Below are 144,179 nucleotides of genomic sequence, written 5' to 3'. Positions count from 1 at the left end.
AATGCATTCAAGACTCCAGCTGGACAGGATGATTTCAGTCTTCATTTAAACTTCATAAAAATTGGCATAAAAATTGCATCCTGACTTCAGGAATTTCTTTTTGAAAAGGTTTTTTTACTGACTTTGTGTCTAGGAATGAGATATAGTTTTTTCTAGATTAGTATAATGAAAAGAATTGCTGCTCTGCTTTTACTTTTCTTAAAAAAGGACAATTTATTTAGATGATAATTTTATGTATGTTTTGCTAAAACTGGAAACACATTGAGAACTTCTATTGCGCCTACTTCTGTGCAGTTTAAGGGAAATAATTTTATAGAAATCTTTCTCATCAAGAAATAACCAAGAAAATTAATTCCATTCAAACATCTGCAGCATTTCTGCGTATTCCTAATTTGGCAGTTCTTGCAGGGGTGATTTTCATAATGTGCTTAGCACCACCCTCAGGAAATCTTTTAAGATGTCTTGCATAAAACTGGAGAAATATCATATCTCTACTTCCTAAAATATTTTCCTACTTCTTTCAGGGAAAGCTAATTATACGTGACATATGAACAAGCATGAGAACTCATGCATATTACAAGTTAAAAGAAATCTATAGCTTAAAAAAATTATTTCCACAGTGGGTAAGATGAGCAGCAGGTGAGAAAAAGATGTGTGGGGGAGAATCACATATTATAGCTACCCATAGCTAATTGCTGTTTAGATGAAACATGTGCATCTGTTTTCAGCAATTAGTGTGGAGATCAATAGAAAACATATATATTTAATTAGACATATGGTTCATTTTACTATAATTGGAACCCCATGTCACTTCTGGCTCTCCATATGTAGTATGGTCTAAAATGTTCTCTGGGGTGTGTTTCCATCATACGGAAGGTGAAGTGCAGACACCAGCTGATACTCAGACCTCATTGTCTCGTGGTGCTGTTAAATGTAGGCATTTACGGTGATTTAACCAGACCAGAAACCAATAAAACTGATTTTGAATGTCATTTAACCCTTTCCCTGATGACTGACCACAATGCCTGTCTTGTAACAATCACAACTGTTAATACCACATCTGTTCACCAGTATCTGAGCTTACCAGTATTTTGAACTAAGCCATTTCACAACTCACTAAAAATTAAAGAAACTTCATAACTTCTGAGAAACAGATGAATTCAGAATAAGGAAGAACGGTCATGGAATTATGGAATTTTACTCACTGAATATCCTTTATTCAGTGATTTCAGTCAAAAACTCAAATCAAACCAAGAAATCAGAAAAAAAAAACCAGAAAAAATATCACAAATATCTTCAAGCAAATTCTAATTTGACAGACTTACCCCAGCTCCCCAAATGTGTGTATTTATATAATACTTGGTTACTGTATGTCAGTCTCATATATATTAAACTGTAAATGAGGAGAAGCTTCCTCTGCAGATACAAACAGCAATAGAATGCAGGAGGGAATTAGTAAAGCTTGTTCTCAATGCCCATACTTTCTGTGTGTGATATCATAAAATGTGTTCATAAGAATTTTGAGTGTTTAACCCCAGTGTCTATCCTAGGCTATTTTATATGCTCATTTAAATATTCCAGTATTGCTTACCAGATTTTTTTAATAATTTAGCAGATATAAAATGAATTAAACCAGAACAATTTAGTGAAAATCAGAGCTTTCATATAGGTCTTCCTCAGAATACCTCACATTGTAAACATCTGCCTGGCACAGGCTAATGGATCTATTTTAAGCATAACTAGCTAACAGACAGAGCAAGAAATTTCTCTTGGAGGGGATAAGAGAAATGGCAGGCGGAAAGTTGCATCAACAGTAGTTGACTTGTTAAAAATTCAGTGTTAAGTCTAATAAAGGATGCAGACACCAAAAAATGTGGCAGTGAAAGCACTCTTTGAAAAATGAATGGGTACGTATGACCTGTTAAATGACCCCATATCTAAAGCATACAAACAGAAACTAAGAGCTGAAGTAAATCAGATCTTTCATCTGGATAAAAGATTTCAAAACCACACATCAGGAGAGCAATTTTGCAACCAGATATGGGATATTCTGAGTGAGGGAACTTCCTGGTTTTATGCTCTGATAATGTCAGGAAAGGATTGCAGCTTCGTGTGGAGAGAAGACAAGCAAAAGCGTTAAAGTACTGAATCTTAACTTTGGGTCTTAACTTTGGATCCATTATGTCTGCATTTTCTAAGGTGAAAAATTCAATGTGCAAAAACCACTTTTGTTTCCAAGATTATTTTTCAGGAATGAGTATCCTTGAACCAAATGTTATAAATACATTCCTCCCAATGCACTTCACTAGAATATTTGACCATATGCACTAAAAATTTTACTCTTCAGTCTAGCATGAGTATAAGCAAAGAATGGCTTCACTTTTCCTTAATGTATTTGCCTAAAAATCTCAGCAGTTCCTATGCAGCCTTTTTGTAAGAGGCAGAAGATACAGATTTCACATGCCTCAAGCTGAGGAAAAATGTTAACCTTTCCTTCCATTTCTCAGGGAAACATTCTAAACCAGTATTAGGCAACATCACCACTATTTTTGAAGTGAAGCCTCGTTTTGCCAGAGGAGGTCTGGGAAATTGTTACTCTCAGGAACATTAAATGAAAAGATCTCTCTAATTAATTGGGGAGAAATTAGACAAAACACTTTTCAAAGCAGAGAAAGGTTGGATTTCAAGTACGTGAAGAATGTTAAAGAGCAAAGGAGTTGTGGATTTAGAGCAAGTTTATCACAAGTTTCTAGGCTGCAATCTTGGGTACAGATCCTGAAATTCTGTCTATATCTCCTTTAAAAAATTTAAGTCCTTTTCTTCTGTTACACATCCCTCTTCAACTACACAAGCTGCCTAAGATATTTTCGGGCTCCCTCTTCCCTGTCTTTATTCACTCCATATTGTTACAGGAGTCCATTGACCCAAAAAAACTTTATTCCTAAGGCAATAGCTGTATAAAGACATATTTCCAGCAAACAAAGGATTTGCATTTAATATTTTTGTCAGAAGGTTGTTCTTTATCTTAATTATATAAATGGGCTCCGAATAGGACAGCCAGAGAGCAAGCGCTAGAAAAGCCAAGGAATATAATGTAGTTTCTTTCTCATGCGTTTCTTCAAAGATCCACTTTGTCCTGTTTAATACTTTTTCCCTTCTTGACCCTTAAAAGTGAAAGTGTCCAGAACAAAAGTATTAGTCTTGGACTGATGCCTATGTATATTGTCAGTAATTGCAGGAATTAATGGGAATTTCTAAGTATTGTTGCCATTGAATAAATTGACATCATTATCTTTGTTTTGCAAGGGGAAATTTCTCTCATCAGTATCTGAGTTCTTGCTTACCTCATGCTGCTGCCTCAGATATTGGTACTAGACAGGGGCCTGGGCATGGTGTGCACTGAAGGCCAAAATAAAAAGAAAAACAAAAGAACCAAAAAAACCCACCCCGGTCCCTGTAGAAAAACATTGAAACTGAAACAGATTATGAAGTTGCTTTTTTTGCAGAGCTGGCAGAAGTGCAGCTGGTTCAGCCAGGGAACAGAGGGAGGTGTGCTGAACTCTGGTGTGATGTCTCATCTGCAAGAGGAGGAAAGGGACAGCTTGCATGACAGTACCAGTCCACTTTGTGAGAGTTGCTAACAGTTGACTTCATCCTTCCCTACTTCGTTCAAACTGGTTGCATAACTCAGGATAGCATCAGACATTTTGGCTAACGAGGCCAGGTTTATTGCAGGGGACCCTTGGGATGCCTTTGCACCAAGAGCAGGTCCCTACCCAGGATTTGCTGGGCTGCCCAGCTGCATCTTGGGTAGACACAACAGAATGTGTCCCACAGCTGGTAGACATTATAAAAAAGCATAATCAGGCCAAGATACATGAGCAAGAGTATTTTTCCCAGCTCTCAGGTGGTTACTAGCTCAGTGGTGTTGATGAAAGCCCTGCACTGTTTTGGAAGTTGTTTCAATAGCAAGCCATTTGGCAAGGCAGAAGGGCAGTTTCTGCATGAGCAGCACTGCCAGTGTCTCTATATATCTGCCAGGAGCCCGGGCCCTCCAACCAGGACTTAAGCACTAAATACTGGTTCAAATCTTTCTGTAGGTTACCACTCACTCAGAGATTAGGCCTCTGTTCAGACTAAAGTGATCATGTTTTATCCCATACTCTGCCATGGAGTAAGTATTGGCAAATAACTGATTTTTGTAGCCCTACTCTTAAGAATCAAAGAGAAAACAAGTCTAAATAAAAGTTTGTAACACAGTCATGATTTTTCACATTTTATGTGTGAATTATAAACTTTATAAGGAGTAATGAGCTTATCATCCTCTTTAAATGGATTTTAAAGTTATTTTGTCATCAGAAGAGTAGGTCAAGGACAGGTAAATGTTTATGGACATAACTGCATTGCCTGGAGATCAGAGATCAGTGCTAGGGAATGCAAAACCCCTGCTGGCAGCTCAGTGAAAAGCCCACTGCTTGCAGTCATCTCACTAGCAACTTCTGCAAGGCCTTAGCTGCTCTGGGTAAATGGGAAAATGCCATCTCCTCCCAGCCCACAGTTATTTAAATGCTCCAGTGTCAACCAATATTATACTGCTTTTATATTTTCTCCATTAGAGAGCTGCTGGATCTGTCTTTATGGGAAAGCCACCCTTGAAGTCACTTGACCTCTTGGTGCCTCAGTCAACACAGATGGAATATTGAATAACACCAGGATGTTGCTAGAAATGGTATGACTCATTTGAACCAGGGAGGGAGGGCATTTTTGGGAATTAGGTTTTTTTTCTTCCTTGGGCAAATAAGAGTTTGGTTTATCTAATTGTATGCAAAGGTACACAGATTCTGTTTTGCAAGAATGTATTTTCACAGTCCAGCAGTCATCTTTAAAAGGTCAGTAGTTGTATAAGAAAAAGCAGCACACATTTTGATTTGAAGCAATATCCTGTACTTCTATTCAGATCACTGGATCACAGGATCAGGATCACTGAATGGGAAATATTAGCACATAGATTATATCTGCTTTATGTATCAAGATTTATTTAGAAGCATAACTGAATTCTTGTTATATATAAAACAATTTAATAAATGGAAAATACATTTTTTTCCTCAGAGTCATGATGCCACAATCTACAGTGCTGACTTTTTTGCTATCATGATCCAGCAGCCTCCCCAAAGGGCTGCCAGCAATTGCCTGGAGGTTGTGAGCCTGTTTCCTTCCCTTTTTTTCTGGCCTTCTGCCAAAGCAGACTTGTTCAGATATCAAAACCAGCTCTACTTGCTGCTTCAATATACCAACAATACCTAATAATCATCCTGCTCTGCCAAATCATGGAGTGGATTTTCTTAAGTACCATGGGAAGTAGGACTAAAGATACCATGCTGTAATGAAATTCATTCAAATCAAAAGCCCTGGCAACACAGATGGAAGCAGTAAAGCCTGAAACCTCAAACTGGAAAAATGAGGACATTATCTATTAATCCATCAGAAGGACAGTTTATAACTATTTTTCTCTCATCTTTTTGATTTATATCACTTAGAAATTTCATTATAAAGTACCTTACTGCAAAGAAGAGGCATTTGAATATTCAGTTTATGTGAAGTTGTCAAACGGTGAGCAATCCCAGGAGGCTGACTCTTGCATTTAGATGTTTGCAATGCAGACTGAGAAATTTTGGAGGAGTATAACAGGAATTCTAGTACAACTGCAATTTTATGTATCTGGACACATAATATCTCTGCTTGCAAGCAAAGATCAAAGTGTTTTTGAGTGGAATGCAACATTCTACCATTCTTCATTATTGTGACACACTGCTAAGCAGTGCATGGTCAGAAGTTTCCCTCTCAGGATGCCACAAGTTCTTTCTTTAACTTTGGCGAAGTTTTGAGCCTTTTCCTCATCACTCCTGATATTTTCCTTTAGCTTTCCCATTTAATTTCAAGATCAGAAAAGGTTACCTTGAAAACATGACATTTTTACAGCTACACATGACTTTTGGGACCACCAATAAATTATGAAAGTTTTGTGTGCTTAATGGGTCAGTTGATGGCCCAAGTCTACACTATCTTCTGAACAGGAATAGATCAAATGAGGATGATCTCAGGATACCAAAATGTCTCTGATGTCATGGGCCTCTTAAAATTCTGACATCCATTTATTGGGAGAAATAAACTCTGTAAGAATGGTAGTAAAATAAATGCCTGCTCACACAGTATGAGAAAACTACATATACTGTATAACTTGAAAGTTCACAAGAGCAGCACAGAAGAAACAGATGCACCAGTAAATCAGGAAATAAAGGGCAACAGTCAGTTCTAGAGGACAGAATCCAAAGGCAGTTTAAAGACATGGCTGGAAGCCCAAATTATAAGAGAAAGCCTTTGTAGAAAGGGTGACATTAGTTAGCATAGCTATAAAGTAGGAGATGTGCTCAGTCTTGGAGTCTACTGGTTTCTGCTCACAGAAGGTGTTGATGGTGTCACTGAGAAGGGACCAGCCCACCAAAAGGGACAAAGAACAGGCTTGCAGCTGGTGCACACTCCAAGTTCACACCACAAGCTCTGGATTATTGGGAAGCATTTTAATCTCGCCAAACTCCTTCAGGGAAGGTGTAACTCAAGATGGAGCTGTGCCTAAGCACAACAATTAATGTTTGTCTGAGCATGACAGATAGTCTTTAAGTTAAACATACAACACAAATTGTATGGATAAGGCTGCTTGTTATTTACAGTGCACTCCTCTGAATCCCATCTTGTCTCAGTTAGTGATATGTCCTATTAAGTACCCTATTCATAAGGCAAATAAAGTTATATTGACTATGACCACGTGTTTGTTTCATAACCCATTGCCTATTGTGAAGCGCTGGTAGAGCTGTGTAATCCAGAGACCTCCCTCTTGACCTACTTCAGTGATAGCTGCTTTTTGTTCCATCCTTTGATAAACATTATTTCACATCTGGAAGACAGTCCCAGATATTTTAGTATCTGTGACAGATGTTTTGTATATAATTTAAAAATAGTCCTTAAGTGAAAGTTTAAAGAGCTGCTGCATATTAGTTTTATTGTTGTTCTTATTTTAAACAAATAATTTGTAAGTTTTCTTCCTCCACCATTGCAGCAATAGAAAAGTACAATGAAACTCATTTAAGTACAACAGAGTTTACCAGCCAGCAAAAGTAATTTTAATGAATTCTTTTGAATAACACTATTATTAATGAGCAATGCAAAATCCTGCTGCAAAACTGCACCCCACACACATATTAGAATGAATTATCCCACACTGAATCTCCTTGTAAGTTATTAAAAGCATTTGTACTCCTTGCAATCTGTAGGTAACCAAAAGTAATTGTTTATTTACAAATTTCAGAAGCGGCTTAAACTCTGATGTTAATGCTGTTACAGGGGTGTTTTGTGTGCACACATGCACTCTAGGCACAAAATCTCCAATAGATTTCACCCTCCATTCTCTTTCATTTATATTGTCTCTCACTAATTTTTAAGCCCTTTTTTTTTTGTGATTTTGCTTCAATTCCTATCAAGGTATAACAGAAATCATGCAGCAGATGATGCCAGTAGGCCCTTCCATTTGAAATCTCGAGGACGGGGTAAGTGTGGAAACAGCAGTATTATGACAGACCTATTTGCTCTCCATAAACCACAGCTGGATCACACTAATCAGTCTCTCTGTTGCTTCTGCTCTGGCTTTTGAAAAGAGTTTCAATCCTCAGTGTGCTATAGATGACAGACATTTTGAGTGAACTTTTGAGGAAATTCATTCTCACCCAACAGTGTGAGAGTCAAGAAAAAATCCTCTCTCCATGTTAGAAGTGGCTAAACTTTGTTACATAAACACCAAATAGGTTTGTTCCCTTTATCTGCATCTCTGTCTCCCCCCAAACATATGTCTGCAGAAGCTTCTGGTTCATAAAGTTGCTGCTTTGTTCATTGAATTAGTCAAAGTGATTCTGAACTTTATAGCTAATGAAATTTTCACAATCCAAATATTCTCTTCCTCAAAAAGAATAAGAAGAATAGGAAAAAAAAAAGAAATCTTAATTTTGCAACAGTAACAGCATGAAAATATGCTGGGAAGTTTATTACACTATAAATTGCTGTTATAAAAGAGTTTTCTTTGGAACAGTTATAAAATAATTTAAAAAGATAAACAGAGTGATTCATATGTTCATGTGAACTCTGCTAAGCTACTTATGAAGTGAATGAGGATTAGTGGTTTGTAAGAAGTCTCTGCTTTCTTAGCTATGAAATTTTGGTGTTTGACAGAAGAGTCTGATTGAAAATAATGACCTCATCCCCTGATTTACAATTGGCCATTCTGTTATTAGGGGTATGAAGAGGCTTTCTGCTAATTATAGCTTATTTGGGCTCATTAGGTGGAGACTGACATTTCTCATAAAATAAGAGGGTATGCTGGAGACATGTATGTCTCAGCTATAGTCTGGAATTCTGGTATCATTTGAAGACTGCAGTTTTGAAAAATAACTGAATACCTCATGGGCTGCAAAGAGGAGGAAGCAGACAGTATAAAGGCTGGGCACAGTGCCACAGTAAATACAGAAGTGTTTGCCATCCATCAGACCACTGGTCTGGGCAGTACCCACAGATATGTCTACAGGCCAAACTCAAAATCAGGTTTTGTGGCTCTCAAAAACAATTAACTGAAATAGCTATTTTTTAACCCTTTATTGCTTATGGATCTTATATGAAATGTGTCTATAGATGAATGAAATCACAGAAATCAGTGACTGATATTCATGTAAACTAAAATTAGAGTGTAGAAAATGTTCAGATTAAGATCTGTGGTGCTGAAAAATGTTTCTTCCTTCATGTGAAAAAACAGAAAGAGTTTAAAAAGCAGAATTTGATCCTGAAATACTGCAAAGAGCCTTCTATAACCTATTATAAAAATGCCATGAGTTTTTTTTTTTTAATGTTCTACTTTCATAGGCCGTTTCACACACTTCCAAAAGTTCTGCAAGCCCAGTGAAGTCAATGAAGGCTCTCAGTTATAACTACTTTTAAAAATAAATCTTTTTGAGCTTAGTAATGATTTCTCTTTTGAGAGTAAGCATAGACAATCATGATTATGAAAAATCTCTGTCAAACCATTTGTATAGTCAAATATTTTTGTAATATTTGCAAACAACTCTGTGAAGTTTTGGGCCTTACTTTCTTCTGATGTTGAGGAATGGTGCATACATAAGGTACAAACAGATCTCTCCTTCCTTGCTTCTGAGTAAAACAATGATTAACCATACATTCCTTTTCCTAACTGTGTAGAAAGAATATCTTGGCAGATTTCCCACCTTCAAGCATTTGTATGTCTCAGAGGAGGCATGCAGTCTGAGAGCACCTTTCAATATTAGTATAAGCCTTGCCATAGCAACATGAGTGTTGCCAAAAAAAGGTCACTGAAATCACTTAGAAAAATAATTTGAATTACTGTCGGGAAAATTACAGATTAAGACCAGCTTCCCAAAACTGTTGTGACACACAATTATTGTAGTCTCACACTCTGACTCAGTTTTGCATTCTCTGTCCATTTGTAAGAAAACATGGTCTGCTTTTTCATTTGATATAAATAGCAAGAAGTAAGACTATACAGAACTCTAGCTTTAGTTATCAGTAATTTGCAGCACTAAGGAGTGATTTATACTGAATACAGATAATCGACAAGGTTTGTAGGCCCAGACCCTCAGAAAATGTTCTTTCATGTCATGGCAGCTCTCAGGAAAGTGTCTGTACTGGTGGTAAACCTCCTCCAAGTGTTCAGGGCTTTGGTGAAGGAAGGAAAGAACTCAGCCCTCAGAGTGACTTCAGTCAGATGCAGAAATCAACTGGTTGCAATTGTTAGTGCTTTAGGCTGACCCGTCTGATACACTGTAGGACACAGAAGACAGTAATCATAATAAATGGAAATTTATTGTGCACCAACAAGTTGTGCACCAAAAAATCTACCAGTGCAGAGCTGAGATTTGTGGCAGACAACAGACAGTTCTTGAAACCTCTAAGTGACCTGACGTTCTCCTCACATGAAAGCAGGGGACTGATCTTCTCCTATGTGAGTCTGGCCATTGTTTCCTTTACAAAAGCATTAATTATAGTGGGAAAGGATAGCACAGGTAGATAATGAACAGTTAACATATTTCTTTTAATCTGTCCCTTTTAATCTCTCCCTTACTGCCTGTTCTGTAAATCACTGGCACAAGATTTTCCACAGGAAAAGTCAATACTCCTTAACCTGAAGAAAATAGCACTGAAATCTTCCAAACACATCCTAATAGCTCTTACACACTCTGTGATCCCTGAGTTTAGGCCAGAAGACAGACAGAAACACAATGAGAAACCATTTCTGGTTAGGCCATACTGTCCTCCCTTCTTCAGTCCACACTGTCACTACACAAGTTAAAGAAACTTGCAAAGGCATATTCACTGTGCTTTTGTCTTAAGTTTTATCATGTATTAAAAACAGGAGCTGACAAGATATAAAAACCCATAATGCCACTCCAGCTGTACTCTGAGTTCTTCTGCTCTGAAGAAACAAGTTTTTTTATGCTTTTTCTGAGAGAACTCCAAAGGAGAACGAACAAACTTCTGTTTTTAAATGAGATGGACCATGCAATTCCGCTCTTTTTTTAACCTTTGCAAAAACCCAAATACCTTCATAAAGAAAGAAAAGAATTTGGGGCTTTTCATGTACAGAGAGTAGGTTTAGATTAGTTATTATGAAAAAATTCTTCACTGTGAGTGTGGTGAGGCACATGAACACGTTGTCCAGAGAAGCTGTGGATGCCCCATCCCTGGAAGTGTTCAAGTCCAGGTTGGATGGTCTTTGAGCAACCTAGTCTGGTTGAAGGTGTCTCTGCTCACAGCAGAGGGGTTGAACTTGGCAATTTTCAAGGTCCCCTTCCAAATGAAACCATTCTGTGATTCTGCGAGTCTATCCCCATTGCTGTAGTCAGCACCATGGAAGAGCCAATTGTAGAAGCATTATTTTCCAAGGGAATATGTGGAGACCCTCCTTTTGAGGGATCTTAGTGTTGAAAATTATTCTAAAATGACCCTCAAATAACTAAAGGAAGGCATCATCCTGAATCTGTTATAACACATAATCAGAGAATCACAGAATAAATTAGGAAAAGACTTCTGAAATCATCGAGCCCAACCTATGACCAAACACCACCGTGACAACTGGACCATGGCAGAGTGCCACATCCAGTCTTTCCTTAAACACCTGTAGGCTCCCTGGGCAGCCCATTCCAATGTCCAATCACTCTTTCTGTGAAGAAATTCTTTCCAATACCCAATCAAAACATCCTCTGGTGCAACTTAATGTCCTCTCATCCTGTTGCTGGTTGCCTGAGAGAATAGATTAACCTCCATCTGGCTACACCGTCTTTTTGGGCAGTTGTAGAGAGTGATAAGGTCACTCCTGAGCCTCCTTTTCTCCAGGCTAAACAACCCCAGCTCCCACAGCTGCTTGTCATCAGACTTGTGCTTCAGACCCTCCCCAGCTTCATTGCCCTTGTCTGGACATGCTTCAGCACCTCAATGTCTTTCCTGAACTGAGGGCCCAGAACTGGACTCAGCACTTGAGGTGTGGCCTTACCAGGGCCAAGTACAGGGGAAGAATCCCTCTCCCAGTCCTGCGGGCCACACTGCTCCTGGTACAAGTCAGGATAAGATTGGCCATCTTGGCCACCTGGGCACATGTTGGGTCACGCTCAGCTTCTCTCTACCAGCATCCCCAGGTCCTTCTCCACTTTCCAAACACTCTGCCCCTGGCCTGTAGTGCTGCGTGGGGTTATCGCGTCTCAAAGTTTTGTCCTGAAAAACAAACAAGCTAGAAAATTACTGAGCTGTGATGTTATTAAGGATGCCAAATGAATCGTGCAAAAGAATAATTTAAAACACACACATACACACTGAGTATGTATGGTAATTGGGATTTTAAATAACTAGTTTAATTGCTTCCAAGACCTGATGACTTGTCAAGTGTACAGGGTAGCAATGAAACAGCTCTGCTGAAGTCCAGATCCTCCAATATCTTGTCAGTTGAGACTTAGAGTGCACAGAGCTGCCTCTGTGCTCCGGCTTCTGCTGAGCTGGGAAATATACTGAGGCATCCCACATAGGCACTGTGGTCCTAAGGAGTACAGAAAAAAACAAGGGGAATAAACCAATTCTGTCTTGACTACAATTTGAACAGTTTAGAGTAAAAACACTGGGGACAATACACAGAAAAAACTGATTTTTATAAACCTATTTACCATCCATCCTGAGCATAGGACAGGGCAAGGGTGGTCTGGGGTCCTATCTTGATGCATAGGCACAAAAAAGCTGGATTGTTGTCACAAAGATAGCCCTTAAGTCTATTCTGTAACTTCCAAATTATCTAGCTTTAGATATTTTAGTTTTTCAAGATAGGCTGTGTGTTTATACTTTTACTACACAGCTGCCAAAGAATTCAAATGAGCAGATCCAGCCTTTCTATAAACCTGTGGAAAATTTTTCTCTTCATTAAAACGCACAGGAGTATTTGCCATAGTTTCTTGTTTGTTTGTTTCAGTGTCAATTTCTCACTAGAGAACATGACTAAATCAAGATGTCTTTTTCTGCTACATATTCAAGTTGAGTAAGTTTGGAGAGATTGATTAAACTTACCTTTCAGTCCATTCACCTCACACTCCTCCCTGACTTGCCTTTGATACTCACAATTTCCAGGGCCTAAGTTCTTGCACATTTCTGTCTAAATCTTGACACCATAAAATTAGTCTGTAACTCATGACTAAGCTCTAGCATGTTACAGAACTATCTGTCTCAACTGCTTTTAGGGCCCTTGGTGATTCTTTTCAAACAAAGCACACCAATTTAAGTCCATGTCTTCCCCTGTCATTCACCACTGAGAAATCAGTGTTGGGAGGGCTCAGGCAGGGTGGGATATCCAGCTAGAGATCTTTCCTCTCTCTGATCTGTGTATAGGATTTAAACCTAAGTTATCAAACCACTGCAAAACAAAGCTAGATGTGTTCAGTTCTAATATCCTCTCAGTCTCTCTTTTCCTACTGTGCAAAAACACTTAATTATTCATTGAGCTTAGAGTGTAAAAATTACTATATTTAGATCACAATGTCTGCTCATACATCTACTAATGTGTGTGTCAAGTGGATCACCTTCAACAAACACAGACTTTGCCGAGCTTATTCTAAGTGTAAGGCAGCTCCCTTGGGAGGAAAACAATTTTATTTCAAGGCGTTGCTCTAAATCATATTTATGGGGACTTGAATTTTAGGATTCACTGCTTTGAATTCAGCTGGGATAACAGACTTCCTCTTTTGCCTTTTTTAAACATAGTTTTTGCATCTACCCTACTTCTGGAATCGATTTGTAGCTGTGAAGTATATGTTAACAGAATTCTCTGCTCCTCTGTTAAAAAATCTGCAGAAGAACTACCTTTTAAAAGAGCTAAATCCTGCTGTTGCCTGGGAATCCCCTGTTGGCTAGCTTAAGTTACCTCACATACATCTGGGTGTTTTTTCTGGGCCTCCTGGCTTCAGATATTTAAATGCACTCTATCAGTCGCCTGGCACTAATTTGGCTGCTGAGAATTGCCCATTTGTGCAACTGGGATCCATTTCCCAGTTCAGGCCAGGCAGGAGGAAGGTTGATGGCTCTGGGGACTCTTTGAAGGTTGTGGGGACAGCAAGGGGGACACTGTCTCCTTGGTGGGGTGGAGAGCCCGGAGACACTGGGAAAGTTCCACTGGCCCCCAGGTGAGGAGGTTGGCACAGCCAACCTCTCTCTATGACACCACCTGGGGCAGAACCCAGCCCTCAAACTTCAGGCAATTGGGCAAAAGCCAAGGAGAAAACATATGGAAAGAATGAAACCAGGGAACCTTATAAAAACACTGCATTTAGAAAGAGGAAAAACATGGAAAACAACCTGAGAGGCTTTGCCTGAAGCAAAGGCTGTGGGTACTGCCAGCCTTTTTCTGTGCAAATAGAAACCCTTGGCAAAGATTTGAGGTATGAGGTAATTGTTAGCATTGTTATGGTTAACCACTATCAGATTGGTACACTTGCAATATTCTCATTTTAGAAGGCTGGATTTTAAGAAATGAAGTGAGACTTCCAGAATTTCTTGCACTTGATAAATCTAGTGCAAATAATTTGGATTCCTCAGAACTGTTATTCACAGTTTGCTCTCCTGCTCCCATCCCTTCACATTCCCATAACAAACTGGGATGTCCTAAATAATTTTCCATATGAAACCTCCAACTCAGCCCAGGTAAACTCTGTCAGGATATTATGTCCCTGCTTCACTTGTTATTTCTCATTCCCTTTATTTAAAGAGAGAGAGAAATGTGTCCCATGTGTCTTGTCCCAGGGAAGCTCCCCACCACAGTACAGCAGAAGGACAGCACTACACCTGAACCAGCACAATTAAGTTCTTAAAACAATTTGCTGACCCATCATTTATGGCAGTGTGTTTTGCAACTTTTATGGTGATCACTGGCAAAATAAGTGATAAGTATAAAGTAGTGTGCTGTTCATGGCACATCTGCAAGTACAGCCATCCCCTGGGTCCATGAATGTTTTGTTCTGTGTGCATATTGTGAGTATGGGTGAGGAAGTGTCTTTTTTGAATATGATTGTTAGTCACCCTTCAAAGCATAAAAATGTTTTGGGATGGAGTAAATTGTAAGCATGCAATTAACTGAATTATTTTTTTGCAGCTGAGTTGCTGGTGGGATTTCATCCATGCTTATATTGCACAGGCTTTCATTATTTTGCTTCCTGGTTTTTGTTTGCTTTATGATCTGTAAATATATCACAAGGAAGACTATTGCCAAGGGATACATCAAACTAACATTTTCTAATTAATAAATTAAGAATCAATAGCAGGTTATGCTACTCTTTTTGAAAATTTGACTTGGAACTTCTAAAGTTGCTAAATGTACAACATAAGTGAGCAAAGCTAACAATAATACATTCTCCTCAAATAAATCCTGTTTCTCTTCCATAGGCAAATGTAAGAACTTTGCTTATATAATAAGAACTAAGAGAAATTATTTATGAAAAAAGATTAGTTTTTGATAGAATACCACACACAGATTAAACAAATGAACTCATAAATGAACATATGTTAAAGAAAATGCAGATAAATTGCACACTCCACCCCCACTTCCCCAAACTATTAAAATTGATAATAACTTGTTCAGGCCAAAATATATTTCAGTCCTGTTCTGTGGCAGACTTGAAAAGAACTGGGTAGTGTCAACATTCAACTTTCAGCTGTTGCACCTGAAATGCAGAAAAAATATTGTGCTATTATCTGTGCCTGTCTGAACTTGCTGTACTTGCTACTCCAGGGCTGCTTTCCACACTACTGTGTCTGATCTCTCTGCTCTGAAGGAAGCAGCCTGTGTTGTGGGAAATAAACAGGTCTGTGGCACACCTACTTAATTCTTTTGTTATGCCTGCATAATTGGAGAAGGAATGTACACATTACAGCCTGTCCTGTTCTGTGTTAATGTAGAGTGGCTATAGAATTCTTTTAGGATTACTCTGCAATCTGCAAGAACAAGCAATTACAGTAGGTACAAAGTATTACCTATCAAACACCCTGTACCTATCATGTAAGCACTGAAAGCTTACATGATAGCCATACTCTGTAACTTAGTTATCTAAAACCCTGTTAAATGTTTTAAAGACCCTTTCACAGGGTTCCCCACCACTATAAAAAAAATAAAACATAATGTCAGCAGATGATATGTCACAGCTATATTTTTAGCAGGACTGGGCACTGAAAAGAATGAAAGATAATGGTTTCTAAGAGGGACATAAAATAACTCTTTCATTAAAAGCACAGTGGCCATTATATTTACTCAATCAAACCAAAACAAAAATGTTTGCATCAATAAAATAATTAAAAATATTTTAATAAAGGAAAGTTAGCAATCTAAAATGAATGCAAGCATCTTTGATTCTCAGTTGGACAGTTTAATTTTGATCTAAATTATACCAGGACACTTATTTTTATACACTCTACTGTTTATTTCAATTAATTTAAAAATCATTTATAATCACTTTACATGTTGAAAGCTGTATATTTATTCTTGCTTTATAGCCAAACCCTTATTCATGGTAGAACTTTACTATTTATGCTGCTGACCCTTTGTTGAATTAATATTAACTCATTACCTTTAAAATATTTCTCAAAGGTTATTTGATTATTTATAGGCTATTCCATGATTTTTATCAGCCACCTGAGAAAAAGCAATCATTCAGCAATCATATTTTTGTACATACACTGAGATATATCTGATAAATTGAGCCTAATTTTCCATGTGTTTGAGATACAAAAGAGTAGTTTAAACACAGTGGATGGTGGACAGACATGGGGCATGCATGAGGAATTACACTCATGTAAAATCACTTTTCTGCTGTCCTAGGAGTTGTCAGAGCCTCTTCTACAATATTTGTAACCCTTTAGAGCTGGGACTGACTAATCAGTATTTCTTCACACAGGTGCATGTGCTCTGGGACTGGCAGACGATTGGACACAGGGAACTGAAAGATGTTCATACAGAGAAAAATAGAGTGAGGACAGTTTATTATTGTCAGCAGCTGATGGAAAGCTTGATCTTGCCCAAGGAGTTCTGTGTCCCCTGTGAAGTGCAGGATAATACCAAATATAATGAAAAAATATTTTCAATAGCATTTGATGCATAAAACACCTATTCTTGAGACTCCACTGGCATAAAGTCCTAAACTCAGCATCTCATCTCTATCTCAGATGAGATAACATCTGTCCTTCATTATCTTCACATACAGACTTCCCTCTGATGTGTTTGTGAATAGATCTTTTTTTTTTCTCTGATAAACCTGACATTACAGGACTCTCACTTACATTAGAAAACAAGGGTTCTTTTTGTTGAATTACTAGTAGTGAGTCTTTCAGAGTTATGTTTTTAATGAAAGTTTCCATAGACGGTGGATTTTATTTGGATGGCATTACACTTCCATAAAAACAGTAGGTCTTTATTGTTTCCATATATACCTCTTATAGCTGTTTTTTGAGCTGGTCACAGGGAAAGCTGATGTCATGTAAAGCTTCTATGAAGGGACCATTCCAAAATTTTTTGGATCATTATCGGAGAAACGGAATCAAGAAAAAAAGTTTCTGAGAAGCCAGAGGAATTTTTACCAACCCACCTTTCTCATATTGAGGTACAAGGCTCAGCTTAGCTGTTCTTGGCCATCCTTACACTCACATGAACCACAGAAAAACCAGTGAGTGGGGTGTTCTCTAGTCATGATTAATTTTAGAGCTAGGCTTTAATTTCACCTATAGTGTCTGAAGATCTCTACACATAAAACTTCCAGTCATCTACATATAATAATTTCTGGCACAATGTGTAGCACGAACAGAACAGAGACCTAAGTCCCATTCCTATTCCCTTGACTAATCCCAGGATGAGTCTTATCTGTAGCTTCAGCTGAGCACCAAGTGGGTGTGAACTCAAACTCCATGTATCTGGAGAAGACATCAAAATGTTTTTCAGAGTTTCTGAAGATACTAAAACAACTGAATGAAACAATGTTGATGTTATTAGGCAAGGATAAGAATTGTCAAAACAAGGTGAAATAAGTGATATGAATGAGGCAAGTAGAAATGCTAAATATACCTTTTCCCTATCCTTGAGATGATGTTATATACATATATAAATGTGTATATTTCAGCAAGAGTGTTCATGGTACTTTGCAGACAAAAGAGAACTCTTAGAGAATTTACCATTTAAGGTTTTTTTGTCATTGCTTTACATGAAACTACCAAACTTGGCAGGATCCGTATTCTTTTCTAATATTATGAGGGATAAAATAAGCAGCCAGGGATCCCATAGACTGAGTAATGCTAAAAGAAGGTGTTTTATACTGTAAATCTGGCACCCTCCACTTCTGTATCTGGATGCATCTGGTCTCAAGATGGGCTGGAGTGGAAGTGGACATCATGGACATGTAAAAAATTCCTCTATCTCAGCTTGAGAACTTGGCAGCTTCTGAGCTGCAGGTGGTCCTCTGCTGGGGACACTGTCTCTTGCCAAGAGCCCTTAGCTGAGATGGGAGAAAGGAAAGCTCCAGAGTTTCCTGTTTTTTTGAACTGAAGTGTCAATGACCATTATTTATTAACTGACAAAGGGGCCTTTTTTCCTTCTCTTTTAATTAGAAACTACAACAACTTGCTTTTCAAAGCTGAAAATACTTGAAATGATCCCAAGTAATATTCCAAAACCACTAGCCTAAAGCTGGCAGTTAGAAACCTAATGAAATCTGATCAACTGGCTGAGCCCTCCTTTTCCTACACACATACTCACAGGCACACACACGCTCCCCTTGCCCCAAAAACACAGAAGAAGACCCCAGACAAGGCGAGTGCATTCCTTTTCAACAGCCATCTAAATCTGTCACACATTTAGTGGACATTTTGGGATCTATCCATGAGAGATTACACTTACTGCTTTGAGAGACAAAATCTCCTTCATGAACCTCCCAGAGCAGAGTAAGAAAAGTACATTCATTTCACAGGCTATATTTAATTTCATTCCAGGCTCATCACAGGGCTTTATAATCCTCTTCTGTGAAGAATACCTTCATGGTTTGAGCTCCTCTTTAGCAGGATAGATTTAGCATTTGCTGTGGGAGGGGGGGAAATCTAAATGAATCTGTGCTGAGCTGCAGCAGCTGCTCCACCACAGGTTCTCTTCTTCCCCATTTAGCGTGATCTCTATTCCAGCTCAGGCCTCTGCAGCACACACAAACACATACACCAGCTCACAAGATGTGAGGGTTTTGTCTTTTAATGGCAGAGTTTGACAGGCAGCTTGCTGCCGAGGTTCAGCCAGATGCAGCTGGTCAAAGCAATGCTGCTCATTTACATCTGTCTCCCATGCACTGAATTCTGTCAGGGTTTATTTGTCATGCATGGAGTTAATTGTGAAATGCTCAAAACTGAGAGAATATGGAAGATACAACATAAAACAAGCATCTGTTCTGTGAGGAAAATTAAATGCTGACACAAAGCAGAGCTAAAGCTCAAGCAGTTTAAATGGCTGCATAGGTCTTATGTATTTGAGGGCTCCAGGATTATTTAGTCTGTCTCATTCGGTCCCCTTCCTAGTAAGTCCTTCTGTCATAGCCTGACCACAGAAACAGCTTTTGAGCCTGTATTTGCACCGTTTTGAATCTCAAGAGGGGCCTGAAGATTGTGATTGGACAGAAATAATTAAGACTATGTCACAGGTGTATAAAGAGCAACCAGTTTAGAGATGCTGTATGACTGAACTGGTTTGAGGAAGGGGGACTTGTGATGGGGAGTGGGCAGAAACTGGGGAGGTGGGAGACATGTCAGTAGTGCAGATGTGAAGTAGTGACTTCTTAAGTTTGTCTTGAAGAATGCCCACATCACCTCAGGCCTACCTGGTATTGCTGGCCTAGGCTTCTTTTGCAGAGGAAGGCTGTCTGCAACCTGCACATTTAAACTCATCAGGTCAGCTGTGTGCCGTCCACCTGTTCCTCTCCAGCAGCAGCAGGATCACTTGTTAGCTGGTCACAGAGCCTTTCTGATATAATAGCCACCAAGCAGAAACTATTGTTTAAGACTTTCTGAAGACATTGTGGTGCCCAGAAGTTTCCACAAGGAAAATATTCCATCTCTCTGAAAACATGGAAAAAACCCTCTTCTCTATAGATCTTCAGTCAATGGCTGCCTCTAGGAAATGAAGGTTTGCAGGAATATGAAACTAACATGTGGTGCTTTTCATGCAGTATAGAGACTTTTTTCAAAAGCACAGATATTTACGAGAAATTGTGTTTTGTTTCCATTTGCACGTTTTATCATGTGTTCTTATAGCTATGTTTGATTATATGTTTGATAGATATGTTTGATACTTGATGTCTCTTCCCATGAAAGCTAATCTGAAAAAAGAAACTTTCAAGAATAACCCTACTCAGTATAGTTGGGATATACGTTTTTCCTATGCTAGCTTTTCTATAGGAACAAGAGCATCAGTGTTTTCAAAATATTCACAACACATATTGCATATGCAAAGAGATACACTGAAATCTTGGTCGTTCAAGAGTGACTTTGGCATTGTAAGTTAAACACACACTTAAACTCTTTGCAAATTGTGCCTCAAACACCTGTTAAAACCTCTCTCTTTCCTACCAAAGGGTCATAATAACTTGGAGTTAGTGCTGCCATTCTGAGTACTTTGATCTATGCTATAAAGTTCCTTGTTTTCTGCTGCCCATCTGTTCATCTCCTCACCCCAGTTGCACTCCATGAGAGCCTGTGGGCATTCTGAAGCCTTATTTATTTAGGTGGGATACAGCAGAAATTCGGTCCTGATCCACCAGGAAGGCTAAAACATTGATACTCTTGAGTCAGGAGTTAGAAACTGTATCAAATGTGAAGAGGAACAAATTGCAGCTAATTGTTGAAAACTGCTAACAAACCGTAGGAAGAGGCAGAACTCAAACAAGAAATCCCACAAATTCTAGGAACCTCAGAATTCCTCTTCCCGATGGTGTCTTTACAGTCTTTCGCTAATCACATCCTCTTGTCCTTCCAATGGCAAGCTAGCTACCCCTTTGCTCTTTTGTGTGTATCATTCTTTGCCTTTTTTTTCACAATCCCGTTCCCATCCTCCTCCTTACCTCCAAAAATATACAAATAGATAAATAAGCAGTGACTGTGAACTCTCCCTGACTTTGCTCTGCTTCCAATAGAAACATGGTGCAGGCTGATGCTTGAGCAGAACTCATGATAATTTTAATCCTTTTGAAACAAATGTTTCAATTTTTTTGTCATCGGGAGCCCTAGGATAAACTTTGGAACAAGAATATTCTGTCTATATTGGTTTGCATAATTTTCAAGATTTTATGTCTATTTGGTATTTATTTGTATACAGTATGGTGTTCACTACCAAATAGAAACAGTGGAGTCTCTGTGCAGCCATAGGTATCTGTGGAAAGTCATTTAGAAATTTGGAACTGTCTTCCATGTTCAGAGAGTCAGACCCCTTCAGCAGCCTCTTCCAGGCCATAAAAAGCAGCATTAAACCTGTCGTGATCACTGACTTTTCTAACAAGAAAAGGTTTGTCCTTTTTCTTTGAACTGTTATTGTATGGGAGTGTGTACAAAGAGTAGATTACAAAGAGTAGATTTTATTTCTAAATTTCCCCATTCCTTTATGTCATCTATTCTCCATACTTTGTATTTATACTATTTCTCTTACATCAGCAATTCCAGAACAACAAAATCTGCCTATTGATATGAGAAATTTTGCTTTTTCACATCGATCAAGCACTTGATGCATGATAGGTAGACAGTGCAAAAGGTGTCAAACACCAAAACCCTGTGACTGAGCAAAGGTGACAAATATTTCCATTCTATAGAATTCAGAACTCTATTCCAAATGCAATTAGTAGCTAGTTTTGGACAATCTGCCATGTGTTTTCCAAAGGAACTTACGGGTTTGCCTGGAAGAAGTGAACTGGATTGCTAGACTGCATAAATTATTACTTTCTGTAATCCTGCATTGGGCTCCACATTGTGAGTGCATGCTTACAGGTTCTACTGTAAGATAAAGGAAGGCTAGGTCTCAGCTTGTCCAGCTGGTAAATGTCAATATTTGCACCTTTTTGTCTGCATAAAGAATTCATGACATTTTAATTTAGAGAACTTTAAAGTAGGTACCCAATATGTACTGATTTCTTTGGGCCCATTGAGCAATTTTAAAGAACATAAAATTTATTGGAACCATGTTGTGCTTGTTCTTAAAAAACAATATTTTGACTTTCTTGCGGGAAATTAATGCTTACTGCTAATAACTGGATACCATTTCTAAGAAATCCAGGAACAGCCTTCTGATAAACAATTAAAGATCATTTGTGAATTTATCACTTTGCCCAGATTTAAATTTGATCAAGTTGACTGCTGTCTTCATTTGCATTATTGAGAGTTAATTCTAAAATTAGGTAGCTTAGTTAGTTGCAAATTTTTGGAGGACAGTGATGATGTTGATCATTGCATGAACAAAGCCTAGGATTTTTGAAGAACTTAGGGGAATTGAATACCCAGCTTGCAGTGGAATGTAGACACCTAAAGCTCCTAAAGCTTATTTATATTTTGACTAAGAGATGTTTTGCTACAGTTACCTCCTTGCAGATGGTAGTGCTAACTCTTGGTTTAGTTTTGACCCGAGACCTCTCTTGTAGGCAAGAACATGAGAAGTGTATGGCCTGCATGTAGCACCGCCTTTCTGGACCTCCAGCCACCACCCATTAACAAAAATTCCAGGCAAGTCAATGTGAAGAAATATCCTGTTTTAGGGAAAATCTCCTTTTTTCACATCATGCTGTCTTAATAAAACACAGAAATGAGCAGGACAAGGACAGCAAAGATGAAACCTCAAGGCAACGGTCAGCAAGTGAACATATCAGCTTCTGCCACCTCAGTAACGGTGTTAATAGTATCAGTTCTTAGAACATGATACTGATATTTCTCCCATCCATCAAGAAGTGCCTCAACAAAACCTTGGGATGAGATGGAAATGAGAAAAATAGTAGTTTAAACATGAGGGAGTGTATAATAGAAAGGCCTTCAATTTTCCTTTTTCATTTGACATGCCCTTGTGAATCCTTAAGTGTTGCTTTTAACTGAAAACATGACACTGTGCAATCCTGTATTTTGGGTATTTAAAAAAAAAAAAGGGTGTTTTTTAATATCAATTTTAGCCAGTTTTAGAATGCCAGTTTAAGCATTTCTATCTGGAATGTTAGTGCAGCAGCCTTCTGCACACCAGTTTGTGGTGCCATTCAAAGCTCTAAAACACTATTCTCCTGAACTGTGCTGGCCAGGGCCATGGGAGATGCAAGGTCTGGAACCTGATAAATGCTAGCAATGCACATGGATGGACAAGACTAAAAGAACAAAGGTGCTCTTCCAGCTGTTCCCCTGAATCTTGCATAGCCAAGAAGAGAGACTGCTTAGGGAAGTTCAAGGTCAGGCAACATTGCAAAATGTGGGGATCTGTAGTAGAGAGGGAAAATTACTTCCATGGGAGAATAAATTTGGAATGTGAGATGAGTCTTCCCACTGCCATTTAGTGCAAAATTTCTGAGGAGGGCAAGCTGTGCAATGCATTGCCTACTGCATTGAATTTAGTGCTTAGGTTCATTAGAATGTCATATGTAAACTTGTGGTATTACTCAGCCTACACTGTCCCATAAAAAGGGACTTATTTTAGCTGTAACTAATAATTGTAGAGCATTAATTTGGAGCTCTGGTCCAGATGACAAGGATCTGCTAGCAGTAGCACCTTATGATTTGGCCTGGTCTGTGTTACTGATTGAAAGAATGAACAGGCACAACCAGTGCTTTAGACACATATTTAGATCACGCTTGGAAACCCCCAGAATGTTTAACATAGACACTGTCACTTCAGATTATGTTTCAAATGGAACTGACACATCTCTCTTTCCATTTACTTTCAAAACAAGTACTAAATCTTTGACATCTCAAATGAGAAACTGGCTAGCCCTATTATTTTTCTGGAGATGAAAAAAAAAAAACCACAAAACAAAACCAAATAGCCAAACAGAACTAGTTTAGTTGCAGTACAATGGACTAAGGGGTTTTGGCTGTAAACCCTACTTGTGGTGGGTTTATCTTCTTGATTAAGACAAAAATGTGTATGGTTGTTCTAAAGCATATACACACAGATAAAGTCTGAAACCTTATTCATTTTGGCTGTATTTATGCTTATCTAACCATAAACCTTGGTTAAAACTATTTTGGCAGTGTTACAGTGCATTATATAGTTTATTGCTTTTTGTTTTGGAAACTGAAAGCTGCTAAGATATTGTGGTTTGGAAGCTGCTTGCAGAGCATATACAGTACTTCTCACAGGCACACACTTTCGCTGTATTTTTGTTTTGTCAATGGATTACAGACATCTCATACGGTTAGGCTTTTATGTACCTTTTCAAAGACCTTTAAAAAGCGTAGGTGGACTCTCCACTCAGTTTAATTTGAGTCACTCTTATAGTATTAAATGAGTTATGTGTTATATCATAGTAAATACAATAAAAATGCATTACACCACCCCAGAAGTTGTTGTTTTTTATGGACTATTGTAACAAGCTTTGATTTCTTACTTGCTAACTGAACTTATATTCATTTTGCCTTTCCTTAAGGAAGGTTTCCTATCTATAAAAATATTACCCTTTCTAAAACTTACTGAATAAACAAAAGAGAATGGAATTCCACAGTCTTTTTTTTTCCCTATTGTATGTAATGTCAGATGCCAAGACACACACAGAAGTAGTAAATGGATAGATAGGTGAATAAAGAAAAGGAATTAGAGGGGAAATTTTGTCAGGGGTGTGTGATGGGTGCTGAATCTGTGAGATTGCAACAGCAAGGTTTTATATTGAGAAGGATCACAGTGTTTATGGGTTAGGTTATTTTTTGAGAACATTGAATGTACAGAGAGATATGAGGGGTAGTATCCGGATAGAGGTGGTGCTTAACATTTAATGGGAATTGAGAAGTCTTTTGAGTAGCTTTTCACATAGGGACGCTGGGGCCATCAGAGTTGCACCAGAGTCCTGCTTTACCTGGAGACCTGAAAGGTGGCCTGAGGCTGCCACTGGAGTGTTGATGGATTGCATACATTGTTCTCACCAGTACTTTCATCTCTTACAGTTGTGTTGTAATTACGCCTCATCTTTACATCAGGATTGTTCCTGCATCCACTGTGTTGGGTGGAGATGGGGAAACTCCTTCTCTGTTTTGCTGAAAATGAAACCAAGTATGGTGAGATTGCAAGGATTATTAGGGTAAAAACAAAATGCTTCTGTCCAAAGCTTACAGCAGAATACAAACTCTGTCAGGGGTCCATGGGCCAGATCTCTTAATTTCCCAGCATGCTCACAGTGATAATTCCTAACTTGGGATACATAAATTTAGTTTGAGGAAAGTTTCACAGAGATGCCTGTGTTTCCTCCCTTTTACAAATAAAATGGTGAACTACTGTTTAAGTCCATCTCAGTATCTTTTTCATCCTTTTTACCTTCCACTTGTATATCACTATCAGAGGAAGAGTTTAAGCATAATTAACAGCTTTAAAAAGGGATAAAAAATTTCTTTCTTTGTTCCCTTTTATCTCAGGACAGAAAGCCTGATAAAAGCACAAGGAAATAAAGTGCTTGTCAAAGAGAAGAGGTTCCATTTTGCATGGTCCAATATGTGAGCTGAGAGGAAGTAGGGAAATATTTTTCTCGTGGAAAAGTACTGCCTCCAAATAGTCATCACAGTGAGCAGAGGCTGAGTGGTGCCCAGTTTCCAGCATCCTCCCACCACAGCCATCTTCCCCAGGCAGCTTGCCTGGCTATGCCTGGCACTGTTCAACCCCAAGCATGCTGGGGCAGGCGCTCCAGATTAGGGGCTCCAGGTATGCCTGGGGCCACATCTGCAGGCACATGGCATATGGAGAGGAGTCTGGCCATGAAGAAAAGCCTGATGCAAGACATGTACAGAAATTCAGAGCTAGAGGAATCAACCTGAGGACACAGCTTTTTAAAGACCACAACACGTGGTGAAATACAGACTGCATTTATTTGTGATGAAGTAAAGCATGTACTTTATAAAATAATCAAGGAGCTATTGCAGTGATTGTACACACAGTGGTTCCCACACTATTCCTTTTTTTATTGCCTTCTGTTACTTGTAGGCATGCATTAACATATAACAAAGATATGTGAGTATAATAAATATTAGGGTGCTCTCATTTATGGCATGCCACTGAAGCGAGTAAAATCAATATAAGAATAGATAAAAAAGAAAATTAAAGGCTGAAGCTATAAATCAACATTGTGCAAAGTGTGTCAGATTTATTTGGTGCTTTTACTGTAAAAATACATAGAAGTAAGAATTGGCTTGCATGGGATAGAATAGCAGGTAGGACACACAGCTACATCTTTGCTTTTGCTGCCAAGGTCTGCCCTTGCCAACAAAATTATGCTCTGACTTACTAAAGGTCTTCTCTTTTATGTTAATGTATCTTCCAGCACCCTGACACCTGCACTGGGATGGGGGTCCCTGGCTGTGTGTGGAGGCCAGCAGAACCCTGGCAGACTGCAGAGAAGATGGCCTCACAGCAGTGCTTGCAGGCCATGCTGCCAGCCTGGTTCACCATGTATTTCACAAGAGCATCCTCCTCCCTGTCTCCACCATGGTGGAGATACCCAGATTCCTCCAGACGTGTACCACACACTGCTCCAGGTGAGGCCCACTTACTCCTGCAATCGGTGGGGCCCACATTCTCCTACTGGATGCAAACTTATTTCCAGCACATTTCCAGGAAACATAGTTTTCCTGCTGGCCTGACTAGGAAAGATAAGTGTAGGTCTAGGCTGGGTTCCTAGATCCTGAAGATAACTGCTGGGGAAACAGAGGTGCTGTTCTGCAGCTGGGGTGAGCGCTTTAGCCGGTCAGCGAGCAAGAGAGCGCTGCCAAGGCGCCCCTCGGCCGCGGCAATGTTTAAAGGGACAATGTTGTAGAGACAATGTTTAAAGGGACGTGTCAGTCACCAGTGCCTTCAGCGTGCTCTGCAAATGCCTCTCCAGCCACAGGATTTAGGAAGAGGAATGCCTGTATCCCCAGCTCCCAGCTGTTCAGCCCTGTCAGAAATGGGTCCATTCTGGTGATGTGCTGAGATGTGAGCCCTGGCCCCAGGGAACTGTGGTGAAAGAGGAAAGCATCTCTGGTGTTTATGTGTCTGCAGGCTTCTGCAGCAGCTGTGTGCTCTTATTTGGTTCCTCAGTGCTGCATTCACCACTCAAATTCTTCTTGAGAGGCCCAATGTGAATTCAGGGTCTGGATCAGCCCCACTTGGGGTGCATTAACTGGCCCACAGAGGAATCCCCACTCTTTCTAAAATGGGTCTTTTCTTCTCTGTTTATCTTCCTTTGTCTCACCTCTTGTTCACTCCAACCCTTCACCTAGCCCCTAAACTAACCCTCCTCTTTTGACCTCCAGGTCTGGCCCCATCCTGACAGGTCCCAGTCCAACCTGTGAGCACCTTCTCCAAACCCAGGTTTTTTTCTCAGTTTCCCTCTCCAGGGTCTTTCTTGGCTCTGGCCAGGCACCGCACCTGCGGCTGCTCTGCCTCAGACTATTCCCCAAACACTTCCAAACTTCTCAAAGGCTGCAGTCAGGGTCCTTCCATGATCTTCTGGTCCCAATGACAGCAGCTGCTCTTCACCAAAACTGTGGGGCAAACTTTAATTTTCATAAGAAGAGTATGATTTTATGTGTGAATTGTAGATTATTTTTTTCCTTATTACTTACTTCCTGAAAGTCTTCTCTGTGAAGGTGCCCACAGGTAACACTCAATGGTGCATTGCATAACCTGGAGCAATTATGTGTTTGATCTGGTAAGCAAACAGGGTGTAGAACCCAGCCAGTTCCCAGATTTCATACTTTCCCCAAATGTTTTCACAGGAAAGAATTCACATTTCACTTCCTCTGTTATTGCCAAGGTTCAAAGCATTCATACTTGGCATATGGTTTTATTTTATTTAGAGCTTTATTTATCCTTGTTTTCCCTGAGTATAGAAGCCACCATAACGAAACTGTTCTGTAATTCAAATATATGTATAACTACATAGTGAAAAAAACGAAAAGGGAATTTAAACAAAAAGTAAGTGAACTCAGTACTAAACCACAGCATATTTCCAGACAAAACCCCACAGAATCATTACATTGCTTGTGTGGTGGGATAAAATGAAAATAACCTCCATGAATTTTTTTTTAGCAAAATGACACCCATGATGATATAAATATGTTTATAGATGTATATATTGATATAGAGGTGTAACATAAAATTGGCTAATATCACTTGAACTTTATCCATCTCTAAAATATCCTTGTTTACACAAGGATTACCTTTTATTTATATCAATCTGAACGAGAAAAGTCATACCTACCACTTACAGACAGTCAGAATATCATAATCTTAAATGTAACCTCTATAACAAGCATGTTTTCCACTATTTTTTTCTTCTTGCATTGAAAGTTTTACTTCGTATTTATCTCTCTTTGGATTTTTTTTTCTTTCAAAAATTATTCTAATGTGGGAAGATTGACTGAGCTGATTTCAATGGCTGTTGAAATTTTCAAAAGTAGAAAAATATTCATTATGTATTATAGCTTTGAACTAAACAGATAATTATGTCCAAAATTCATATTTCTGATTTGTTTGGAAACTGTACGGGGCACAAAAAAACCCCACTTCAAACAAGATCAAAACAGATAATCCCACATTTTACCTTAGATTTTAAAATTTAGGGGAAATCTCTGTGTGAAGCGAACTCCATACATTAGAAAGAGGATGCTTTTTGGTTAAAATAACATTAGACATGGGATATATTAGTGCAGACAGATATCAGTCATATCAGTCATTTACCCTAGCTGTTATTACTCCTTTGAAACTAAATGCTCAATGTAGATTAATAGAATTCTTAGCAGTCACAGAAAACCCTACTTTCCAACTGGAGAAGAAAATTTTGTCAAAATATGGGAGCATCATAGTTAATCTCATGGAGAACAATGAGTTGTTCAATAAAAAAGGGAGTATCTGCACTGCAGTAATTTTATATCCCCCATTTAAAATGAAATAATGATCAGACAATTTGCTGTGCAGATGCATTCTCCTTGCATTAATTGTGTCAGGGCAAACAAGTTCTAACAATATGGTAATTAAAACTGATCATATTTTAATCCAGAGCTGGAAGTTTTCAGGAGATATGTACAGCAAGACAGCATCTTTCATCTTTTTGTAGCTGGCTGGAGTAACCCAAAAGTTTTATTGTCCTGAATAAAGATCTACTGGTCTGTTTTTTTTTTGGAGAAATAAAGCAGCAGTTTCAGTTCCATGTACTGGTGCAGCTCCCACTGTCATCAGGGGCTTTGTGGGCTGTCCCAGTGCACTAGCAGGAATTTAGCATTTGGGGCTGTGAATTTCGACCTCACCCTAGGAATACTCAACTGAAGGACAGGTTGGGGGAGCTTGCTGTGGGAATGTCTGAAGGAACAGACAGTATTAAAGTCACCCAGCATAAATTAACATGTGAAATATATAAATTGTTTCAAATACTTGAACTTTTTTATTTGACTTGTTGACACCTGCTACAGAGCTGCTGCAGACCTGCTGAGCATCTTTAGAGGCTGCAGGAAATGTGCTTAGTCTAAGTCACATGCTGCATGATCTTAACATCAAACTGCAAAGCGTAGGAGGACTCTGCTTTCTCTGCACCTTCTGCACTCTTTTTATTGGTTGCTCTTTTGTAAGAGTTATATTAACACTCAGTGACAACCTTATACTGCTTGTGTCTGAATTCGAACCAGTCAGGAAAAAGTGTGCTATATTTAGAGAGAAAGCCTCACTTTCTTTCTTTATTAATGTAGATGATTTTGCTCTGAATCAAGAGATGCCAGACTTACAGGAAATGCTAAATAGGCCCCTGCTTTACATGCAGGAGAAAAAGGCAGGAGGGAAAACCCCTCTAATTTGTTTGTATGAATGATAGCATATCTCTTTTGCATAGTGCTTGAGGTAGTGTCGTTGAGGAGCTGATGATCCAGTTTTGGAAATGACACTCTGTGGTGAATCTAGGCAAATACACAAAGATCTACAGAGCTGGTGGCAAAGAGAGGGATGGCACAAGGGCAGGAGTAGCACACATCCCAGTGCAAAGAGGTACAGGACTCCTGCCTCAGTAAAATATAGTCTTCAATATGGTGGACTGACTGAAACAATTTTTTCACCTGATCTTGAATCACCCAGGCATGTAGATGTTATTCCTCCTACTGAGAGCTTCTCTGTGGGACAGCTCAGGCAACAGCTGAGTTAATGAGTTAAATCTGGGAAACTGAAGCATATAGTCAATGCAACAGAGAGAGTGCAGGTCACATTCAGCCTGCCTCTTTGAGTAGTCTACACAAAGACATATATAAAATCAATTTGGAGTGAGAGGGAATTATTTTCTAATTGTTCTGGAACTAATCAGTTAAATTTTTGGGCTGCATGTCTGATACTCATTTTCTTCTAGCTTCAGTTTCTGTAAATATCTTCCCAAACAAAACAAGCTTGTATTCCCACAGATCTAAGGATGCTTTCAAAGAATTACTGAAAAACATCACTTGTGGAAAGAACTGCTTATGACCCTCTGCCCTCCAACTTCAGTCTTAAGATTTTCCCTTAACCCTGCAAGATTTTCCCATGAGATGAGAAAATCAGAATGTTCTAGAGCAGACTGCAACTTGCCCTTTTGCTTTTGTCTGTGTCACACCACACCATGTGCCCTGATGACCAAAGTGGGAGGGGGATGGGGGAGGCTACAAAGTTAATCCTGTAAATAATATAGATCTTGCAAGTATCACAGGTAGGAGCCTTAGAGATAGATTTTCGCTTCTGCCCTTGAACAGTAGTAAAAGAACATTTTGGAAAAGAGACTACTTGCAAACTTCAAAATGTATTTTTGGAGATTTGGGGAAAGAATAATAATAACTCCAGTTCAAGAAATTTAATCTTTTGGAATATAAGCAAAGCCCTGAAAATCTTGAGAAACAAAGACTTTAAAAAAAAATAAGTCAAACTGATACAGAAAAATTTTTTGAAAGTTGCTTCTCATGTTAGAAAAAAAGGTAAGAAAATCAGAAAGTCACTTTGCACACAAGACTATGTCACTTTCCAGCAAGAAACTGCAAATTGATGAAGACTTTTCACTCTGAAGACAAGAGTCTGAAGATGCCTTTTTATTGCGAACACGAGAAGCTTAACCTTGGCAAGCATGAATTTGATTATAAGAAAGCTGACTAAAAGGTAATCAGAACAATTAAAAGGGCACAAATTAGAGCTGTTCTTGCTGCAAATGAACCACATTTTGAAACTCTATTGGATTCTGGTTTGTCCATAGTGTTGTGTGCAAGCTTGAATGGTAGTGTTTTATGTACATGTAATTGTAGGTTAAAGTTTTGTGTTTATTAAAATAAAAGCTACAAGGCTTAGCCAATGTATGATCATCCTAGATAAAAGCTGATTCACTTTGGCCCAAGGGCAGAATCATTGGGCTAAATCCTACTAAGCATTAAAATCAGAAAGAATCAAAGCTACAAATCTGGCATGCAAGAGCTTTAATCTAGAAGCACTATATACATTGTGTTATAGTTTTGATTTTAATGTACTCATTGCTTGAGGAAAAACCATCTGCTTTACATTATGCCTGCAGTGCAGAGTACATAGATTTCAACACATCTCTGTACAGAATAACAATAAATCGTGAACCATTCTTCAAATATCTTCTTTAAGAATTTAACAAGCAGTATAATATTTCAAGGTATGAAAACACAAAGAGAATGAAACAGAATAACTGCAAAAATGCACTTTGAAAGAATGTTTCAGAATGGTTTTGGTCATGTTCCCTTTATTTTATTGTTCATTTTCACAGCTGGCCATCTTCACCTGTCACTGAAAAGATCGATTCAAAACTTTCACTTTATTCCTGCTTTAGAGAAATACCAAAATAGTAAAAGAGTTTTTACATTTGGAAGATATATTTATCTTCTGCAGCATGAAAAGCGCCGGACATGTTCTGTGCTTTTTTTTTCCCCTCACAAGAAAATTATTAGTTAAAACACTAAGGAAAAAATGTACAGAACGTCTGATTTTCAAGAATAGATTAAGACAGAAAACCTTTCTAGGCTTTACAAATAGCTGGGTTCAGAAAAAGTTGTCAGGTTGATTTCTGGAATGGGACTTCCATAACAAAACAAACCCAAAAGAAACAAAAAGCATGGTGCTCACAAGTGTTTTCCAAATGAAGTCAGTAACTTGTTTTTACACATAAGTAAATCTAACTATCAGGAACTGTCAGAAAACCAGCATACATGTGAGGATGATCATAATGCTTCACAAGCTATATAATTGTGCAAATATTATCTACAGCATAAAGTGACATACATGGTTATTATGGTCACCAGCCAGCACAAAGAAAGTTCAAAGAATGAAGCAATAGGGCGAAAGTAAATACAAGTCAGCAGTGCAGTTTTCTGCTGTTTTGGTGAAGAATGTATGCTTGCTCCATGCAGTGCAAGGCAACAGTACCACAGCAGGAACTCATCCAGAGCTGATGTCCAGGTAAGAGCCTGAAAGATCAGTGGCAGCCAAAATTGAACTGATCTGGGATTATGGGACAGAATGGTGAGAGGAGCAGGCCCTTAGGTCCTGTTGTTCCATCAGGGTGTGACCTAGATTCCCCTGCTTTGGAGGATAAATGCCCAACCACAGTTAGGCCAGTAATTAGAAAATTTGTCCTATCTATCAGAAAAATGCAGTGGTTCTTGATAGCTTTGTGTGGGATGACATGACCATATTCATTTACCACCAAAGATCTAGTGCTGGTGACCTGGAATTCCTTCTCAACTGATATCAGAGAGCCTTTCTGATTACACCAAACCAGACTGCAGTGTCTGAATCATTCTCCAGACTTCGCTTGACTGTAGGTTGAGATCTTTGCTGATAATAATAATTGAAGTCGGGCTCGCAAGTAGATTCTAAAATTAGGCTGGTGCTGACTCCACACCCTTTCAGTCCGCTGTTGTTTCTGTTGCACTTTTTCAGTGTGTGAGTCAAGACAGAACTAAATAATGGCCATGCAGACTAGATGGCACAGATCATTCTGATTCATCCGTGAATCTATAAATCAAAAGAAGTTTTAAATGCTCAATAAAATAGTCTCACATGCTGAGGTCTGCATACACAGAATATGAAAACTTTTTTTTAAACTCAACTTTAATTAAATGAAAGGGATGCATATTTAAGCAGGGAATCTAAAGAGAAATTACATTTTATCACTGGGGTAATCTCCCCTGCTTTGGGCCAGCCCCATGACTCAGTGCTTCACAAGTGAGCAACCAAGAGTGCAGGTCCCCATTTCCATTGAGATCTAGTCACACTTATGGGAGAAGGGGCATGGATCACTTTTGAACAAAATCTGCCACTGCAAAAGCAATAAAAGAAAGCAAGTAACCTTTTCCATGGGAGACCATTCATTGTCCTTGCTCAAATCAGAAAGGTCCATCTCTAGCAGCTTCTATGACTGCATCTGACTGTGTCACGGGAGAATGGACTGGAGCTCCTCTGTGAGTACATCAAAGAAGTTACATTTCTTTGAGTCTATTTTGACACATTTGCCAAGACAGAAAAACCAGGAAATGTATAGCAAAAAATGAAATACAGGTAATGGGACCCCAGATTAACTTACATTTACATTTATTATTTTACATTTTATTTTAGTCTGAGTCTGAAAATTATTTGGATGCAGGAGATCATAGAACCACAGAGTATATCAAGTTGCAAGGGGCCCATAAGGATCATGTTATGTCCTAAGCCTTCATTTTCCCCAGTTATAGACAAAGGACACTTCTTCCACTGCAGTAAGCAGAGGAAGTGACCATACATTCTAGTTCCCTTTTTGGTACCTAAAAGAAGACTATGAAACTAAATGAAATCATACTATCACTTTGTCTGATGTGAGATTGTGTATATTGTTTTCTTCCTCAGTGTAGTTCAGTGGCTCTCAGCATGCAGCAGAACCCAATTAAACATAATAAATTGTGACAAACATAGATCCAAGTAGGAAAGGGAGTTTCCCTAAAACTAATCAAAGCAATATGGAAAGACTACTGAATGGGTCAAGGGAATAAAGCAAAATATTATGCTGTAATTACACTAAATAAAAAAAAGGAGTCAGAAGACTTGACCATACCTGGCATCTGTTGGGACTCAGATGTCAGAACATATCCACAATGTTCTGCAATGTTTAGAGTCTGGCACAAGTGGTCAGTGGCTCTATGACTTCAAATGACAGTCATCCCCAAGCAAAGTATATTGTACAGAAAAAAAAAAACCTAAGTAAATGACCTTTCTGGAAAAGATCATGTTGGCATTTCAGGTAAATCAGACAGTGTTTATAAAAAAAAAAAATGCAGTAAAAGTTTAATGAATGCCTTTGCATTTGGCAAAAAGCCAAAGAAAAATGCTGTACCATTGCTTTTCAGAGAAAGTGAAGTTATTCACTTCATGGGTGTGGGATAATTGTTCTGTGCTTCTTTGAAGACAAACTTTTTCAAAGGCAATTTAAAGCATCAAGTAAATTGCATGTGTTTTAAAAATAAAATACCTCTTTTATTGACAATACAGACATTTGGCCAAGAGGAAATCTATAAAAGCAGCAGATTTATTGGAAGAAGCAATAGGAGGGTTTTCTAAAGATTAGAACTCTACAACATACAATTATTTGTTTTTGTTGATTCTTACTGCAACTATTCTAACAAGATTATTTCAGTGGTAATTTGGTTCCTGTGTATGTATATGTGTATCTAACTATCTATCTATTTATTTGAAACTGCCCGATTCTCCCATCAGCCCAGACCTTGGTGAAAGATAATTCTCAGCCTTATTCACTTCATAGTGGAGATTCTCAGTACATTCTTTGAAACCTCTCTGCTCATATTTTAGCTTTATTTAAAGTTTTCTTTTGGATAGATAGTGTGAATGACTTAATCACTTGCAACAGCTAATATGAGGGTTTACATTCTGCACATGTCCCAGGTGAGTCTTTTCACATAGTTCTCAGAATTTTTTGAGTCATAGATCAGTTAGTTTGTAAAACTGTGAAGAATTGTCCACAGAATTTTTGGCCTGGTCAGCAAGCTTGTCTTTAGCCAATTACCTCATCTATAAACAGAAAGTCTCTTTAGAATGAGAAATAGGAGATAAGAGGGGAACAGTTATGGCAGAGCTTCTATTGGAGAAGTGAATGCATCATCTGTGAAAAATATCCAGCACTGTCCCAGCTGGCTGATGCTGCCCAGAAACATGCAAGACATATTCTTAAGGGATTGCAATCAGCTTTAAAAGACTTTGCTTGAAAAATACCTCTTGAAAAATGTTCTTCCTCCTCACCAGGCCAGAGATATGAAGAAAAAAGAGTAAGCATAGAAAAGTAAGCTGAATGCCAACAGTTCCAGCAGAGCTGAAGTGCTGGGATCACTGTATCTTTCATGCCTGCCTAAGGCAGCCTGCACTGATTGCTGTAACACCCACTGGTACTGGCAGACAGCCGGCATCCCTGTCACTGTAAAAGCTTTCTGGTTGACTTTTATATCCCCTGTCACAGGGAACAGGCAAGATGCCACTGGCAGCAACAAAGGGATGATTCCCAAGGACTTCTGCTCACAGAATACGTAGAAACAGGATGCAACCTAGCTGAATGTGTTGGATAACCGATAGAGTTTATATTGAAGGCTGAGCACCACAGGCCAGAACAGACACACTGTCATAGGGTCATATTTGGACATAAATTCTGCATTGAGAGGAGATTGGCAGTTTCTTGTACATAAAAACATAAGTTGCTTCTGCATTCCAGATGCTGTGGCAATACAATTAAGTCTTTTCAATTTTAAAAAGTTTTATCACAACAACATTGACCAGCTATGAGCACAAAAGGACTGTGACCTTCGGATACATTAGAGCTAATAAGAAATTAAATTCAATTGAATTCAGTTTTGCCCTCCTGATTTTCATGTCTGTGAGATGATTTTTAAATCGAACTGATTGCCTATTAACATGTTAAACAAATCCACATGCTGATCATGTCAGAATGTAAATGGAATGTTATTATTTATCAACTTTTTTCCTCCTAAGTGCTTCTCAACAACGTGCAGATGCTTCAGTGTGGTGGTGATTCCTATATCTGGAATAGGCACCAATCTCCCCTGGCCTACCAGCTGCTTCTGTAGAAGTTGTGGAATTGCTTATTTAGATATTTTGGACAGCCTACAGCTAAAATGGCACTAGATGTCCGTGTTTTAGTCCTTGAATATCTTTCAGTGTGTCATTCATTGATGTGCATAAGAGATTGAATTTAAGAGTTCAGAATTTCAAGATTTGTGTAACCACTAGCTATGTATACTCTGAATAATTAAATAGCTGATCTTGATCTTACACCCTAGTCATGCTCTTGATATTCTGTAAAATACAGAATAAAGCTACATCGAGCATTACATCTGGTAACAGATCTGTTCCATTTCCAACAGTGAGGTATTTCAAATAGTCACTTTTCATTACTCCCAAGTTAAGAGCAAAATGGGCGATGACATTATCGCTGAGCGAGGAGGAAAAGATGCATACCAGTAAGACTGTGTCAGCAGATTGCTAATTGCTGTGTCAGTAGATCGCAAAGGTTTCAATTTCTCAGTGAAGGGCAGGGATTGCATTCTTTGAAGCTACACAGATGCCAAGGAAAGGCTGAATGGTTGAGAAAAAATAAAATAGAAAGGAGGAGCAGCACAAAAGCTGATTTCTCCACCTGTAGAAAAGATAATCTTCCAAAAGTATTTAGAAAATAAACTGTATTTTTTTGTTCTATTGCCTCAACCTCTTCAAATAATATATCATCATTTATGAAAAACATTTGCCAATTAGTGGCAGGAGTGAAATGTGGAAAAATCTGTGGTTTGGTTCTATTGTCATTATTTTCTACCTTCCCTTCTTTGATGCCAGAATAGGTGCAGCACAGGTCAGAAAACTAAGGTTAAAAAAACCCCGCAGTCAAAATTTTCAAAGCTATAAATATTGATTTTTAAAATAAGCATAAGAGCTTTTCCCTGTTTTGCATGAATGACAGTCATCTCCATCTTCAAGGGCAGTAACTATTCCTGCTGGAATGGAAAAAAAGTTGTGAGACCCAGAAGTGGCCTTCAGAGCCAGAGACCGCCAGAATTGTTTTACGTGTACATGGACAATACAGTTATTTTTTCAAATAGGTTCTGTATTTTTTTCCACATGAGCAGGCAGAAGTGATCTCTATCCTGAGGCACAGAGTTCCTAAGTAAGGCAGGCCACTTCTAAACTCACCTGACAACTTTAAACAAGGTAATTTTCCTACTTTGCAGACTGAACTAAATCCACTGTGACTGGGCCTCCAGGTGGGGAGGAACAGTCAGGGTACAGACACTGCCAGGGATAGAGGTGAAGGCAGAAAGTGAGCAGGTAAATCTATACTTAACTTTTTCTTCATTTCTCCCATAGGCCAAAAGGATTCCACAAAACACTGTCAGAAATATTTAGAAGTGGCAAATACAGGATTTCCCTGCAGTTTTTGCAAATAAGCTCAGATAACTTATGCTGCAATTTGACAAGTTCCATAAGGTAAATGAATATCATGAGCAAAGAAATATGTGTGTTCAGCTGCTGTGGAAGCATCTTGATGATAGCTGAGAACACCTGCTGCAGGCTGAGATATGACACACAAAGGCTGTCAGCTAGGGAGTAAACACCTCCCTTTTCCAATTCTTCTGGATGGATTTTGAAATATTTGTGTGAGTAATTTCCAAAGGTTTTGTATGGATTTCAAAAACACAAGAAACCAAAAAGAAAAAGCAATTTGGCAGGCAGCTATGGGCCCTTTAAAAGCACACAAGCAAGCATCCACTCTTGAGCTGTGCACACATGTTTCTCCCACAGAATGAAAGGCCCCAGTCATGGACCAAGCAGAGTCATGAATAAAAGATGGGAGAAATCCAGTAAGTTATATAAATTGTTTGCAGAGTACAAGCTAGCTGACTCTAGGTCTGAGTGTCTGACACAACAGCACCTCACACTAACCCCCAGGAGCTGGATATCGTATTACTCCCAAAGCTTCCTTAATATTTTGGTCTTTCTTTCTTCCACAGTTTTATCTAGCAGCTCCCTGTTGCACCCTCTTCAGTCAGAAAAGATCTCCCTTTTTATCTCATTTTTTGGGAAATGCAGACTGTAAACTCCTCCAAAATGTCAAGAAAACAAGGAATTCTTAGTGATGGAGAAAGAGACATTGGAGAGGCATTTGAAATGAGTTTTCAACATAACGTTCAGCAAAATCAAACCAATATAAATCTGGCATGCATAAGGAATTACCTCATATGAAAAGGAGGCCATATATGTATGCCTCTAATTCAATAAACAATCAATTCAGCTAACGTCTCTTTGTCCAGCGCTGACCTAATGGACTACATTCACTTTGAGAAAAAAAATAAAAACAAAAACCCCAAACCCCCTAAAAACCCAGCTTGTTGAAAGAAAAGGATTTCAAAACACAATAAAAACAATGGGCTTGTGGTACAATTCTTCTTTTATTGAAGAATTATCATGTCAAAAAAGTAATAGCCAGTGACCTGCCACTTCTGCTGGATCATTCTATTTCTTTTTACTATTCTATTCATACAAATGATTTTATAGCATGGTATATGGAACTACCAGTCCCTGAATGCATACTGTTCCAATTGACTAAGAGTGATCATCAAGAAATATTTTGTTGAGCACCTCTCTGGAAGGCAGTTTCTTGAGATAACTATATAAAGACTAGAAGGAAGAAATGAACAGGAGAAAAATAAAGGACAAATGAAGGGAAGTCCTTCTCACAGGGAGAGCTTTTACAGGCCTACTGAGATCTTGCATGAATTGGATGTACCACAGTCAAAGCTAATCAGACAGATGAAGCTTTTCTACAACAATGAGGAATCCTGTTCTGTCAGTTCAAGGAGAGAGATGATGTAAGAGATCTTTGCATCATTCCGTGATCCATTAGTAATGTTTCTGTTTACTGATGCAGTTGATGGAAGTTAATCAGATGACGTACTTCTGCTACAAGCTCTGCAGTGAAGTGGCCATTTTGAAGGTTCCTGACTGATAAGCAGAGATTGAACAGTTTGATCACAAGCTATAGAAAACTATAGGTTTATAGTTTATGCATCTCCCCAGGAAACACTCAGCAGAATGATGACATGACTTTTCATGAGCAGGGTAAAGAGCACAATATAGCTGTAATTCACAGCACTCCACTATTTTTAGTTACTAGTGCTTAAAAAGCAGGCTTTGAGACATTAGGAATCAAAAAAATCAGAACAGGATGCAATTTATCCTGCAAGGCCAAAAATGTTAGCCTAAAGATCTCTTTAATGTGATCTTAATGGCACTGTACTGACATTCATCTGATGTGAATGATTTTATTTAAGCAGACTAACAAAAAAAATCTTGAAAGCCACAGAACCTTCGCTGTGGTTACAAATGAATGTGATCCCAGAAGTAGATAAGTAGCTGATCTGCTCCCAAATGTGCAGGATCTCAAAATACATTAATGGTGTGTGAGACTTTTTAATCTTCAGCCAAGAGTTACTATTTTTTCTCCTTCTGCTACTAGGCAAAATGTGCCTGGACATTTTATAGTGTGTCATAAATTAAAGAACACCAAAGGGACCTTTTTTTCTTTATTATAGCAATCTACACGAAAACCACAGTCTGATTTTTTATTGTAAATAGAACAACATATCTGGTTTCTAATTCCAGCAAGCTGAGCAGCTAGTTGTTAATGTGGCACTGAAAAAGCATTTCATGCATGATTTAAGAAGCAGAGTGCTGGTAATTGTATCTGAAATTATACCACTAAAAATATAGTATGGTAAATGAAAGGTCAAATACTAGCTCTTGAGGGATGGAAGAAGTAATTTATAATATACTGCATATATACTGCTTATTTCATAATTTACTGCATGCAATTTTTAAAGAAGCGTTTCACAAGTTTTAGGTTACAACTAAGAAGTTATAAAAGGCTCCAAAGACGTAATGGGTGGAAGAAGTATGTACAAGTTCTATTCCTCTAATGTGGGGAGTGACAAGGGAACATGAGTGGGCTGTAATACCTGGCTGGGTATGTTTATCTTAGCCAGAGAATTGCTACCTACCTCTCACTGCTGGCAGTGGCTCGATTTCTCCTGGGCAGGAGAACTGACTCAGGGCTGCATGAAGATTGACAGCCTAAAATGTTGAGAAAAATTGCTTTGAGGGAAGACTTGACTCAAAAGCAACTGGAAAAGAGAGAGCAGAACTACTGCCATGTTCTTAGCATGCAGGGGGCAGAGAAGGAAGAGTGATGACAAGGGACAGTCCCAAGGAAGGTATCCTACTTGCCAAGTCTGCTGTAAGACAGATGGTCAAGGACTAAAAAAAAATTTTTAAAATATCAATCTCTCCACTAAAGCAGAATAGAGGACTGATATGAAACAATTCCCCTTCTTCTGCAAAGCAGGAAAAGCTGGTTAAGCTAACACACATAAGCATGTATGTTAGTTCTCTGTGTTATTTTCAGTGCTCTGAGCTGCTGTAGCAGGAACCACTCAATAATGTGCCATGACAGCAGCTGCCAGAGCAAGGAAGCAATGAGAAGTTGCAAAGAATGGTAGCAAAGAGGCTTGGAAAAGCTACAAAAAGCAGATAAGCAACTTAGCAACTGTTTAAATTGGGTCATGTTACCCAATAGATTTTATCAATTGAGGGCTGCTGCTTAAGTTGCACCTCAAAGTGGACGAGAGTTGACCTAGCGGTTGCCACATTAGAGGAAAACAGATTCTAAAATAGCGTGGTATTTGCTTTAGGCATTAGCTGTTATAAATCATTCTGTTTAACCAACTTGTTGGAATTTTCTTTCTCACTTCCCCTCCCCCTTCCCCCTTAAATAACAACAGCTAGGTGATCTGTGTCTGCGAGCAAGGGAGTCAGCTCGTTTGGAGCATCGAATAATTCCAATCAGTTATTCCAAGTTCCTGGGTAGAAGCTCAGCTGGTGTATTTGTTGTGAGGATCCACATTTGAATGCAGTTCTTCCTGCTGCCAGTTGAGCCCTGGCAGAAGGCTCATCCTAGAACGACAAGGCTGTTGCATAAGAAGGAGTCACCAGTCAGACAAGTCTGGACTAGGAGCTTACAGTTGGCTGGGGGCCCTGTGGTGTGAAGAGCACTTAGCACTGCGGATCTCCCTGCAGTGCCTGTACAGGAGTTAAGAGTCTTGGCAGCAATTCTGAGCCATATTTGTCCTTTGTATATCCTATTAGTGACTTCAGCTACTGTGCAGTGCTGCTGCAGGAGTCTGGATACCTTGTTCCCTGACGAAACAGGCAACTGCTCCAGCCATGAAGCAACTGTTCTTGCTCTACCGACTCCCACAGGCTATGTTCTTCACCTGCCTTTGCCATCTGCCAAAGTGATTTCAAGAGCGTACTTCAGCCCTTACTGCAGAAGCTACACAGTTGTCTTCCTGCAGAACCAGCAGAGACTAAAAACTAATATCTATATCTCAATAATATCTAAACAATAAACTCAAATTGGTCTCATTCTACTGGTGTCTCTTGGAGCAGGTTTTGTAAGATTTATATGACCCCTGAGACTGGGTAGGTAAGTGTGTCCATAAGTACAAAAATAACCTAGTTCTAAAAATAAATAAAAGCAATGAAAAATATTTCAGTGGTACATCCACTCAGATCTGGACCTTTTGCCACATATTTTACTTTTGTCCGGATTCTAGCAATGGGCATGCTGACTCCAAAGCACTTTGAACTTCCACAAGTTTTGAAGTCACAGCTGAGTCAGAAAATCTGCACCTTTCTCATCAGCAGCAAGAAACATTTTAAATGCTGGTTTTAGATACTTGTAAAAAAAAAGGAAGGACCGGAACAAACTTGACAAAGTCACTTCACAGAGTTATACTTGAGGGAAAAATCAGAGCTTAGAATCATTTAATGAGGTTTATCTACATTCTTTAAACTGATCATTTCCACATTTTTGCTGCTTAATAATAATATTCTTGGTCTGAAGGTCCTGCGATTGTTATTTTACTTTGCAATATTAAAATTGAAATACAAAGTTAGCAAAACTTTTCTTTGCCTGAGAACTTCCTTTTATTTATTTTATTAAGAACTGTTGAGGGACTGAAAGTAGATTTGAGCCATAAAGCTAAGTACATAAAAGCTTATGTACTGATTGTAAGTCTAGGTCTGAAGTTTAACACAGATCCTTCTTTATACTGAACGAGGTGTCACAGGCTCTTATTAGCCTTTCAAGTTTCCATTAGATGCCAGTATAATTAAAACATTCTTTGGCACACCATCATGTGCCGTCACGATCACAGGCTGCTCTGTGTGCATGCATGTGCACGTTACACAGCGCTGCTACCACCACCCACCAGGGACTCACAAAAGCTACACCATTTCGTTCAGTAATTTTAGGTTCTTCTGCCAACAAAGGGCTGCTCTATTTTTTATAGTGATTGGCAGAGCTGTGAAATCCTGACCAGCTCTTGGCACCGTATTTGGAGCTCCACTGGCAGAAAGTCGTTTTGCACTTACTCTACAGTTCCATTTATAACTTGGAAGAGCAACTTGCACGGTCTGTAGAAAAACATCTGAGAGACAATTATGATCATAATGTTGAAGAGGACTTTCAATATTTGTGCTTTAAAAAACATGTATGTCAGTATAGACAGCTAAAATCAAAGAGAATAAACTCTCCAATGAGGCCATTTGTAACATATTTCAGCAGCAGAGATCCTTCATCTACTGTAGACATAAAACCAAGTATGAAGCTAGGTGGGTTTTTTTTTTTGTTTGCAGGCTTTTATGTCTAAACCTCCATCCAAAATTGATTACATTTTTCCCCTCAAGAGAGTGAAAAAGATGATGATGAAGAGCTGAATGAATGTCCTAATTGCTGGGCCACAGACTATCCTGGGAATCCAGCACCTCCTCCTGAGGAATCCAGTTATCTTAAGTGCATGTCCTAGATCCTAGACCAAAGGATACATCCCTTGCTTTCTCACTCTCTCTGTTATTCATAAACTACTTGTTCCAAGTGGAATGACTTAAAAGAAGAGACTTTTTCATTTCAGAATATCCTATGAACCACTATGGAGACCATTTCTTTCACATCCAAACTCCAAACAAGGTAGAGGATGGAGCTAACTCGTTTTGCTTGCACATTAGCTCCTTTTGACAGACTTTCTGGCTGCTTTCTGTTGGACAAATTTTCTCAGTATGTTCTGAAAACACTTACTGGTTTGGGCCCCACAGGAAACACCTGACATGCAACCTTGAGGGTTTGGTAGCCAAGTAGCTTGGTATTGCCAGGATCTGAGCAGTTATGGAATAATCAAGGCAGCCAAGTAAGGACTCTGAAGATTTAAAATCTGCTCTTTAAAAAAGCATGGATTATGATTTGGAAAGTAGAAAAGAATACAAATACCTTCAAACATCTTTTAAGTCCACTGAGAATGACACTGTCCTTTCTCCTCCTACACCTCCCCATCAAAACTTTAATGACAAGTGTCACAAATTAATTTCATAGTTTCTTCTAATTTAGCTCTTACTTTTAGTAACAAGGAGTTGAATTCTTCAAGTTCTTCATACCATGTACCAACAGATGCCCACTACCGTGTGTTGTGGGAAGTCTGAATGTCCATAACCAGCAACAAGGAGAAAATTTGATCAATAATTTTCATTCTGTAAGAATGGGAGGAACTTTTACATTTATTATTATTATTCCTATTATGCAGCATGAAGGATTCCCATTAATCCAATTCCCTCAGGCATCCTCTACCGGTTTTTTATTATTATTTTTAATAATGAAACTACTCAAACTTATTTTTATAGATTCCGACATGAAGATGATTATGATCATATACAGCCTTCAAAATGCATTAAAATATCTGTTGAAGTTATTAATTTTGAAGTTAATTTAGTAATTAATAAAAGTTGTAAGCCGTGTTGCTTAGAGTTTTATTTGCATCTAGGCCAGATTCAAGAAAAGCCTGTTAGCTTCAGCATAAATCATAAAAAAGTTTAAGGAGGGAGCTCTCCTTTTCTCAAAGACTGCCTACTTTGGAAATTGAGTGTATACAGCTTTATTTAATACTAATAACATTGTGTGTTGGACATCAAATAGAAAAGTCAGGTTATTAAGAGGAAAACTCATTATCTCATAAGACTGATCACATCTTTGATTTCACATATTTGGTTGGATCTTCGAAATTTTTTCACTTAGATACTTAGATACTATAGCTCTTCTTCACTTGTCAGGAAGACAAACTTCAAGAGATAAGAGGATTTAAAGAATGTGGGTCCACCAGGAAAATCAATGCACCAGAACTTACTGGAGTGAAAGAATGGATGTCTCTCTGTAGACCTGGCTCAGATTCACTGATAAGCAATCAAAGCAAATATTGCTTCCTGGAGGGAGCAGGAATGAAATGGGTGAAACTGAACAGTGGCCCACACTGGAAATTACATGTTGAGATTGTGCAAAGTATACAATGGAGGGAATTTCATTTTTAGTTTTAGACGTCAATTTATATTTTGGATGTCTAAAGATGTTTTGGTTTTGTATTACTTAGTTAGAGCTACAAGTGTCAGCTAGTAGGGAAGGATGCCTGGGCAGAAAGGAAAGAAGGCAAGAAGATAATTTGCTAAATTAATCAATGACAGAATAAAAATATTAGAAGCAGAATCAGGCTCTTACTCCAGATGGTAGAATTACCTCTACTTAAAAAGCCACTTCTCAGATAAACAAAACCACCTGAGAATAAAACAGCTCTCAGTTTAAGTGCGTGAGTGGGAAACATGGTTCCTTACTAAGAAGATCTCCAAAATAGCTATATAGAAAAGCTCCCCACTGACAGAGCCTTGAGTAAGATTATGACTTCTACCAACAAATTGCCTGAGCTTTTGATACAGTGCCCTACTGCTGGTTTGGTATCACTATGGTTGTTAACTTTCATGCTGATTAGAGCAAAGAGGAAAAAAACTTCATAAAACTTTAGGAAAATGGCTTTCTCCAGAAGAAAGTATCTCCTTCCTTCAAACAAAAGGACAGTAAGGTCCTACACTTCTAGGAACAGGTTGATATGTGGCTTGAAGGTGTACTTTTAACAAATGCAACAGACTACAAAGAAAAGGATAACCAGTGTTGCTTATATTATTGCTTGATTATTTCCAGATGTTACCTTATAGATTTGCAGTCTTGTTGAATTATACTTCTACCTTAGCATGTCTCTTTGTGCAATGCAAGAAAAGTAAACAATAGTACTGACATACAGAGTTCATAGCCTCATATTGATTCAGGATAAGACGTTTGTCTTAATACACTTTACAAGACAATGGTGTAGTTCCAGACAATTAAATTATTGCCCATCATGTCACTAAACTGAAAAACTATTGTAAATTTGGTAAAATGCATAGGGAATTACAGTGAAATTGATTTAGCATTACAAACAATTTAAAAGATTATCATGCAAAGCCAAAAGAGCACACAGGAAACGGTAATATTAGCAAATATTATTAGAAATAAATGAATATTTTTCTTAATGTCATTTTGAACTAGCAATAAACACTAAATACCAGTGTAATGTAAGTACCAATGGCCAGCTCCAGATCACAAAAAAGAACGTGCTTCTTTTTCAGCAGCATCAATGTAGAAATCTGAGGTTTGTGCCTCAGTACTGTTCAACTGTGAATTTACTGTGAGTAAGCAATGAATATAAGAGCCTTCCAACTACTAATTGTGGCTTGCTATTTACAAACTTTATTTATAAACTCATTTTCATGCAAGTATAAAATACTAATTCCATGGACAAATACACATTTGTTCACCACTCTAAATTATATACATTGCATTTGCATCTAATATTCAGAGAAGTGCAAAGTCCACAGTGACGTAAATAACAAGTTTTGTAAACTATTTTAGATGACAAGCTGTCAAAAGATATTAGTAACCATACGATAAGGTTTTTTTTGTATACCGCTGAAATCAAACATTTTTGTAGTAAAAGAACATACATTTCAGCTACATTCAAGTGAATATTTTATTACCATGTATTATGTCTTACAAACTTCAGTGGAGATGAGCAAGAGCGCTACAGAGCCATACCTTAACGCAAGAGGTGTATTGCATGGTATGTGCAGGCATAGCGAAGGAGAGAGAAGAACTGGAAAGAAAAACAAGGTAAGAAAACTTGTACAAAAACGGACAGTAATACTGACTAACACTGGGTTATAATCTTACTTATAACAGACCTGAAGGGCTAATAGAGATCCAATTCAGAAACACCTGTGCACTGTAGGTACAGTTTGGTGCAGATCAAGAGTGCACTAATACAGTCAACGTTGTACGCATAAGATAATGCACAAAATACGCTGATATGCATATAAACAACTAACTTGTTTACATTAAGTAGGGCAGCACTGTTGTAGTACTGCATCCTTGGCACTTAGTGATAGGACAACATGTATTTGGTTTAACTAAATTCATAAACAGGATATATAATAGCTTGTAAGATGGAACACATATATTATCCCTTTCAACCTTCTGGTTTTTCCAGCATTTTTCTAATTTTCCAGTTCAAATGCAAACATGACACACTAGCTAGATATGGAAGACATTTCAGATGTTGGCTTAAACCACCACCTTCAATTAAAAAAAGACAGAATCAAGGATTAATTCAAAATATAGAAAGTGAATTTGTTACTATTGTCTTGTGTGGAAAACAAAATCTGAAGCATGGGGCGAAAAAAGTGACCTTATAATAAAACCCACAATGTCTTTATGGGTTTTTCCTGAATAGTAACTGCTTCCTTAATATCCCTTTCATATATACTAATTTCACTTAAAAGAACTGCTGAATTTATTAATCTGGAAAGTTGTAACTGTGTTAGAAGTTTGGCATCATGTATCACATCACACAGAATGGAAGAAAATATGCTCTTCTTCAAAGAAAGCATGTTTCAGCTATGAAAGGATTCCAATTTCAAGTGATTGTCCTTTATTAAACAATATTAACAACTATCTGAAGGGAGCCAATTTACTTTTGCCTGTTTCAAACAAACTGGTTAAACTGTCATTTTACATTATATATAACAAATGTAATAAAACTGTTCTTAACATATAACAATGTAATACTTTAAAATTAACTGTTTAAAATATTTTACAAAGACATTTTATTATATATGAACTATACAACACACAAGAGTATGAAATATTTTGAACATATACACATTTCTGTATTTTTCACATAGATTATTATTTTGCACCAAACATTGGTGTCTGCAATTTTACAGTCCTCAGTTAAAAGCAAAACAAAACCCCAGAATGTTTAGTGGATATGTTTAATTTGGTTTTTTCCCTGAAAATAAAACCTATTGCAAGGAGAATTTCTCTAATGATTTTGTTCTTTCCCCAATTTTGTTTTTTGCATAAAGCTTTCCAAATGGATCAACATACACAAGAAGAATTACCCCTCAGTTCTTTGCAGTGCAATTTGCCAGGGATAAAACTGAAACCAGACTGACCCTTTCCCCACTATTACCATTGAAAATTGCAAAATAATGACATTATTTTGTCAATTGGCATTGACAAAATAATGTCAATGCCAATTACTACTGAGACTCCCTTACCCCTTCTATTGAAAATGCAATCCTTTTCAATATCCATTTTAATGAAAATATTTGCATAGAGCAGCCTTCTATTACTTCTAAAGAACATTATGAGCATTTTAACACAAGATAAGGCACATGTTTTTCAGCATTAATAATCTAAAACTAATCCTGAGGATCTGCTCCTCCCCCTCAGCAAAATCTGCTTTTTTAATATACCCTGTATTACCTGAAGAAAGCAGAAAAGCAGTATAGAAAAAACTCAAATTCTTTAGCTCAACTAAATTCAGAACATTAACAACTCCTGACAATAGTGTAACAAATCTACAGACGAATTAAGTCACTTTCTAAACAAATAATTGTTAGAGGGAAAGAAAAAAATACACAGCCAGTAGCACTGTTGATGTTAGCTAAAAGTTCATATACTAGAGATGACATTTATAGTGAGTTTTGCTAAAATAAGCTCCCATCAGAAACAAGGTAGCTAAATTGTGAGGCACTTAAGGTTGACATGAAAAGGAGGAATGCAGGGGTCTGTTTCATAGAAAACCTGAAGTTGCATATCATATCCTTATATTAAGCCTTCTATTAAAGTGCTAGAAATGGAGACTTAAAACAAAAGGATTCAAATATAAAATAAGTGATTACAGAGCTTAGTATGCATTAAAATTAAGTGCTTTTGATTCTCATGAATTTAGAGCTTTTTGATAGCTTTTAAAAAATAAAGTCTGGAAATAATCCACACGTGAATCACCTTCCTTGTGCCATCAATGCTATTTGTAAAGTGCCCAATTATTTTCTAAACAACAAAACCATTTGCCTTATCTTATGTTGTACAGCATGACATAGTCTGTAGTATGTATGTAATCCATACTGCAAGGACTCAGTCAGCCTGATGGAAAACAGCACATGCATACTTTAAATCGGAAGATTTAATTCCACCTGTCATTCTATAAGAAGCCAGGTCTTGAATTACATATCCACCCGTATATAGTGCAACCAACCTCATATTCTCAAAATGTAATTTAGCTGTTCAAGTCTGACACTCAAAGAGAGACATATCAAGCTTTTCCTCAGAGCAACCTGATGCCCAGACAAAATCACAGATGGAGCTCTAGATCTGAATCACATAAATCCACTAGATGCCAAATCTGAGAAGGATCTGGGTTCTTTTGGATGATGAAGAGGCTGAAGATGGGTGGCAGTCTGTGCATTACTGATCACATCTAACTGAGAGGGATATGATTCATTTACATTTCCTCCATTGAAACCATTTTGGAACTGACAGGAAAAAAAGAGAATATAAATGGTTAGTATAGGAAACTAATTTATTAATAAGTATTTAAAAATCCTCCCAAAGACACACTGGATTAAATAATCTTAAAAATATATTGATTAGCCTTAATTGCCTTTTTAATGATGATTAATGATAATGTCATTTGCATTAAAATAGGGACTGAATCACCAGTGAACTTTACCCATGTTGAAGTCAATGGGAGCCCTATTCTGGCTAAGCGAACAAATAATTCCATTACCTAAAGTGCAATAGAGTTTCTATTTCTAGAAAGTACAGTCTGAGAGCTAATTGTCACATCCAGCTGTTACATTTTAAAAGCAACCTATTTACGTCTTTCCATGCCTGTAGTGGGATCCAGACATAACAGCTCCTCCAGGAATGCACATGCAGTCCTATCCATAAGCTGAAGCATACTGTGTGCAATCCACTGACTGAAGTGTTGCAGGGTGGGCTTTTTGACAGTCTTCATATTGACAGTGCCAAGTAAGAGCAATGAATGGCTTTCATCAGTCTTAACATAATTGTTGATAGGATTATTTTAATCACCTAATGTAATGCTTCCTCTGTCATGCTGTAGACTTTATCTACAAAATACTTTATCTACAAAATACGAAATATTCGGTCATGCAAAGAAAATACAACAAAGTATTTTAAACATTTCCATCATCTCTTTGGGAGTAGCTTATATCATAAGTACTCATTCCTTCAAGGTTTGTCTTATACATTCATTTATCCATTCATCTATCAAATTATGCTGGGTATTAGTTCTTTTTTCCTTCTAAGCAAACGCTGAAATTTGACTAACTATGCACAATTCTTCTAACTTTTTAACAACAAGGCTATAGCTATGTGAATTATGTTTTTAATCAAAGCTGACATACTTTTAAGAGTACACACAAGGATTGTTTCTGAAAGAAGCAGGTTATTTCAATATTCTTCATTATTAAGATGACCACACTCATAAAATTTTTTAAGAATGCTCTCAACATAGAATCAAGTACTTAGGAAGGTTTTTCCTGCTTAATAAAGGAGTACTGATCCTAAACAAGCAGCCAAATGATCACAGGCCTTTCTGTTGTTCTCCATCACTGAAAGTGATTTCAGATTGCACTGGCTATGCTCTTACCACAATTACAAGATAGGCAGAAAGTCAAAGCACGTGACCACAATAGACACTTCTGGCTTTCTAATTCCGTAGTCTTTTCATGGAGAAATCAATGGGAGTTAGAAGTCTGAAAAGATATCAGTCATGGCCTGTATAACAACAGCTGTCCTCTCTCTGGACTCTAACCACTGAGAGGGATGTGAGTGTGCTAAACCCAGCCACTAAGACTGCCCTACTTTGCTCTGGCTGTGTGAATGTGGGCTCAGACAGCAGTATCCCATCTGCTTAGTCGCATGAGGCTTCTGCTCATGCAGTGCTACTCAGCCCCACACAGCACAGGAATACCCTAACAAGAGGGGCTGAATTTGCCTCTGAACAATTTAAGTAAGAAGACTTTATCACAAAGTGGCCTTTGTTCATTTTTTTACAGCAAGCTAAATGTCCTATTATTATTGCAGCACTGCATTCTAAATATGAAGTAATAGACATAATTTTTTCAGAGGTGCTGTCTTAGCCATTAAACTTTTTATAGATAGATATGAAGTAAATCCAAGGAAGAAAATAAAAAAAAAAAGAGAGGTCATAACAAAAATCATTAAGGAAGTGTAACAACAAAATAATCTGCAAAATAGATGCAATTGAAACCAGCCATTAAAAATAAAGAAATGGAATTGTGAATGCAACGGCTGTTCAAAAACTGATGCATAACATTAGTAGAGCTTTTGTGTTAAAGGTAATTCTTTGTTATTATAAAGACAAATTTGGATGGCCCTGGAGCTGCTCTGCAACCCTATTAGAAAGAGTAAACACCAAGCACAGCCAGGCGAGGCACAGCCAAGTCGTGCTCAAGTTTGCACAGCGCAGTTTCTCAAAGTCCCTTCATGAAATTTCAATCTTGGGGAGAAGCCATTCATGATGTCGAAATGTGCTATAATATAGGTAAATTTCTGCAATTCTTCAATTGCATTCTTTTCAGCAGTAAAGCAGTTTTAAAAAGGGAATGTTTCGTACTTGTATTAAGCCCGTAAAAAATGGATATGTTCTAATTGCATTCTTCACCTTTGTCTTGCATAGGTTAAATGCCACTTAATACTTTAATTCTGTAAATGCTTATGCATGTGCATAAGCATTTGCAGGATCAGTACTTCAGAACATTAACTCATTGAGATACAACAACAATAAAAAAGGAATTGTGGGTCTGTACTTTAGCAGCATTAACTGAAATAAAGGGTACAACAGAAAGTACTTCAACACAGATAATTCAGAATCAGAAACTAGCAAGTGAATTTTGTTTCTAAGTTAATTTTACCAATGAAGAACAGTATTTACAACTGTAGTCTGTGCTACAGCCAAGATCCTCTCTTCTATGGCTTTTATTGTGCATTCTCCTTGGTGAAAAAGGACCAGATTATTTTACTGTGACTATAATTTTTTCCAACTCTTTTTGCTTCTGCAGTTTATTTAGACAGCAACTTGAGGAACAAGCTGGCTTTCACTTATAGCAATATAGAAAAAGCTTTTTTTTGCAGTAACATTGTGTATAGGAGTGAAAGAGTTCATATTTCAGGCCATTTTTATGATACTATAATCTAATGCTTTCACTAATCCTAAAATCATGGAGGAATCTGAGTAGCTAGACAGTAGTCACACTTCAAAACCAATTTTTTTTGATCATCACAACATATTTAATGAAAATAAGTGTGTCAAGCAAACTCAACTCCTCTCTAAAGGGGTTATTACCAAATTCCGAGACTTGGAATACTTTTCTTCTGCTCATATCAGGAAAATTACTGGTCTAGTATCACAGACTAGTTAATTCCCTCTTGATTAATAATGCTAAAGAGAGCTATCAGACTGCAGGTACATGTATATATAAACTTCACCAAATGCAACTCTCTTTACTCTAATGAACAAATAAAGCAAAGACATCCAAACACTGCTAAGCCATCCATGTCAAACTCAGCAATTCAGTCAAAACAAACTCTGCCCCCCAGCAGTCACCCAAAACAATATAAAGCTGATTCAAAGTGCAAGCAGCGCAGCAAAGCTGTTTACTATACCTTGTTCCCAAGCATTTGTTGCTGTTGATTCGTCATCATAGGATCATACTGCATTTGATCCACGCAGCTGGGCTGTGCCTCCTGCGTGCACGGATACATGGAGACAGCGCCTGCATAGCATGTTTGAGGAGTCAGCATAACTGACTCAGAGTTTATCCCACACTCAAGGCTTTCAGGGACTCGCTGCAAACAACTGAGAAAATCCTCAAAGTTGGAAGAAGCAGAATAGGTCGATCCATCAAAACCTGCTGCAGGAAAATCCATTTGGGCAAAATTAGAAAGTTGCGGCATCATTGCTGCGGGTTGCTTGTAAGGAACAAAGTCTTGCCTACACTCATAAGGGGAAGTGTTAACCTCTGATTTGTAAGAGAACTCAGATGTACTGGCATGCATGCCAGGGAACACGTATTGCTGGGGCTGCTGCTGTGAGCAGCCAAGAGGCATGCCAGAGCTCCAATTTGTGAACATCCCATTGACTTGCATATGTTTCATCTTTTGACACAGCTGCTGTTGCTGCTGCTGTTGTTGCTGTTCCACAAGCTGCTTCTGGTGCTGATGAAGTTGATGTGGATCTAAGTCTTGCTGTACCATGCAACCTTCATTCTGGACCAAGGGCTGCTGCTGGTTACAGTCTGAATATAAGAAGTCAGATTTATTTAAGGAATCCTGAACATAAGTCAGGATTTCGTCAGTTATGTTGATGTCCCCAATATCATCCACATCAGATAATTCCGTTTTAAAAAACTCCTCATCCTGCTGAATACACTTTAGATCTTCAAAGTCAATACCCAGACTTTTCATGATGCTGTACAAATCACTGGTTTTGTTATCCTGAAAGAGTGCTGCACTGTCTTCAGGAAGTGGAACAGTACTGTCCTGGGAACACTCCATCAGCTCCCGTTTGAGAATGTTGTGATTTCCAGCAGGTAGGAGATTGTCTGTCCAGCCACTGCTAACAACACCACCCAGTTCATCCCTACTGTCTGCAAAGAAGTTCCGCTCAAAGGAAAGTTTATGTGAGGCTGGAGGGCAGAGATAAACAGACTCGTCTTGCCTTAACATGACACCTAGGAGGGAGTTTGGATCCACAGAATCATCATGTAGCATTGCTTTGGCTCCTTTTCCCATTGTGCTTTTACTCTTCGGTTGAGAGGGGTCCATAAGGCTTGACATTGGGAAAGATACCTCATACAACACAGCCTCACCAGTGGCAAACATGAAGGGCAACTTCATGTTCCGCTTCCGTAGATGTTCTGCGCCTTCTTCATCTCTGCAAATAAATCAGATATGTAGCATGGTACTGCAGTAATAAACAGTTATTCTAATCTTTTTGTCCCATGGAATTAACATAAAAAATGAACTATTCTATTTGCAGGCATTTTTCGAATTCCTACCTATTCCAGCTCAACTTGGCTGAGTTAAACCAAGAGACAGATTATGAAATAAGGAGCTTATGACTGTAATGCCACATTTACATATTACATTTGTAATTAAATCTAGACAGCATACACCATTTTCTGTGCATTAGGGGCTGAAATGAAAACAACTGGCCTTTGTTCCATGCATTAAGCTTTTCTTGGTATAGCAAGTAAATCAATACTTGAAGTATCAGTTTTTCTCCATTTTACAGACTCCTTAGCAAAAAATATTTCATCTATTTAACAAGGCTGAATTACATATTATGCAGAACTTAGTTCAGCACTAAAATTCAGGACTGAATTTGTTATTTGTTGCTCCTTCTACACAACTGCAGTTGAATTTCTCAGGTTTCGCTCATTAGGATTGAATATGGTGCATGGAATAACTTTATGCTTCTGCTGCTGACCTTGTTCTTTATAAGAAATCAATTTGTCTGAAGTTTTATGCAAAAGGACTATGCCACAAGTTCTGAAATATCAGAATTTCCTACATGTTTGTTGGCAAACTGAAAGAATTTAGGGAATTTGGAATATAAAGGGTAATAATTTAAAACCAGAAATTCCTTTGTGAATATAAACAGCCTCAAAGAAGTTTTCAGTTTTGGAAGCATACTACTTTATAAACTGATGACTTACGTAAGAGGTCTTTGCGTGGCAATGATGTAATCTGGTCTTCCATTTTTGTAGACAAGCCGTGCATTTGCCTGTACCCAGGCCCATCTATTTTCTTTGGTTAGAAGCCTAAATACGGTCATTCCACTCTCACCTGTCTTCATCACTAAAGAGTAAGCATACTGTTTACTGTCCAGCAAACAAATCATGAAAACATGCATGTCATGAAAGAAATCCCATCTGCAGAAAAATTTTACAAATCTCACATCCTCAATCAGCCAATTTGGTGTGGCACTAATGCATTCCCAGTGAATCAGGATGACCGATCACTTCAAGATGTCTCATTTACTCATAAAATAGAAGTCAGAACTGCAAGATATTTGCTACAGATTGGCAGCATTCTATATGGGGCTTTGTCCATTATTTATTTCTTCAATAACAGAAATTAATAAATACTAGAAGACGTAAATGACAAAAGCCCAAGTCTCTCTCACCCTCATAAAGCGACTTACTTTAACAATTAGAAAACACATTAGTTCTGAATCCAATCCTTTCACAGTTTGACTGGACTATGCAGAGGTACTTAAAAATCTTATGTTCCATTCCCACTACCACTAACAATGCTTGATAAACATACTTAATTTTCACATCACATTTCTGTGTTGGGTTTGTGTGGCCAGGTTTTGGTAGTGGCAGGAAGGACTACAAAGGTGGCCTCTGTAAGAAGCTGCTAGAAGCTTCCTCCATTTCCAGCAGAGCGAATCCCTAGCAGCTCCAAGGTGGACAGGCTGCCGGGCAAGTCTGGGACAATCAGAAATTGTGATAATGCCTCTGTGATAACATTTAATAAAAAAAAAAAGTTATTGTGCAAATATAGTTGTGGCCAGAGAAATGCAGATTGAGAATATGTGAGAGGAACAGCTCTGTAGCACCAAGGTCAGTGAGGAAGGAAGGGCTGGAGGTGCCAAAGCTGAGATTCCCCTGCAGCCTGTGGTGCAGAGGCTGTGCCATGCAGAACCATGGGGATGCAGAGATCCACCTGTAGTCCGTGGAGGAGAGCCATGCCAGAGTAGGTGGAGGCTTTACAGGAGGCTGTGAAGCCATGGGAGGGCAGTGCTGGAGGAGGCTCCTGGCAGAGACTTGCAGACCCATGGAGAGAGGAGCCCATGCTAGAGAAGGTTTCCTGGTGGAAGGTGTTTTTAAGGCCTTATTTTACTTCTCATTATCCTGCTCCTTTGTTACTAATCAATTCAATTAATATGCCCAGATGAACTCTGTTCTGCCTGTGACAGTATTTGGTGAGTGATCTTTCCTGTTTCTTATCTCAACCCATGAATCCTTCATTATATTTTCTCTGATGCTGAGATAAGGATAGTAACCAGGAGAGGTAACAGACAAAATGAGTACTGAACAATCTTAGAGAGTAAAACTATCATGGGGAAGTTTTGTTGCGATTATGGAGAAGGGACAGGGGGCAGATTTTGTGCAAATTGTCCAATTTTGTTCTATGTTGTGGTGAAGTTATCTTGGTTTTTGTGTGGGGAGCTTTAGTTTATTTTGGCTGGTTTTGCTGTTCTAAGTGAAGGTTGTGTGATGAATGTGGATTTTAAAGATAATTCTTAAATATGCGATTCACAGAGGCAAGGGGTGGAAGTAATACAATCGCTCAAAAAACCTGCACTTCTAGACAGAAAAATGAAATAAAATGCATTAGGAAAGTCTAAGAATATAACAAAAAATCCTTGCTACAAAACTTATTTTCTTTATTTTAATCTTAGCATAAAAAACGTAGCAAAGCCAGTTTTAAGAGAAAGTTTCAAACCATTCAAATTTCATCCCCTTCTACTCTGGAAACATCTCTTTATTTTTCTTTATGAATGAAACAAAACCACTGATAAGCAACAATGACTGAGCTACACCTGAAGCAGAAAACGTGCTTAAATAGGCTGAGAACAACCCGCTGAGGGGCATTATCCAATTGTCTGTGAGGGGAAAAAAGAAATAAAATGAACTTTTAAAGATAAGTCAGTAGAAAAGAAGTATCATAATATTATGAAGATGATTCTGTAAGTTCCAAAGATAACTCTGTTATAATTGACAACAAAAAGTAAAAAACAGAGTCCCCTAAATAGTTACACATCTAATAGCTGGTGCTTATTTCCTCAACATTATTCTTCTCTCCATAATTGTTACTTAAACCAACTCAAGCTGCCAAGAATCAAACTCAGAAATGTTTGGACGTTAGCATGTTAAATCAATTTCAGGTAAAAATCTTACCCCAATATCAAAACAAAATGCTTTAATTAACTTGTTAACAGGAAAGCTATCCTTGGTAGTCCCCTTGCCCAAAGAAAGTTCTTGAAGTAGCAGAAGTTGGGTTGAGCAGAGAAGGAAGTGAGAAGACCAAGATGTGACAGAATATTCAATGTTCCTATTAAACATTCCTAATGTTTAATAGAAATATTAAACATTTCTTCAACCAGCGTAAGTTTTTAGAAGGACAGATAGAACATAAGAAATGAACAGTTCTTTTGTTAAAAACCTCTTTTTGTAATTCATATTGCATTCATACTGAAAAAGTACTCCATGCATTGATTTTTCAGCTTTTCTTCAGGAATGAAACTTACTTCGGATGTGATTTTCAGCACAGTAAAGCATGTCAGCTGCATGAATAAACTGGTATCCTGTTCCTCTCATACACAGCTCTGCTTCAGTGTATCCCAGGACAATTTTTCCTCTGGAAGGCAAAACCAAAAAATTGCAACACTGCTGATGAAGCAACTCACAGAATGAATTTCAAGCAAGTTAATTATGTCTAGAACATTTCAGATGCAAGTGGTAACTACAGTTTGGTGCTATATCAATTGTATGCGGAAGCGGAATAGCTCCAATAAAAAATAGAGTCAACAAATCATAAAATTTTAACTAGTCTGCCAGGTTGCCTTCAGTGACTAGGACTGGGTTCACAAAACCATTAGATCATAAAAAAGAGTGGATGCCTACAGCCAGACTCTCAATTCCATACTACTAAACATATTCACTCCTAGCAGGCAGCTCCCATTACTTCCAACGAAAGACACTGTTTTCTTAGCCCTGCTTCTTATAATTTACCTATAGGCGCTTGTGTGTAGAATTATATAGGGATTTAACTTCAGTTATCTAAAACTTCTTGCCAAAATTAGAATTTTTAGCATCTTAAAGTTTGAAGCCAGATGTATCTCAGAGCTATATCCCCCCCGCTATTGAGTGATATGGGACCCCTGTGTTTGCATTTAACCAAATATGACTCAGAGGACCACTAGCAAGAGTCATGTTTGACCCTACAGCTAAAATTAGAATAGTTTACTAGAGGCTGGGGAGATGAAACACTTAACAGAATTCACGTGATCTCTGTGCAATACCTGATAAAAAGACATATTTAAAGAGAGACCTAAACAGGATTTGAAACAAAGACATGGAGATGCAAAGACAAAAGGGAAAAAAGGGGGGAAAGTAGAGATGGGGAACAATATACATAAAACTATTTTTTTCAAGTGAATAAAAACATCAAACAGAGAAAAGAAACACTTGTGTTTCTCTTAGACGCCACTAAAAATAAAAGTATTGTCAGTCAAAAATAGGAGAGAGAGGAGAGGGAAGGAGGCCAGAGGCTCTTATTTTGATAAAAAAGCATCCTAATGGACTTCTTGCCATGTTGAAGCATAGTAACATTATTTTGGTCTAGTACTGCAGTAGTGTTTCCAAATTTTACATGAGGAAAATAATGGTTTGGAAGCGGGTAAAATCATAGTATAAAAAGTATTTAAATTATTTTTAAGGAAAAAAATTCCATTGTATTTTACACCTTTTAACTGAAGGAGAACTGAAGAAGAAATGTACAATGAAATTAAACACTTGCTCTATCAGTTCTAAAACCAAATTTCAAACATGAAACTTTAACATGAAACTTTTCTTCTTCCCTAATTAATTAGTATGCTGTCTTTTAGTCTTTCTATTTTGCATAGGTTTTGCGGGCTTTTGCTTTGTTTTTCTAACAATTGAGAGTCAGAGAGTAGCATGACATTTCAAGGAAAGAGACTATGACAAACCCATTTCTTTTTACTTGATAGCAGGGCTGGAGAGAAAAACCTTAACAGCTTCTAAACAACCATCACTAAAACAGTTTAAATATCAAAAGAGTAGCCTGCTTTATATTTCAAATACATACCTGAAACCTATTTCATCAGCAAATTATTATACAATTACAAAGAATAATTTACACCTACTTTGCATCACAGCCAGTGGGTGTGAAATCCAGTTTGTGTTTAGTTCTGAAGATGAAGTTTTTGGTTCGTATCTCAAGGATAGATGGTGGCTGCAGGGGAGTAGCTACTGCAAACAGTGCAAGCTGAGGAGACAAAGTAGCACCATCCTTCCCTTTCTTGTTTTGTCCATGGAGAAACTTTAATCGTCCTTGAAAATTCATAGCCTTAGAATGAAGAAAAAAGTAATTGTTATATGCTGGAGATATTTAAAAGCAAGATATTTCTGTTATGATGTAAAACATGCATTTTTCATTTTCCTTAAGATCCATCAGATTCAAGTTTTATAGAACGGCATACATAAAAGTTAGCTAAAAAGAACAGAACACTGGTGTTATACCCCTGAGTGTATCACTTCAATATCTACTAATAAACTGAAAAATTAATTAATGGGAAGATTATTCTGTTAAAAACCAAAAAAATAAGCATGTAATATCAAATATCAACTGGGGCTTCTAATATTCTAATGAACATGCATGTATATAATTATTTCATTATTTCTCTTGAAAAATTGTATGTTCATTTTTGCAATTGTAAAGAATTCTCTTTTGTAAGATATCACATAGAGGGTGATAAATTTATACTCATTTTAAAATCTAAATAATTGGCTAACAAAAAAAATGCATTAAAAAGAGCAAACACAAACTTTTCCAAATAAGGAAAAACTATGGTCCTCCTAATTACCATAACTTATTGCATCTCAGGATACTCAACTTGCTACAAGAAAATACTCTTGTAATGCATTTTAATCCACAAATCACCCAGCATTTCACAAAAGCAGTTGCTTATTTGCATTTCACTGAGGAAACTTGGCCATGAGAGAGAACGTGTACCTGGTTGTGACAACAATTTTAAAGGGGACTCATTCAGTTCACTAACTGAAACCTTGTGGTTCAAGCAACCCATATACCTTTGGAGACTTAACAAATAAAGTAAGTTGCTGCACCTCTTGTTAGAAGGTGCAGCTTTCCAATCTTTAAGCATACCTAGAGATTTTTATGTAACTCCATACTCACCAGGAAACCAGATGAATTATCCAGGAGACATCGTAACCTGCAGATGAAATTCCTTTCCATAAAGGAAGAATTCTCCGGAGGAAGTTGGTCTGGGTTATAATAGGTTGCTGGCTGTGAAAAGCCATTATCTCCTGCAGGAAAGGATTATTTATAAGGATTATTTTTAGAAGAACACCTAGGGAAGGCTATCTATAACAAACGATCTTCCTTCTCATAAACAAAGAGTTAGGTCATGACCTGAGCAAGAACAATGTAAACTGGAAACATCCTCAGAACCTATTATTATTGGAACACTGAGGTTAAACATCAATTCTTCTGATGGGAATATGTTTTACAGGCTATGGTATTTGAAAACTGAATGCAATTTCAGTTTTTGGTTTGTTTTTTTACTTTGGGGCTTTTGCTTGTTTGGGTTTCTAATTTATTCATTATGTTTGTCAACAGCCTAGATTCTGGACCAGTTGCAAAGAGCAGAGTTCTCAGCAGAGAACACAACCATGTTCCTACAATGGTACAATCTCCAAAAAAGGCACAGCAACTGCAGGAACTGAGTATTCAAAAACTCAGTATCAAACTGTCAAAGTTACTTTCCAGACAGCCAGGTGAAAGCAGCAGCAATAAATAAAAATCAGCAACTTTAGGAAACCACCACAAAAAAATCAGCATTTTTCTCCAATGAAGGGAAAATTACCCTACTAAATAGTGAAAATATTTCTGGGCTCTGCTGATCAAAACACCACACCATAGTTACCTCTCCAGGTATACCTGGAGCACTGGTGTTTTGTGGTTGTTTGTTTCACAAAATACCCAAAACCATGATTGTTAACTAGGATAACACATGGTAACCTTCCACATTGTCAGGACAAGCATTTGATGCTAAGTGGTATTTATAAAACAGACTTAAACATTTAGAACATAAAGTAAAACCAGAGGGTAAATCAGTAAACCTCTGATAAAATACATATGTTCTACATGAGACTACTTATACAGAGATACCAGAGCATGACTCCTCACAGCAAATTTAGCAAAGCAATCTTGTTTGCAATTCATATAAAAAACCAGTCATACCCTAAGAATTCATACATGCAGAAAATGGAGAAAAATCCAGCTTTAAAAGACATTTTAAAATAAAATAATCTTTAATTAAAAAAAATAGTCCATGTACTCTTAGAGAACTGATTATCAAGTATGGAAAAAATAATAATACAGATTTTAAGAGCCCATATTGACTTTCCAGACATAGAGATGAGGTCAGGGAGAGCATGTCACTTAATAACACACCACATTATATTTTCTGGAATATAATTTTTTCTCATGAACAGCTGGAGAAACTTACAGATAGGCTCAGAGGTTAGTACATGGGCAAAACAAACCCAAAGGTAAACACATCATTAACAAAAGCCAATTCTATTTAATCTCCTATGAATTCAAGGGACTGAATTGGAGCCAAATGAGATTGCTGATATCTTACCAATAGGCCTTGCAACCTAAGGCCATCTAAATCCTACAAGTATGCTGAGTTATCTAGCTTTTCAGATAAAATCAGGAGATACGTTTTTTTTTTCTTAAAAGAACTGCTGTGCAAGATCAATTTTTGCTGAATAAACTTCCAAGGTATGGAGAGAAAGAAACCTTTTTCTGTCCTAGCTGTTACTGTGATGAAAAGGAATAATCTGAAATTACAGCCATGGAAAGAACTGTATTGGCCGGTCACCATTATGAGCAGATCCCACAGGCAGACAAACTCAGTTATTTGTAGTCCAAGACAGTTTCAATATAACTTTGAAATTAGAAAATAAGAAATTCCCACACTTGTCATATGGACAATTCTCAACAGACAAGGCAAACTTCCTTACTTGCTACTGCTGCAGGTTTTTATTATAAATTATTTAACTGACAGTAAGAATTTTCAACACTTCTGAGATGGTTCTTCTCTAGGAAACTCTCTGAAGAAGCAATGATTATGAAGAGCATCAAGGAAACAGCTTGCAAATTGTAAATAATATTTCAAAAATGCCAACTGACTGGGTGCAGATCTAGTACCCAATAAGCAGTGCCAGGGATTTTGCTGGCATCCTCAGCACTGTTAGGTGTGTCTTTCAGCATGTCTGCCACAGGAGAAACTCAGTGTTATTCTTTGGGTAAATATACAGCTGAAATTTAAAGGTTCAGCAAGTCCACCTGGATGCTGTGGAGCTTGTCAAGTTCCGTAGTAAAATGCACAGTTCCCAATAATGAGCAAAGCTGTGGTGAAAGAAGTGGCTCCCGACATGAGTGAAACAGAACTCAAAACAGGAGGCAATGGGCTTCAAAATGGAGCCTCCTACACTTGTGAAAGCAACATTGCTGCACTTTTCCAGGCAGACAGAAGGCAGAAAGGTTTTACTGCCAGAATCTTGAAGTGACTCACTGTAAGAAGGCAAAGAATCTTACAGAGCATCTACAATCCCTAGAGCAAAACTACCAGTTAACACTACAAGGGTTAGAACCCATATCCCTCACAAAGCTCACACTGGATCTCATCAATAACATGGAGCAATGTGCAGAACATGCAGCGCATTAAGTGCTTGCCTTTAAACTCAAGACCATAAGGTTGCGCAACACGCCAAGTTCAAAAGATAATCCAGACTTAATGCCCCAAAGCAGATATTTGGTACTGAAAAAAAATCAGAATTTTGCAAACTTCTCTGGGAACAAGTCAAGGACCGGGAGGCATGTCTGGGAAGCACAGTAACAGCTGAGAAAACCAGTGGTCTAGCAGCATACCAGAGTACTGAGTGAGAAATAACCAGTCCAGGCTAACTGAAGCAGAATCAGTTCCCAGACTCAGGATGGAATCTGTGCCTGAGCACAATTATAATACATCTATAAATATCTACATAATGCTAGCTGAATGTATTAAAACAGAAATGGATTAAATTAGCAAAAATGGAGGGGTTCCTTATGGTCATAGCATTATCCTTTGCTATAAATCCGAATTCAGTGTAAAAATCCTCAACATCCAAACATTTTATGCCACTTGAGGCTCAAAAGTCAGCATTGAATCATAGAATGGTTTGAGATAAAAAAGACCTTGGAGATCACCTAATTCCAACCCCCCTGCTATTGACAGGGACCCCTTTCACTAGACCAGGTTGCTCAAAGCCCCACCCACCCAATCCCTGGATGCTTTCAGAAATGGGGCACAGTTAGCAGCTTTTAGCAAGCTAGAAACACTAGATACAAACAAAAAAATTGTTTGTAATCCGGCCCAGCCCTTTCTAATGTTCAGTGAAATCTGAGGCTAGTCCAACCTGGTGTCATACTTTTCAAATAACCTTTTCTAATTCATATGCAATTAAGGTCCACAGAACACAGTTTCACTCTGAAGCAAGTTGGATGAAAATCTGGTTTCTGAGAACCACACTCTTTGCTGTACTGAACTCTACTATAAACTCACTGCGCAGCAGGCCTGAGGAGACTGATCTAGAGATGATGTAACAATGTTGACTACTGACTGAAAAACTGAAACATACTGAGGTGTGTTACAAAACCAGTAACTTTTCTCTGTCAAATCTTGGCATTTCCATATTTTAAATTTTCTAAAATTACCTAAAGGTTTATTAAAAAATTGACTTTTTATGGATTAATAAAGCCCCCATAACCATGTCACAGTAACAGAAGATTTTACCTACATGTTTAAACAACTGTTGTGCAAAGAGAGCATTAAAATGGAGCAGTTGTCTCAATGGCTTTGTTGTCATTATGATGCAGGCACATGCTTCCTGGATTACACATAACCTGCACCTACACATCTTTGCTCTGACACACATGCAATGTTTCTCCTTAGTTGTTACTCAATATAGCAGCTCCCTTAAGCATCAGCCAGTAACATGTGACAACTCTGCTGTAACGTCCATACTGCTTGATCTTAAAGGCTCATCTATTTAATCTTCTATTTCTCTTCCCCTTTTATCTCCAACAGAAGTACTGCTCTATGTGGCAATGAATGCACCATTCCCTATAGTAACACTGATTCTTGGACTGATTAGTCTAAGAAACGTTGTCATTTATACTACAAATTAAAGTCTTTCAATTTAAAGTATAATTAATATTTTAATGGTGCTGTACTATGAATAACAGCGCTTATTTAAAGTGCAAAAAATAGTAATTCTCACCTTTGGCTAATGTGTCCACAAAATTCAAATAAATTTAAAGGATGCTATTTCTTCCTTTATTAATCTAAAACTATCTAAACTTTTTTACATACACAAATTAAAACAGCCCAAAAAACAAACAACTAATCTGACAGGGAAACAATAAGTTTTGTTCTCACCTTGTACACTTGGTCCAGAATCTCCTGACTGGGCAGGATTTAATGCCCAATGTAGCTGTCGTTGAAACTCAGGTCTGTCTTCTGTGTGAATCAATTCAAATACACTCTGGTGTATAATATCCGACTAGGAACAAAAGGAGAAAGGTGAGAGAGAATGACAATAAGAAAACCATATCACAATATGGTACAAGATGTCTGATTGACAACACTGTTATGGATACAGCAAAATCCATTTTGCTCAGGGATAAATACATACAATCACATGCAGGTGGCAAAGCTTCATGAAACAATTTTTAGCAGCTCAGTTACACACATGACTATAAACACAGGAACCAATAATAAAAAAATATTGCCTTAGAAAAAGTAGTTACATTATGTCAACTATTTCTTTACCTGCTTTTACCTAAGAAGGCCTGGAAATGCTATGCTTAGGTTCTGTTTAAAATATTTCATTTTATATACTGGTAAATAAAGTATTTGCCAGCTAGTTCTTAACTTGACCCACTGTTGGTGCTACAGGAACACAAAAGAAGCTAAAGACCCTGAACCAAACTGCCAAAACTAAGCCAAGCAGAATATAAACAGTGGATTTGTTCACCTGAAAGCTTTGTCACTTCTTAAGGATGTGTTAAAACACATAATTATTAAGCCCTTATTCCACTACCAGTGTGTGGTTAGGAAGGTGATCTAAATGGAAAAGGCTCAAGGGAAAGGATAAGTGCTTAAAGGAATTTAAGGTGGAAAAAACCACCCAAAATACTCAAGGAAAGACTCAGTTGACTGAGAAGAGTTAAGATCCTGTTTTTTGGCATGTTTCAAAAACCCAACCATTATATAAACAGAAAATATTTAAATAAAACATAGATCTAATGTAATTGAGATGAACTGGCAAAAGCAGAAGCCTAGGTCAAATTTTGCTATGACAAATTTCATAAAACAATCAGTATTTTCCAGAATAAACTGCCAGAAATGCTAATTTTTGTAACTTTAAAACTTTACTTCTATATAATGCCCTTGATTTACTAGCATTACTTCATGAATGTTACGCCCAATTAGTTTCACAAGCTTTTTTCTCTTTTCATTCCCCAGCACTGAAGGAATACGTAAACCCAGGAATAAAAACGAGTTTTTTTAAAATATTTTCTTTTATACAAACTTTCCCCAATCTCTTATCCGTTACCTGAAACTGCAGACTAAGCAAGGTTTCTTGCTATTTTTAGACAGCAGATGAATCAATTAATATGCAGCATTCATGGATATACTTTGAGAAGTATAACTATCATCATCATTCTATCATCTTCACATAAAGTAATCCCAGGAGTTTTCTAACAAAGGCAGAATTTGCCTGCTATGCCTCAGTCTTTAGTACTTTGGCACCTGGTTTTCAAGCCCAGTGAAGTCAGCCATAAGTGATCTGCACCATAAATAGTAAAAAAAAAATGCTTGTCTTGAATTTAATAATTAGATAAATAAACATAAGCAAGAGAACAAATTCCAAAAATACCAAAATCAGTCACTTGATATTTATAAATCTCAAGGCATATGGAAATAATTTTTCATGAAAGGTTTCTATTAAAATAATTACCTTCCCATTGAATTATGTCTCACTCAGTATCATAAACTGGGTAACACCACAGTATAAATTTCAAACAGTTGTTCCAGTAAAGAATAATTAAGTGTGAAAATTTCCTATCTTGCCTAACTCAACTTTGGAAATTATATTCCTGTTGTGCTTGGCCTGACATCCTGGCTATGTAAGCTGATAGAAAATATGGTTTCAAAGTAATTCAACCTAAAGTACCTAACAGAGAGTTTTATTACAAAAAAAAATTTAAGACCCTAAATATGAACAGCGATGTTACCTGAAATTGGGCTAAACCTCTGAAAAAAAAATAGAAGAAAATATAAACTTACTTGTTGGAATCCCAAGTAGTCTTGGATAGTAGAAGAGACATAAAAAACCAGAGCATCTGCTGTAACAACTAACACAAATCCATTTAATGCCTGGGGAAGAAACACAGCAATCTATCAGCTTCAGAGATAAAATTCCAGATAATTATTGTGTCTCTAGGTCTACCTATACTGTAGTCCCCCAATAAAATGTGAAGCATGCAGAAACACATCATTGTCTGACAGTACAAACAGGATTCCTCATTGTATCTCTCTAGCATAAGTATTAAAATGAAGAAAATTGGATCTAATGAAAAAACCCAAACTTTATTTTAAAATTTGGTGGAGAGGCCAATCCGTGTTGATGAATTTTCAATACCCCTGATTGTACAAGACAAGGGACATATATGAAGAACTATAACTTTATCTAATATCAACCACAGTTCACAATGTTTGTGTGGCTCAAGCCTTGGATACCCCCAGCTGCCCACAGCACAAACGAGAGCCATGTCACAAACCTAGTCCCAAAATCCATTCTATTCATAGTGCAGACAGGCTGCTGTGGACAGGAAATCAAGCTATCAAAATCCCCTATATAGTCCAAGAAAACATTTTATAGTTTACTTAAAATAGAAAACCTCTGCAAAAGCAGACTGTTGCAAGTAAACAATGTTTTTGAAGAGATTTCCCCCTCCGTGGAGCAGCAGACCAGGCGGCTCCACACTCAAAGTCACGCAAAGGGCATTTATCTGAACTCCCAATCAATACGGTCCATGGCAATTGTTGTGATAGCAAACAGTACATTTGTGACTTGGCAGCTCATCTGAAAGGTGCCGATTTACTTCTATGGATTTCAGTCAAGATTTAACAAAAGGCAGTCTCTCGGGGCTGGATTGAGTATATTGTGCCACTTAATTTCCTCCGCTGCATTCAAAGGCAAATTTGGCCAGCACACTCAAAACAATTTTTTAAAAAAACCTCTTTATTTATGCAGTATTATTGTACATAGAAAATGTAAAGTAAGTGAAGGATATCCTATATCTTACTGCAACAAAATAATCATATATAAATGAAATATCTGATTAAATGACTGGTCTTTAAATGCTATGAACCACTCCAGTTTAATGTGTAAGTATTATTTATTCTACTTTCATAAACAATTGTTACCTCCCTAAAAGCTTCTTATAAGTTTAGTAAATTTTACGTGAATAAAGAATGAGATAAAAAATCAATAATAATCTGAAATGAAATAGCATAGCCAATCCAAGAAACCTCGAGTGGTTACACAGAATCCTTGGTTTTGATGAAGCTCGCAGCAATTTCACGGGAGCAGAATGCCGCAGTGGCAGGTGCTCGTGTCCTCTGCTGACCTGTTCTGCAGGGCATTTCACCTCAGCTGGTTGGCACAAAACATCTGCAAGCTGCACAGCATCTAACTTTGTCTTAAATGTTAGAATAGGTTATTCTGGTCCATTTCATACAGAGCTACCTACACTTTCTGTGCCTGGAATTCAATCACATTTTGCACTGGCCCTGGTACACAGTTCATCTCGAACCAGGATTGTTATTGAGATAGCCATATGCATGATTTAAGCCAAAAATTCTGTAAAATGCATATATCTGGATATATCAACAAGTGAGAGATGAGTTCTGATGGAGGTTTCGGCAAAATGCAATCCAAAAATAATTATCTGAAAACACATAATGAAATTTCTAAGTGAGTTTATTATTCTGGAGAACTGAAGATGATATTTGTGCCTCTAAAAATACTCTCAATGTTCCTAATAAAGAGGTAATTACAAAATTATTCATTACGGTTGAGAATTAAGTTTTAAAAATTTCTTAAAGGTCATCATTTTTCTTACACTTTTTAATAATAAACTTGTTTGGGCTGTAATAGTTTTTGTATTTAAAATAAGAATTTGAAATAATTTAAAAATTTTTAAAGGGAATTTAGCTTGCTTTTAAGAAAGACACATTCATGTATTTGATCTCTGCTTACACAATATATTGAAGTGGTAAGACAGTTTCTATGTTGGAAATTAAAGACAATTTTCTGTTTGTTAAGAAGCAAGAAAGAACAACTGATGAAGAAATAAAAGCAAATACAAATAATAAGGTGCTTATTCATATCACCTTGGAAAAAAACAAAAAAAAAGTAGGGAGATAGTAAAAGGAAAACATTCATCTTCAGTTATAATTTATTCACCTGTGTAACACAAAACACTTCTGAGCATAAGTGGAAGGACTTTATCAATATTTACAACTTACTGCTTCCTTTCATCTTCTAGAAAATTCCCAATTTCATCACACTCATGACTTGTTACATAACCTAAGAAAACTCTATCTACATATTCATTCGCATAAATTTTTTCACATATATAAAATATTTACAAAACAAATTCATTTATAAAATTTGGTTAATTTACTTCCCAAGAGAGGCAGAATTTTCAGTAATAACTATATCACCCACTTAATTTTCACACTGGAAGAGTTCCCTCATATAACTTCAAGTCAGAAGTCATAAACCCCCACTATATTTCAGATTAAATAGATGCCTCCAATATAAACCATATATTTCAGTTTTTTAGGTTCTTTTCTGTATAAAAGAAAGCTGTTCTCTGGCAGTGACTCCACAACAGTTCTCTGTCATACTTTATTAAGGTTAGAAAATGAAATAAATGTCCTAGTTTTTTTAGGTGGTTAGAAAACAATTTTCAATTAGCATCAATTTAAAATAATTGTTTTGCGGGATTCTTAGAACCCGTTTTCTTTTCTAGTCTTTGAACACTGAGATTCATTTTGTTTGAAGCAAGCAATTGGCTCTGACTGACTGATTTGCCACTTTTGATAGATACATCAGTGTGAAACCTGTGTAGAAGACAAACTAACAACATATTTCAAATGGAACTGCAGGTCCCAATAAAATCCATTCTGTGAAAGTAGTTAGAACATAGCAATATGTATATTTGCAATTTCTTGAGTTTAATCTGGACTTGGTAGCATATAATTATCCATATGCTTTGACACTCTAGGACATTAAAACAGGCTAGACAATTTTAAAAAAAAACACACATTTTTTAAATTAATATTTTCCATTATTTTATATAAAAGTTATTCAAAGTATTTTAAAATTTGTCCTGAGTCTACACTATGTACGCTGAGTCCTTTCAAACCATTGAGAAAGCAAGATATTTCAGCAAGCCCAAGGCCTTTGAAGTTAAAAATTGTTTCTTTCAGACAATTAGTCACCAAATTTACAGTAAATCAGTAACTTATCTGGCCCTTATAAAAACTGTTCCTTTATATTAAGATCTTTATTAACAACAGATGCAAAGAGATGGGGACTCCCCCCCAATAAATTACTTAGGAACACTGAAGAGAAGCCCATATTCTAACATCCACTCTAAAGTCCCTACTACCAAAAAAAATGCAAGATAATATTACCCTAAAGAAAATGAGGAAAGAATTTCACAATAAGAAAACTTTTTCTATCTTACCCCTGAGCATCTAGTATGGTAAATACAGGTGTTTGGTTTTTTTAAGTTTAGGTATTTGTAAAATATGTCTATTGCAAAACATACCTGCAATAGGAGTTCTCCTTCCAGGATCTGCATCCCTTCTCCACACTTTCCTGTTCTAGAAGTTTCCTGAATGCCATTTCTTTCTGGTCTGGTAGAGCTAGATGATTTTAATGCAACTAGAACAAAGAAAAGAAAACAAATTTGAGCAATCTTTGAAAGGCTCAATAGAAACTTAAGTAATGATCTGCTATTTTGTGTAAGAAAATAAGTATTTAAATATATGCATTTTTATATATTATAAATACAATCTAATGAAAGATTTTTGTTTCCATGTCAAACTTTTTCCTTACCTTAAGAGTGAACCCTCCAATTTTGTCATCTTTCCCTTTTCTATATATAATACTTTCACAAAAAAACATTATTATTGCAATAAACCCAAGTCTCATCATTTTATACCTTATTTCCCTCTTCTCCTTACTATAGGACTCGCTTCTAGATTGTCCCTCTTGTGACAAATAAAGGACAGTTTTGTTTTCGTAGGCCATCCTCCTATGATGGTAGCCACTCTGTGTTAAGGTAGGAAAGCACTTGCACTTATTCTTATCCCACTGAATTTCAGACATCAAACTATGGTTCATCAGACAGGTAAAGCCTGCTCTAGACCTAGACATCCCTTCAGGGAAAGGAAGGAAAGAATCATGAACCCTAAATGCATGGTATAGAGTAAAAAATCCCAACAAAACAAAGAAAGGTATTTCAAACAAAAAGATGAGGGTATTTTCTGTCATAGTTAAATTTTAACCTTTTAAACAACTAGGCACTCTTTCAAACTTCGGATAAAATACTATAAGAATGAATCATCATTATTCAGATCACAAATATGTCTGATTGAAAGAAAAAACTACCCAATGACTAAGAAATGAATAATCAGATCATATTGCTATGAAGTTCCCAAAAGACATTCCCATCTCTGCATCCTTCTAATAAATAGGATGCTGTCAAATAAAACTACATACTCAAATATCATCCATAACTCAGAATTTACCTGCTTTTCACTGCTCAAAAAAAGAGGGGGAAAAGAAAGAAGCCTTCAAATCCGAAATTAGTCTGAGTAGGTCTGTAGTGTCTAAACAGCTTAAAATTACTTGAACAATTGTACCTAAAACCTTTATCATAAGATTAAAGGCCACCACCTCCCAGCCCCAAAATTTCTATGACACAAAGGGAAATTTATGATTGAATAAAACCTATAAAAACAACTGCACTTCTGTAAAATTCAAGTTTCTCACAATGATTCAAGTTTCTCACAATGATGGGATATTCAGCCTAAATTTCAAATGATTTTTCAATCTGCTGAAAACCTTAATTTTTCCACTGTTCAGAACTTTATTCAAGAATCCTGAAGAACTTCTGTTCACTCACTTTTAAATTACATTAAATTCTATTTTACACTATATATATTAACTGGAATAATAAATGATGCCTTTCCCATTTTTTAGTTTATCATGGTAGCTAAGAACCTTCAAGCCAGACAGTTTCCATTAAAATGTACCTCAAAGGCACCCCAGAAGAAAAATGTGTTCTTAAGAGACTAACTGATTAACAGATCAGAATGTATCTAAAGGTTTGCTTTGAAATTAAAACCCTAATGCTGTTCTTCCTACAAGGTACTCAAAATGTCCTGCAACCAGCCACACAGAGGTACAGTCACAGCAAATTCATGTGAATACATTACAAAACCAATTTTTTTTCTAGCATTATTTCAAAAGGATATGTAGAATATTCACTAAACACCCCCGAAGCCAACAGGCAGTAGGAGAAAACATTTTAAAATGTATGTTGTATGATTAATGAAAAAGTACATATTCAGCTGTGAAAGCTGCAAGTAAAGATGCCTAATCACCCTTGCCATTCTGCAAAATACTATATGTCATTAAATACAAGTGGGTTTTTTCTTTTATAATGTCTGGTAGGATTAAACACTGTCCGAGAGAAAATCTATCAGGCTTCCTGAGCTCAAACATAGCCAATGCATTGGTGGCTATATTCCTCCTAACTTTCAAGGCGCACAAGAGGTAAGAGTTAAGTTAAACATTTTCCTGAATTGGAATCTACACCTTTTGCAGAAATCAGAATGTGGATGCAATCAAGCTGTTTACAACTAGGGCACATGGAAAATTGCCAACAATCAGGATTAGTAAAAATGGAAGATACAGTGGAAACTAGAGCTGTATATCCATAGTTTGGTATGCAACTCATGAAAAAAAAAAAAAAAATCCAAATTTACTTTTTTTCTGACAGATGAATCTCAGGCCTGTCAGTGCCCACCACAAGCCATCCAAGTTCCTGGCACTAAACAATCCTATATACCGAGACACACACTTGTAATGTGTGCTTCTACGCTGTCAATTTGAAGGCTACCAGAAACAAGGAACCTTACAGCATGGGAGGACCACCTTGATAAGCAGAAGTTCTGAACAGACTTAGCCACACAATCAGGTGGCCTCAGAAATACCAGAGATATAATAATAGGTAATGGAAAGGAGAACTACATCTTAAAAACTACATCTTAAAAACATAACTCATCTGAAAGAAATATTACCATCACTCAGTCAATAGTCACCATCACTCAGCTTAAAATCAGCCATGTGTGTTCTGCTAGTTCTCATAGTCTGTTTTACTCATGTCATCAGACAAAATAATCTCAGTAGTTCATTACTTTATAGTCTTTGAATCTCTGAATTAAATAGATTTAATTGTGGGCTATCCTCTCTCAATTTTCCTACACAGGAGATTAAAACATGAATACCCCACAGAGAAAAGAGGAAAAATCTGTACATATACTCTAGATAATATTTGCCATCAAATCACTTCTCAGAATTTCCCATTAATAATTTTAAAGCATCAAAAGTACAGCAAATTTGCTCTTACTTGTAAAAAAACCCCAAGACCAAATAAGCAAACAAACAAAAAAAACCCAAACCAAAAAATTTCAGTTACACAACTCAAGCAGGAGGGTTGGATTGTAAGCACTTGCTTTCCAAGTAGGTTAATGATTGTCATTTAATCCTATGTCCAGAAATAAGTATCATTTCCATTGCCTGGACTTCCCTGATTTGAAGTACAAGTTGAATCTCAAAGACAAGTAGATAGTGACATTTAATAGATTTTTCTAGACATAAATATAGATATCTACATTCTGATACATTTGTTTTATGATTGTGAAATGCTTTAGGACCCAAGCCAGCAAATGTAAAAGGCAGTTGGTTTTACCTTACATCTACAAAGATAAATTCAATAACAATGGTTACATCAGTATTTACCAGCTTCTTATCTCTGACTTTAACCGTTACATTCAGGTGATAAGAGATATGGAGATGCAGTGTATTTTATTAGATTAACAGTATGGAGTGGGGGGAAAAAAATGTTTGACATACAGCTATTTCAGGTCTGAAACAGGATTCTAGCAATTGAGTTCTAACTACTGACAAAAGCAATCATTCATTTAAAAGCCATATAATTATTCGTTAAAAAATTATTTACGTAAGGACAACAAGTATTAGGTGATGTTCCTTCTTTCCAAGGCCCAACAGTCAGTATAGGAAACTGCATGAATTATAAGCAGCTTGCTGAATCAACTAATAATTCATGATAGATTAATTTCATTAATTATCTGCTAAGATATTCAGAAAGTAATCTAATATTATTCAAAATTATTTAAAATTATTTTCAAATTCCTTAAAAAATAAGTCTATCTACTGTCTCATTTATTTGCTATGCTGTCCTTCAAGAGAGACTCTAGTCCAAGATGAAAAATGTCTTTTTCACCTTCAAACACCTGATCTCTAGGGTTTATACTTGGTAGGTATGCTTCCCTCAAGCTCCAACCCACAATGAGCAGGTTCCTCTTCCTTCCAGGTTGTCACTCCTGTTCTCAATAAGAACCCTTGCCATTATTTCCTCACTTGACAAGCTGCTGCTCTGAAGTCCCAGCTCCACTATTTCATCCACTTCAGCTTGCAAAATCAACGACCAGGCAGCCTTCTGTAGTTTACAGGGCACCTTCAACACAAATCCTGTAAATGATGATTCCATATCCCCTTACCAGAAGTAAACAAAAACAGAGAATTGCAAAATTGTCACAGGGCAAGTGCAAATAGACTGAAACTAATGTACTTGAGAGGGCCCTACTTGTGCTAATTGTTGCAAAGTTAATAAAGTGGAGATGCAGAGAACTCATCATAAGGCATATATGTTAGCAATTATCTAATTATTATGAAGTTTCTGATAAGCATTCATGCAGAAGGCTGATTTAACACATACATACTTGAACTGTTGAATTTACTATTACTTTAAGAATACAATTTAGATAGTTAAATTACTTAGAGACAAAGAATTCAAAAACTGTTCCACTTCGCCGTTCATAAAAGAAGTGACAACCTACAGCACTTACACAAATATGCAAAAGAAATATCAATAACAGCAAAATCTAATAAAAATACCTTTAACCTCAATGTGACAAATATTTTATGTAATAATCAGTTGTCTGACCATAGAAAAACATAGTAGCATCCATCCAACATAGTGGGTATGAGGACACTGTCAATACTCAACTCAGCCAAAAAAACATAGTAGCATCCATCCAACATAGTGGGTATGAGGACACTGTCAATACTCAACTCAGCCAAACCAAGTTTATTATACTGTTTTCCTCAAATCTAGAAACTACTAAATTGAGAAAAAAGTACTTTTTTTTTCCCAAGTCATCAGAAAGAACAAAGTAAATGAGAAAAATAAAATAAAGGGTTTTTTTCTGTTTTGAGTGAATAAAGAAACTTTTCTGACATAAAGACACATTTGCTGGTGCTCAGTTGTGTAGTCTGGAGAGATTTTTCTCCACTGAAACCTGAGCATTCACACACCAAACATCTCTTATTTGATTATCAAAGGAGTGAAAAAATGTATGATTAAGTTTTATCTCAAAATTCATCTAATCCAGCCACATGTTATTAGAGTGCTGAATAAAACCATTTCAGCAACTGCTGGCTGAAAAGCTTTATGGAAACCATACCAAAGTACAATGTGTTTAGAACCTTTTCCTACCTCTTCCCCAAAGAAAAAGCATAGCAAATTGTTTTGGAGGAGTCTGAGTAGCTCACTACTGAGAGGTGTAGAGAACAGAACATCAAGATACCAAATTTTAAACTCATATTTAAACTTTTAAAATCATATTGAGATTCAACAAATTTCTTTGAATCAGACTTGAGATAATTTTTACTTTCAGGTGACTGATCTGTTCAAGGCTAAAACTGTATTGAAGCAACACTTCTCTAATATTGCAAGTATATCACTAACACATCAGTCATGCAGTCCTGGAATTTAATCTTAAAGAGCTTCCCAGAACTGCTTTAAATCAAATTTTGGCACGATTTCCAAAATCCGGCCAAACAGGTCAAAGTTTGCAGTCAAAGCCAATTGAGACCGTTTCATAACCTTTTCAGCAGATTTATAAATTCTCCTTGTCTGTTCTAGATTACTGTACGAAAACAACAGTTCTCTTGAGGGGGGTGGTCTTGCTCCAGCAACAAATGCTAAACTTCAACACGAAGATCACCAGCTAACACAAGACAAGGAGGGCAGTACTGAGAAAACAGTAGTTTAATATTAAACTCTTGCCTAAATCATTAACATAAGCTAAACTGTTTATACTGGTGAAAGATCCATTTTAAGTGGGAGAAAGTATTAAATATACACACCCATGTATCTACATGCAACCTTATCTATTTCCATTACTTAAGATTATATAAAACATTTTGCATCTGCCATCTCTGACACTGTCAAGGCAAAAATGTTTATGAAAGTTTAGTGACACAAGGAAAAGATGCAGCTAATTATTTTTCTAGGAAGATAAAAGATGCATTGACTGCATATTTTGTAAACAGCTGCACTTCTAGATAGCAAGAACTGTACATTTTAGTAATAAAACTTGTGAAGGATTGCTCTGTATTCAGAGATACAAGAGAAAATAAATAAAATTCAGAATTATCATAACTAGTTTTAAAGTCATAGTTATGTTACATGAGGCAAGATTGACTTCTGTGTCGGCTGCATTTTCAAGCAAAACACATAACATACAGGGGAGAAAAAGGTTTCACTGTGTTATGCATCCTTAAATTTTCCATTTCCTACTTTTTCACTTATGATTCTGAATAATTGTCAAGACAGATTTACAGTGGGTCCTCTTCCTTACATGTCTGATGATGAAACAATTTAAGAGCAGTCTTCCTGGTAAAGGTATTATAAATTACAGGTTAGCTTCTAAACTACAGTAAACTGTGGATGGATGGAGCAATGCATAACAACTTGTGTTCTCCATTACTACTGATACTCCAAAATGTAATAAATACATTAATAAAAACGTAAAAACATACATAAATTTTCTAATGTGCAGAGCAAGCTCAGAAGATTTCAGAGCAATATCAGAAGAAAGCACCTTACAAAAGCAGTCATGGAAGTTAAATAACCAGATTTTGTAAATATAAGCAAAATGAGGATGAAATTGTACATTTGGTAGTGACCAGTAACAAAGGATACATTCTTTCCCCCTTAAGCATTAATTATGACAGTAATAATTATGGCAGTACTGGAACTGTTTTCAAATAATACATTTTTAGGCAGAAAAATTACCAATAAAACATACCCAGGAGCTGCCTTTGCTTTCCAGAAAAATCCCAATATAGTTTAAAAAGTAGTTACAGCCAACCTTCAGCCTCAGAAGACATGGTACATTGATACATAATCATATTTTCAGGTAATGTGGAAACATATAAATATGTCTACATATTTAGGAAAAGCTACTGAAAGAACCAATAAGCCACAGAAGACAGGTATTCTTGATTTGGTCTCAAAGAAATTATTCATGTTTCAAGAGAGAGAAAATGCCATGAAGCAGCTATCACAAGAGGATAGATCACACCACCATGAATACTTTCAAAGAAATGTCAGTAGGTTATGGTTGGTGAAAGAACAGAAAAAGAGACTCAGGGGAAGTAAAACTTTTATCAGAGTGAGTTTTAACTGAAAAATTGTTTCCACTACTTAAAAAAAGAGAACAGAATGTGGGTAAGTGGTCAGGTTCTGGGCATTTCCTGGGCTTTTGAGAGTCAATAACATAACTGCTGTACAGATACAGATTTGCTTAATGATGTTACAAATCTCTAGAAATCAAATATTTCCATGTGTGCAGATTTTGTGACTGCAACCAGAGCCCAGCAGCGTCACAGAACTGCACTGGATACACTACAAGCTCTGTGCATGTGCACCCCTCCATTTCCAGCCATCCAGTACTTTCTTTCTAGCCCAAATTCAAACCAAATAAAATGCATATTCATCAGCTACACAACAAGACACAGCAGAGAGCACAAGTCTACCCATCTGCAATGATGTTCAAGTATAAAACAAATTTCTTTTAAGGGAGGAAGAAATGTAGGACTTGCCCAAAAATGCTTAGGCTAAGAACAGGAAAAGGAAATTTTCATCTCCAAAGCAGATGATTCCAAAGGTTAAAACTGCCTTAATACAAAAGTTTTCAATAGAAATTGTTGGGAACCTATAGTGGCTGTCACCACAGCACCTACAACAATATAGCCATTTGTATTTGCTAGACTATGGGGAAATATTTATACTTTTAGCATAATCAAGATAAAGAAATCTCAATATTAAGGTTCTACTAAGAATCCTACTTGAACATTTCAGAGACCATGGATAAAAACAGACCTACAAAACAAAAATAAACCAGTAAATATTTTGTCAGCATTGGACTGAAATTACTCAAGGTACAGCTCCAGAACTTCCCAAGGGCCCTGCTGTACTTACACTTCAGACATGTCTTCATGCATATTTTACACTCAACAAGAGAAAAGTGCAGAAGTGGTACACATTACTTGAATTGCTGCAGGACTCTAAAATAGTCTCTCCATTGCAATCAATATATAACGAACATCCATGAGGAATAAAAGCAGCACACAACATTTTTCTCAATACCAAGTACCATGATTTTTGAACATGCAGTATTTCAGACTGACCTAACAAAACCTATCTAAATTTAAAATGACCTTGTGTTTCCCCTGCTATTCAAAAAGGGTCCTAAGTGTAAAATACTATTTTTCATTTATCTGTATCACATAATACACTTAAATAATTTAGCATGAAAGCTATTTTTGGCATAAGGAAGTCTGTTGCTTGCCCTTTTAAAATTGACATGTCTGGAGTTCAGATCAGTTCTACTTGGTTTCCAGGTCTATGGCAAGGATACGTTTCCAATGTTCAGAGTTATAAATCATAAAACTGACAAAAACTTGGCAGGAGTGTCACCTTTTTTCCTACCTAAACTTCAATCAAATTTCATTGGCCAAGACTCAAAGGGAGACACAAATTTGCCAGAAATTACATTTCTGAATCACAAGATTATTTATAAGATAGTAAATGAGTACACTGACTTGTTCTGCTGGGGAAAAAAAAAAAAAAAAGATAATCTTTTTTCTAAATCTAATTTTGCTGCTTAGTAAAATTTACCAACACTAACAATAAACAAAAGCAGAAAAAAACCTTTCCAAAAGTTTATAAATCCTATAGCTTTTGTTAATAAACCACCATATCCTAGAAATACTAGCATAGAATTTTAATTCCCCTTTATGATATGTTATACTTGAACATATTATTTGAATATGTATCTTTTAAAGAACAAGATTTTCATTTAAATTTGCAATTTTTTTCATTTAAATAATTATTAAACTACATATATAGAAAAAAATATACAAGTCCATATCAGCTGCTTTTCAAAATACAGCTACAAAAGCTGTAGCTTTTTGAAGCTACAAAAGATGAACCAGCAAGTTGGTAACTTATCTGCTGTTTTACAAGTTGTGGGTTTAGCGGACCACAATTTAAATCCTAAAACTCTTTTATAATAAAACAAGGAGATATATTTTAACAGTTGGTTGTACTGAAAAGTTATTGTTCTGCTAAATGCATGACTACATGTGTAAATTCTAAACAAGACAAAGGAAACCATAAACTTTTCCTTTCTAGCACCTGAAATATATGGAAAAGCCTGTATGAAACATCTCTAACTCTTCCTGGCATTATTTTTATACCACCAAAAAGCCTCTTAGAAGAAATGAACTCTAACCTCAGTCTCCTATGGAAAGCTGAATAGGTAACAGCAGGTAACCAGGACAGGAATTAGATCTTACCTAATGAGTTTATGATGGGCTAAATGTGTAGCAACTTCCTGAGCCAGAATTTGGACAAGATGCTGGGTCTCCACTGTTATTTTGGAGAAATATCCAAAACCTCATATTAATATCGTAAAAGAATGATGCTTTAACTGCAACAGCCTGCAAAAGTGGCAGCTGTCTTCCTCCATGGCTCCAAGCACTCTAAGACAGCAGAAGTCTATGCAAAAATGAGGAAGGCAATAAATACTGCAGAGTCTGTGGCTGAGGTATATTTTTCACACAGTACCAGCTACTATTATACTTTTCAAGCAAATACAGGATTATAATATACACTACAGCATATACATGGGGCAGGCTGGGGGGTAGGCAGGCAAGAAAGAAAAAGAATGAGAGGCTGAAGACAATGAGGAAGTTACCAAAAATATGCCTAAAAGTCGAGAGGAGGAATGGTTTTGTGGTTCTGACATTGTCTTCCTGTGCGTGGTGGTGGAAATCATACAGGCACTGTACACTTTATTTCCTTAACCATGAAACCAGAACAGGAGCACTTCAACTCCACCAGCACTGAAAGCATAAATGCAGTAAAGATTTGGAAGCTCAGATTCTCTGACTGGGAGAGATTTCTATGCTCCATGTGAAAATCCCATTAGATTACACAAAGCTTTAAGCTTATAATTACACTGTCTTTCAATATCATCTTTCCTAACAATTTTGGTTTGCTATGTCAAACTATGAAGTTTATGAATTAAAGACCTATAAACGGTTATAGTCTCATATAACTAACAAGGTAAAAATTTCAAGGGCTTCCTATATAGAAAGAAAAAAAAGGGAAAAAAGGTCAGACGGGATTTTTTTCCCCAGACACTTTTATTGAAAACTGTGCTTAGGAGGTCGCACAGGACAGAGGTCTGTATTTCTGATCTGGCAGAAATACAGAAATAGCAACAGCAAGCGTTATATAACTTATGTTGCTAAGGGTTAGGCTGTGACGCAAAGGAAAACTATATTTTATTCATTACAGCCCCAAAGAGGAGGGAAATAGAAAGGCAAGGAATGCTGCAAAGAAGGGGAACTGGAGCACACAGACAAACTCCAGAAGAAGAGGACTTGGGTAACAGGAACCTCTGTCATCTGCTGTGCCCCACAGGGATCCATTTCACAGAGGGCCTGTTCTAGTCTGTCCATAAGTAAACTTGATAGAAGCAGTCTGATAAAACTACAGGCAAACCATGGTGTAAGTTTGCAAAGCTTATTCCAATAATTCTAGCCTTACAGGATTTATTATAATAAATATTTGAAATATTTAAAACTTTAAATACTAAAACACACCCTAGAGACAAAAAGTATTAACAAAAACGTACTACTGGAACAACTTATTCACTCATCTTTCAGAAACAACTGCTCAATTGACTCAGATGTGTATGAACAGTAAACCTAAAGCAAAACGATACTTTAATTAATTAACATACATTAATATGTTATCAGGTATGTCTACCAGTTCCCATAGATAGAACCTTTTCTTCAATACCATTAAATATTTTAACACATTTTATGTTTTTAAGATTCTAAAATTAATATATAAAATTTTACTTATTGTTTTAAAAAAACACTCTAGTAAAGGTTCTATTCCCAACAATTCTAAATACAGAAATGACATGTCCCTTTCATAGCATAAGCTTTTAGTAAACCAAAAAGTGCACAAAATTTTCCTAATATTTTTAGTGATTGCATTCTACTTTTAATAAACTGCTTCAGAAATCAAGCCAGATACGTAAATGCTATTCATTAAATATCACCACTTAATTTTACCCACAGATACACATAAACACAAAGCTCCTGCCTTGATGAGATTGCCCTGGAGGGCAACCACACACACAAAGAAAGATGAGTGATACTATCGTATCAAGATTTCAGTTTCTTGTTGCTTGTTCAGTTTCTTCAGTTTCATACTTTAGAAGAAATTTGTGGCTTGTGTGGACTGGCAGAATATTTTTAGTTGGGGAAGAGAGGCGTTGGGGGTGTTGAGGGTTTGGGGTTTTTTGTTTGTTTTCTGTTTGTGCTGTGGGGAAATTTTGTTTGTTTTGAACTGTCTAGAAATACAAAGATTGTTCTGAGAATCTGACAGTAAAAGGGACCTCTCTGGAGCTGTGACACTACCTGGCCACAGAGCTCATAGAAACCCGCGTTGTGTTGTTGCAGTATCTTGTATTTCTGAAGTCAACAATGCTACAGCAAATTTAAAAGGGATTTCCATCCGCTTCCACATAACTTGGTTCCACAGCTTTACAGTAAACATGAGACTTTGCTAGATGCTCAGAAAAAACAGCCCCTTTCACTGACTCTTAATTTCACATGCATTCCTTTGTTTTTTGGGAATTCCATAAACTCTTATTTCTACAAAAACTACAACATTGGAAAGGCTGTATATAAGTAATTACCATCTCCTCACAAAATGCTTTTTGAAGCATGTTCAACTTTCACTGCACCCATTAAAAAGGTATGTTGGAAGATGCAGTATCTTTAAGAGGAAAAACCAACATTTTCAGACAATAATTGCTGTTATTCCACATCACCACAGCAAATATTTTGTTAAATCTCCATAAGACTTTCTTCTTCTTTTTTATTTGTTTTGTGTTTTTTGTTCTTTCTTTCTGCCCTCACTGACATTCTAGTAAGGTTTATTTTGCTTATTTTACTAGAAATCCTCTAATCACCAGTGACCATTTCATCATGTCCGGCTTATGTCCTCCTGTAATAACACGGCCCATTAACTTCAACAGCTCTTCTCCCTTTTTGGTATTACCCTACTTGGTATACTCACAGACAGCAATCATAACCTCTAGCCTGCATTCTGCCATGCTAAACATGACAAACACAGTCATCTCCTCTAATATGTACTCTCTAGGCCTTCTTTGTTCCTGTGATATTTGTAAGACCCTAACTTGATTTGACAAAGTGAATGACAATCTCTCAGATGTTCTGGAGAATCTCAGTTGTTTTAAACTCTGTTAAATGCACTAACCCTGTTCTACAAGAAAGCACCCTTCAATACTACCTCCAAGACTGCTTCAAGAGAATCTACCAAAATCTTCAGTAGGGAGAAACAAAAGACAGGTAAGTCCAGCTTAATAAAAACTCTTCCACATCACTCATTTTAGTCCCTTCAGAAAAGCTGGGACTTTGAGAACGCTTACAAGTTTACAAAAATACTTATCAGTATTTATCAACTGTAGCTACTGAAGTGAAAAACATTCTCAACATTTTAGTTTAGACAGTTATTGTCTGGCTCCCAGACATCTGAAAACAGTCATATAACGTGGACAATTGCAATAGAGATGGATATGGCTATAAGCCAGAGTACTATACAACTCCAGAAGGCCAGATCCATATAAAGGACCTGATACATAAAATTTGGAGTTCTACACCCAGCTACTATTTAGAACACTCCCAATTTAAATATCATATGTACTTCAGTTTCCTTAGTTCCACTGTAAGACCCATCATGAATAGCTGCTGTACCTCCCTCTGGATGGGTAAGAATGGCTTGGCACCCACTTCACCCTGACCCTAAGCATGGTGCAGGAACTGGATTTCTCCTGACTCTTGCCCCATATGGCAGAAATCCAGGTTCTTCTGGCAGCTAGTAGTCACTGATTCTTTTACAGGTCTGAAGAAAATTGCATAGCTCTTTTTTTCAATATCAGGATATAAACCCAGGTTTTATTCACTCCTCTGCTACAGGTGGTTCCCACTCCTTCCTTTTCCACTGCAGAAGAGGTCTGAAAGTTGGGGGTACAGGTAATACTTACCCTTCCTGTTGAAGAATATCTACCATATAGAAAAGAAAAAAAAAAAGTTTCTCAAGTCTGAAATACCAAATCAGAGAGCATGTTCCAACTGTGACAATGACAAAAAAGACAACACTAATCTCTGACCCTGTTCCCAGTGAAAGGGACCATCCTGTTATGGGATGAGTGTTTCATGGGAAGTGCATCATTGAGTCCAGAAAATTCTGTTTTCCAAAGACTTTAGATCTAGTAAGGTAATAAAGGGAAATCAGAAGTCAAGTAAAAGAGAGCATACTGAATTAATCTTGACAGAACATTTTTAATGTTGTAGAAAGTGTTTTTTATAGGTAAGGCCACAACATCATTAAGGCTATCAGCCCACAGAGTGGACTCTGCAATGGAGAATTGGCAATCGCTGATATTGGCCTCCACATAGAAAAGAGAAACAGAAACAAGCTTAAAGCCAAAATCTGATTGCAGTTTTATTTACAATAAAAGGAATAATGTGCACATATTTTCTTGTGAACACCTGCATGATATTAAATTTGTTTTTACAGTTACACAGACTGTTCATGTTCTTACCAAGATAAATGTACTTTGCTTCAAAATTTCAGTTACAAGTTTGTGCCATGCCTTTATCAAGCATATTCAGGTTCATATTAGAGTAAGCACAAATCAACTCATATTTTAATGGTGCCATCTGTCATCTTTTTTTGTATTCAGCTGCCAAAGCAGCGAAAGATCAAATGAAGTAAAACATAAACATGAGGTTTCATTTACCCTGCCACAAGAAATAATTTTCAAGGTGGCAAAGACAGATCTGTTTGATAATTACGTATTTTCTGCTAAATTGTTCCATATGCTTAGAATATTTGGGATTTAGCCAAGAAGCAAAGCAAAATCATTTCTCGTAGTTGAGCAGTTCCTCCCCAAAATACACATCAATTTATCCTTATGCAGTTGATTCTTAGGTCAAAAGATTTACATTAACAATTTATTTCACTACGTTCATCAGAAAAAAACCACAACACAGTTATAGAAATATATGCATTTAGCTTAACAATTTAAAATGTAAGCTAAAATAGTGCAAAAATACTTTGAAGCACTCTAATGACAATTTCACTCGATTGACTCCATCTGCTCTACTAAGCCATTTGAATTATTAATAACAACACTTACAAATATGTTCCTTTGACAGCTGTCATTAAAAACAAGATATATTTTTATATAAAATAATCCAGTTGCAACTATTCACCATATTTGTTTAATCTTAAAATAGAAACTAAATTTTGCTTCCACATTTACTTCAGTTCTAAAATTAATCCATCAAAATAAAGCTTTGATAAACCAGGATGAGAATCTATTATTAGTTTTAATGTGTTAGTGAGGGAGATGCATATAAGACAGATGAAAAGATGACACAGAACTCTCTGCAAGATTCAGATGGTGACTGTTAGTGAGACAAATCCCACTTCCTTCCTGCATCCCAGCCCTTTGTGCAGGAAGATGCTGAACTCACCAAGAGTGTTTTAATTTGAGTTTATAAATTATGGCATATTCTGACAATAACTTTTTTTTTTTCAAATATACTGCTGCTATGAATTGTTTTGTAGAAGTCCAGACTGATTCCAGGCACAACTTCATACTAATTTCCCTGACCTTACAGTACAAAAGAAGAGCAATATGAGAATTTTTGGCAAAAGATGTACACATCCCCTTTACTGCCTAGCACATCACCATTTTTGTAACTCTACTGCAAATCATAACTTAAGGATTTCATTTTGCCATTTCATTTAAAACATAAATTTATAAAATGACATAGAAGTATGTTTCAATTTCTAAGCAGTTTTCACCTCTGTCGGAGAAGAGTTTGCATACAAACACATTCTGGATATAATTTATTAATTCTGCAGCTCAGCTTAAGATATCTGCATTCCAAATGAATACAAAGTTGAGCGATCCTCATTCTTGCAGCAAAACACAAGTAATAAAATGGCAAGAAATGCAATGGTTTGAGGAACAGAAGAGTTTGATTTAGAAAGGTGAGACACCCTTCAAACTCCTTCCCCCAGCTTGCCTTCCAACCCAAGAGAAGACATGATTCACTCTACAGCTTGGATAGTTTTAGCAGGGAACATATTCGCCTTCAAGTTACAACAGCTCACAGCATACAATGCTCAGGTAAAACAAACCCAGTGATTCCTCTTCAACACAGTTAGTAGTAAATCACCACAGCTCAACATTCACCACCACCAGCTTCAGCCAGGGCTGCAGAGCTCAACAGCTAAAACAAACCTGGAGCCCAAATAAAGTTTAGCAGAACATATATGGTAACACATACAGCTGCAACCTCACCATTTTATAAGCCTTCTTTGCATACATCAAATATTTTCAAATGTGATGGCCAATTATTAAATGCCACTGAATCTAACATTACATTTAGCAAAGAGTAGAAAACTATCATTACTATCTTTTCACTGCAAGTTTTAATATTCCATAACCAGTTCTTAACTCTGTCTGACCCAAACATTCAACTAAAACAACAAGACTGTGCAAGACTATTGGAAAAGTTTATGGTTTATGTTATTTTACCAGTTTAGGAAAAGTGAAATGAGTCTGCACTGTTTCAGCTCTGCGATACATATGTATAAGCTACTCAGCAAAATTAAATAAAATTCACCCTGCTAAAAGCTTAACTGGTTTCTCAGGTATGTTTAAACTGAAAAAAACTCAAGTGCAAAAGAAAATTAAAAAAGCATATTACTGGTGATGACTATACTAATGTATGAGCAGAGGAACGTCCTGACCTGTACAAAGATAAAAAAACAGGTGGGATAGACATCGTCTGTTTTGCACAAAAGATATACACAGCTTCTGAGATTTAACTGATCTTGTTCAGTCTCACAAAAACACAGACATAAAATTACCATGCATTCCTTCATCAGGACAGCTTGGCTTTGCAGGGAACATAAAAAGTTAATATTTCTATGAGCTTTTCTATTCTATTTCTAGCTCTAGCAACAAAAGAAGTTACTAAAAAGATAGTAGCTAATGTATAGATTTCTTTTCCTGCTCTTCATGCAGGCTGTGAAAACTATTGATACTTGTCTCTCTCCTGAAACATAACTGGAATAATTTAGGGGTGAATTAAAAACAAACTATATGTAATTCAGTAATGTATTTCTCATGAAAGGAACTATGGGTGTTTAATCTAGTTAGGACTGTAGTAATTTACAGTTTTTTCCTTTTATGTACCAAATGGCATTTCCATCTTTAGATCCTAGTGCCAACAAAAATCTACTATTTCATTCCAAACATTTAGTACTATTACACTTTGCATACATAAATATATAGCTGCCAGCCTTGCAGAATAAATTCAAGTAACAATTACTTTACATTCAATCTGGAATCAACTCACTCCGCAAGTAAAATGGCAAAAGCTTCTGCTATAAGCAATTCATCCTGCTCATAAAATAAACAAAAGAATCAGAACTCATTGCAACTTTCACTGTTGCTTGGCATAAAAATACAAAAAGAATCAGCTTTTATAAAAAATTTTATTATTTGGATCTCTTAGTTCCATTTATCTTATGCATGTAATTTTCTTATAGAGAACTTTTAAGTGGGGTGACAATCTCTAAATTCAAGTAACATGTAGTCTATTATCACATTCATAAAGTAGACAGCAACATTTCTATTAAAATATGTACATAGAAAAGGTGATCTTGCAGCAACTCTATATTTGAATTTACCGCATCAACTAACAATTTACCAGGCTGAGATTAATTTTTGAGTTACTAGATATTACACAATTATAATTTAAGTGTAAACTGCTTAAGGCTATTATCAATCTTTTAAGAGGAAGATAGTTTAGTAGCCTTATATAATCTAAACGAAGCAGATATCCCATTAGATGGATTTTTTAAAAATTATTTCCTAGGTTGTTTATACAAAAGAAAATGGCATTTTGGGAAACTTGTTAGTGCTTTGGCTCCTACTGATTACAATGTTCAATATCAGAAAGAAAACCATAAAGCTATTGAAATACAGAACTGACTCCCTAAACATCTCTCAGATGCTGCCACATGAGCTACATTCTGTTAAGCATTAAGTTTCTAATTAGGGGAGATTAAATCATCCGGTGTTATATCTCAGAAAGTGACAATCTTGACTACATATCTTCCAGAGAACCTCCAAATTTTTGATGCAAAGAAGGTTCATAATAGCACCTACTAGGTTCTTCCATCAGAGAAGGCAAACAAAGGAGAGAATTTGGTCATGATATATAAAAGCCAGTAAACACCTCTACAAAGGCAGGGATTCCCACTAGGGAGTCCTAGAAGGATCCCTGTAAGAATCACATAGCTGAGCAGACAGTGCCGTCATGAAACCTCGAGTCAGAATATCTGAAAATGTCTGAAATGTAAGTGTATTCTCATGTCAGTAACTTCATTAAAAAAGTGAAAGAAATTGAAGCAATTTCTCCAAAAGTCTCTTGCCTTTAATTTATCATGTCTCTACTTCAACATTTACTTTAATACAGCCATACAGTGGGGTTAGCTAATGCACACAAAGAATCTTCAGAATACTTTAAAGATACCTCAAGTAAGAAAATATTTATATACACTGTAAAATCCTGTGTTTTATTTTCATCTTGAATGAAAACATGACCCACTTTATGAACATGAGCAACTGTGGGCTTCGGGGGCATTACCAAATCCAAAGGGAGACAAATATTTTCTTGTATGATTTCACCCAGGTAAGAGTTAAAAGCAGCACATGGCTTTAGACAGCACTGAAAGAGTCTGCACAAGTAATTTTCTCCCAGATGGGCTTAGAGCAGTAGTCTTTTCTAACAGTTATAACCACCTAATAGTGTATCATCAGGATCTGTCCCCTTCCACTTGATTCTGCCTTCCTTTCCCATTCATTTATGTTCCTTAATCAGACAAATCTTCTCCAAGAGATTATAAAATAATTTACATATGGGTTTCCTGGGAGAGAAGAGGCAAAAATGAACATGGCTATATTATTTTCTAGGACATCTAGGAGCTTAAAATAAGGCAAAGGGTTAAAACTGAAGGACAGTCTCAGCTATTTAGGTTAGTCTGACCAGCTTAGTCACTAAGTCAGGTATCCTCAGTTAGAGGAAGGCACAAAGGGACAGCAGATAGTTTTCTGTCTCTTAATGGTGTGAGAAACACACTATTTGAAGTGCAAGGGTGGGAGCCCTTCCAAAAACATATCATTGTACATAGACGTAGAGACTCACTTGAGCCATTGTATTCCAGAGAAAAGATGCATTTCACAGCATTAGCTGCCCCTCACTACTGCTATTTGGCCCCATGAACGGAAATGTAAGTAAATATGTGCACAAGAAACACATTTGCTTCGCATTATACAAACACAGACTGGCATGGATGTTACAGGTGATGTAAAATGATGGCAAAGTAATTTGAAGTTGCAAGGCATGGCATGAAAACACTTGCTAAGGTTCCTCTCAAACACAGCCATGGTTTCTTGATTTTGCACAAGTTTCTTGTTGCATTCTTCTGTTTTGGTCTTATTCAGATGGATTCAAACTCTGCAAGAAACAAGCTTATAAGACTGAACCAGCATTCTTGCACACAACAGGTGGAACCTATATCTGTCATCAGTATCTCTAATGCTTTCTTCTCTAGTTACAAGAGGCACTGTAAGACCCATTACATTTTTTTCATTGTCCATTACATTTTTGATTGTTAGTAATCCAATCCTTTGCCTGAATTACTTTTCCTATATAGCTTATAACATTTATTACAATATTCCACTGTTTCCCAGACTTCCTTATTGCTTAGTGTAAAATGTTCTTCTTTGTTATTTTAACTTTGCTTTTAAATTTCTCATTTGTGCACACTGCTTTTATAGCTTTCTCCCTCTTTTATGAGATGTGTGCCTTATTTAATTCTCTGATATGCATCCTAATGATTTTGCAAGTGTTCTCTATTTTCATCCAGTCTTGCATGCAATTCCATGTTTTTTAAACTCTAGTTTGTTGGGAAAACAAATTAGGAAGAGGTCAAAAATTCAACTGATCCATATCATGTATTCATGACTTTTTGAAAGTTTCCCACAACTTTTGATTTCTAACATACCCTAAATCACACATTATCATGAGTAGGCAACTCAGAACCACTTGCTGACGGGTGATCTGCTAGCACACACAGGCCCACTCAGAATTGTTTTGTTCGTTTTGTTTTTAACAATCAAGCTTTTTTATTGATTTTAAAAGTTAGCCTAATTACTTGGCCTGTCCAGCAAAACCAGATTTTCTTTTTTAAGCCTATTCTCATTGCAGCAAGCACTTTTAATTAAGTAAGCAGAAGTTGTGTCTGAGAAGGAAACCACCTAGCACAGCATAATACTCAAAAGTCAGGACAATTAACCACCTTTTATTTTCAGCATTTTCTCAATCCATACTCCTTTCTGTATCACTAATGCAAAAACATTATATGAGCAACAGAAACACCCAACCATGTCTTGAACTGAAACTGCATAGCAACCTTTTCTTCCAATACGGTTTCAGAGAAGCAAATGTCTATTTTGCTCTTGAATTCTGAAGTGAGTGAAATATGTAAGCAGTGGTTATAAAATGTTTTCAAAATATACAAATCAGACTAAATGCAATTGTAAACCTTGTTGACAGTGTTCTGCTGAACTATTCCTAATTCAGCTCAAACATGCAAATCTCATAAGCAGTTTATCCTCAAAAAATTTCTTGATTAAGATCTCTTGACTTCTGAAGTACTAGAAATGTCATGTCTGAAAGAACACATTCTAGTGCTAGACCCAGTAAAATGGAAAGTGGTAGTTTAATGCCTGAGCTCTTAATGTCCTATTTTCCTCCCACCCAGACAAATGTATAAAATGTTGGCTAAATCTCACTCCTCAATTCAAAGCCCTTATTGTCTATAAAATTTACTACTAACAAACAGTAAATTGCATTGCCAACTACAGAAAAATTATGGAAAAAAAATGCTTGCTGCATCCTTAGAGCAAAACGCTTTGCAAAATATTAGTGGTACAGTAATTGAACCCTTTTCCCTACAATACTACACCCATGAAGAACATGTTTCTTTAAAAGCATTAACAGTAGCTATGACATTCTTAAATTTGGCTGAAGTAGTAACATTGAAGCAATACACTTACTGGTTTTAGAAACTTTTTACCAAATGAAGACATTAGATTTTACTAGATTTGCCTAACATATATACCATATTCTGTTTTAAAACATCCACCTAACCCAAGAAATTGAAGTTTAATGAGATTGCGTGTGGGATTATATTCCTCAGCTTTCACAATATACTTTCTTTTGAGCCATTCCCAAAACATAGCTCAGCAAGCCGTAAACTGCTAGTTGAACTAGATTGGTGTTTCTCTTAAGACCAATAAACGATTAAAATAAATAAAATATCTGCTTTTAAAGACCTGAAAAACCATTATACATCACAGAATCACTCCCAACACTGATTAAAACCAACCCAAGCTCTGCTACACAGGTCAGCTGAACTTTATATGTTCTTAGCCTTTTTAATGTTGCTTTTTAAAGAAAGAGTTAACAGCATTATTAAGTGTGGAATGTTAAGTGTTTATGCAGTAGTCTCCCTTAAATGGGGGACATATCCTCATTTGCTACAAAGTGGTACTTAACACAACCCTGTTTTATTAGGTGGAAGGTAAAACCAAGTTGTGTATTTTTTTTTCTTTAAGTGACTGACACTGAACTTATGTCACAGCATGATAATTAATCAGTCCAGAAACTCCACACTAAGTCAACATGCAGCAGCCTACAAAAATGAGAGTTCAGTCACTGCATTTGGAAGACTCAAGTATTTGCTCACACAAACAGTTGTACTTCCTATAGCAGATGTTCCCAAACCTTGCTATGCATTAGGAGCCACTGCTCTTGATCTGGGTGTGACAATGAAGACAAAATAAAAAATAATAGAAAAATAAAAATGGAGTCATAGATAGTTGCAACCACTATGGGATAAATGCTCATGCCCTTAAAGCCTAAAAGCATGTGTGTGCATCTTGCTCAAAATACCCCCACCAGGCTCCCAGATTCAGAGAATGTAAAAGGAAGTCAAAATGAGATTTCTATGGGAGCTGAAAGGCAGTTTGCCATTTTTGAGAGCAAGAAGTGGGCAAAAGATTACAGGACTTTGTAAGTGTAGGATCAGGAGTAAACTATTATGTCTTTGTCAGAGAGGTTCAAAGGTGGGTGGGAATTTCTTAGCTTCTAATGCATCAGTGGCAGTTCTCCTCAACTTAAAGCAGAGTTAAGAAAAAAAAAGCCTCAAGAATGACTGCATATGACATAGGTATAATGCAGCAGTACAGCAAGAAGTATGCACTGCTTTTATGGTTAGCCAATTGCACCTAGTCACCTGATAAAATTTTAGTTCAGATTTTTTTTTTTTTAACACACTCAAGGAATAAAGCTTCACTTTTGTTTTTATCTTGTACATAAGAACAGAAAAGTAAATCTCAGGAAGCATACTGTTGTTCAAATTTGTAATCTCTCACTCGGGCTTTGAAGTTTAACAACCACATAACAAACTGTATACTGCTTGTGGTTTCAAGACTTGGAGGCAATGAACTCTTGTCCCCTGACTATCACAGAGGTGACAGTCACCAGCTGAATCACCAAAACCATATCCTGGCATACACACATTTCTTCTGAGCTATTTCCCATTCAGTTGCTTCTCTTGGTATATCTTTGATTCTTCAGGGAAAAAAAAAAAAAAAGGTCAGCAAGAGGTGCATGCTGGTAAATTGTAACTTATCATCAGACTTATTAATGTGATACTGCTTTAGCCACAGAAAGTGATGGAAAAAAGGCTTCCTAATGTTTTTGAGATGAGGCACAAAAAAATCAAAGATGAAAGTGAAAAACTTAAATTCCTTGTGGAATGAGATCTATGGGAAGTTGAACCCAGATTAACAGTTTCCTACTTCAGAGCCTTTGGTTCCTAAAATCAGAGTTGTTTCTTCCTATAACAATTTTTCAGTATATTAGAACAAAGCAAAAGCTAATCAAATATTATATATTGTTTAAACTGCCATTTTTAGGCTTTTGGTTTAAAAAAATAAGACAAGTTAATAACAACTAGAAAATTACAATCTACTACCATAGATTTTTATCTTTTAATAAATCAGTAGTTCTGAAATGGTTAAACTCTTTGCTTAAGAAAAAAAATCATATTGAAATAACTGTTTCTTTTTATACATCAGTACTAATTTCTATTATAAAGCCTAGGAATCAAAAGTGGTTTTACAATTCCCTTTACAATTCCCAGTTATTTTCTTATACATCAGATTCATTAGGGAACTCACCTCATGCAAACTTGGACCTGGAACTCAAACATTAACTCAAATTCTTTTTTTCCCCCTACTGAAACAGTGTCTTAACTTTATCTTCACTGAATAGATGGCTCAACAGCAGCTTCATAGGATTTTTGCCTGGGGAATTTTTCTACCATTTTAACTGTAAAAACAGTACTGTCAATTATATTCCATACATGAAAGAGGACAGTTTATTCTACTAGTAAAAGGCAATGTTGAGTTTTGCAACTACTGCAGTAAAAAGGTATGGAAGTGGGTTTGGAAGGTTTCTTTAAAGGACCATGCAATTCCAAACCTTAATGAATAAGCACTTTCTAACATAAATATCTCTTATTTAAATTGAGAGAGGAAAACATGCATTTCAGCAAAAGAGATGAAGTTATATTTTTATACCAATTCATAACTTCTCAGCAATTTAGCAGAAGGCTTTTTGGAATGACTGAATTATAGCAAGGGAATCAAGTGGGCTTTTGGAGGATTGCTTCCTTTCCAGACCAAGACTGCCATCTCACTACTCGAGATATGGTAGTTACTCTCAGTTTATTTCACTGCCAGAGCCCATGGGCTTATCTTGTTAAAAGCCTCATGCATGTCCTTGTTCTGGTAAAAGTAAACCAAACAACAAATTGTATAAGCAAAGAGGAAACTGGGGGCTACCCTTATTTTTTCCTGTAAATAAGTAAAATACAACATGCTAAAAAACGTGGCATAAAGAAAAGAATCAATGAAGGAAAGACACCATCCTTCAGTTTGTGGCTCAGATGGAGACACCAAGAGGAAAAAGGGAATTCATTCACAAAGCTAGTGTCTTCTGGTGGCCACAGGAATTGTACTGATGAAGATGAGACAACAGAGTTTGATGGGGAAGTCAGACTATTTGACCAGTCAGGCAGTGGACTTACTCCAGTAATCCTTACTTTATTCAATCAGTTAGAATTTGTCTTGAGGGGCCAAGTATGTATATATTTCAGCTCATTAGATGTTATACAATGCCATGCATAAAGTGTGCAGTACTGTGCAATTCAAAAGGCACATGGGTTGAATTTCAAGAGGCAATTATTCAGCGGAAAAAAATGAGCATCTCTTTGTTCAATTAAAAACAGAGTTTAGCATGCATCACTAAGGACAACTAATTCCTATTTGTAGGTCCTTTTTAATGTTCACAGCTGGCAGGCAGTAAACCTACATTTTCTTAAGGAGTTTCAGATAACTACTCATTCTAGTTCTTACAGTTTAGTTCATTTAGGTTTCTAGAATAACTATGGTTAAGTTTTATCATTAACATAATACCTTGTTAAACATACAGAGATTGGACACAGCACTGATGAGCAGGAACTCCCTAGAGACTTTTCCCAGGAAACATTTATCAATAGATTGCCTGAAACTTTGAAAAGCGCATTTGAAATTCATTATTTTTTAACTCTTTAAAAAGAGGCAAATTATTTAATTCATTATTTTTAATAATGAATTAATAAATTAAACAATTACAATGACCAAGATCTGGTAAATAGAATTAGCTTCTAGCTGGATCTCCAAGACCATTCACAAAGCAATCATTCTTTCAGCTAGTAGTTTATGAAAGCATTTACACAGCAGAAACTGTTCAAACAGACGTGAAGCTTTTGTTTACTCAGGAAAAACAAACAGTGTTAGAACTAGCTAGAACTGTAAACATCTACAGAACTCAATCATACATGTCTTATTTCCTGTTTGGCTGTATCTGTATTCTGATAAAGCAAAACTAGGGCATTTCTCCCATTGGCAAACACACACAGGAGGAAAACTGCTGAGTCACAAACAGCACAGACAGCAGCAAAAACTATTCCAGTATTAATAGATTATTTGTACACATTTTTAATGTGTATTCATACTGAAGCCTTAAATAACTAGGACATATTTCTAAGGTCATAGTCAAGCAAACGATACTTCTAAAAATTCAGATGGCTGAATCATGAAGCCCATGGAAGACAGATGTTGAAAGCCCACTGCAAGCTCTAGTTATAATTCTCCACTCAAATTGTCATTGGAGGAGGGAGCAACAGTTGTGGTGATTTGTATTATAAAACCAAAAAGCTCCACGTCACTTTAGGTGCTACAGTACATCAATATTGGTAGCAAAGATTACAACAATTGCAATACACAAGGCCAGAGAAGCAGTGGTACACCCTGAGTCTAGGCTTTTTCTCTTCCTACCTGATCCAGGTTTCATTGTCATATAACAGTGTCAATCTCCGTAACAATGGTGTTGCTAGAGCAGGATAAATTATATTTTAGGCTCTGACTTTGCAAACAAGAGTCAGGAATCCAGAGTAAAGCACAGAACAGTATGCTTAAAACTAATCTCCCTATTATCAAGGTCTACAGAGAAATAACAAATGCTCTGCATACTGGGACAGGGTTTTTAGGTAATTTTACAACAGCTTTGTGGAACATAAGAGGCTCCTACACTGACTTTTCATATGCCTTTGATTAAATAATACACATAAGGGCAGAGAAGAAGAGATAACCTTTCATGTCTCTTCCTTGCAAAGGGAGTTCTAACAATGATTAACACCAGTCAATGAAATACCAGAATGTAATAGGAAAAGAAAACCCAAAGAACATATTAACTGTTAGCATTTGTACCTGGTTTCTCCTCTTGTACTACAAATACAGAAACATTTGAAGTTCTTACTTTGTTATATAAACAGAATTTTCAATCTTAGGTGTTCCATTTGGGTTATATTAAATTGCATCAATCCATGGGGGTATAGAGCTGCCCAGCTGCATCAGATGCTTTGTGACACAGCACTCCTAAAAATAAAAGCTAAGATTGTGGAAACATACATATTTTCAGATTTAGAGTGATGTCACAGCTACATGGCTCTAATCATCATTTTTGAAGATCAGAATTTAGGACTTCAAAGCTTAAATCCCTATTTATCATCTGTTACGTAAAATAGAGGCTAAAATAGTCTGTAGCAGACAGTCCCAAATGGTCAGTGTAAATCTCAGGGGATTGGAGGCAAGGGGGGAGGTTTGGAGAAAAAAAAAAATTAAAAAAAAAAGAGACAAGCAGTGAAAGAACAAGCATGGATTAGGAAATAACACGAATGGTATGATAGTCTGATACTGAAATAACTATACAATTCCAAGGTTCACATTTTGTATTAATTTTATATTTGGACCAGGGGGAATACAGTACAAAAGGAAACAGAGTTGGTTTGTTTGGGTTGGGTTTCTTTCCCCAGCTATTTTTTTTCCTCCAACTCTCAGACAAGATTCAAAGAATTTAATTAAAAACTGTGAAAATTACTTCATGTGCATGGTATAAAATACCAGATACAGGAAAGGTAATTAGAGAACAGCCAAACTATGGGGTATTTTCTACCTTGGGTGTAGAAAAACGGCTCAAGACAGTCATGAACCAAGTAATACTAGCCAGGCCCACTAGAAGCTGCTGGCAGCAGCAAATTCCTATGCAGGATCCACATAAACATTCAAAAGCAGTAAGCGCAGCCTAACTCCACTGCTCTACAGGGCTTTAGCTTTTCCTGGTGTGGAGATCAAGTATCTGTGTATGCAGCAACAGGAGAAGGTAAAGGAGGTATAACATGAAAGGGAAGTCACACCTTCAAAAAATACATGAGGAAAAGTGCATTAGACACACACAGCAGGCAGAGATGGTAACTGTCTAAAATAAAAGCAAGTCAGGACAGTGTTACTGTGTTATCCTGGTCTTACTGGGCTACATTTAAAAAATTTTTGTACTTTCAGGTTTCTGCTCCAGACCGCCACCTGACACTTGGCAGAAAAGCTATCTATATCTGCTAGACTGGCAAGATGTTGCTGCCCTTCTCAGTGTGACAGAATAAACACATTGTCTCCCACTTTGCCTGCCTTTCCCATTTCTAGATCTTAGCCATACTCTCCAGAACAGGAACCACATTCAGTCTGTTCTCTCCAGCACATAGCATGATAGAACAGTGGGCATGACAGGAAAAATACATTATCAAAAAATATATTCTATGTGATGACAATGGCTGCACTGCAAATTTAAGCCATACGACACCAAGGAATGTGTGTTAATTATATTACAAAGTTAAAGAAAAAAGGCAATGCAAACTTAGTGGAAAAAATAGATCTTAATTATTTTGTTATTGCTGTGCTTGCCAGAATCCTGAGCATCCCACATAAGAAACCAATTCTAAACTAATTTTGAGCGGAAACTTTCTTCTATAAATGCAAAATACTGCCCAATAAGCAAGAGGGGGAAAAAAACTCAAATACTTTAAACCACAGGAATTCTTAGTGAAATGGATGAAAGGACAATTAATAAGCAACATGTTGAATTTTGTTTCTAATGTATTGATATGCACACATAGCACAGCTACTTCATTTTAGATTCTGCAAGCGTCTCCTTTATTCTCAGTACACCTTTAAAAAGAAAAATCATGCCCCTAACATAAAAAAGTGATCAGTCATACAAACTCCACTTTTAACCCTTTAATCTGTTTCCCAAGAACAATTATGAATGCTTTTCTTTACCACAGTAAAGTACTTAAGTGATTATCAATTCATCATATAACCAACGACCAAAGCTATAGGCAAAAGGGTTTTTTCCTTTAGTATGCGTGGGGAACACGGACTATGCCTAAATGATTGTCCAGTAGTGCTCCAGATGCTGAGCTCACACTAACCTGCATCCACACAAAGACCTGTTGTCCCACATTCTACTTTGTATTTTTCACTGCTGAATGCACACATGCATGGGCACTTAACAGCAAAAAGAACTGAAATAATACCAGGACAACACACAAAGTCTTTAATGATTGTCAGCAGACACCTGCCTGATTCATCCCAGTCTCTTATATATAAAAAGCTTGCCTTAAGCCACTTTCAGAAAGTATCTTACATGCACAAAATAAACACTCCAGCAGTGATTTAAGCTAACCTGCTTGACTTTGAGGACTGCTAATCCACTTCAGTACAGCAGGTAGAAGTGCACAGCTGAGAAGTGACACCATCCTAAACCACTTTTTAACTTTGACTTGCCACACAAGACTTTATAAAGAAACAGACTTGGTACTCAATCCACTACTACAATTTCCTTCTTGAGTAAGGTCAAATCTGTACATATAAAAGCATGCCAGAGTGCCTGACATGGGCGTACAGAAAGCCTGCTGACATCATGTGGACTTGAAACTAACCTGATCACACTAAACTATAGTGTATGTAAAGGGTCACTTAGTGGCACAATACCTTCATTATCAAAAATAACAATCAAAAGCAACTGCTCGACAGAATACAATCATTAACATTAAGATTTTTTGAGGTTGTGGAAGAGTAAGGTGCATGCACCTATTTCCTATAACCTGAAATACAGCAAGCATGCAGAGGTCCACCATATTTCACTAGACACTATAGAAAAACTCACCTGTCTGAAGCTCCAGAGAACACTCTGTACCACTCTATCATCTTAATAACTGGGATCAAGTGAAGGTGTTCTTTTATTTTACATATATACACACACACACACACACACACACACTCTTAGTTTTTAAATAACACCAAAAAAACCCTATAGGCATTTAAGTGAGGCCCATTTATTCAAATTGATGTAACTCTTTGAGATGTCTTTCACGAAACAGTTCTTTCTCCCCACAGACTTCCGCCTTCAGAAAACAGACATTCACTCTAGATTATTTAAACTTGGAAAAATGCAAGTGTTTTCTTTGAAAAAAATATCTATTGTTACAGCAAAAACTTGGGTTTCCTTTCAAGCAAGATCATATGATTACGCGTTTATATTTTACTTTCCGCAGGAATTTACACACCCCCCCATTTGCATCCTGTTATTCATTTAGCGTTTCCCTTCACTTCAGCATGCTGCGTTAATAAAGTGGAGCCTTGGCTCAGCCTGGGCACTCAAGGTGACAATCAGTGCTCTCTCTTGCATTTGTCAGATTTATTCTACAGGGTTTTCCGCATATATCCAACTACACAAAACTCTCTTTCAAAGAAACCATTCTGAGAGGCACTGCACAGACAGAGCATGAAAATCAAACTTAGAGCTTTTCATGGCTTTTTGCTAATTCTGTTCTTCAAAGTACTAATTTTTCTTTTGAAAGGTGAATTTTACTTTAAAAGATTCCATGTTATTAAGGACAACCAAAACAGTATAAAGACCTAATTTTCACTCTTCTGTCTGTCAATCATAAATTGGTTACTTTTGTTTATCTTCACCGAAGTCGTCGATGTTAGTCTTTAAATACCTTCAGATGGAGACTGATGCTAACCTGATTTGTAGTCCTACAACACAAAGATCTGAAAAGAAGTAGCAAAAAGATTTTTTCTGCTAATAAAACCCCTTAAGACAGCTTCTACTGAAGGTATCAGTTCTTTTTTTCCCCATAGAGAAATCATAGCCTTAAACTCTCATAGCCTTAAACTTTATTCCAGGACCTTCAAGGGCAAACTGGGGGATGAGGCAGGAAGAATAAAAATCAAGCAGAGCTATTGCACAAGAAATTGAGATGAGAAATTAATATTTACTTACATAATTCTATCCCAAGTAAGACAAAAACTTGCCATCTTGGAATTATTTCAGAAAACATCATTAAAGCAACCACAACAAAACACATTTCATTGAGATGAGAACTTCTTCAATTCCCCAAGAGAACACAGACAATAAAATAATTTCTTCTACAGCAGTCTACTTGAGATAACCTCTTGCAAAGATTTTCATGAAACTGATGTGCCATGAGAACTCTCATTGATGAGAGAAAATATTTGCATTTGAAAAAAGTACTGCTAGAAATATTTGGCCAGCTCGAGCCTTAGAGCTTAGACTTCATACTAAGAATTGTCCTGAACAAGCACAGGAATTAAGACATCTTGGATATATTCTTCAAGCAATAAAACACTGTAAATTCATAAGCACTAATAAACTGAAGCCAGTTGACACAATAAATGAAAACAAACATTCTGCATTCCTGCAGGAAAATGTGGAACTATCTTAGACAGGTTTCTTGAATCCTTTCATCCATGTTTTGGAGGCTGAGACAATCTTAAACTGATGAGGACAGAGGTTATTTTAATGCCAAAGAAAGTTTAAAAACAACTTGAAATTTCAAAATCAACTTCATTGCAATCAAGATTCTTTAGCTACAGCTGATCAATAAGATTTCATCTTCAATATAATAGCTGTAAAATCTCAGTGACTGGTAAAAGAAAAGGACAATTAATTAAATACAAGCTCCTTGCTTTATTCCTGCAATGAATAGGATCAGACTACTTCTGCCTTTCAAGAAACTGGCATGAAGCCAAGCAGTGCATCCCCCCCTACAGAGCAGCTCAGGTAGCAAAGGAGAGAGAGGGACAGGACTCCTTGGCCAGCTCGGAGGTGACCAAGGACACACACTTCTGACCCCACAACTACTCTTAGGGCTGCTGTATTACCCTGGCCAAGACTGGGGTCAGTGCACACCTGCCCACATAACTGGAGAACCTTAGCTGCCGTATTAATGCCTCGTGTCCTGCATTAATCAGGGCTTGGACACAGGAAACATTTTGTCTCTACTCTTTACAAGACATCTTTGAAATAAACTGTAAGAAGGGGCACTATCAATTACTTTATATCAAAGCAAAGTCATTTTTGATGAATCATTAAGCAAAATACAGCTGGATGGGAAGTCCTATGACGTATTTTGAAACAGTAAAAATTTTACTAAGGCAATTTTCAGAGGGGGAAAAGAGAAATCTCTTGGGTATCTTTGACAGTCTGATGAAAAGGATTGGAGGACTCATTACAAGCAATATTACTTCCAAATGCAAAGCTTTGAATGACTGGTGACCTAAGTGAAATATAAGTAGTTACATTTGGTTTCAAGAAAGTGGAAAGCTTACTTTACAGAGTTACATTGTATATATTCATGCAACTGGAGGTTCCATTAAAATGCAGATAAATTTAACAGTTTTAAGCACTTAAACAGCTGAAATCAGCATACAGTATAAACTGAATTTTACAAGCAGTTCAAACCCAAATAAATTGACAATGCTTACCATCAAAAAAACTTTTCGCTCTCAGGTAACTGACGCTAAGCCTAAGCACAGACAGCTTATCCAACTTGGCGATCACATCCTGAGGGAAAGGCAGCAGGCTCGCCAGGCGGTCCAGCTCCGCATTCAGGCGGTCCCTGTGTCTCTTGGAGGGATTGGATTTGACTCCTTCAGCTGGGGACGGCTTTACACTGTGGCAGAAAAACAAACACAATGTAAACGCCAGCTCCTTTCCAAAATGAAGGCAAATATTTGCTGTGCCTAATGTTATATATTGTCTCAAACTGTAATAACCAAAATGTTTTCCCGAGTGACTCTGTTTCCCACTGGAAAACAAAAAAAATAACCTAAAAATGGCCTAATCTCCCCTCCAACACACACATTGTTAAATGAAGCAGTTTGATCTACAATGTCTACTTGAAGTTTTGAATGAACATTCAAAACCTTTGAGATTCAGCAATTTTTATGAAAATCTTCCTATGTTTTCAGTCAAATATCACTTGAGTTGTTCCAAATGTTAGTATTCCAAATATACCGATAACTTTCATTATTATCTGTGTACAAATAAATTTGATGGTACACTTTTTCACTTCACTAACAATTTCTCACATATGTCCTTAATTTTCATCCGTTTGGAACAGGCTAGTATTAATTGAATATAACAAAAGTTTTAATAACTTCCTAGACATCCAAAACTATACTAAAAACCATGAGATATAGCTCAACCAGCATGTAAAATTTTTGCAGGAAACACTGGGAGCTCATCCCTTAAGTCATCTAGCAGTTGAAGGCATTTCATTTGAGTACAGCATGGCAAAAGCATTCCTTTGTACAGTACAAGGAACAATTTAAAAATCTTTGTGTTATGAATTACATAATGAAGTTTTTGTAAACTTGTTATTTTTCATTCATATCCACCCTGAGCTCCAATTCCAGATACCTGGATACTCACCCCTTCCCACATACACAGAAGTCTGGGAAAAGGTTTAAACCCCTACTCATTAAAATTACAGCTAGTCATTACAAGCCAATACTGAAACCAAATAATTTATCTGCCTAAGCCATAGTACATTTTATGTTCTTTATTAAACAGTCTTCCAATTAAAGAGTGAGTCATTGTCACTTTTCTAGTACTGCAGTTCCACGTGAGATCTACAGCAGCTATCAATTTGTGCTGCTCTCACAGAAATGTTGGTTCTGCAAGATGCATCACTCAAAAATACTGAGCAGAAAGACATACAGCAGCTAATTTCTTCAGTATTTCATTTAATCTGCTCCCAACTGTCATCTTTATATCAATTACATGATGAGCAATTGCAAAAGCTCCAATAGTTATTTTTGCCACTGCTTGAAGTAAACCACAGAAAAAAGTAATTTCATCTTGTATTTTCAGTCAAACGACTACTGATAGAGTGGACACTCTTATTTTTAGCTTGCTTTTATTTTATGTTTCAATTACACCTCTTGTTGTAAAGCCCTTCTTTTAACAGCTATTGCTTATGCAACTGCCAGTTGTCCAAAACTTGCACTTAAGCCTGGCTGCCTGCTCCCCAGCACTACAACTGCCTTTCCACTTTAAAGGAGCCTTATGAGGAGCCTGGAAATGCAAAGATGTCATAATGTAAAATGCTGATAACAGACAGAAATATAATGCATCACCAGAAATTACTTCCCAGATGGATAAAGTTAAATTTGCTGCAGAATAAATATTGTAAATTAGTAGCGCTTTAGCCTAAAAACATTTGAAAAGTGGGCAAAACAGTTGAATCAAGAATTAGGAAAATTCTTTCTCTTTAAAAAAAACATAGATTTATCATCAATGTCAATGGATGACTAACTACTTGGTTAGATGGGTGCTTCAGACACAAATCATGACTTTGACATCAGCAGTTCACCATATTCCCAAGTGAGCATTAAAAAATTTGGCAAGGTTTTCTTCATATTCTCTTATGCCGGTAGAAAATTAATTTGTACAAGCCATATAATTAGCAAAATTTACATATAGCCCTAAAAAAAATAACATTAAAAATCATCAAATATTAGCAGCAACATTAAAGGGTATTTCTTAAATATTTTTATGTATTAGAATGTTTCTAAATGTAGAAACAAAATAATGAATTTAAAACATTAAGCATGTAACAATTGTATAACAACCAGTGAACAGCTAACTACTATCAAATCAAAGTGGTCTGCTTCTAAAAAGCAGAGGACCCCATTTAAGACAGGCAAAATTTGCAAAATATATCAGCACTAAGTAACAGGCTTTTCTATCTTAACAACTGTCCCCTGCTTTGCTTAAAACTTGCAAATTGACAAAGTACCTAAAAACTATGTTCAATTTGCAGTCATCTCATCAGATTGTCAGTTAGATGTGATTGTTTTTCTACTTTACATTTACTTTCTAAAACTTCTCTCACTTTTATCTAGCTCAAAGCATTTCGGAATACTAAGTTACCTGTATTTGCATCATAAATCTTGCCATATTGTCTGCCCCAAATCAAACACAGATTATCCCTAATTTTCCCCTTTGTCGCCCAAATCAAATTCATTTTATAAAAATGGATCCTTCAGTGATGAAGGGAATGAAGGCAAAAATGCCAGGGGCATAAGCAGCAACTCAACCATTTTCCATCCATTTATATAAGCCCTCGATGCTAAAGATGGCCCAGATTCAATGTAGAAAATTGTCTTCAAGGCAAATTATGTGCTATGTCAAGATTAAATCCATGCATGTGCTTTATTTAAAAGGAAAATTAGAAAAAATACTAAAAGAAGGAATGTGTTTAAGCTGATCTTTCCATTCCTTATCTTCCACCTTTCATAGGAAATCTGAATTCTCTAACCAGAGGCCAGAGGTCTCTGTACACTCGGTGCCTCTGGACTTATCTACAATCCTTGTCACCCAAGAACTGCAAGATTAGCAAGAACACTTAATTTTTTGATTTAACAATTTTAAAGGATTTCCATCACAACACCAGCTGACTGTTGTTTTCACAGGTCTGCTACAGCATAACTCATTAGAAGTTTTCACTACACATGCTCATCACATGCACCTTCATAGACATTAACCTTAAATGTTTAAAAAGTGCACAGTTACCCGAGTCTTAATTATTATCAAAAGGCCAAAATAACTTCCAATATTTACATGCTCATTTGTATTATTTTAAAGGGAAATTTTAGTAGTTTCTGAGAAAATGCAAAGAGAGAACAAGTTTATTTTGTTTTATTATGTTCATAACAACATGAACACTGGGGGAAAAAAGTAGAAAACTTAACAGCCAAGCACTAAAAGCATAATACCTTGGTAACATGACTGAAGTGTGAAATGAAATTAGAGAACAAATAAATGTGCAGAGAGAACACTACATAGAGAGAGACACGTTTTAAAAAACCTAACTTGTTAAAAACCCCTACTTATTAGTCCATCAGAACTCTCTTATTCCTTAGGAAAGAGTGATATAAGGAAAAACATACAAGCCACCTAACTAATAGATTTCATGTTCTCAGCTTTGAATATTTTTCATCTCATATTTAATAGTAAATGCAAAAACATATCTTTTTCCTATGCACAGGATTTCACTCAGTGGAGGCCAGGTATATAAAATCAGTTATGACACTAAGCAAGTAATGGAATTCTAAAATTTATATATTTATTTACTTTAGCAACTAAAAAATACTTCTAAGCGTTTACTCTTATTTCCCACACTGAATTTACGATTACTGAAAATTCAGCTGATGATTTCTTTGGAAACAACAAAGAAGAATTACAGACCATCAACCTCTTAAAGTTACTGTCAACCAATCTTAAAAGGACAGAGACCCTTTCCAGTGGCTCTTTCAGCAGAGACTGAAACCAGTCAAGATTCAAACTGCTGAAGGGATAAAGTTGTTTTATTAAAAAAACCTCAATCAGTGGCATACTACTCATCTGATGCTAGGCAACTATTTGTCATCCAGCAGCAAATAGTTAGTTCAAGTTGTTTTGGTGCATAAAGGATTCAACCAGAGTGACAGAAACATCCAGAACACCACTCAAGGATGAAAGTTTGACACTCCGTTTTAACATATTTCACAACTTTCTAAGATAACAAGCCAGTATTAATTGGCAAAACAGAAACAAAAATTTACGTTCCTGTCTACTGACCATGTTACTTTTATACGTATACCTCCATTGGATGCAGATTCTCTTTCTAAAAAGTATTCTTTTGCAAGAAACATTAACCAAAACATTAACCATCAATCAAAAAACCCACAAAACTTAAAGCAAGTGACTTTTAACAGTAAAGTCACTTAAAGCAGTGATTTTACTACAGGTAACATACAGTTACCCCAAGACTGACAAAAACATATGTAAGATGTTTATTCTACGTGAGACAACAGTCTTCCTACTTCCATTTCAAATAAGAGGTGCAGACTGTTTTGTGGCAGATACTTCTTTATACAAAGGAATATTTCAATGATTATTTTTCTTTTCTGATGAACTTCCTTTTTGAAAGCTTATTCTGGCACTTTTTGTTTGTTTGCCTTGAATGAACACATAAATAGTTCCATTTTTTTAAATTAAAATGTCTGCTCTGCTTTCTAACACTACTAGGACTACTCATTATTAAAGATCAATCAGTCAAAACTCTGGAGTACTTAATGTCACAAATACATTTAAGATAACAAAGAAGAAAACCCTCTCATAATTTTTTTTTAATTTGGTCTACTAGATAAACAAATCATTATGCTTTTTGCTTCTGCATAGCATGAAACATTTACAACTCCCCACCCCATTCCTTGTCTATTACATTCATCCAGTTATACAAAACAATTCTTATCCAAACACTGAAAAAAAAGAAAAACAAACCAAATCAGAGGTAGTACCTAGAAAGACATAAAAACTGCAAGTTGGAGCTGTACTTACATAATACCTTCATCTCACTTTAAAATCTATCTGCAGTAAACCCCACTTCCATAAAACTTGCATTTTTTCCCTCCAACTACAAAGCTACTATATTAGTTCCCTTAATAATCACTAGACAAAAGAAGCTGAAGACTTGGAAAAAAAAAGAGAAAATCAGAAAGCAGGGGCCACGCTTTGCTCCCCAAGCCTCAGTGGGGGAGTGGAACATCCCCCAACCCTGCTGCCACCAGGGGGACTCACAGGGTTTAAACCTTAAAGAGGGAGGAAATTGAAAGACTCCAAGGTACTGAGAAAGTGATTTCTGTAGCATATTACAAGCAATTGCAGTGCACGTGTTTAGCATCTTTTTCTTCTTTCCCCTTACATGACAAGATAACAAGATGAATTGCAGGAACAACTGCCTATTATGTTCCCCCGCAACTGCGTTTCTTTTTCAGCTGCAATGCTGTAATTCCCAACCAAATCAAAAAAGCACATTTCAACACTTGCACAGTCAGAAAACAGCCTGTGATTCCCTCTCAAATTCAGCTTTCTACAGGGCACATAGTAAAAACTATGAGTTGTAAGGAGGAAGTTTCTTCAATTGTTATAGAGTTATGACCATGGCTTCCATGAGTTATCTGTACCTGAAACAAGAAGTATTTCTTCTGTTTAATTTTTTTTCCCATGGCAACTATGTCATTATATTTAGACCTTCTTCCATTTATATAAGCTGTCTACACATCTTACTAATTATTATGCTCCATTAAGAGGTACATATATGACAAATAAAACATTAGAACTATCCACAGATATAATCTCTTCTACAGAAGATACTAGTCCTAATAATGTATCCCCTCTACCTTTTTCCATTTTTTTTTTCTGAATAACTGAATTCTACTGAGGAGAGGAAAAATTGAATTTAAACAGGTTAAAATGACAGTAGTGTCAAACCTTTATTAGCCAGCAACAAGTACATCTTTCCTCTCTCCTGCAATCAGTTTAAAAAGGCTTAATGCCTGTCTCTTTTTTTTTTTTTTTTTTTTGGCCTAAAAGTGTGATCTGTATGTAGTTATTTGAGAAATCAGAGCCCTCTGACCCACTAACAACATTCTCCAAGGCTGGCCCAACAGAAGCAGCAACCAAAGAATATAAGGTATTTTGAGAAGAAAAAAAACCACATGAACATGATAAATGTGTTAAAAGCAAGATAAATGTCTTACATAAAATAATCTCCAGTAACCCAAGCAAGGTGGGTTAATAATTAGCCTCCATTTCAATTACAGGTGAACAAACTGCTTCAATATGAATGCGTTTATTTTGAGAAGAAACTTCTCCCTCTGATCCTAAGACCAATAGATAAATAGCTCCCCTTAGTAATAAAGCTTCAAGTTCAACTAATCACAGCAGTTCAGCCAACTTACATAACAAGAAGATACAGGGAAAAGGATTACTTACCTAGACACTACAGTAAGGTAAAACAAAAAGGTTTCACATCCTCCAACCAAGGCTAACCAAAATTTAATAATAAGCTATACATTAAGTGATCTTACCAGCAAGGCAAAACATCTCACCTTTCACAATCAGAACATTTGCCTTTAGCTATTAGTTGTCTACAAATGCCACCAGTACATTTCATTTCCTCATGGCACTGATTTCCTTCTTAAAAATCCAAATCTACAGTGTGAATTTAATTAGGTACCTCTACATTTTTTATTTGGAAATGAACGGTCAAAAAAGCAGGCACTGGTCTTTTCACAATTAATGCATTTTTTAGCAGGGGAATTATATATATACACATATATATAAACATACACACATTTTTAGACTTTTTTTCCTAATTTGTGGGATAAAAACCCAAGCTATGTACATGCATTCATTTTAACAACTCCAACCATAAAGAAGCAAGCACTCAAGCTAATTCCCCTCACCCTCAGACTGAGTTGTCTGCTGTGAATCTAAAAACATATCATTCACAATACGATTTCATCAAATATTTTCCATTCTCTCCTTCTATGCTTTTGCAGCCCTTGTAGTTATTTTACATCTACAGAAGTAGCCCACAGAAATGCACTTGGATTTTTTGAGCTTTGCTTATTTTTCTTGCAACTTGGTAGTTTACCTTTGCTACTTTTTATGACCTAGAGATTCTTGACTTTCAGTTGAAAGTGCAAGTTAAGCATCTCTTCTAGCCTAAAAATTCCCCTCTCACGAGAGCAATGTTTTAGTGAAGCATATAAAACCTAGGATGCAAACCTAAAGCAGGTGCAGCAAACAAAATTACTCCGGCACTAAACTGTTCCCACAGTTTCAAAAATATAAATTAATAAACAAAAAGCCACTATATAGCCAGGCTTCCTTTTTTTTCCTTTCCTCTTCCGACTGGTCTACAGCACTTGGGTTTCTTTGACTGCACAAATAAACGCATCTCATGCGGTACCGGAGGATTCAAGAGGAGGGCTCAAGCCGGGGGTTCAGCCCTCTCAGGCAGGCCCTAAACAGCGGGAACCGGCCAAGCGTTTCCCGACGCCGACCCCGCGTTCCCCGCAGAGACACCTGAGCGGGCCGGCGGCCGCGCGGAGCGGGAGCGCGGCCCCCGCCCACGGCACCCACCCGGCGGGGCGAGCGCAGCCACCGCGCGGAGCCGTCACCTCAGATGCCTCCCAATCTAGGTCAGCCGGCTGCGCCGCGCTGCCGGCACCGCTCCCTCCTTCCAGCGCCCCGACCCTCCGCGCCCCGACACTCCCTTCTTTTTTTTTTTTGTTTTCGGGGTGGGAGGAAAAACCCTGAAAGCAGTAAGAGTCCTGCCGGCATCCCGAAGTAGCAGCACTCCCGGCGTCCCTGCACCGCACCGCCCCACGCCGCCCCCGCCGGGCCCCCGCGGCGCGGTGCGGAGCAGGACGGCGCGCCCCCGGGAAGCGCGGCGCTCGCTCTCCCCTCCTCGCCTCGCCCCTCTCCCGCCCGCGGGGCCGCTTACATTTTCTGCACAGGTTTCCGCCGCTTGCGACTGGCGTAGGTGACATTAGGGTTCATCCTGCCGCGGCTCTAGCGCCCCGCGCCGCGGGCGCCGCCGGCCGGGGGCCGCCGCCCCTCCTGCCCGCCTCGCCCCGGCTGCCGGGAGCGGGCGAGCCCCACCGGCGCCGCAGCCCTCGCCTCGCCTCGCCTCGCTCCGCCCGCGGGCCCCGGTCCTGCTGCCCGCGGCCGCACGGAGCTCGCTCGCTCGCTGTGGCGGTGGCGCCTTCCCCGGGCGGGCGAGAACGGGAGGCGGAGGCGCTGCGGGGCGGGTTCCCAGGTGATCGGCGGCGGCTACACCCACTCGCCGCCCCCGGAGGGCACAGGTATGGGGGCGGTCGGGGCTTTCCAGCGCCGCTCGCGCCGCGTCTCCCCGCCGAGGCGACGCCGTCTCCCTGTCGGCTCCTCTGCGGCGGTGGGAGGGTGCGCGGCGGGCTCTGCACCCCGGCGCGGCCGCCGTCTGCTGGCCGAGCGCCTGTCAGAGTGCGCGGCGCCGGGACCGCCCCGCACCGCCCGGCCCGGCCCCGCGCTCGCTCCCGGCCGGGTCCCGCCCCGCCCGGCTGACAGCCGCCACCGCCCCCTCGCCGGGGAGGCCCCTCGCGGCGGCGGGCGCAGGGAGCAGGGGCGGCCGCGCCGCCATGTTGGGAAGGTCACGCGAGGAGAGGGAGGGCGGCGGGAGCGCTCCGGGCTGGGCGCGGGGATGGGGAGGCGGAAAAACCCCGAGCCTCTGGTGGCCGGGGAGCGATGCCAGCGGGGCTGCCGCGCCCAGTGAGGAGGAAGGTCAGCTCCGAGCGCTCATGTAGCCCCGATAACAGAAAATAATCGGGGGGGGGGGAGGGGGAAATCACAGCGTTAAGGTTGAAAGACAAATGACACCATCTCAGCGGCACCGTGAGAACCGTGTCTGTCACTCCACCTCCCCCGCCCCCCCCCTCTTCCCGTCTCCGCCGGACTGACACCGTCACAGCCGCAGGTCGCCCCAGAAACCCAGGATAACAGGCGACCGCCTAAAATAGGGGGTTATTGGGGGAGAAGCGGAAAGGCACCGGGCTCCACCGAGGACAAGGACAGCAGGACACCTGGGGACAGAACGGGAATCACTGAGGGCAAGGTTGTCGCTCGCCGAGCACCGGGAGGACCGGCGGGTCTCAGTGACCGAGGACGCAGCTCATGTCCCATTAGGTGACGAATCTGTGAGACATTGCGCTGATATTTTCGGCTAAACATTTCTTTCAAATGAAAGGAACTACATGGGAAAGTTACTGCCAAGTTGCTGACGAGTAAAACTGTCCAAGGAGACCCCGGTACCGGTCTGACCCGCCGTCGCTTCTCCCGCCCGTTCTCTCCCTCCTGTCCCTTTCGCCGCCGCTGCCGCAAGCATCAGAGCTCTTCCCTCCCCTGGAATAACCGCAATAAATTTTGTCTCAGCGCTAAATTTGAGAGCCCAGCAGTCGCCCTGTGTAAACACAGGTTGTTCGCGGTCACGGTTGGGACGAGAGTCGGGAAGAGCGCCCTTTTCTCCCTTTCCGAGGCACCCGCGCCCCGTGGGGACGGTCCTGCCCCGCCGCCGGAGCGCGGCCGCAGCTGCAGCTCGGCCCCGGCCCCGCGGCGCGGTCCCCCCGCAGCCGCCGCTCCCACTGGCGGGAGGCCGAGGCAGTGTCCGTGGTGCTGCTCCGGCTGCCCGTCCGCAGGGGCCGGCCGGGCTGTCAGCATCGCACCCCCGGTGGGGGGCACAACCCTTCCTCCGCCGCTTACACGGACAGGAGCCCCCCCTTACACGGTGTTTCTGCTCCGCTCTGCCGACGGAGGAGATAGCGGTGGTCCCGGTGTTATCGCACGGGAAACCCTGGGGCTGAGCGCGGCGCCCTCCCCGCGGCCCAGCGGCTTCCCCGGGGCGGTCCTCTCGGTCCCGCGGGGTCCCTTCGGACCGGGCCGTGCCCCGCCAAGTCCCTCCGCGGGCGCTGGCGGCGGGCATTAGGCGCGCTTGGTTATCAGCTTAATTGCTCGGGTTTAGTTCCCTGCTATCCTGTGACAGGGGCAAAGTACACTGAAGCCGCAATAGGCAGATAAAATTAATTTGACTAAACCTTAACGATGCTAGTGGGCTTGTCAGATGCCAGGGATTTGTCAAATTATGTTTTGAAAAAAATCGGTCTTCAGAATACAACATTTTTGCAAAAATACAGTAAGAGGACCTTATGCCTTATGAGGTCAATGCCTTGCAGTCACAGTTCAGCCAACTTTCTGACCGAACATTTTTGCAGAGGATGCCAACTTTTTGGTAGCTTCGTTCCTCTGTCCCTTTCCTCTTCACTCTCATCTCTCTTCACAAGATCATACCAGCGTCCTAGAAAAAAAAACAAGTGGATAATACTGTATGTGTCTTCCTTCTCTTTTCAAGCCCCTTTTTTCTTTTGATTTTAGAGCTGAAACTGGAAATTCATGCACATTCTTCATTCCAAACATATCCACCTATGGAAGCACTCAGTTTCTTCCAGCCCAAATTTCCCAGTCCCTTTCAGCGTTCTTTTCATCCTGAGCCTCTTCCTATTCACTGGTTTCTTTCTCTTTTAACACAAGTGGGCTGTGATCACTCCATACAACATAAATTGCTGCTCTGCTTTCGTTCCTTTCTTCACTTACATTATCTTTGTGTTGAAAAGTTACAATCATTGTTCGTCTCCTCTTCTTCTAATTGTTAAGTTAATTGCTTTGAGCGTTTTATTTATTCACTTTGAGATTGAACAAAGATTTCTTATTCTCTACTAGCCTCAAGTTCACAATGCTTTCTTGATCTCTTGTGCTACCTAGGTAGCAGCGAGACACCCATACTTCTGCCGTCTTCATGTGCTACCTCCAAATCTCTGGGCAATACAAGAAGAAGGAAGTAGCCTCCCATGATGGACTGTATCTCCCAATTTTCTTGTGAGGCCATGGGAATTGCATAGCACTAGCGAGGTACTGTGGTTACTCTTAGCTCCCGAATTTGGAAAGAGAGAGTAAGGTAAATTCATGCTGCTAGGTAGAAGTTGCATCTTCTGTACCTTTGCAGTCCAATCCACTGCCCGTTGTTACAAATCCTCTCCAATGGAGGAGACAACTATTTAACAGCAAATAAGAGATTTCAGATGTTCAGCACACAGAGAATTGCAGAATGCATGGAGAATGTCCTTATTTGTCACTGGGTCCTTTTAGGCAGTTAACTAAAAAAATTCTAAAAATTACCCACAGCTTTTGCAAATCAGTTCTCATCTGATGTTCTTAATGTCTCTTCACTTAATGCACTGTCTCAATATTTTCCTTTCTATTTGATAATTTGGGTACAGTAGAGATGTTGCCTCATATTGAGTGTAAAACAAGAAAAACTATACAACTGTGATTCAGCAGTCTTAGAACCTCCTTTATGGTGTATTATTTTTGTTGGACTTTTTATTATTTTTTTGTTTTTGAATTTGTATTTTGTCATGTAACAGCAGGTTTGGTCTTGCAAAGGATGACTGTGGTTAATGTCATGTGGACAATTAAAAAAGGTTTAGTTCCTATGGAGATCACATTCATGCATATAGTAGTCTCATCTTTACTTGTTCTATCTTTAGGCTACTACCCAGGTGTTTTACTAATTCTAAACCAAAGAACACACCTTCCTGGAATAAATTCTCTCAAACCACTAGCAATCACTTTTCTCTTCATACTCAAAGCTAGCAGTTTTGCCCTTATATATATGACTTGTGATGCCAATCAGTGATGAGATTTTTAAGAGAAATATGTTTGTGCATGTAGTGAACTATGCCTTTCCTCATCTCCAGCATGTATGAGGTCCAGTATTCAGTATGCCTTGCAGTTATCATCCTCTGGAACTTCCAGAGCTCTCACTTGTCAGCAGTCACACCTGTTGCCCTGGCTCCAAAATAAGCTCCATAGTTTTGTTCCACAAAATTCCACGTTCTGCCCCATTTCTGCATCTTCTGCCCTGAACAGTTCCCTCCTAAGTTCTCTCTCCTGGCCCCTCACTCATTTCATAGGGTAGGAGCTATTTGGAAGAGTGGACTTTTACTAAACAGACAGAAATTCCTGAGTGAGCTGGAGAGTCGCAGGGTCACTATGAAACCAACAAAAATCTTGTCATTTGGGAGGAATTTATAAGAACTATAAACACTGCTTGTTATCTTAGGGTCATCTCTGACTCATTTCTAGCTTTTGCCCTACTCTTTCTGTCTGTGGCCAAAATTTTACTTCCGTCAGCTTAATTCTGTGTGCTGACTTGTTCTAGCTGTTTGCAGTGCAAATAACACAGAAGAAATCTAGACTGAGCATCTGTGATTTCTTTTCTCCTTCCCTGGAGACGTGGAAAGAAGATTGGGATTTAAAAATGTGATTTATGCATCTCAGATTTTATGGATATACAGAACTGTTGCTGATTTAGCTGTTATTTTATGTTATTATGTTCTGCTAAGAAAGAATATCTATGGCAACTCAGATGAGTCTTGTCCTACTCATTTCAGGGAAGTAATCATCTGTGGAAGTTGAATGAGAGTTAGTGAATTGCCTATATATGGATTATTTGGTGACTGGAAGGGTCATACAAACATACTACTGTGAGAAGCAAGGATTATTGGAGGAGATTCTATCCCATTTTTTAAAACTTAAACAGAAGTAATTGTGCAGAGAACAAAGAAAGTCGGTATTGGGACTAATATTACAAAAGCCTCACTTGCAGGTACTAATTGAACTAGCTACAGTTTTAATGAGAGAATGGGATTGACAATAAACTTCCCCCTCCCCCACCCTGCTATTTATATTTTTGTCAATATAAGACAGAAGCACCACATTCTTTTTCTTTTCTCCCAGCTAGACACCAGCCTCCCCACTCCTACTACCCTTGCAGGTGCTTCTGATGTGTTAGTGTTTAAAATCACACCCACTTTCTATTGAATATTTAACTTGGGGAGCATTTCCAGAAGTTGAAGTGCCATATAAAGGATTAAAAATATGAAATATAATTATTTGGTAAATTAGAATATTATCCTCACATAGAGGTTTCTGCTGATAGGTCTTGCTTAATAATGGTGTTTTAATTATTTTTAATTCATCAACTTGCACTAATCCAATGTAATCTATAATCTTAATTGTTCCAACAGAGCCTCCAAAAAATCTTGAGTGGATGAAAAACACATTTAAAGGATATGTTCAAGATTTTTCAACTTGGGAAAAGTTTGGGAAATTAGTAAGAATTGTGTAGGGCAGGATCATGATTCTGCTCAGATCCCATGGTATGTAAACCAAAAAAGCATACTACACCTCTAAGTACAGGGATAAAGGAACATTATTATAAAATAAGTATAAAAGTGAGTACATTGCTTAATTATCTCAGGTTTTTTTTCTCGTATGTAGAAACAAGTAGAAGAGAACAAATTTATACAGAAACTGCCTCTTTGTTCAAGGTGACTTTTTTTAAATCTGAAACTAAGAGATTCTGAAGAGCTATAGAGATATATCAAGCAACTTAAATGAAAGTTGCCTGCCCAAAACATTCACCAATCCTCTTTTTCCCACAAGCATTGAAAGTAAGTTTTATATTGTAGCTAAAATAGCCTGCCATTATTATGCCCAAGGACCTTTGTTTTTGTCCTGAAAAGTGAAGAGCCACTCATTTTCATCCAACATAATCCACTCCCAATCAAATACTGGAAGACATAAAGCAATCAGTGACAATCAGTCATCTCTTCCCAATGGCAAGTTAGGATGACCCAAGAGAACCTCTTAATCAAGACACCAGCAGTTAGACACCAGTATGGCTGAGAGCCACTCCTTCCTCCCCCCGTCCTTCCTTCTTGATGGAGGAAGGTTATGTTTTTTACGAGAATATACAAAGAGTTAGGTCAAACCTAATAAGAGAAAAACACTGTTTCTGCATATATTGTAGGATGTTTCCTGCAGTCGAAACACCAGGATCAGCAAATACATTATGTTCCCAGGATCCTTCCTTGCCACTGAGGCTCACTGGCACAAAAGGAATCAGATCCAGACTATTATATTTTCTTCGTTTCCAAATTAGGGCGATTGCATGCAAACTGCAAACTGCCTGTGCTAGCCCATGAACTGCCCCTGGGAATCATGTGGGAACATGTTGAAGCTGTCTAAAGGATGATTCTAACAATTTAAATCTACCAGTGATTGTTTTAACATCCTGGAAGTTCCACAACACTTGTTAAATTTACTAATACAGATTTAGCCTCAGAAAACATTTGCAATGGTTTTGGCCATAAATGTTCCAAATAGCCTACAATCACTAGGTTGCAGAAGCAGGAAAGTTTTGGTCACAACCATAAATCAGCATGACAGTCAGCAAATGTGGGCAGCATATGATCCAGCTGCACCACAAATACAGTCTTGTTGCACCGAGACCTTCTGTTGTCTTACACACACAACAAATACATAAAGAGCTGTTCATCTACTGCTTTACAAACACTACTGCACTCTGTTCATTAGGAGGGGTTTGTTGCTAAATTGGCTTACAATTTTCACAAAACCTGTGATTTGAGGGGTCCTGAAACAAGCTTACAATTATGATGGCTGACTCAGTAGGCTGCAAATTCTCTTTCTGCTCTCATTAAAAGGAAAGGGTATACACAAAGTAAGACTTGTGAGTAAAAAAATTATCTAAATTAGACATGACAATGCTCTTTCTGTGCCGGAGTTTTATTTCTGTGAAAAGAAACTTGAGCTAATTTTAATAAATAAATTTAGGTGTCATGTGTCATGCATCTTAATTTAACCTTATAAAACCTTACCGTGACTAAGATGAGCTACAGGTATTGTATCAATGGCAGTTGTATTATTTCTCACTCTAGGGGACTTCCTGTGAAATCTACTGGGTGTACAAAGAGAAGAATATAACAAAAATAGCAAATAGATACACAGATATCTAAATGCCAAAGACCAAGGCTGAAACTAATATGAGATCTATGTAATTACACAGAGATTTCCACAAATATAGTGTATAATTAATATTAGAAAGCAAATACAAGAGCAAACAAACAAGAAAGCCCAAACACAGTGATTTTAATACCTGCTCAGGAAATAGCCTGCCTGAGAATAAAACTGTGATCTGTGTTAGTTTCATTCAAATTATTTTCATTTACATGATACAAAATGCAGTCATTTCTTGAGTCCATAGCTCTCTAAAGTATAGTGAGCTCAGTCTGTGTCATCCCTAACAGTTAATTGCCCTACCCATCATTTACTGCCCTCTGTCACAAGGAGACTACAGCCTGTCCCCATTAACATGCTCAGGGCTAACTCCTAGAGACTTTTTCTCATCGAGCAATTCCATTTCTATATGCTTTCTAATTTAGACACCTAACATACTTTCCCATCCAGAGTGACTACAATTTTATGTCATTCCAGCATTATTTTTTTTTATTTCCTCTCTGACTGAGCCACCTGAGGAAATGAAGAGAGGAGGGAAGACAATGCATCTGTTAGGGCAGGACAGTAGGGAAACAACTGCCTTTGAAGAATTAAAGCCAGCATGGATCCTGAGAGCTGCCACATTACACAGAACAAACAATAACACTGGAGAAAGGGTAACAGGAGCAGGTATCTTTTCAGTGGGAGAAACTCAAATGCTTTTATTCTGCCAGTAGTAGTCATGGCTTGTTATTTCTTCTTAGCATTAATGGAGAACATGCATGTACTGAAAACTGCCCACAAACCATTTGATGTATTGTTTGCTTTATCCTTTCTATTTTTCCACATTTATCCTGTTAAGTGTCCTAACCAGACTGTGTTTACATGTATCCCTAAGCAAGACACAACTGTTGCTAGCTACATATCATCTTTATAGTCTCATTATCTCTGGTTCTCTGAATTCCATCTGGCTCACAGACTAACTTTTCGTATTTAACACTTGCTTGTAATGAGTCTTTTCAAAGCCTTCCAAGTTAGTGTGCCCTGCATGTAAGATAAATGTTTAGCTCCTCAGTTAGGGTGACTTGCATGATCATTTTCCCAACTATCAAGCATCAGCTTCAGAGTAGAGCCTCGGGTGTTGTCTGAAAAGTAAGATTTTAACAATCTCAGCTATGCAGAAGCTGTCTCTTAAATTTTTTTAATGTTATACACATACAAAAGAACCACATACCAATGTCTAGTGTGTTCTTTTGCAGTTCAGAACATCCTTTAGGTATTTTTCTGTTTACAATAATAAAGATACTGAATAATGAAGATACTGAATTAGAAAACTATCTGTCCAACGGAAAAAAAAAAAAAAAGCTGTTCTGTTTCTTCTAAGGAATTCTGCCTCATTTATAATCTGTATTTTGGATTATATATATATATATATAACATTGTAAATAAATGACAAAATACTGGAGTAGATAAGAGATATCATGGGGATTCTTTTCAATAAAAAGTCTTTTAAAGAGAAGTGCTTATTTTTAGTCTATGTCTTTAATCTTCTAAAAAACACTAGATTAAACCAACTTTGAAACCTGCACATTTACCACTTTCTTATTCAGTTTTCTTAGCAATTCTGATGATCTCAGCACAATATTGTCAGAACTTTTTTCAGTGTTTTGCACAAATATTTTTATTATCCTGGCACTACAATAGATTGCATCAGCATGATACCATGAAGCATTAGAAGTTCACCATTTCCCCTAGATAGTCAATGGATCTGTTATCTAAACTATCTGGCAGAGATTAAAAGTTGCTTATTTCAGAGATATAAAATATTTCTTGTTTTTTCTGAGGGTGTATACCACAGCCAGTTCACAGCTTCTTTTATAAGGAAGACTTATAAAAGGGAGGTCCTAGAGGCAGCAAAACTCCAGCAAACATTACTTTTTCATCCAGGATTCCTTTTATAGGAATTCCCTGAGTCCGCACTTGGTAAGTTTGAATCTGGGCTCTTTCATCTTACAAAGTTAAGGGTGAGGTTTCCCTGGTAGTGTGCAGTATGACAGATGATCCTTCAAAAGCAATTGGTAGTCCTTTCAAGGCACATATGACAATATTTTGAAGTACAGTAGGATTTGAAAAGAAACCAAACAATAAGCACAGAAATTGGGTGAGCTGATCTCATCTGTGTTAAGAAAGACAAGCAGCTGCATGTTGGTGTGTCTGAACCTTTCAGCTGGCCTTCAGGCTTGCCTTAAGGTGGCTTGTGGTCTGCATAATGTCTCAAGGCCAGTGTGATATATTTTAAGTGAGTTTCCAAAGAGGAAAGAAGTAATTCCTGTATTTGTTTCTACTTCAAGCCTAAGAGAATCAGGAGTTGCAGCTGAAGGTTACTTCAGTTATTGAAGTTATCTTATTGAACAAAATGCAACAACTGTCAAACTTTCTATTTTCTGTTTTGTTCGCTTGTTTCCTGGTAAACATTCCTACAATATTAAAAATATTAAATAGTTATAAAAATTAAAAATATAAATTAAAAATATAAATAGTTATAATAATATGAAGTGAATTGAGTCTATGTTGCATTCAGTTCCCTAATTCCATCAGATTAGGATATCTGGCCTAGTGTTTTACTTGCTAAATAATAAGACAACACTGTGTTGTTCTTGCTGCATTTATTCATTCCTTATCTGATAGAAGTAATTAAGCATCTCTATACAATTTTGAGATGTTTAATAACAAAAAGTCTTGGGACAATTTATCAAAGTCACAGAAATGTTTAATTCTTACTTTCTAAAAGTGGGATTCCTACGCTACTTTTCTAGAAATCCAACCAAAATAGAACGGGAAGATAAAATTGATGAAAAGCAAAGAGAATAAGCACAGCAAATAAGGAAATCCTGAAATATCAATAAGCCAATAGTTAAAAGAGGTGAGTATTGTAGAGAAAAGTAATAATGGATATGGAGCAACTTGAGATCAAAAAGAAGAGATTTAAAAAAATCTGAGAAAAGAGACAAAAGAGAAAACTTTTGAGTTCCACTAGTAGCTCATAGAAGCATGGAAGCTATTATCTTGTAATAGCTCATTTAGAAAAGTCACTGTAAGAGCTAGTGATCAATATGTTGTTACATTAAAAAGAAATTTCTTAGAGCTTTAATGCCAGTAGTTACAGTGGCAGAGAGCCATACGAGGAATTCTACAAATTTAAGAGAGTACGTATGTCTGAGCAGCGGTGTCTGGGTCATTGCCAACACCTAAACTCTATTTAATTTCCCATGTATGTTGCCTTTCACACTCATGTTCTAGGATTAGCCAGTCTGAAAAATGAACAAAGAAAGGGAATGATATGGGAATAATCTTCAGCTTGTCCCCACAGAATCTTCTTGTCTTTTGGCTCCATAGAGCATATTGTGAATTTACAATAATTCTTCCTCTGTGAAGCCCTCAGGGAAAAACACATGCAGAGAAACCTCCACATTCCTCATCACATGATCCTTCTGCAATAAACTGAAAAAAGAAAGCCTTTCTAAAAGGAGACCTGAAAACAAATTTCTTTGGGATATTAGTCTTCCTGTCAGAGCCTCTCTCCAGTAAGAATTGTTTCAGCAATCCATGTGCCAGAATGTTATGGCTAGATAATATTTGTTAGCAATGTATTGCTACCCTTGTATAAAATATTTATTTCATTCTCATAACATTCTCAATAAGCAGCAAATGTATATTTCTTGGTCTCCATTGTTTCAGGACAAAAATTTGAACCAAAGTCATGACAACAATTAAAATAGACACAATGAGGCAAATATCTTGATCAGGGCAGAACCTAGTAGATACCTATATGTGTTTTCCCCTTGTTTTCCTTCCCTTTGTAACTATACAGATGGAAGAATTACAGCTCAGTGGGTTTTTTGCCCTTCATTTCAAATTTTTCTGTTGAAGGCAGAGAAGAATAAAGAAAACTGCCAGTTTAGGATTTTAAGCCTAAAACAGTACAGTTCCTGATGATTGGAAATATGGTTACCTTAAAATCATGGCTGCAGGTCACTTGAACTGCATTTATAAAAATGAAAATAACAAGATTTTCGGATATATTTGTGCCATTTTACTCCTGTTGTGGTAATTGATGTTCTGACTTTGCTGAGTTTGTTCTTTAACACCTATTTACATTCTATCCACAAGAAGCTAAATAGTTGCTTCCCTAACATAATTCACACAGGATGGTGAATGGCATTAAACCTGAAAATGATGCTCTAGATTGTTTAGGCTTGTGGTGGCTGGAACCACCTCCTGTGATCCTCTCCAAGCTTATTACAGCTGAATTGTATATAGATATACATCTATATATATACACACATATATATGCATCAAACTATCATACAATGATTTACATGTGGCTAACATAAAGTCAGATAAAACAATAATTTTTTACACCAAGCTATATCCAAACCTAGAGCAGAATTTTACATAAAAATAACAAATGCTTCTGGTTTAAACCACAGTGTGTCGTGGGGGAAGGAAAGGAAATATTATGATATCCTTTTTGCTCTTGAGTTAATATTGTTAAGACTAGGCCTTTCACGGAAATTTTTGGTATTCACATGGTGTAAGAAAATAAAGTATTGGTAATTTTTGATATATTCATTTGTTTGACATTCTTTCACACTGATAATATATTTGGATGTATCTAAACAGCAGACATAATACATGTTTTCTGAAATACTTGATAAAGATGACATAGCTTACAGAATAAGCTTTGGACAGTACTCCATATTTTAAGTCATGTGTGTTTTCTTAATGAAATAAAACATTACTTTGAGTAGCTAGGTCATTTCCATCTATAAAAAGCACAGAAATCAGTGTTTTGTCTGATAGTATTTTACAATCCCTTCAATCTATTTAGCTTAACAGATATACGGATGCACACAGATGGAAGCAGCTCAATCTTTTTCATGCTTGATGCTCAAGAAAATAATCAGGACAGTGAGCTGGTGACGCTATGCCTTGTGTTTTTGGTAACTGAAACTATTGCAGTGGTGATATTGGAAGAAAAAGAATATTAATTTTTAGAAAAGAATGGATTTCATGTTGGGTGTCTAATATCCAACCTATATCATTCCCAGAAATCACTCCAGTTCAAAAGAAGTGGCTTTCCTACTCAACTCTGAGTGTCACACTGCTTCTGTTGGAATTAATGGTTCATCCAAACTGCAGGGGCTGTTAGTCCCTGAGCCTAGGTGCAGGCAGTGGCTGCATTCTGTGGTGGAATAAGGTGAGCTGCAATTCAATATAAATTTCTCTCTTCCTCTATCTTTATTTCCTGTGCTCCAGTTTAGACTGGAAGATGAAACATCTGTAGGGAGGAAAGTCAGTGTGTGCTGTGCATCAGGGTAGCTGACCTGCAGGATCAGTTACAAACTCCTCAGGACTGTTACTTTAAATGCAGTCCAGGGAGAGATATTAATGAATATAAATTCAATAGATGATAATCAGTGAAGGCTACTTTTGCAATTTCATAATTTCATCATACTTTTGTAAGGATTCACATTAAATCTCCAGTGGTGCTCCTTGGTTTAATGAGCAGCCACCTGTACTGACAGATGTGCAGATCCTCAGGCTTTTTTACCTTTCAAGTCAGTATTCTGCAATCTAGTCACTCCAACCAGCAGTCAGGTAGCAAACATTCAGCATGGCTCACGCAGGAATTTCAGCTGGGATTTGGACCCTACAGGACTTTCCTTGGGGGAACTTGTCACAGCGTGTTTGTGCTGACACAAGGTTTTAGAAACAAAGTAATTTATATTACTTTTTGCAAGGTAAAAAGCATTTGGGAAAAGTAATAAATAAATAAATCCTCTTTGTGAGCAAATCCCTCAACTGAAAAGAAAAGAAAACAAACAAAAAATTGTCCTCTTGTTTTGAACTGATATCAATGGCACATTTTGGATGTTGTCTCCTTTCTTTTCAAGCTTCCAGCTATTTGCAGGATTTTTGATATTTGTGGTTTGCCCTGATCAGGGATTACTGACTTATCTATGTTTTATTGCTGCCAAGCACCCTTATCCCAATCTACTCAATGTTCAAACACTTTCATCTATGGCTCTGAAGAGGTAGAGGGAATTTGTACCAGTAGCATTATTGTACCTTTCTATCTCACTTTTTAAAGTCTTCCTTTATTGCTCTCTTTTATCTAATGCCTTGCTGTTGAGCAGACAGGCAACAATACAAAGCCAAACACATTAGTCATTGAAAGTACCTCTCTCACCCTTCCTCAGAATCCATTTTGTTTCTTTCGCAGCTGTATCTTGAACAAAGACGCATTCATGAAATCACACACAACTTTGATTATTTTGAAGACATGGAGAAAACAAGGAGCCGGAGAAAAACAAGCAAAAAATCCAGAAGTAGAAATATCTTCTTTACTTGCTTTCATACTGAAATTAAATTATATTCTTCAAGAAAATGCTCAGGATGTCTAAACTGAATACTTGGGAAGTGATATGAGATGTAATGAAAACAAGTACTTTTTTAAAAATTGTTCTTCTGAAAATACTTACATGCAATTTGACCTACAGTGACACTGACTGTGTTAGTAGACAAACACAGAGGTTGAAATTAGTAGATATAAATCATTCTGGCTTGTAAACACAATGGAAAATTGCAGGTTTAGTGTGTAAGTTGAGACCTGTTCTTAAATATAGACTCTTTTATTTTCCAAGAGGTGAAAAAGAAAGGTGGGAGAGAATAAGAGAAGTTATTTATTTGCGTTGAACAGAAACAGTAATAATTCAGACTTGCTAGAAAAAATTAACTCTTCCGCATGTCTAAGATTTTTCTACAAAAGAAAATTCCTTCATTTAAGCATGGGTTAAAGTTTCCAGCCTTTGGAGTAAACACTTTAGAAAGCACTGCAATCTTTTTTATTTTTTCAATGTCAACTGAAACAAAGTCGGGATTAGTGATCAGTGCATTTTCTGAAATAAGTGAGTCTCATACATAAATAAATTCCTTGGATCCAGCTCTACTCAAAATGGTTATAGATTTGCTTCATGCACAATGACTACAAGACAATTCAGGCTCAGATTTTGAATGGAATATCAGGCACACTTCCCATGTGTTACATATTTCACTTGAAGGTATCCAGATTGAATAAATAGACATCAGTTTATATTCTGCATAGTAATCAATACAAAGATTTGAATTATCCTAGGAACCTGGGTCAGAATTAAATTGAGCATCGTGCCTGAAATCTAACAGTTATGGAATACTGTACATTCCTTAATATTACAAATACAAACACAATCAACAACAATACAGGTAATAACAATATCAAAACCCAGTAGCAATATATTGATAGCCAGTTACCAAATTTCTTCTAAAGAACTGTTGTTACTCTCTGGAAAACAATACAAAACAGAAAAGTTCCCAGGGAAGTGCTGTTAAGGAATCAATGTTGTTACATGGTTATGTCTCAAGCAAGCATATGGATAACAACAGCACTAATTTAAAAAACTATTAAGCAGGTCCTGAAGCATAAGCATACTGCATAGACACCGGTTAGGCAAAACCCTAAGTCACCCCTGTTTTCTTTCATTCCATATTTTTATCCTGGATGGAAACAAAGTCAACATTCTCTCTCAGTTCTCCAAATAAAACCTCCAGGAATCAGGTGTTTCAAGCTCAACAGAGACAATGAGCAAAGATGAGGGTGTAGGGTTGTTGTAAGCAACCACAGTAGAAAATCCACATCTATTGTTTCAAGCACTGCAGCAAGTATTTAAAAACTTCCCTAACAGTAAGCTAAGATTCACAAATCCATATCACTTTAGTCCCAAGGGAAGTTCCAATGGCTCTGGTTCTGCAATCAGCACTGTTATTAACAGCTGTTTGTTCACCTCATTTTGTGAATAAGGAAAGAGATCATTATTAATGCCAATGTGAATTCTTTTTTTTATGTATGGTACAACCAACTAGTTACAAAATAAAAAGCTATAAAAATAAAGAGAGAGAAAAGTCCTAAAAGGTAGTGTCTAGGTAATGTTATCCTTGTGGAATCAGGCTATATGATGGGAATGTGCCTATAAATATTAATAGAGATAAATAAAACAATGGATAGTATTAAATAAATATAGTATGATGTCAATAAATTGGAAAGAATAGCCTGGAAATAGCACACAAACTGTTTCCAAAATCAAGGAGAACTCATGTAAAGCTTGGAGGCAATGAAGCCAAAGAGGTTAATCTGATCATGCAGCAATCCTTATGACCTCTTTATGTTGATAGGATCATTCCTCTTAAGCAGAATTAAAACTTATGGAGGAATAAATATGCTAAACTGTGCTGAGATGAAAATGATTATCAAATTATATATTGCTGAAAATAGCTGTGATGTGAAGGCTGCCCATGAGACAACACTTGCCATCACTGCATCACTACCTGCTTCTGAAGGCAAAGTGCTGATTTTGAATAACCTGCTTCTGCAGTAATCTGTTGGTTTGCCCAGTGTTGCTTTATTCCTTCAGCAGTCTTCTCTCTTCTCCAGCAGCTAACAGACCACCATGAGGCACTTATGTTTTACATTTGCTTCAACTGAAAATTATGCTAATGAAATATCAACCAGCTTCCATTCATGACAGGTCTAATTTTGAGAGACTGAAATTAGTAAGTGCTATTATATTTTTTGTATCAAAATTAATATGCAGACCTGGATGTTTCAAGAAAAAAATTAAACTAAGATGCCTATCATTTACCATTTTGAAAGAAATCCAAAAAATCCAGAATTTCTGATAAAGATTGTGAACACAGTATTTTGTGTAGTGTGTATAAACACTGAAATGAGGTTAAAAAGCTAAATCAGCTTCCATACTTTGAAACATCTGGAAGTCAAAAGACATTTTTACAGGGATGGCAAATGAACTGATTAAAAGGGAAAATAGATTTCATGAAAATGCTTAAGAAAATACTTTAATTGCAAAGTTTTCCTGTTAACAACATTCACATCAAGCTTTTACCTCATTGCAATTGTGTCTTCCTTTGGACACAAGTAATCAAATTGCCTCAGTATAATTTAATTCTTTTGGCCATAATAAGCTTAATGCTTTATATAGCAGTGCTAAACCTGACAACTGCACAGAGTCCTGTAAATGCAAAGAGCAACTCGTCATTGTATAAACCATCGTGCGCAATCACCCCGGTTCAGACAAAGCCAGAAACACCTGCAAGAACGATTTCAGAGGTGGCAGCACCTGGCACAACACAAAACTATTTGTGCAAGAGAATTTTCCAGCCACTAAAAATGTATTTACAAAGCATGGATGCTCTTTCTTTTTTTTCATTTTGTAAGGCTTCACGTTATAGCAGAATATGCATTCTACACACACTAAATGCTCAGATGAAGTTTCAGAAATATTCTAATTAAAATGAGCTTTCAGTTACTTGAAAATAATTGCCCTCAAACGTTTCCTTACTATTCTTTCCAGCTGTGAAAATTTCTGAGTAATAATGCTTTCTGAGAGCAAGATGGAAGAAGGAAGACACCTCATATCATAGACTCTTTTTATCGTAATGCTGAAGGCTATGTCTGTTGTTGATATGTGGCATAGAAAAAGACAAAGTATCAGTCGGCATGATTATCTTTTTTTTTTAAACCTGAGGTGATTTCTGAATATAAACAAATCTCCTATGGAAAAGCAGCCAAGCTTCTACTTAAAGTATAGCAAAATATTTTATATAAAATATAGTTTTAAAGTTGTGTTTAAGTGTAAGGATCAGTATTTGAATTGATATCATATGGTTAATTTAGCTATTTCTTTTGGAGTATAGCTACTGTTATTAAGATACATACATAATATCTTTTATATCCAAATTTCTTTTCCCAATATGTTTTCCTAAATTTCCTTAAATTGGGAGTCCCCTCTCCTCAACTACTATAAAAAATCATTTCTGGCAGAACTATTTAAGGTATTAATTTTAAAAACTTGCTTCCTATGCTAAGTGTAGACATAGTATGTGAATTATTAGAAACAAAAGTACAGTTCACCCTCTGTGGTATTTGCTGTTAGCTTTTTTAAATTAAAAAATGTATTCAAAACCAAACCAAAACAAACATAAAAAGGCTTGCTTTCTTTGTCCTATACAGGAGAAAATACCAGAGTTCTGAACAGACCTCAGCATTTCAGGACTTAATGCCATGATGTATTAATTTAATTTTGTGTGTGTGCGAATTATTTTGTAGAGACGTGAAACTTTTGTATGTTTCTCATGGTTATGCAGCTTACTGAACTGACGTCTGAAAAATACATGTGGCTCATACAGTCTCCAGTTTTGGGGAAAACTTCTGAATTCCCACAACTCCCAAAAGAAGGAACCTATGGAAACATTTTGATTTGCCTAGGTGGTGTGACCAACTTTAACCACTTCTCATCTCCAAGCAAGACACCATTTGTCTCCCCTCTGTTGCTTTTGCAGCAATTAGACACTAAATTTAATACACAGGGGCAATATTGAGCTTCAAGGTGCTTCCAGGGAGAGAAGCAGAGAAATGGATCCCTCTTTGCATTTTACACTTGAGAAGGTACTGAATGAAGGCATGAGCCCAAGGATAGTCCTAAGACCACTGTAAGGGTGTCAGCTCTCTTGAGGATTAAGGTAAAAGAAGCAAAGATTTGCACCATTATGAAAAATTGCCTCTTCTTCAAAGAGACCCTGTCCTACTTTAGTAGTCCTGATAGTACCTCTGTATTTCATGTACATAGATTTTCATGACAAACAAATGCTTCTGATTATTCTAAGACTTCAGTTTTCTTAACTGTTTTACTCAGCAAAGAGTGGATTTTTTTTTTTTAATGGGACTATAAATAGTCATTCCTCTATTCAAGTTGACACATATGTTCATTCTATTATTTTTGCAAAAACAAGGGAAACCAAACAAAGATTTGGGAAAAAAAATGGAAAGAGGAAGAATAGTGAGGTAAAGTGTTTCCTGCACTTTGTCAGACTTCTTTATTCTCAGAATTTCTTCATCTTTTTCACACAGAATCTACTCAGAAACACACAGTGCTGACAAGTCCACTCAGTTCACGTTTACTTCTCTTTTCCCTGTAAGACAATAAAAATGGTAACAAGAAGAACAAAGATGTTACCGTCTACTATCTTCAGAAGAAATTGAAACAATATTTAGGGTGTAAAGAATAAAAGTTTGACTGTGCACTTTTAAATTATAGCTGTAGTTTTTTCTTAACTTTGAAAAGGTCTGTGCTATTTCTTCACAATTGGTTCATAAAGGCCATTTTTAATTTTTTCTTTTTCTTTTTTTTTTTTTGAGCAACAAGATAAAAAATCTATTTAGAAAGATTGGTAAAGATGGAAAATTAAGATCCAAACCTGAGATTCAAACACTCTCAGGATTTGCACACATTCAAATCCAAACAGAAAAACATCTGTATGTCTACTGGCTCTGACCTAAAAACTCACACCTAAAAGACTAGTAGGTTTTTTGGCTAAGGTCAGTCTATATTTAATAATCTTTCTTATACATTTGAGAATCTAAATAATTAACTTTTTTTTCTTTGCAGGAGATCTTTCTAAAGTTGTGCATGAAAGCAGTACCCTCATTCAGGAATACTGATCATATACTCACTGACCTCTGAGAAACAAGAAGAAACATTGCAAAAAAAACCATCTACATGTGGACTTACACTCCTAGGTGGTGATAGATTTCAAAATATTTTCAGGAGTTTCTCCAGCAGATGAAATGTCTCAATGACAATGTCATTTATCTTGTCTGTCATGCCTGGTAACATGTAAGACAGAAAACATTCTTTCTTTTCCCACCACTCAAGAACATTCTGTATTTTCATAAGAAACAATACAAACAGCAGGTAAATTCTCTTCTTCTCATCTGTGTCTAAAACAGTTGGATGTAGTTGACCTGCAGGGCTGGCATGAAGACTGAACACCTGTAACCATCCTGTTAGCACTGAAGAAGCTGGACCCTAAAGCAAAAGAGTCAGCATATAAACTAAAGGAACTTTATTTGATCATTTTATATAGAAACAGAAAGAGCTGGTCATAGATTAGATTACCCAACTTTATGTTAATGTATTACATCAGATAAAAAATAAGATATCTATGTTAACTCCAAATAAATTCACACCGGGAAGAGTCTCCCGTAAAATTAATTGAAATGCAGAGAGGAAAATGAACAATAGTAGTTTTTGGCAAGCTCTACCTAGATCCTTATTTTAGGGATTATTCAATGATTTACCCAACACAGGTGTATATATACATCACCTATGGGATTTCTCTATGAGCTTTTCACTAAATGAATTCTGTCAAATATTATATTCTGGCCTTTATTCAATTCTTCTGTGTAGTTCCTGTGACTGGAAAAACGGGAGGGATGGCCAGCTCCCCAGCATCTTGCTCTAATTATCACTTCTCAAGAGAAAGCAGCTCCCTGCAAATCAGAAGTATTCACTCCTCAGGTGCTTTCCCACAAAATCCTTCAGATGGGAGGCTTAAAATAAGCCCTTAAAGGGATCAGATTGTGCTCCTGGGGAGTAGGAGTTGCTTTTGTGTTCTCTGCTTTTTCCGAGAAAAGGATCAGCAAAACATCTGCCGTAGGATATGAAGTAGTTGGAAAAAAGAGGCTTTTAAAGGCCCAAATTAGAATAAGGGAGATGAATCCAAGAAAACTGATAGGCAGTATTAGTAATTTGTAAACTACCAAAGATACTTCCATCATATCTACCACTATTACATACAAAAAAAATATGATAAATTGTAGCTTACTGTAAAGAAGACAGTAAAACTTCTAGCATTTACAGTTGTTTGAGAAACCTTCATATGTAATTCTTGAGTCCTGAATAAACATAGAGTGCTATGGAATAAGATCACCCATGATCATGTAGTTGAAGGCAGTGTTGTAATAGGTATATACAAATGCAGCAAAACACTACTGGTATCTTTTCCTGCACTGTGGAGTTTTTCCTTTAGACTCAGTAGTGTGTAGCATTTTACACTAAGCAGTCCTATCTTCATATTTTTCACTACTATGACTTATATTGTGTAGGAGAGCCCTCAAGATGTAACCTGTAAGACACCTTGGCTATGGAGAAAATTTGAAACTGTGCTGTAGTTTTATACATTTTTCATCTTCTGAGATAAAATTTTAAAGGATCTGCTAGGGTAGCCAAGAAAGTAATTTCCATGAACTATACCTACAGTATCATACAGGTTTAAATAATTTCTGAGAAAAATATAATAAAAGAACAATATTCAGGCCATAAAAGAAGCTGTTCAAATGTAGGTCTCAAAGATTATGAAAGCCACACACTAGCTCTGCAGAAAGTTCTGGCTTCCACAATTACCTACTGCTACTAAGATTTGGTTGCTCAGCCTTAGAAATTCCAGGAATAATACATGAGAAAAGGATTGAGAAAGAGATTGAGAATTTTTTAAATTTTGTGACAGTAGTCACTGATGCCTGGACTGTTTCCAGTAACAACTGCCTTGAGGTAACAGCACAATCAACAGCTGTGAGGTCCAAAAATTAGAAATTTGTTTGGCATAGAAATCAGTAATTTTGAGGAAAGGAGCCAGCTGAAGAGTACTTCATGCATCTGGCATCTTGTGAGTAGCTGCTCTGTACAGAGTAGAAGGATATTGTAGGAAAAGATTAAAAACAAACTGGAAACAAGTAGCTTAAAACAAGCCTTCTGGGGACTGAGAAATATTCTGTGTTGATAACAATATGGAAAAGATAAAATATGAGGCTTCTGGGAAAAGGGTGAGCCACAAAATAGGCATGACTTGTAATATGACTGAATATAAGCCTAAGTATCACTTTCCAAAACCTTAGTTTCCAGAAAAGCTAAAAACACGTCTCTTAAAAATGAAAACAACTGAGATTATTAATATATAATTAATCACATTATAAGTAAAATAAATGTTATTTTTAATTTTCTAGAAATACTAATATTAAACTGTCAGTTCTTAAAACAGGCCATTTTTAGTGTGAGTGAGAAACTTGGAACCAGGATCTACGATAATAAAGCTGCTCCGAATAATGATTTAATAATGATTTTTTTGTCTAGTGTTAGATGAAAGAAGGTTGTGAATAAACTAATATTCTTTAAGCCCTAATGGGATTAATGTAGCAACATGATGCAGTTTGATTATTTCACATAAGAAGCTGAAAGCATTTGGCTTTCACTGTCATAATAGAATCACTCTTTTCTAAGCACTTTTAATTTTGATGGGATATCCAATATAACATTATGTGGATCAGCTTAAAGGCAGTTATGTTTGATTATTTTCCTTTCTTTGTTTATTATGTTCCTACTGATATTTTAAATAAAAGGGTCTCTGCAATTCGAAGGCAAAGAGATTCAAAAGCTGTAATTAACAAACTCTAGATATCAGCGACTCTAAATATATACAAATACAAGAGAAGTCTTGAGCCAAATCTGAGCATGATGAGTATATTATTCTAAGAACCATTACTTAAGTGTCATCAGCAATCCCAGGAGCAAATTGTAAATTGGAAACATGACTTTATATTTTCCCAGCTGCAGGCAACAAAAATTTGCACAGCCTGACCTGCTTGTAATTGTGCACTCTAAAATCTCTCTTAGAGCACCTTTGACCTCAGGCAAGTGACCAGGCCCACAATTCCCTTTTGTAAGTCCTGTGGCCACATTGGGTTTGGGTTGCTTCTGCCACCACACTCTAAAAGGTGATGCACTTACCAAATGAGTCTGCAAGGCTCCTTTGGCCTTTAGCAGGAGCAAGTTCTCTACCCTGACATTCCAGGTCTTTCTTCAGCTCAGCCTCTGATTTTATTGTTAGTCTCTTAACTCTATGATCACCAATTTTCTTAGATTATCATGAAAATGTCTGCTTCACTCATGAGTGGGCTCTGAGCATTAGCACATCAACATTGCCTTGCATGTTTGCACTGGGTAGGTGCTAATGCTCCTCTCAGCAATCCACCTATCTGCCAAAAAGAGAAGGTGTTATTTCTATTTTGTCAGATCACAAGTCAGTGGTTTCACATATACAAGAAACAAACAAACAAAAAAAAAAATCAAAACAGAATGACATGTGGGAGACAGTCTTGCTCAGTCGTTCCCCAAATCCACAGCTTCTGTACAGGTTGAAGGAACTCAAAGGTCTCTCTGAAGTGCAAAACATTTTCTAGTGGCAAAGATAAAAGGAATTTTGCCTTGGGACATTGCAGTTTAAAGGGCCAGGTCAAAAGATTCAGAGAGCACAGCTTTTTGCTACTTTCAAGTTGTCAGGTTTAGTTTGTGCTAAAAGGCACCATGGTCCCTGGTGAAAGGTAAGAAGCTGTTTAGACCTCACAGAGAAAAGAAACTGCCATTCACTGAGGTTCATGAGACTTTTCCTGCTGTCAGAATCCTTCACAGTCCAGAGACCTTGTTTACCTGCCCTGGCTCCCAGGGAAGCTCTTTGTGCTGGGGACTCCATTGGCTTCCTGAGGGGGAAAGTCAGACCTCTCCCTTCCTGTGCCAGAAATCTACCTGAGTGTGGAGGGAATTCTTCCTTCTCCTCTCCAATTACACCCTGTTTCACCAGGCTGTATAAATATGAGCAGCATTTATTTCTAAAGTTGCCTTCTTAAAAAAAAATTGCCCCCCTTCTTTGGGGGGCAAGGTGGTTATTATTGTTACATTAAAATTTATACTTGAGTGGATGTATAGTGAGCAGAAATTGTTAATCTTTTAAGGCAAATTTGCATTCAGTGGCACCATGTTGACACTGAGGTCTCTATATTGCAGCAAAGCACTTTTGTTTTGGTGTTGACATTTCAATTTGACATTCTTAGGCTCTAAAACATCTCCTTTCCTTTTTATACACCCCCACCACTGCACAGTGTGAATTTGACCGGATATATTTCAGACTAGTAAGGCATCTAGTAATGCCTTAAGTGTTACCCTTGTGTTCTGCTCATCCACCAAATTTAGACAGGGGTCCTTCCCTTATCATTTTTGGCACAGTTAAACACTCAGGTACATCAGCCCAGAAGTGAAATTTTCTGCCATTTCTTGACATTTATACCACAGAGATATCAAACCACTTGATAGAAAAGACCTTTCTATATTTGTTAATCAGATAAAAAGACGGAAATCCAACCACAACTGAAGAGTCATGTTTTTATTTCAATGCCAGGTATGGAGACAACCAAATAGTGAAAAATATAGATCTGAAACTACATCAATTGTTTCTGAAGGTGACAAAATCTTCAGTGTAATTTCTCCTCCCACTATATTTTTCTGGAGTCCTCTGTTTAAGAGGATTTTGTCTCCACACAGAGACACTGATGAATCATTTTCCTTCCCAACTAGCCCCATATCTACTGAAAAAAAAGAGATAAAATATTTTAAAATTGAATAACTGGAGTGTTAGCCATTATGTTGCTAGCAACTGAGTACCATGCAGCTGTTTGCTCACCACTCCCCACCCGTGGTGGGATGGGAAGGAGAATCAGAAAAAAATTAATACTTGTGAGCTAAGAACAGCTTAATAATTGAAATAAAATAGAATATTATAATAATACAACAGTAATAATAATAACGGAAAGGGAGATAACAATTAAAGACAGAGAAATAAAACCCAAGGAAGGTAAGTGATGCACAGTACAATTGCTCACCAGTTGCTGAGCAATGCCCAGCTCATCCTTGAGCAGCTATCAGCTCCTCTGAGCCAACTGCCCCCAATTTATGTATTTGGAATGATGTTCTGTGGTACAGAACTCCCCTAAGCTAGATGTCCTGGCTATGGTACCTCCCAGCTTCTTGTGTACCTGCTTAACAGCAGAGCATGAGACCCTGAAAGCCCTTGACTAAGAGCAAGCACTATTTAGCAACAACTAAATATGAGTGTGTTATCTACATTATCCTCACACTGAATGTAAAAAGCACAACAGAGTAGTACCAGTTACTTGGAAAAAAAAAATAACTCTATCCTAGCTAAAATCAGGACTAGTTCATACAAAAATTAGAAGCAAACAAAGAAACACAACTTCTCAAAATGTCACCAGTGATGTAAGTTCTGTAAAGGGCTTTGAATCAGGTCACAGTTGCATGTAGACACAGTGTACGTTGTGCTGATCAGAGTGACAGTTCCCTGTCCAAGGGAGCCTCCCTCTTAAGAGCATTTGATGACTTCCATGACAGAGCAATCCAATTGAGGTAAGAGGAATATATGATTGTCAAGCTTAGCTCAGCTTATTGAAATGTCAGAGAACAGGGGAACACCCACTTTCACTCTATGACTTCTTCCTTCAAGCATCTCAAATCAAAAGCATTCTTTTGGTGCTGGCTAATATCAAGAAAACATATAAGATACGCCTAAAAACTGTGCAAAACTGAGCTCCATTTCTAACTGTGGAAAAAGAAAGAAATCCAAAGAATAGTAGTTAGAGAAAATCATGGTACAACACCACTGATGAAAGTTATAACCAATGATGAAATAGTATTTCTCAGAATTACGGCTGAATACTTCAGTCTTTGAGTACCATGCTGTTTATCAAAAATAATACATATTTCTGCTTTTCATAGTAGGAAGCAGCCAAAGGGAAAAAATCAGTCTAGAAGGAAATAAAATATCTGTTACATTAACTACTTTGCTGTGGGAATACATTTCCACATCTTTTAAAGAACCAACCAGGGTATACGTGCACATTTTAATATGACATATTCTCTACAAACTAGAATGCAGTTTAATTATAAGAATTAAGAAATGAAGATGAGCTCTTCTATGGACAAGTGAGCATACTATATGTAACATTGATTTAAAAAACTTATTTAAATGAGTAAAGGACTATTTTGAGGCATTCCATTTTTCTCTCTCTTCTTGTTAAAGTTTTTCCCATGTTGCAAAACATTATCGTGATATTGGGGAAAAATTATTTTCAATTGTGTTTTATATGCTATATTTAGCATGGAGAGCATGTACACCTGAGGCATTTGGGGTGGGAGGGATTGTGAAGATGTGTGAAATTTCTGAGGCTGAAGAAACAGGAAAAAGAGAAGGCTGAGTATGAAATTATCCATGTAAGTTGACTGGATGAATATTTATTTATCTACAGTGATATATGTGGCAAATATTGCAGCATTATGCCTCTGGTCTCAATAATTGCAGTGGAGTTGCTTGGGGTATCTAACAAAGCCGATGAAATGTTGGCCTTAGTGTCTGCTGAAGTGGTTATACAAAGAAAAATTTGTAATGCTCTAGGAGCTAGCACACTAATTATTTTTTTCTGAGAATTCACACAAGCCTGATCGCATGAAGGGTTTGAAGGGGGCCACTCCTCCTGGGAGTCGTCCCCAGTTGAGAAAGGGATCAGAGAAGCATAGGGGTGTAAAAGTGTGGATTTCCAGTCTAGATATATGAACTCTATTTGAAACCTTGAGAGATGCCACCAGTAGTAGGGAACTCCTGCCAATGACTATTGATGTTGTAACATGATAGGCAGTTCCCACTTCAGCCTGATAAAGTGCAACTGGATAAGAAAACCTCTCTGCTCTTAGGACTTAAAACTGAATTTCCAGTTGAACAAGTGTTTTTTGGTACTGTAAGGAGAAGTTGCTCTATGTAATAGAAATCATTAGATTTTATGGAATATCAATTTTGATTATAAAATGTTAAATTGTAGAAATAGTTTTCCCTGCAACAAGTATAATGTATGCATCTGCAACCTGGAAATTATGCAAATCACACATTTATAAATATCATATGACACCTTTCTTTCTAAATAGACAAAATATTTGATCATGTTATTAGGGGATAATGTGCCAAGAGTGCAACTGTGAGAATAGTGCTGTTACTTGCGACAAGTCTGTCCTCACAGGAGAAGGTTGTAAAGAATATTTCCTCCCCACACCACAAACTATCTACATTTCAGCAGATGTTTTCTCACAGCAGAAATTTCGGAAACAAAAAGTCAGTCTTCCTAACCACAAGATATGAATCACACTACCGTAGCATGGAAACCAAGATGATGCACACTCAGAAACAACAAATAAAATCAAAGATAGAAGTCTATTGTGATAGCTATAATTCTTGAGAATTTCTACTGGAAACCTTGTCTGCTTTATGAACAAATTAAATTCTGTAGTTTGCTTATGAATGACACAGATTAAATTCTTCTATCTTTGAGTAGTTTTAGTTTATATTTAGTCTCTTATTTTAAATTATGACTCACTGAGTTTTATGGGCATGAGAGACTACTTGCACTTAAATTTTACAGGAATTAAAAGTAAATTTGTTTTTTATTTCTTGAATCCTTCCATCACTTTTTTTTTGCCATACCTTGCTCTAGACTATCATTCTTTCCTTTTTGCAGAACTACATTTTCATCATTCCGGGGCTGAGGAGTCATGATCTGAATCTAATCTGACCATCAAGTTCCTCTGAATTAAAATATGATAATTAAAAAAAAAATCTAAATTTCTGGGCATCTTTACTATTACATAAGATTTGTTGTATCCTGGCTACTACTTCTGCAAACGAAACCTTGCAGGGAGTTGTCTGACCCTGGTCTAGCCCAGCAGTGCCTGCACTATGACACAAGCAGCAAGGGCAGCCCCAGTGCCACTGCAGTGTGGTTTGCTGGAGGGATGCTGGATCAGCCTTTGCTGTGCTGGGACATGTGGCTGTCCCAGCAGCTGCAGAGCTGGCTCCGGTACAGGGCTCTGCTGGGCACACTGCACCTCACTCAAAAAGTTCTCCACTTCCTTTGTTCTTGCACTGTGTTTAACACTTCCCTTTCTTCCCCTTCACCAATATGCTTATCCTGCTGTCCTTGAACGCACAGTACTTTTTCTCAATACTCCTGGTAGTTACTCAATATTAGCAGTGTTTCAATGTCATCATACAGTCTGTGTTGTAACCATGGCATAGATGGGTGAGGAGAGAGACAAGGCACTCAAGGAGATGAGTCTCAAATGTAAAGTAAGTTTGGGGTGCCTTGTCTTCCTGAAGGAGTTGCAAACCTGACCTGCTTGGGGTTATTATCTTACCTCCCACAGGCAGCTAACTCTAACACGTCTGAATGGCCTACAGAAAATTGTATAAGGCTGGAAAAGATAGATCAGCCTGTCACAGAAAGTAAATGTATAGATGTAACCCCCCCCAAATATATGCATTATTCAACCTGTCAGAATTATGAGAAAAAACTCTTCTCTGGATCTATAGCTTGATCTCATCACAAATTTTGAGACTTTGACCTGTAACTAGAGTGCAGTTTGGCAGAATGAAGAATGTGTTTACCCTCCTTTTCCCAGCTCTTCTTAAGCAACTCTGAATTATCTTGCTTTTAGAGACTCTGAAGGACATAATAAGCATGTATGTATTTAACAAAATCCTAATTGAAATTTTAAAAATTAAATTAATACTAATATCCTTTATTGTTCTTCCATACTGCAGGGCAGAAACCATGTAAATAAATAAAACTGAATGCAGCAGAACTCTGCCTTCAGCTAAAGCTGAGATTATTAATGCATGCAGACAGGTCAAATACTGTTGTGGTTTCACATCAGTTTCTTCTGTTTTACTTCCAGATTTTTGAGAGCTCCCCTTAGGTAAAGAAGACATCTGTTTATGTCTGAAAACAATAGATATGCTCAAACTGGAATGTGGAGGAGGTTTCTCTTCACAAAACAAGCACAGCACTCTCCTGGCAGGCTTGCCAGAGGGCACAACATAACTAAGAATATGAACTGCTCCACTTACCATCTCTATACAAACACAAGGTTTTTCTCCAAACATGCCCTTGATGATACCAGAGAATGTATCTGAAGCTAACACTGGAATATTCCCATTTATTTCCTGACACTGGGATAAGCCTACCCATATAACTCACAAAAGTGGGTTAGTATCATTCAGATTATTACAGTGCAAAAACCCAATCATAATAAAGAGGCAATGTGCCATATCAGCCATAAACTTATGCATGAACAGAGCAAAATACTGGCCAACCTACAGTAGGAAAGCTTTTATCCTCATTTTTTATGAAATTGTTCAGTGATTAGCCTTAAATGTCTACAATTATTCATGCAATTAAAGATGCAGTCCATAGAAATCAGGTTTACATTAGCTTTTTTTTTTTTTAATTTGGCTAAGTTTTAAAGAATCAATCATAAAGAAGTTACATTTACACTACTAGTACGAGATCAGTGAGAGGTAATACCTTGGCAATGATATTTCCTTCAAACTATGGTGAGAATAGCAAAACACATTTCTAGTGCATTCATTAAGTTAACATATTCTATAATTAATAACTAATCATGAGTCACTTTCTGGGAATAGTATGAAAGGAACTTCAGGATGTAGTATTTGAAGAAAGAGAATTTGGGAATCCTGTGATAATATGGAACTGCATTTCTTAATCATCCAGGAAAGTGATTTTAAGGGGAGGGGAATCAGTGACTTCTTGTAGTAAAAATGAATCACAGAAGTGCTGGAACCTGACAAGCAAAATGAAACCTCACTAAATTATGCAAGTAACTAGCAATATAGTTCTGAGGCATAAGGAAACCATAGGTTTCTGGCAAGTGTTTTCTCAAGAAAACTTGAAGCAGTTAGAGAAAATATAAAGCACAGAGCAATTAGACTGTTTCCTCTTTTTTACCATTGATGACTTAGCAGTTTAGCAGATGATTCTGTTAAGAAAGTTACTACTTTTTTATTCATGCGTGTTTCAATGCATATTGACATAAGTTTACATGCTTTTACATATGCTTTTTTTAAAGATTTCAAATAGCACAGTTGTTGAGAAACCAACAGTGAGTAGAACTCATTTTAACTCATATGCTTGTTTCAGGTGCAGCTTCAGCAAAAGGTTGGTGTAGTGGTCCCTGCTTCCAGGAATGGTTTTGATTTTTTTCAATGACAATCTAATATGAATGCATACATCAACATGATTTGATATAAGCGCATACATGGCATTTTAGTTGTGTCCCTTAGCAGGTGCATTTTTTTCTGGCTGGGATGGAGTTAATTTTCCCATAGCAGCTCTCAGAGTGCTGTGCTCTGCCCTGACAGCTGGAAAATGGTGGTGATAACACACCAGCAGTGTTTGCACTACTGCTGAGAAGAGTTTGTACAGCATCAACTCTGTCCAACATTCCCCCTCACCTGCAGGTTGGTGGTGGGCAAGACCTTGGGAGACAATATGGCCAGGCCAGCTAACCAAACTGACCAAAGGGATCCTCCATAATATTCCAGACCATGTGTCTTCTCAGCAATAGAAGCCAAAAGAAAAGAGGAGGGGGGTGGGAGAGGGGGGTCAGGGGTGATCTGTTATTTATGTAATTTTTCTTCTGGAGCAACTATTATGTGTACTGAAGCCCTGCTTCCTGGGAAGTGGCAAGACTCCATTTATGATGGGAAGCAGAGAATAAAATATTTTTGTTTCCTGTGCTTCTGCATGCATGACCTTTGCTTTTTCTTTATTAAATTGCCCTTTTCTTGACCCATGAGTTTTTTCCACCCTATTTTCTCTGTGCCCTGCCCAGTGAGGAGGGGAGTGATAGAGCAGGTTCCATTTTCTTCAGTTTGAAGAGTTCAGTACTACCCACTTTCTATGGCAGTATCAACCTTCATCAGACTTAACTTCATATCATACTTCCCAGATTTTCCTGCAAGACTTTGATAAAACAGCTCTTTCCAGGACAACCACTGTCCTGTAAGCAAATGTTCTCAATTCTGGAAAAGCTGGTCAGGGGGTTGAAGACCTGACAGTTCTGTAACTTTTAAGCTACAAATGTTGTATTCAAAGTCTGGCAGTCCCTGAAATGGATGAATTAAAATTGAAGTTTTCAGATATTCTTTTCAGCATCATTCAGACAGATTCTGCTCTACTTTATTATGAAATGATAAGAAGTCCTGCTTGTATTGAGGAAGAGGAACTGCATCCTATGCCATAATTTCACACTTCTCTAATTTACTTCAAAAGAAAGGAAAAGCAGATTAATATGTTACTTTCCTTCTTCTACAGCTAAATTACAATTCTTCCCTGAGACTTGTTTATCTACCCGAAGGTTAATAGTAACAATAGTACATTTAATAAATGGTACTTTTTATCAATAGAAACTAAAGAATTTTTTAAAGTAAAGTCAAAACTTTAAAGGTAAATTTAAAAGAATGCATAACTTATCTTCTCATCTTCCTTTTCCATTCTGCTTTTTTAAAAATCTTTTTTCCTGAAATTATCTATCTCTGTCTCAGATTCCAACTCTCTTACACAAAAACTCTTACTAAGCCATTTTTTTCTTTCTAGTAATTTTTTTCCACCCTCTAGCAGAAAGATGAAAGGCAGGTAATTTGTCTGCAGTCTCCAGACTGATGAGAAGCAAGAGACTCTGTGCACAGAGAAAGTTCCAACACTACTAAGTAAAACATCCCACCAATGTGTTTCTCAGTGACACAATTATTGTTTGAAACAACTCATTGATCAGGGCATACATTTTGGATGTTGGAATGAGAAAGTAGCAGTCTGTATTTTGCATTAAAGGAGAAATTTTTCCACTGAAGGCAAAAAAAAAAATTGTTTGGGAGTAAGAACCAAGAAATTATAATCACATCTTTACAATCTTTCAGAATAGTTGAGCTCAATTATCATCTTTAAGAGGAAGCTTATGAGTCTGCATTTTGTAATTATATTATTCTTAATATTTGAAACATTTGCTCTTAAAGAGATAAAAATTTGTTTTCTGGAAGCTAAACACATTGATACAGTGTTTTGTTGAGCCTTTTACAAAGTTTAAGGCGCAAGTTGCTATAGACACATCTGTGCCTTTGTCTTTTGATAGAGTTTCAGCCCAAAGTGTGGAAATAGCTGAAGTCAGATTGCTCCTGCAGGTAAAGTAAATAGATACTGACATGACCAACAGAAACAGACAACCCAAATTACTTTCAAGAATAATGCTTTTTATCTAAAATGAGTAGTCCACCTGCTTCTTTTTTTCCTTTTGTTTTAAGACTGACTCTTCATTTGAAGAGAAGTTTTCTTTCCTGAAGGGGAAATGTAAAGAATAGGAACTGATAACAAAAGACAACAAGCTTTACAAATGTATCCAAGAGACAAAAGTACACAGTGTTTTGGGGGGAAAAAATAAAAGGAAAAATAAGAATAAGTTATTTACAAATGTTTCTAAATTTTCATCAATGACAATCTCTCCTTAAGAGTTGATATTAATGTTCCCCATAACAAATCCCCAGAACCCTCAACCTAAAGAAAAATTCATTCCAGTTCCTCTGTTTTTTTTCATATCTCAGAAGGGAACCTGAGGTATAACACAACAGGTAGTTAAAGAAAAAAGTAGTAGACACTAAAGTTTACCATTACACTGTGCAAACCAGTCTGAGACTTTCAGTGACACTCCTGGCAAAGCCCAGGATGTTTCCACTGACATCTGAATGCAGGCATTGGCTGAGACCATCTACTGCAATCATTTTTTTGCTTTTTTGTTCTTTTACTACAGTGACCAGTTGTCAATGCAGGTAATTCTTTTCACACTAAACCCTGTTCACAGATTAATTCATGGCCTAAATAACTCTGCTTATTCTGCTTCACATGACTGCTGGAAATGTCATTCCTCCTCATTTTTTTTTTTCTCCCTTGGTAATTTTTTTTAAATTTTCGCATTCCAGGCAACATAACATCTGCTCAATATAATCAGCTGGTGACTTCTTGGGGATTCCCTCCATGCCTTACCACAGCTGTCCTTCCAGCCAAATCTCCTTCTCCAGTCTCTGTTCTTTCCCTCTAACCTCCCACTGCTGCCAATACACTCTCCTGTTTTTCAAAGTGGAGTATTATGGAAGTGTGGTTCAGGGGCTATATTTACCACATAATACTAATGTTTATTAGCTATAAATCTCATGGCAGGTATATTTAATGCAATTGTGTCAGATGCCACAACTTTTCAAAATAAAAACATTCTTCAAAAAGTGTATGCTAAATATATTTTCTTCATTCTTTCTTCAGTTAATAGTAAAAAAATGAAGATAAGGCAGATGACCTCTCCTTTGCTTTATTACATGAGTGATATGAAACAGCCTTTTCTCCCCCAAATCTGCTATCATCAAACATTTAAAGGATGAGAGTAAATGCTCCCAAGTGCAATATATCATTGACAGAATTCCACTTTCCTTTACCTATGTCACAGCCTAAAGGCTCTCCTGAAAACACCTCTATTCTTCTGCTGCCTTGCAGTACTTTATTAATGCTGGTGTAAAAAACCTGCGTGTCTATCTCTCATCTACTCATTAACTGTACTAACTAAAAGAGCTTCAAAATGAGCATTTAAGGATCATTCTGTGAAATATGTAACTCCATGGTTTCAGATGGAAGTTCTTAGTTTGAAAGTTTGCACATCAATCTTGAAGGCAAGTAGAAAGAGTAAGAAGGAAGAAACTCTTCTGCAGGTGAGTTTCTCTACCATCAAGTCATAGTATTTTTCAACCCAGAAAAAGTGCATTTCACTGAATGCACTGCTTCAATAAGACATAGATAATGCACAGCAAGCAAGCTAACACCCTGTACAGAGTTCAGTGAAAATTCATGCAGTGAGATGATCACATGCATTATAACACCTTGCTGACTCATTGCTAGTATGAGTGGAAATAGTTTGCCCTCAGGGACAATAATAGCTTATCTCATTTGCAAAGAGAAAGAATAATAACCATGAAGTCATAGCAAATTTTCTCTGCCTGTGACACTGATGAAATTCTGAGGTGGAGCTGGCCAGGTGAAACTGTAGAGGTGGAAACTGTAAAACAAAAACATCTGTCTGGAAAAGGTTGTTTATTGAGACACAGGACTTTCTTTAAAGAAGATAAAAAGGGCAATGTTCAGTTATGATTTCTGTAAAGAAACAAAATGAGTCAAATAACCACAGTGTATTTTGTAGCTGGAGGGAAGAGTGGGGATGTGTGTGGGGAGGGGAGAAGACAAAAAGATATCTTCTGAGTCTGGCATCTATGAGAAACAAGAAGTTCCTTTCCTGAATAAGTTTCTCTTCTTAATAACTTCCTAAACTCCCAAGGTATACTTTTTATTTTGCTCCTTAACTAAGGAAGTAGAAGCCAAAAATTGAGAAAAATAATTGCTCAACCTCACAAAGGAGAGACTCTGTCTGGTTTAGAGAGGGGTCAGATTAGTCTGTGAAAGCAGAAACTTGGTACTTATGAAATTTAAATGTCAGCATAAATACTTAGTATATTTAAAAGCATGGAGACACTGGATAGATATGTTTGGGTTGTTTATCAAAACTTAGGGAATTTTTCTCACCGTTGATATGGAGTCGGTGCACCTTTATTTCAGTGTGGACTGGGGCAACCGTGGGCTCCCCAGCTTGGTTCAGATATTGGGCATTATCAAGCATGTTGAGACAGACAGCGTCAATCACTCCCACTCACTGTATGCAGTTTCAGGAATTATCTTTATGAGTAATCACTCTTCTAACTCATAGCCTAAGTTTAATTCTGCCTTGTTATAGTTATACTTACCTGTGGTGAATTTATCTGTGGTGGAGGGGACTCTACCAGGTCCTTCATTTCCTCTACAGTCACTAGATAGAAGGATAAATATTTGGAGACTGGGAGAGGAGAATCCACTCCATTTACCATAGATGGTTTCCATCTCTTTGGATGCGCAGGCAATTTATAAAATCTTTTACACTTAATTTTGGACAGAAATCTAGTTCTTCTACTGAGGGAATAAGGGACAGACAAAAAAAGGTTAGAAAAATCAATCTTTTCATGAGTCAACTGACCTAGCTTTCTTTTGACATCTAATATGACTCAGTAATGGGGAATAGTTCTTAGACCTCATATACTTTGGATCATCTGGGCTACTGCTGCTGATAGAAATAAAGACAGCATCTACAGCATAAGCAGGCATTAATTTTTTTTCTAGGGTTCTACTCTGTGAAGATTTAGTAGGTAACTGGAGCACATGGAAGAATTACCTTTTATTTGGGAGAACTAAGCTCAGCCGTCCGTGAAAAGCACCAGTGAAGCCACATTGTAATCTCTAGAGTGGCTGAAGCCTATGAGAAATGTAAATCTATTCTGAATAGCTAGTGCTATATATTAGGAACCAGGGAAAATACATTCAGTTGACCATAGCCTTTCTTACTCAACCTTTGAGTCAACACAACTGCACTTATATCAGTAATTTCAAGCACAGAGATGTCTGGCCCTTTACCAATAATTATGGGCTTCAGTTTCCCAAAAGGTTATGGAGGTTTCATTATAAGTCTGATACTACAAAAATCAAACTGGACAAGAACGTTGTATTAAGACAAGTTTAGAATCAATCTTGGTCTAATTGGGCCACTACATTCTTATATTCTTATGTTAAAATTTCCTAATTCGTACTAACAACACCACAAACTGGCATGATGTGGATTACATTGTGCTTTTGACTGTACAATCTCAACATTCAAGTACCTATGTACAGGTGGGGAAAAATTTTTTGAAGTTTTGGGTTTCAATTTTCACCTCTGCAGAGAGGTTTATTGACCACTATTCAAGGTAATAGGTACAGAAGAAGAAGAAGCTACTTGGCTCTGTTAAAGAGAGCTAAGAGACATAAAAAGCTTTGATTTACTTAAAAACATTGATTTCCAAGTAGGCAGGGTGTATGTACAATTTCATGAGACAGGAAGGGAGTAATAGTTAAGAACATTATGTCCTTGCTTTGAAAGGTTTTTCTGGAAGCTAAGTTTTACGATTTAATTCAGCTTAGAAAGAAAAATTGTATGGAGTTACCCGACATGATCTTTCACAGTTGAATGTGCTTCTATAATTTAAAACATGCACCAGAAAATGCAAAAATTTTTTAAAAAGTAGTGGTGGTGGTGTTGTTCCCAAGATAATAGCCTACACATTAACTTAAACCTACTCTTTATTCTGCCCTAAATTGGCAGAATACAAATTCAAAACAAATTCAAAACAAATTCAGTTTTGAATTTGTTAATTTTCCTTTAACCAGAGACAAACATTTCACAAAGCATTTGCTAGAGCATAGATGATAAAAAATACATATAAATCAGTCCAACATACAGCACAGTGCTTCTCTTATGAGGAAATTTCTCTCAGTAGAAATGCAAGCATTAATACAGAGCATGTAATGTTGTGAGTCAATAAAGCCACACTTCATTTTCATCGTACCCATTACACTGTCACTTTGTCATAAACTGTCCTACACAATCCTAATGGTTTTTTCCTTCAGCATTTTCTTAGTGTAACTCCAGTGGGCTATAAGCTCAGGAGTGTTGAAATGTATGCAATAATCATCCCAGAGACCTGTCTAGATTATAACACCTGACCATTGCTAATTCGATGCAATAATTCCATAGTAGAATTCAAAACTACAGCAAATACAATTGTCAGTAAATATTAACATTGCTGTACCTGTATTAATCTAGAGATTCACAGATGGCAAACCTGCAGGATAAATTTCTTCACCTGCTTTGCCAAAATTTGCCCAGGCTCTCCCTGGTCAATATGTGCAGTTTGTCATATAGAACAGAAAAAACAAAGAAAAGGGAGATTAAAGCTTCTGACACCAGTGGACCTGGTCTCTGTCTGGTTCCATCTGGTGTGACAAGGCACCAGTGCCTGGACCTAGTCCTATTCACTGAAGTCTACAGGAATTCAGAATCATTGCAGAATAAACTTTATGTGTACCTTTATAGCAAATATTTTAATTCATGTGATTAAGTCCATTCAAAACTGACAATCTGAACTCTGGCATTGCTTTAGAAACTTCTGTTTAAAACAATTTCAGTGCTGATACATATGACAATGAACCCATGTATGTACATGTATACATATACACACTCCAACTAGACAATTTTACTTTTCCCTTTAACAGCCTGATATTTCTTACTTTCAATTGTAGAATCATGTTTTAAAACTGAGAGAGCTCCCAGTTTCTCAGATTAGCATAGTTTATCAGTTTATTTTTATTGTCTATCAAAATGCACATATTTATTCACAGTAAAAGCTACTGTAGTTCATTTTGCAGCATAAGAAGTAGTACACTCTGTGCTCAAAGAGAGTGAGTTCTTGTAAATTTTGTAAGAGGAATCCAGAACTCCCTGAACTCTACTGAACTTAGTGGTTTTGCTGCTGGCCACAAAGATGTTGTCCTTCTACCCTCATCCTCTCTTGTTCTACAAAGAACCTGAACAGTTGTTAACTCCGGGAGAAGCCAAAAGAAACAATAAAGCTGGTTGTTAAAATTTCCTGTTTTCATGGTCTTAGGAAGTCTAATGGCAATCAGACTTTACCACACACTTGTGACTGCTGTGAAGTGTTCACCTTCATCCATCATTTTAAAATTGTCATAGTTTTAGAGTGTAGAAATAAAAGCCAAAAAAACAGGAGCAGAACTCTATTAGTGATTCATTGGTGATTCAGAGTGTCTCATTTATTCCTTATTTCTCACCAAGGGAACTTGACACCCACTTCCTATCACATCATTGTTACAACCATGAGCATCAAACCACAATATTGTTTTGTTGCCCTTTATGGTTGCTAAATGCCAGCTTCTAAAGAAAAACCTGCAAAAAACAGGTTTTCTTAATATCTTATTAGGTTCTATGGCTTAAGCCTATCAGTGGCCAGCTAGAAAGCATACAGGAAGAGAAAGATAAGATCTGTGGATCTGCAGCTTCCAATTAGTCTTCTGTGATACTTTTAAGTTGGTTCATCTCAGTCATTTGAACCTTGGTACACTCCGAATCTTGAATTGCGTAAGGAGGTTTATGGGGTGTTACTGAAATATATTCTTGACTTCTGAAACCATCTCAACAAGAAATAAGCTAGAATTGGAGATACTTGAAAGTGTTTTTCTGGTTTGTAAAAAATGTTCTTTGTTTGGTTTGGTTGGTTTGCTTTTTGATTTTTTGTG

The 144,179-nt window shown here is 37.3% G+C and overlaps 1 protein-coding gene across 1 annotated transcript; it reads right to left on the bottom strand.

The window, feature by feature from the left end:
• Positions 1–45,567: 45,567 nt before the first annotated feature.
• AHR (aryl hydrocarbon receptor) lies at positions 45,568–107,799 on the bottom strand. The gene is made up of 11 exons (XM_038124572.1): positions 107,292–107,799; positions 99,433–99,620; positions 69,036–69,151; positions 65,476–65,565; positions 63,562–63,685; positions 59,247–59,377; positions 58,195–58,397; positions 56,557–56,666; positions 53,954–54,095; positions 51,900–53,169; positions 45,568–48,718 (listed from the first exon to the last, which is right to left on the bottom strand). The coding sequence occupies exons 1-11, from the start codon at positions 107,345–107,347 to the stop codon at positions 48,563–48,565; spliced, it is 2,586 nt and encodes an 861-aa protein (XP_037980500.1). The 5' UTR covers positions 107,348–107,799; the 3' UTR covers positions 45,568–48,562.
• Positions 107,800–144,179: the final 36,380 nt, after the last annotated feature.

The sequence above is a fragment of the Motacilla alba genome, chromosome 2 (genome assembly GCF_015832195.1).
Source record: "Motacilla alba alba isolate MOTALB_02 chromosome 2, Motacilla_alba_V1.0_pri, whole genome shotgun sequence".
NCBI classification, from domain to species: Eukaryota; Metazoa; Chordata; class Aves; order Passeriformes; family Motacillidae; genus Motacilla; species Motacilla alba.
The sequence above is the reverse complement of the archived record's forward strand: the minus strand, read 5'-3'. Positions and strand labels throughout refer to the sequence as shown.

Bases quoted from the DNA above. Each gene is read 5' to 3' on its own strand.
- AHR (XM_038124572.1), bottom strand. From the start codon at position 107,347: ATGAACCCTAATGTCACCTACGCCAGTCGCAAGCGGCGGAAACCTGTG. The intron at 99,621-107,291 runs GTAAGCGGCCCC...TTTCTGCCACAG, and splicing joins CGGAAACCTGTGCAGAAAAT to TGTAAAGCCGTCCCCAGCTG. The intron at 69,152-99,432 runs GTAAGCATTGTC...TCTTTGTTCTAG, and splicing joins AGCGAAAAGTTTTTTTGATG to TTGCATTAAAATCATCTAGC.